The sequence below is a fragment of the Nelumbo lutea genome, chromosome 3 (assembly GCF_056320005.1).
Source record: "Nelumbo lutea isolate HS-2025 chromosome 3, American lotus-T2T, whole genome shotgun sequence".
NCBI classification, from domain to species: Eukaryota; Viridiplantae; Streptophyta; class Magnoliopsida; order Proteales; family Nelumbonaceae; genus Nelumbo; species Nelumbo lutea.
Window position 1 is genome coordinate 67406731 of NC_142686.1, and position 144179 is coordinate 67550909.

The following is a 144179-nucleotide window of genomic DNA, read 5'->3' on the forward strand; positions in this document are numbered from 1 at the left end:
AGATCCTATTTCTATTAATTATTACATCAGATCGAATGCCTATACATTGAGTCTAAAAAATAAAAAAAAAATTATTTACAGACCAAATGTAATAAATAAATTCAATAAATTGCAAATCTTGCAGTTCTCCCTGCGCAAATCAAGATTTCGATCTCCTCTTGTACGAACAACCCATAAATCAAGAAACTATTCTAAATAATAACCAGATTTATTTAAAATTAATTTCAGATTATTTGCCCATCCGTTTTGGGAACAAATTTCCCAAAACCCAAATCTGCGCAAATTGGGTAGAACGCCTTCTCCCTATTTGCGCAGGTTCAGATCTGAAACAGAATGGTTCAAGATTTGAACCATGGATCTGATACCATTGAAGGGAAAGGAAATCCATCACATGGACGCCCAAGATTGCGGAATAAAGGGGGCGAATTTCCAAAATTTTTTCTTTTCTCTTCAACTGGGAATCGAATTCCTTATTTAGAAAATCATATTTTCAAGGATCATTTTTTAACCATAAACTGAACCAGATCTAAACAAAAAGGAGGAGAGAGAGATAATACCTGATACAGAGAAACAATATCTCTCAATGGTGGTGTTCATGCCCAAGGTAGAAACCAAAATCTGCTCACACTGAAGATGGCGCAGTGTAAGGTAGAGCAGAATCAATAGTGTCCTTCCTAAGAACTTGATTCTTCCTAAGAATCACCTGCACGGCTTGTGAATACAACTCTTACCAATCTTTTCTCCAAAAGATTGGAATCAAGATCCAATCTTGATTTCTCCCAAGGAATGGAGGTCGAACTGTAATAGGTGGCGGCTGTAGGAAGGAGGCGGCTAGAAAGAATTTGCAGGGTGCAGAATTCTCTCCTCTGTGATCTCAGCTCTGAAGACAAGACTTGAGTCTGTTGGATGTTGTGTCTAAAGGCTGCCGCCCCCCTCTTCCTTTTATAGACTTAAAAGGATCAACTCCTAATCCCATTAGGAGTTGCTAACCCAAATCATATCTGGATTAGAAGTCCCTTTAAGATAAAGGATAATCCTTATCTTATCTGCAGATTAGATCAGCCTGCTCCTAATCTAATTAGGATGTTTCCAAATCTAAATCTCATTTAGATCTTGGACTCTCTGAGTGGATAGGGTGTGGGACCAATCCTATCAGCTGATCTTATCTCAGAATTTGCCCCTTAAAGACTAATCAAATCAGTCCAGTTCGAAATGGGCTTTAGGCCCATTTAGGGTTATGTATTCATTAAGCCTTCCAAATTGCTGCCCAGTTGGGCTTCCTTGTATGGCGTGGGACCCAAACATTGATCTACACATCAGCCACATGGGTTCAGCCCATCCTTTGTTACAAGGTCTGGCCGAATACACTGTTATGGACAGTGCACCCCCTGAAATCCATCAGATGGGATCTATGGGCCCAACACTTACCCTAAGTGGTCCCTGGGCCTAGCCACCTTGTAACACCCAGGGACTGTGGGCAGATGCAAGATTAGCCCATCAGGTATTATCCTCAATGGTCTTACACTTATCCTCTCAGCCCATAATGATCATACACTGCCCGACAAGAGAGGACCTCTCCCTCGGCTGCAAGGAACAGTGTTGCACTCTCTCAAACATGGATACCAGGAATTAAAACCTATTTGCAAACATTTCGAAACCATAATATATATACTTTTATATCTCATATAAAATATATTTTGCAAAACAAATCTCAACGATTGAAATCGACTACCGGCAGTCTTGGTTTTCATCAGTGAGAGTGCATCCCGATCATTATCTTTGTCCGACAAAGGGGCTGATCCTGTCACTATGATCACCCACTCAGATGAATTCTCAGACTGTCCCAACATACCCAGGTTTTGACCCCTGTTAAGGATCTCACTGATTGGTACATCAAAGACAGCCCAATCCGACACCTAGTGCAGTATCATAATCGAGTCTAGGGGTCGGGTGTAACTTTCTAGTTTTTCCCATCAATCTCAAAGGTCCAGGGCAATACTGAAAATCTGGTCCAGTTCAAAGATTCAATTAATCCCACACTGTATGTGCCTAGGGTCTCACCCTGGTAGCTGAGACAAGCCACCCCAACCGACTTGGTGGCACGACAGTGTCAGACTTGTCAAGATAGGTCTCCCCTGACCGACCCACTGGCTGTGAACATTCTAAACTAATACGAGTCTCATTAAGTGTCCAGTTTAAGGGTATTACACAGATACATACCAAGGGAACATGAATCAAATATGCACTTTTATTCATTTACAATAAACTCATAAAGTACATCATTTTGATTGAAGCTAAGGGCATACAAAACTGTCTAACAAATTGCTCTACTTGTTTCTTGATAAAATGCTTCCTATCAAGAAACAAGGGGTCTACAATAGAAGACACTCTATCAAGAAGCAGGGGGAGCTAATAAACGATAGAGGAAATGACAAGGCACCCATGTCTTCGGCACCATTACAACAAGAGTGTTGACATCCCTCCCGAGCTGCCACCCACAATCCTTCACTTACCAGGTGCAATAACAGAGATGGACTAGAATGTATATGGGCCCACCTAGATAGAATTTTAGTCAATGATGTGTGGGTAAATTATTTCCCTCTGAAATTGATAGTTTATTTAAACAGACAATGTTGTGACCAGTGACCACAGCCCTCTTTTGTTCATGGAAGAGGAAACTTAGGTGTAGGGTCCTTGACCTTTTCGGTTTCAACAAATGTGGCTCTCACATCCCTTATAAATGGATTTGCTGCAAAATGTATGGTATGAAATGGTGACAAGTGATCCATTAATGACATTCTTCCTCAAATTGCAAAAATTCAGAGCAGCCTTCAAGCATTAGAATGTAGAAGTTTTTGGGAATATACATCACAAGCTACGGGATGTAGAAGAAAATGTCCAAATTGCTGAAATTCAACACTTGTAGCTTAATGACAAAACTTCTAAAAGAGCCCTTGCTGATACAAGAAGAGAACTTTATGAGATTTAAAAAATGGAAGACTTTGATTACCATGTTGCAGTTTAAAATACTCTTGGTAAAGTTGATATACTTTGGTAGTGTTATCTTGTCTAGAGCCAAGCTTCTATGCATGGTCCCAAATCTCCTTGGTTGTATCTAAGAACATAAAATTCATACTAACTTTTGAGTTTATACTATTCCACACCATGACATAATCTATGCATCTTCTTGTTCCCACTCATTGTATCCCTGAGAATCAACTGAGGAATTTTCTTCTTTCATGTGCTTCACCTTCTTCTTATTTCTAAGAAAGACTTCTAGAGATTTATCCCAAGGCATATAATTCTTACCATTCAGTTTAATAAAAATCATCTACACACTAAGCTAATCAGGGGAATCATAACACTTAGATTTTTATTCACTAATGTCTCCCATAGCAGCCATGGTAAAAAAAAAAAAAAACACCACTAACTAGTAATTCACACCACCTCACTCGCCACCACACTGCACGTTAATGGTTAGTTACTTCAGTCCTACACTTCCAATACTACAAAAACACCCGAATACACCAAAAATACATACAACTATGTATGCAACTAATTACTACTTGTTTTTCACTGTATCACCCATTTAAACTTCACAAATCAGTCCTGTACTAATCTGTTCACCACATTACCTGAAACACCCTCCGTGATCCATCAATTAGAGGGTTTCTACTAATCACATGAAACAACCATTGTACCATCAACTAGAGGCATGAAACCTCTAGAAAGGAAAAACGACCACTCCTTCTCAACCTATCTATAAAAATCTCCAAGTGGCTAGTGTAGGGCAAAGGATGATCCAAGAATTCAGGGTTGACTTGAACTAATAACTCTGATACCATGTTACGAAACTTATCTATACTGGTTTCAGCCCTAGAATAGCAAAGAATAGTAGCAGAGAAGAGAGAGAGAGAGGGGGAGAAGAGAGGAAGAATAGAAGAAGAAGAAGAAGAAGAGAAAACTGTTTGAACTAGAGAGAAAAAGACCATTATGGAACCTAGCACTTAAACTAGATTATAAAAGAAATTACACCACACTCTTAATATTAAATAAAAAGACCAAACAACCCTTATATATCCGACTTAACATGCTTTATTTGCTTATCTTATTATTCATTGTATTTAATCAGTTAGTCAATGCACGAGTTGAGGAGCGATGAGGAAACCTTAGGCGATCTCCATGGCCGATCTTGAGGATTAAGCAAAACCCTCTTTTGCTACTATTCTCTCTAACCTCTCTCTGATCTCTAAACCTAAAGTAGACGTACCAGTTTTTGACACCAGTCTCAAACAAGGGGAAGCGACAGTGTTCTTCATAAATCGTATAAGGTTTTTAAATGGACTCTAATCACCAAATGTATGTATGGGAAGCCTTCTCTGCTAATGATCAACGACATTATGATGCGCTCCTTTAAACTTTCTAACGAGATCTGGGTTTCCTTGCTGGATTCAAAGCACATCCTAATCCGACTTGAATCTGAAGAAGACTATCTAATAGTTTGGTTCTTTCAAAATCAAAAGCTTCTTATTTTGAATTTTTAAATGGATTCCTGATTATGAACCAAGCTGGGAACCATCTATGGTTCCAGTCTGGATCAACTTCCCCTTCTTGCCAATTGATTTCTACATCGAAGGTTTTCTCAAATCCATTGTGTAGCCATTGGACCAGTGCTCAAGATCAATCAAGCAACTACTACCATCTCACATACTTCGGCCGCCAGAGTTTGTGTCTAGTTGGACCTGTTGAAGAAACATCCACATCGTGTACGGCTTGGCACAGGTAAAGATGGATTTGATTCATGTTATATTATTGTGTTTTTATTTAATACCCTTAAACTGGACATTTATGAGACTCGTGTTAATTTAGAATCTTCATAACCATTAGATAGATTTGGGGTGATTTATCCTATCAAGGCTGACACTGATGTGTCGCCAAGTGTGTTGGGGTGGCTTGTCTCAACCGCTAAGGTGAGACCTGAGGTACATGTAGTGTGAGTTTTCTTAGAACTTTGAATCGGACCAAATTTCAGTATTGCCCTGGACCTTAGAGACAGATCGACAAAATTGGAATGTTACACCTAACCCTTAGACTCGATTATGGTACTACACTACCTGTCGGATTGGGCTATCTTTGATATGCCAATCAGCGAGATCCTTAAAGGGGGTTAAAACCTAGGTATGTTGGGATAGTCTGAGAATTCACTTGAGTGGATGCTCATAGTGATAGGATAAGCCCCTTTGTCGGATAAAGTGAATGACTGGGGAATGCACTCTCTTTGATGGAAACCTAAACTGTAAGCAATTTATTTCAAACTTGTTAAAATTTGTTTTGCAAAATATATTTATATAGAGATATACATATATATTACGGTTTCACAAAATATTTGTAAAATGTTTTAATTCCTGGGATCCATGTGAGTAGAGAGTGCAACACTGTACCTTGTAGCCAAGGGAGTGGTCTTCTTTTGTCGGGCAATGTTTGATCAATAAGGGTTGAGAGGTCCTCTCTTGTCTTGCATCTGCCCACAGTCCTTGGGCCTTCATAAGGTGGCTGGACCCAATGACCATTTAGTGTAAATGTTGGGTCCATTAAGAGCCCGTATTGATGGACTTGGGGGGTTCACTGTATTTAGTAGTGAATTCGGCCAGGCCTTGTAATAGAGGCTAGGCTAAACTCATGTGGCTGATGTGTAGATCAAGGGTCCCACACCATACAAAAAGAGCCAAGCTAACCAGCATGTAAAGGGAAAGTGAGCTATGTGGCTAAATGGGCCTAAAGCTCATTTCGAACTGGGCTTAAGTCAATTAATTAAAAGGGGTTAATTCTGATTTAGATTAGGATTAGCTAAAGGATAAGATAAGTTTTATCCATTTAAGAGTCCAGATCCAAATATCATATTTGGATCAAGAAACTCTTTCCTAATTGGATTACGAAGCTGATCCAAAGAAGGCTATAAAATAGGGAGCAAATTCACTAGTTTAAACACTCTTAACCCCTATCCAGTTTGATCTCCACTCTTGAATCTAATCAAGAATAGTTCTTGATATTGTTTCTTGTTAGAAGAAACAATATAATGTCGTGCTCACCAGCCCCTTGTGTGATTCTTGTTGAAGAACCACTTCGTTGTCTTGCCTCATCATAAGCTGTGTCATTTTCAGTGGAAGAGGATTTTAGTCACCTCTTTGGGCGTGAACACTTACGTTGGGAATTACTATTATTTTGTATCAAGTACATCCCTACTTGCTTCATTTTGGTTTCAAATTTGGTCTGGTTTGTTTCAAGAATGAACCTTGAAAATACAGTTTTTTAAATTAGGGAATAGGATTCTCGGATGGAAGAAAGAAACAATTTTGAAATTTTACCCAGACACCCAGCATGGTTCGGCTATCCATATGATGGATCTCCCATCCCTTCAGACTCTTCATGTAATCATAACAATGTAAACTAAAGATCCTCTACCGAAAACAGGGAAAAGAAAAACAAGGAGATCAGGATGCCAAAAGAGAAACAAAATGATGACACAAATGCTCTTGTCGATACTGATAATCTTATATCTGATGTGGAAATTCTGAATTCGATTGATGTTGAAAATCCTTTAGAAGTCAATCCTAGATTTGAAGATGAGAACATCATTGTCTCGATGGTTAACACCCCTGTTTCTTAGGAAGAACCTTAATTCAATGATCCTAATTCAATAATCATCTTTGGATTACCTCAATGATGCCGATGAATCCACTTTATCACTTAATGGATAGTATTTTGACCATGCCCCTCAAATTTATAAATTGAGTTCTAGCACTACCCTAATTCAATAATCATCTTTAGGCTGTGTTTGGAAACGATGCAAATAAGTATCAAAGTAAATATGTAGTGTAAAACAGTCCATATAAATATTGCAAAGTTGGGTTAGTTTTGCACTGACAAATTTATCTTCTTATCAAACAGACTTTTAACTATAACGGATGCGAACACAAATTCCAATAAAGTATATGCCTTTTTTATCAAAAGCTCACTTGAATGAAAATTTGCTTCTTTTTTATTGATGTACTTTTACATCTTATTATCAATGTAAATTTGCATTGGAAAATGTATTTTCTGTCATTTATCAATGCATAAATCTAATGTTGCCAAACACAGGCAAAAGCGAACCAGAATGCAAATTTACCTTGAACTGAGATTTACACTCCATTTGCATCGTTTCCAAACACAGCCTTAGGTCCAAACAGTTTTTCAGGGATTTTTTCACTCATTGTAGTTTTAGATACCATTCAAGCAATCCTATTCCTTTTTGATGAGGGTGATCTACCCTTGAGTTACACGTCAACATATATCTCCTTGATTCCCAAATCTCGAAGCCCCTCTAGATTTGAGGACTAGGCCTATCAGTGTTTGCCACTTTACATATATAATTATATCCAAAGCTTTTTGTCATTAGATTAGCCCTGTTTCTCCCTTTTTCATGTGTCTGGAACAAGATGCTTTTGTTAAAGGCCGAAGCATTATGGATAATATTGATCTTACTCAGGAATTATTCAAGGAGCGATGAAATTTAGAAAGAATTAGGCAATACAAAAGAATCTCCAAATGGATAAGAATTCTTCTCATGGCAAACCAACAAACCACAATATGACAAATGGCAACTAAAACCAATCAAAATATTTAAAGACAGCATATTGAACTCAAGTTATTACCTTTTCTACCAACTTCCATTGGTTTCTTTATAGTGTCTCCTTCTGACTTCGGAATCATCACAACAGGAATGATAATGTTTAGAGATGTATCATTGCCAGAACACACCATTTTATAAAGTTCTGGGGAGGACAGAAAACAAAGTTAAGATGTAACATCCAAGATGTAAAATAAACTTAAATGAAGAGTCCCACATTAAAGAATCAGTTCTCAAGAAATTTCATAAACGTACTATTTTAATGATCCAGAAAGGTTCCAATTTTTTAGGGATCAGCAATGATACTTTCACCAATGAACAGAGGAACAAATATACAAAATCTAGGACGTTTCCATCTTGAGATGATGTCTTCCTCTCACCACACCATGCTCAAGGAGCAAATTCCAATCCCAAAACCTTTGCCACATGTCCAGAAGCAACCCTTCTGTGGGATTTTACTGATAACAAATTGTAACTTTGAATGAGATAATGTCATGGCAATATACTCCAATACAAGGGTATAGGGTGGACATGGACAGGGAGAATGAAAACATGGCAATCCCTATCCAATGAATAGCTGGATTGGTTGCAGTGTTCCTCCACTTGGCTAGGTGAACTGACCTAGATAAGAAACCCAATTCAGCTGATAACATGACATAGGCCAATAATACTAGTGTCACAAAAGTGGCCCAAAGATCTTAAAACACAGAAGGACAACATAATGTAAGACCATCATAACCCATGTTAGCACAAAAGTTCTTGTTTACATTTTGTCCCTTTGAGGGACTGCCAAGGTAGTCAATCCTGTGATGCTGGTGTCTAGCATTGAAATAAAATTAAAATGATTATATGTCTACTAGGAGGGACAAATACCTATTTCCTGGGAAGCTAACAAGAACTCATTGGCTTTATTTACGAGGATGTCAAATCCTCTTATTTATAACAGGTTTGGTTTACACATTGGAAAATTATTGTTATGTTTTTATTAAAAGAAAGGAAAGAAAGAAATATACTACCTTCATTGTCATTTATCACCACTAAGCCAGATGCACCTTCTGATTGTGCAACTTGTGCTTTAGTTGTGAAGGCACAATCTCCACGCGTAGATACAACTATAGAGTTGGATAGCTGCAAACCAAAAATTTTGTTTAAAATAAAAATTAGCAGCTAAAAATCTAAAAAAGAAGGATAACAGAAATAAAATGACATAAAAAACAGTAGAAATTCAAAAAATAAAATAAGTTGATGTATAAGAAAGAAAAAATGAACTGTAGAGAGAAAGAAGAAGAGAAAGAAGAGAAGTGAGAACAACAAGAAGAGAGGCAAAAAGTTCTCTAGCTGCCTCTTCCTCATTTATTATTTTCCTATTCCTTTGTATATTGAATTTGGGAATACTTTTGCTCTCTTTTTGGTTGAAGATGGGTTCAACCTACAGGAGGTGGTAGGGTTGTTCAACTCCAGCTTCTTGAGGCAACAGAAAAAGAGAGGAGGGATTATGTGGACAGTAAGAGCAGTGGTGGGGTGGACCGTTGAAGAAAGAAATTAGAGATTATCCAGTGAGAAGAGTAAGTCTAAGGAGGAAATGATTGATATAATTACAGTTAGGACAGCACATTGGGTAAAGACCTTGTACCTCTTTTGTGAGTTCTCAACCAATGACATTTTAAGGGCTTGGACTGTAGTGGCGCAATCAGGTAGACTTGTAGAAAAAGTGCAGATGAATGGAGGCTTGATTGGCTGTTTTAAATCTTCTTCTGGGGTGAGACAAGGAGACCCTTTGTCTCCGTATTTATTTATTCTTGCTAAAGAGGTATTGAGCGGGGGTTTGAAAACATTATTATTTGAAAATCCAGACATTCGTTATCATGTTCCTCAGGGTTGTGGAAGCACCTCATATTGCTTCTATGCAGAGCTGCAGACGATACAATCATATTTACAAAGGTACAAGAAATGCTCTTCAAAAATTGATGGGTTTTCTATCCAAGTATGAAGAAGCATCAAGTCAAAAAATAAATAAGCACAAGAGAGAGAGTGCATTCTTTATCCCTTCCAAAGATAGTCCATCTCGAGTGTCTATTGTGGAGTTAACATTGGGTTGTTTCCATTGTCAACTTGCTTGCTGTTACTTTGGATTCCCTATTCATAAAGGTAAAGCCAAACTAAGGGACTTAACGGATTTAGTTGAGAAGGTTGAAATGAAAACATAAACATGGCAATGTAAACTTCTTTCAGCAGGGGGTCGGATAGTTCTAATCAAACACGTGTTATCATCGATGAGCCTTCACTTAGGTTATGTTTGGTTTGAAGGAAAAAGTAGGGAAAGGAAAGGCAAGAAAACCTTGTATAGGTTTTGATATCTTTCCCTTCCTTTCCCTACATTTTCCTTCAAACCAAACATCGATGAGCCTTAACAATGGCTTTTGGCTTGCAGAAAGGCTTACTTCATAGATTGAAAAAGAAGTTTAGGCATTTCCTATGGAATGTGCCACTAATGGCTCCAAACATTGTTGGGTGAATTGGAAAAAAGCTTTCTGCACCATTAAAGAGGACAGAATGGAACATTGTGTTTAGGATCAAGGCTCTTTGGAGGGCTCATACAGAAAAGGGTGCATGGCCAGCATACTTTAAAAGTAAGTTTCTTCACAACATTCATTACTATTTCATTGTTTTGGATAAGGGTTCATTACTATTTCATTCTGGCTTGATAAATGGAGTGGCTTGGGTCCTATCATTCAGTATATTGATGATATTGAATTGGAACCTAATCGGAAATATCCTAGGCAGTCAAATAGTCGATCAAATTGAGAGTATGGGGCTAAAACTTTCAGAATGGAATGATATTTGGCACTGGACTGCTAATAACTCTGGTTCCTTTTCTTGCAAATCTGCATGGAATGCTATTCAGAGTGTAGAACCAAAGGTTGATTGGGCGAAATCTATCTAGAATCAGCGAATACTGAAGAAAATATCCTTTTTCGATTGGAAAATTATTCAAGGCGGTATCCCAACTTATTCGAATGTTCAAAGGTTGGGTGTTTAGTTAGCTTTGGCTTGTAATTTTAGTGGAATATACAGACCATGTTCTTGTGGAGGGCAAGCTTGCCTCAGAAGTTTAGAACCATTTTGCCACCTTACTTGAAGTACTCCTGGTACAACGTCACTCCTCTCAATCAAGACTCCCTGCACTGGCTCGATCTACAGAAGTAGGGAATCTGGATTTCAACTCTCTTAATAATAAATTATTGGTTCCACGGCTTTGCTATTTATCTCCAAGGTTTTGAAGGAAAAATATAGGAGACGGATGGAAAATATTTCGTGCCTTGCTTCATCCATTATAATTATTATTAACTCTTAGTCCAAAGATCTGATTTGGTCCCCTCCCTGGAAAGCCCCTTCTATGTTAGGCATCTCCATCATCACTGGTTGCTATGGTTTCCACCTGTGAATGACAAAATCAAAATAAATGTAGATGATGCTTCCTGTGGCAATCCAGGTGAAAGTGCAGGTGGAGTTTTTAGGACCCACTAGGGCTCCTTTATTTTCCAATTTTCTCATTATTATGGAATCGGTTCTATCATGGATGCAGAGAGCCACAGACGATCTTGCATGTGGTAGGGGTGTCAATTGGACTAGATTTGGTCCAATCCGATCCAGTCCAATGTGAGGCCATTATAAATGGATCCGGTTCAATCCAATCCAATGAATGTTTTGGACCAATTTGGGTTGATCCAATTCAATGTCTAGACCATCCAATCTGTTCAAATTCATTTTGATTTAGATTGGTTTCGACCCAAACCCAATCCATTTGGCACATATATTCTTATCTTATATCAATGGATCAGATATTGGATTAATCCAATCCAGTCCAACATGAAATTGTGATGGATGGATCAGGTCCAATCCAATCTAATAAATATTTTGAGCCAGATTGGCCCAATTCAATATATCTTACTGGTTCATCCAATCCATCCAATTTGATTTTGGACTGGACGAGGTCCAATCCAAAACGGGTCCATTAACACCCTTAGCATGTGGTAAATTATGCTAAATCCAAGAATTACCTCACCCTTGATATTGAGAGAGTGACTCAAAAATTTCCATATGGCCAGTGCAATTGCGTGTGGAATTTGATGAGGACTATTGATGGGATCAATATTGAATGTTTAAATTTGCAAATTACCTTCACTCACACACTTTGAGAGAGGGGAACATAGTGGTTGATGTACTACCCAATCTCGGTTCTTCCAAGGCACATCATTTTGATGCTTCTTTTCGGCTCTCAAAGAGTTAGGACTCGCTATTTTTTTTCCTTTTGGAATTAGGTAGATGGAATTATAAGCTACCTATATGCATATTATAGCTTTTTAGAGGGGTAAGGTTTTTATGTCGCCCGGCCCTTCATGGGGTTATTTTTACATTTAATAAAATTTCCGTGCCCCCTCCACTTGGAGTAAAGTTTGGGGTTAAAAAATTATTTAATCAGTTAGTGATTCTCTAGCTAATGTTTAGTGGTCGAGATTGAACACTAAGATTAGGATAGCACTCACAATTTTATCCCACACCCGTAAATCTAATTATTGTAAGGTCTTATTGACACTGAAAGTCTAATTAGTGTAAAATTTTCATTGGCAACCAAAAATCTAGTTGGATATTGAAAATTCTTAAGTGGTTTTTTGTTTGGGGAGAAGATGTAGGCCTGACTCAATTAAACCTCTATAAATTTCTTAGGTGCTTTTTGGTCCTTTACAGTAATTTTGATTTCATTTGTTATATTTAAGAGGCATTAATTAGGGAGAAAAGTTTATAGAGCCCAAACTATATGATATTTGCTACCATAGGTTGGTTTAAAGAAAAAAGCAAACCATATGACGTTGGCTACATGAAATCATGCATCCTATTTTGATTGTATGTTCTCTATAATGTCATCAATCCCTTAAACATGTATAATATATTACATATAATATTTTCATTTTGTATATAAAATATAGTATAGATATATTACGTCATAATGCCATATAATGTAAAAATATTGTACAAATTAAATAGAATGTATTAATTAGGCCCAATGCCCGGGCCAGGGTATAGCCCTTATCATCGGTGAAAAACCCGGTTCCCTTTTTAGATGAATTTTAGGTATTTGTGGACCGCTCCACCACGAATACAACAAGTAACAAGCTAACTTCATCCCTTTGGATTACATTTCTCCTTTTTCATTAATCAACAACGATGGTTCTATCCATCGCAGTTGATGGTTCTATCCATCAGGATCCTTGATTCCGTAAATACGGTTCAGATGCCCTCCAACTAGGGGCCCCATTTTCGCTCGTACTATATATTTGAATAGGCATAAGAAGACAAGCCTTCGGTTCCTGACCGTTAAAAGAAGAAGAAGAAGAAGAAGAAGAAGAAGAAAAAAGAAGAAACGAAAAACACCGGCCGTGTTCGCGGGAAGGACTGGTTGGTTGCAGGCGAAGACGAGTGCCGGTGGCCATGGAGATCTCTGCAATTTCTCTCTACATTTTGGCAACCCTTCATCTCTTCCTCCTCGTTTATCTTCCGTTCACGGCTGCCGACTCCAATGCAGATAATTCCACCTCGAGATCTGGATCCACCTCCTGCAACAACCAGTTCCAATCGGTGAGTGGTCGTGTTCTCCTCTTTTAGTTGGTTAGAAGTTGTGATAATTGATGAACATATTCGAAATGGTCTCTTAATTGTTCCTGTTTTTGGCAAATATTGGTGTGCAGGGTTCCGGGTTTTATGTTGTCTTTGTTAGTTTGCTTTCAAAATGACATCTTTCCCCAAGAAATTTGGTGTATATATGAAATTTATTCTGTATATTGGAATTTCTTCTGCATTGCGCAATTAGTGCCGGACATGTCCAAAATTGAGGCTTATTTTAAGCTTACAAAATGCTGAAAGCTGAATCTTGACAAATAAATTAAAATTTAAACAAGATGGGAAAACTACTTCTTCCTGGTAATTCTGTCTAATCATAACATATCCATCAGAATTCCAGAAATGGACAATTGTAAAGATCCGAGCATAAAATCTTTTTAGTCTGGCAATGTGCCATGATCAACTGATCAAGTAGTCTAGCGTGTTAATGTCATGAAAATTCAAATGTTTCTTCAAACACCAAATGCGCCTATTGCCCCCACCCCCTCCTCGATTTTTGTGTGCCGTTGAAGCTCTGCCCTTTCGAGATGTACTAGTTGATTTAAGCATTTAACCCTTGGAATTTTTACAACAATTTAAATGTTTATCTATGTATTCGATGCTGAAGGCTTTGGTTACAAAATACTACCCGAGCTTTTTACTATTTAATCAATAGAGTAGACAGAAGAATTGAGGAGATTCTTTCTAAAGTTTGAATTCTGTCCATTAATTTCCTTAGTTTTACCCAAAACAGAATAGTTGTTTGTGCAACATTAATTGTTTTCGCATGGTCCTTCTGTATCTTTTATGGTATAACAGTTTGTTTGACAATTAAGCTGCACTATCTTCTTGAGATGTTCTTGTTAGTTCATCTTAAGCTTATCTAGTGGTGCTTCAATGCTTTTTTACATTTCTATGTTTCCTTATGCTTTTTCCCTTTTTTTATTTTATATTATTATTTTAACTATAAAAGGATTTGGTGTTTCTGAACATGAAACTATGGAGCCATTGCACTTTAGCTTGTGCATATTTGTGTTATCCCATTTATAAACTCATATAGATACATTACATAAATCTATTCATTATCTTGGTTATATGTCATTAAGATTCTCTGTTTCATCATCTTCTTCCTATTTAGACATCTACAGTGTTGATTTCTGAGTATCTCTGAACTCAATTGTCAGGTTTTAGTGAAGAACTGGGTCGATGGTGTTGAAGGTGAAAGCCTGGTTGGATTGAGTGCTAAATTTGGTGCAATATTACCACGTCAGAGACGCGATGCTCTAAAATTGCCTGTTGTTTTTGCAAATCCCCTGAGTTGCTGTTCAAGTTCCTCCTCTAAGGTCCTTCCTTGCAATCTTTATAAAACATGATCACAAAATATTGCTTAGTTTTACTTTCAGGCAAGTAAAAGTTCCTTCAGAGATTTTTATGCACTTTCCATGTGTTTCCTTAGAAAGCCACAATTCCCTCAAAGTTGAGGATTTTTTGGTATTGGACGCTTGTTAAACTTTCTTTTCGGTTCCTCATTCACTATTTCGCATGCATTTTTGTGTGTTCTTGGACTTTGGTTGTGTTTTATGGTGTGGTGATCTTATTATTTTGTTTATTCGTACTAGAAAACATTTATTAACTGTGGATAAAGGATCATTATGTATGATTCTGTGTAAAAGCACTCCAAATGTTAGATTGGCACAAGACCTATCTAACTTAACATTTAATCTATGTTATAAGTTACCCTAGAAATGTTGTTCCCTATTCATAAATCACCCCCTGCTTGCCAATGCATCAGTTATGCATTAGCTGATCTTTGGGTCAACGTGAAGGATACAGGCATAGAATTCACCAAATGTTTGATCTTCCTCAATCTTAAACTGCCAGATCACTGTATATTCATTCTTCAATCATCCAATAACCACCTTAGAATCCCCTTCCACCAGGTTCAAGCAATTCGATGTCCTAGCCACTATTAGGCCCTCTAAAGCAGCTAATATTTTTTCACTTACTAAAGCTCCAACTCCTATAGGTTTTGGGAATACTACTACAAAATTCCCTTGTCCATCTGTCACCACCCCTCCTATCCTTGAAGGCCCCTAATTTCCCAAACTTAATTTTTATCAGTAAAAAGATTTCATTAATAATTCATAAATTTAGTACAATCATTTACTCATTTCCCCATCTCAGATTACATCATGTTACAATTTTGCCCAAAATAGAAGAGGCCTGTCAATGCCTTGTTTTGCCAACATATCTGCCATTCCATAGGCAGTCCTTATCCAGCTGAATGTAGCATTAAACCTTTTTTCTAGGATATAAATTTCCCTAAAAGCTTGTCTGTATTTCCAAGGGACTGAATTGATTTTCTTTGTCCAAGCAATGACCAATTGTGAGTCTCCTTCAATTTCCAGTTCCCTAATTCCAAGTTGTATAGCAAGCTTTGTTCCTTGTAGCAGAGCCCATATTTCAGCCTGAACTGAATCTCCAAAGCCAATTGGAACCAAATACAAGGCCACTACCTCTCCTTGCTTGTTTCTGTATACACCCCATATGCCTTCTTTTCTTGGATTGCTCAATGAGCTGCCATCAAAGTTCAATTTCATCTTATTCCCAGCTGGAGGTCTCCATTCCATCTGCACTTTTTCTACAAGTCTACCTGATTGCGCCACTACAGTCCAAGCCCTTAAAATGTCATTGGTTGAGAACTCACAAAAGAGGTACAAGGTCTTTACCCAATGTGCTGTCCTAACTGTAATTATTTCAATCAGTTCCTCCTTAGACTTACTCTTCTCACTGGATAATCTTTGATTTCTTTCTTCAATGGTCCACCCCACCACTGCTCTTACTGTCCACATAATCCCTCCTCTCTTTTTCTGTTGCCTCAAGAAGCTGGAGTTGAACAACCCTACCACCTCCTGTAGGTTGAACCCATCTTCAACCAAAAAGAGAGCAAAAGTATTCCCAAATTCAATATACAAAGGAATAGGAAAATAATAAATGAGGAAGAGGCAGCTAGAGAACTTTTTGCCTCTCTTCTTGTTGTTCTCACTTCTCTTCTTTCTCTTCTTCTTTCTCTCTACAGTTCATTTTTTCTTTCTTATACATCAACTTATTTTATTTTTTGAATTTCTACTGTTTTTTATGTCATTTTATTTCTGTTATCCTTCTTTTTTAGATTTTTAGCTGCTAATTTTTATTTTAAACAAAATTTTTGGTTTGCAGCTATCCAACTCTATAGTTGTATCTACGCGTGGAGATTGTGCCTTCACAACTAAAGCACAAGTTGCACAATCAGAAGGTGCATCTGGCTTAGTGGTGATAAATGACAATGAAGGTAGTATATTTCTTTCTTTCCTTTCTTTTAATAAAAACATAACAATAATTTTCCAATGTGTAAACCAAACCTGTTATAAATAAGAGGATTTGACATCCTCGTAAATAAAGCCAATGAGTTCTTGTTAGCTTCCCAGGAAATAGGTATTTGTCCCTCCTAGTAGACATATAATCATTTTAATTTTATTTCAATGCTAGACACCAGCATCACAGGATTGACTACCTTGGCAGTCCCTCAAAGGGACAAAATGTAAACAAGAACTTTTGTGCTAACATGGGTTATGATGGTCTTACATTATGTTGTCCTTCTGTGTTTTAAGATCTTTGGGCCACTTTTGTGACACTAGTATTATTGGCCTATGTCATGTTATCAGCTGAATTGGGTTTCTTATCTAGGTCAGTTCACCTAGCCAAGTGGAGGAACACTGCAACCAATCCAGCTATTCATTGGATAGGGATTGCCATGTTTTCATTCTCCCTGTCCATGTCCACCCTATACCCTTGTATTGGAGTATATTGCCATGACATTATCTCATTCAAAGTTACAATTTGTTATCAGTAAAATCCCACAGAAGGGTTGCTTCTGGACATGTGGCAAAGGTTTTGGGATTGGAATTTGCTCCTTGAGCATGGTGTGGTGAGAGGAAGACATCATCTCAAGATGGAAACGTCCTAGATTTTGTATATTTGTTCCTCTGTTCATTGGTGAAAGTATCATTGCTGATCCCTAAAAAATTGGAACCTTTCTGGATCATTAAAATAGTACGTTTATGAAATTTCTTGAGAACTGATTCTTTAATGTGGGACTCTTCATTTAAGTTTATTTTACATCTTGGATGTTACATCTTAACTTTGTTTTCTGTCCTCCCCAGAACTTTATAAAATGGTGTGTTCTGGCAATGATACATCTCTAAACATTATCATTCCTGTTGTGATGATTCCGAAGTCAGAAGGAGACACTATAAAGAAACCAATGGAAGTTGGTAGAAAAGGTAATAACTTGAGTTCAATATGCTGTCTTTAAATATTTTGATTGGTTTTAGTTGCCATTTGTCATATTGTGGTTTGTTGGTTTGCCATGAGAAGAATTCTTATCCATTTGGAGATTCTTTTGTATTGCCTAATTCTTTCTAAATTTCATCCTATACGTTAGTTCTTGGATCAAGATAGAAAATTTTATCCTCAACTTTGCAAATTTTGGTGGTTGGCTTCCAATCTCCTACGTAAATAGTCTTGTAGAAAACCATGGATGTTAAATGCATAACCGAATTCAACTAGGACATCAGGGGATCAAACAGTTCAGGTAAGCTACCAGAAATTTCTGGCACTAAAACAGGGATATTCTACCTACTGAATGAAACCAAACTCAAATGGTGATTATCTAGTCCAAATTCCCAACAGACTAGAAGATATTCAAGGAAGACCGAAGCTGTCATTTGAAATTTCCATTTTGAGCAGATATGAAAATATGATATTTCACTCCTTAAAACTGCACATAAAGTTTCCGAAAAATGTTTAAAAGACTTCTCAAAATACCTCTTATTAAATCCCCATTCGAAACTGATCTCTATGCTCAGGTGTAGATGCTTCCAACTAAACCCTAGTTCTCCAAAACATCCCAGACTAAGCAGTTTAGCCCAGCTCTTTGAGCCTCAGAATTAGTCTCTTGTTCTTCAACTTGAATCATCCAAACAACCTTCATACACTTGCTCTGATACCATGTTACCCTTCTAGAGTTTCATGCATGGAACAAGGAAGAAAAAGAAGAGATATATAGAATTACTTAACTGCCCAGCCAGGAAACAATTACTCCTCCGAACCACGAAGAAAAAGGGGAGAAAAAAGGCTCCAAGGTGGAGGGGCATAAAGAGAGGGGAGCAAAAGTTTATCAGAGAAAGAATGGAAGGAAAAGAAAGAAAAAGAAGAGGAAGGTTGAAAAACTTAAATGTAACATAAGCTATGGAAGGGAGGATAATAGGAGAAAGGAGAGAAGGAAAGGGAACTTTTCAGGGACTCTTAGAATGGTTACATGAAGATAGTTGGTTCTTTGCTCCTTCATGGGGATCCTTTGGGGATTCTAACAATTTGGAAAAATGAGGTTTTGGGTTGTAATTAAACAATTTTGTCTCTTTAAAATTTAGAAATTCTTCTGATGGGAATGCTTGGGCTCTAACTAATGTCTATTGGCCCCAAGTTAGATTTGTTCTAGGAGGAGTTGTCTTCATTAGAGGAGTTTGGGGAGGGCCCTTGGTGTTCTGGAGATGATTTCAGTGTTATTAGATTTTCGAGTGAATCAAATAACACAACCCAAAGCATTAGGACTAGCATGAGAAACTTTAACAATCTTATAGATGCTTTGGGATTGAAAGAACTTCCCTTACTACAAGAAGACTTGGACAAACTTTCAATCCACCCCCCCCCCCCCCGATCCCTTAGATGGGGGACCTTAGCTTCAAGAGCCTTGCCTAGAGTTACCTATGATCATTGTGTCTTATTGGGGGACCTTAGCTTCAAGAGCCTTGCCTAGAGCAACAAGGTGACTTTGTGCCAATTTAATGAACCATCAGACTTCAACTTGACCATGTAAATCTAACAACTTTCAATGATAGAAGCATCTGAAGGAGGGACCACCAAGTCTTGAGTGTCATTCTCATGTCAAGTATGAATTTTTGCATTTATGGCTTCTCTCCAATATGAACTGGTAATAGCCTACTAATATGAGCAGAGAATATCTATGGTAGATAACATTACAGAAAATGAACTATGGTTTGAAGGAAAATCGTAGTGGTTGGGGGTCTAGAAATATGAGAAAAATAATGAAGAGATTTGGTAGAAATATAAACAGAATTTGAAGGAACATAACTTATAGGAGCATTTGTAGAGTGATGATCTGGACCGGGGAGGAAATAGGGTTGTAGGCGTAGGAGGTCACATAACCTTTTTTGCAATAGAAGACGAGAAAATCCTTCACACCAGCTAGAGGTGAGACAAGTCTGGAGGACAACCAAACAATTTCTAGAAATGAGACATATTAGTAAGAATAAAATAGGAAGAACAATCTATATCTATACTACTTTAAAAAGTACGAATGGCCTTAAGAATATTTCTAGAATTTTCTAAGGACAAAATTTACCCCTTTGTATTTATATTTATTGATAAAAAATGAGGGCAAATTGGTAATCATTCTTGATATTAAATGAGTTGAAAAGAGGTAATTTAAAGATATTCAATGCATTCAATTCTCTCTCAATAAATCCAACATTTAAGTTATTAAATTGCATTCATGTTCATTGAATCATATATTTAAGTCATTTTTGTTTCTTCTCATCATTAAGTTCTATTAATTAAATCCATACATAATAAATTAATAATTCCAATAACATAAAAGTTTATACTTTTAAAATCTACCTAGCAAAAATATCGTTTTCATCTAGGTTGGTAAGAAATTAAATCATTTTGGGTCAAATGGGTTAATCCTGTCACGATTAAATAATAAAATAAAAAAATAGAAATTAAAAAAATTGGGAACATTTTTAACTTACATATTAAACAATAATAAGTATGATAAATAAGAAATGTTTTTATTAATGGTGGGGAAATGGAATGTAGAATTTAAAAACTAGTTGGAAATAATAATATTTTCCTATTCTCATAAATTAAATCCTATATTTAAGATATATTTTTCTCATCATTAAATTCTTGTAATTAAATCCACAATATTAATTTTAATAATATAAAAATAAAGATTTTGAAAAGTAATTTAAAAACAAAACCATTTTCTTCCCTCTCAATGGTGGGTAAGCAATTCGACCATTTAGCGTCAAATGGATTAATAAATAATGCCATAATTAAATTATAAAAAATTAAAATAAATAATTATGGAATGTAAGAAGTATTTTTATTATTGATGAAAATGGAATGTCGTATTCAAAATCTACCTAGAAATGAAATGATGTCATAGAAATTTTCTATGACATATATATATATATATATAACAAGGAAGTCTAGAAATTTTCTCCTTTTGTTGAATTTTTATTTTTTTAATTCCATGTTATTTTTGAAACAACCAATGAGATGCACTTTCCCAATAACCTAAATAACCTCTTCTCCTAAACTATCTCCCCCCGCTACCCCCCACTTTCTCCAAAATTATCTCTAATTCCTATTTATCTTCTAAATTATCTCTAATTCCTATTTATCTCCAAAATTATCTCTAATTCCTATTTATCTCCAAAATTATCTCTAATTTAGTAGAGAGTTTCTCTCCTAAATTATCTCTAATTCCTATTTATCCTCTCCCCTACTTTTTATCTATATCTATCTAAAGAAAGTTTGGATTAAAAACATTAACAATTATTTAAATATTCTAACAAAATTATATAATAACTTTAAAATATTTAGTAAAAACACAAAAAATAATTTTATATTTTTACAAAATATATGACGAAATTATTTACTAAAAATTTAAATTATGTTTTTTTTTCTGGATTATCAATTTAAATGTTTTTTAAATACTTAATAATATGTAATAGCTTTAAAAAATAAAATTGAAATAACAAAAACATTGTAAATATTTTATATATTATTTAAATAACTAATATTTATCATAACTAGATTTTAATTAGATTTTCGAGTGAATCAAATAACACAATATTGAAATTTAAAACATAATTATAATTTTAAAAAAAATCAAAAAAGTAGAAAAAATAATAATAACATAATATGAAATTATATAATTTAATATTTTTACATAATATTGTAAATAACTAATTTCACTTATATCAAGTAATAATTCGAGAAAAAAACTTTCAAAAAATTTAATATTTATTAATAATAATTTTAAACTCTTAATCTGTATTTATTATATAATTATATATACTAAAATTATTATTTATTATTTTTTGTGATAAATATATTTTCAATGGTTATGTATAAATTTATTTTGTTTTGTTATTTAACAGAAAACTTTCAATAATTATTGGAGATTAAACTACTATTATTGAAAATTTTACATTTAACTTATTGTACTTGTTGTATTTATTGTATTTTTGTTATAACTTATTGATTAATATTTATTAGAGATTAAACTATTATTTGAGATTATACTATTTATTGACTAAGTTAATATATTTTTAGTACTTATTGTATTTTTTTATTATCAATATATTTTCAATAGTTGTGTATTTTCACTATAAATTTTCAATATTGGAGATTAAACTATTGTTATTTATTAGAGATGAGACTATTAATTTAGTTGAAATTGTGAGTGTTCATGAGTAGGTTCGGTTCGGCCATAGGCTATTTGGCCAACCAAATTGACCTAGTTAGGTTAGGGAGTTGGTCATTTGAAACTAGCTGACCTTTTGTGAAAATTGACCCACTCAAGTTGTACTAGTTTGGGTCGATTTTTTGGTTTGGTTAGTCGGTTCAAAAGATTTAAACTTAGAAATTAAATTAAATTTTAAAATTTATAGTGTAATTATTAAAAAATAAATTTAAAAATTAGATTTATGATATAAAACATATTAGAATAAGAAATATGGGAAATTTCCCACTTTATATATTAAAAATTATATTTAAAATATAAAATATTAATATATATCCATGGTTTGGTCATTCGATTTTGGTAGGTTTACAAATGGCCAAAGTGAAACTTATCAACTTGGTCGAATTGGGAAAATTTTGAACCAAAGCCAATCTAAAATACTAGAAAACCGACCAATTCGGATCTAGTTGATTGGGTTAGTCGGTTTCATCAGTTTAATGAATAAACCTAAATGAAATTAATTATTGTTATTTTGCATTATAAAAAGTTATTAAAAGTAGTATATAAAATAGGAATAATTATTAATTATTTAAAATTTTGAAAATATAAAACAATTGTATACTCTTATGTTTTTCTATGAGGGTCATTTACTAGAACACACCTTATAGTTTTACATATTTATTTAAACCTACATTATAGTTTTCATTTTACTAAAACATCCCATATATTTTACAACTTATTTACTTAATCAACCTTTCATTAAGTAGTGTTTGTTTTTCCATTAAGCCCATGGTTTTTATTCCAAAAATACCCTTAACACTTTTTTTGTACAGAAAACAAAATTGACCGAATATAGCCAATAGAGTGGTTGCTCGTGTCTTATTAAAGGCAAAAATGGTAATTTTATTTTAATTTTCTTTTGATTAAATTTATTTAAATGAATGTTAAGGTCAAAATTGTGTTTTAGTGGTGTTTTATTAAATACATTGCAAATTATAAGTCGTGTTTTAGTAAAATTCTAATTATAAGGTAGATTTTAGTAAATACATGAAATTATAAGGATATTTTAGTAAATGACCCTTTTTATTATTTATCTTTCGCTTAATAAATCCCGTGCATCACATGGGTCCCTGCTAGTTAATTAAGAAAACAATGGTACTAGTATCCTCTACCCAAAATGAAGTAGCATGAAATTATAGTAGCAGGGTTCTCACAACACTAAATACATGCCCATTCTTACACTTTACCACTCCATTATGTTGAGGTGTATCTAGACAATTTCATTGAACTTGTTTCACATGGCTCTTCGAATAGGACAAAAAGTCTTTATCAGTGTATTCTCCCCTTGAATATGAGTTGAGAATACGCATGTGTTAGGAATCGAACTCGTACCATAACATGAAATAGCTGAAATGTAGGATAGAATAAATCCATATGTACCTGGTGCAATCATCAATGAACAAAACAAAGTACTTGTATCCAAATTGAGAAATAACAAATGAAGTACAAACATCACTATGTATAATTTCAAATGGTGAGGTAGCCTACATAGATGTGTGAGGAAAGGGTATAGTGCGAATTTTACTTAAACAATAAGAAACACACAGTGTATCAAATGTATGTAAAGAAGGAATTTTATTTTTAATGGAACTAGAGTCTAAAAAAAATTTAAATTTTTCAAAATGTGGATATAGCAACTTCAATGCCCAAGAAATATCTCAACTCCCCTAAGTCTTTGATTTCAAACTTAGAATTAAGGAACCTTTTAAGGTCATTAAATTCCTATGTATCGTTGTCAATAACAACAATATCAACCACATAAAACAATAAGAAAGGTGACCGAGTATCTCTCCTCTTAACAAAGTGGGTATGATTTGATTGGGTTTGAGTATATCCAAACTGAACAAGAGCAGCCCTAAACTTGTCAAACGAAGCACGTGGAGATTGCTTCAAGCCATAAAGTGATTTTTTTAGTTTATATACCTTGTCGTGCATTTCCTTACCAAACATACCATGGGGAAGAGACATATTTTCAATTAGATCATCATTCAAGAATGCATTCTTAACATCAAATTGATAAAAGAGGCTAATCACAACTCACTGCCAAAAACAATAAAACCCTTATAGAAATCATCTTAGCTATCGGAGAGGTCTCCATATAATCTATCCCATACACCTGGGTATATCCCTTGGTAACAAGTTATGGATTATATGTCTCAATCGTTATCAACATGATACTTGATGTTGTAAACCCACTTACATCCAATAGCTTTCGTTCTAGCAGGCAAATTAACAATGTCTCGGGTATTGTTCATATGAAGTGCTTCTGTTTCAGTTCTCATTGCACCCCTCCACTCTAGTTAGGCCAAGGCCTCATTTACAGACTTTGGAATGGGTTGAGAGGAAATGGAGGCTAGGAAAGAATAGTAGGAAGGGGGTAATAAGTTGTAAGAAAGGTGTTTCGAAATGCAATGAGTTGTACATTTTCTCTTACCTTTCCTCACATCAATGGGTAGGTCAAGGTCTGGAAATGAAGGTACTAGTGATGGTGATGTTGGACCTATCTTTTCTTTAGTGGCTGGAAGTATCGAAGGCTCAAATGGAGGTGTGGGAACAACTTGTGTATGCCTTAGCCCATGTTATTAGTACCACCTCTGAACAATAGGATGAGTGGTAAAAATAGGAGGACTAGTAAGAGGAGGGGGAGGAACAGGAATGAGAGAGTTGGGAGGAGAAGAACAGTCCTCGTTAATAGAAGGAACTATAGAGGACTCAATACAAGGTTCAATAGGAGCTGGATATGGAAGAGAAAGTCCATTGCCGGGAATGAAAGTCCAATTGCTCCTACCAGGGATTCTAGAACCCTTTCCAACTTGGATTGATCTCAAAGATGACCAAAAAGCTTCCCTTCAAGCCCCAAGCACTAGCTTAAAAGTGTCTCTAGAACCCTTAAATCAATTTCTCCAGTTATCTAGGGTTCTTAGAAAAATCTCCAAGAACCTGTCTTGGGCCTCAAACAAGGGTAAATTTCTCTCCAAAAACCCTCTTAAACTGGGTTGTATAAGCTACCAATCAATTAGCTGATCAGTTCTCTACACACATTGTGTATGGGCCTAATAGAAGAAATTGCAGAAGGTGGGAACTTGACTCTAATACCAATTTGTAAATCACACCAGCAATAATTCTGAAAAATAAAATAAAGAAGAAGAAAGAGAAGTTCAGAAAAGGATTTAGAAGTAATAGAAGAGAATGAAAGAAAAGGGAAGAGGAAGAGAGATGTTAGATCCTCTCTCTGTCTCTCAATTTGATTATATATGTGCTAAATAATAAAATATTGGTAAGTTACATAAGTGCCCCTAGTTGGGTGTTTGACTTAAAAAAACACATAAGTAGAATAAGTATTAAGGCCCATAAAGAAGGCCTATTACAGAAAAGAATAAAATAGAAATAAGGCTACCAAAATTCAATGAAATTAAGACCCATTCGGCCCAATCTCTCTACATAAATTATATAATATACTTTTGAGGCTTATGCCTTGCCTCTGCCATAAGCCTTTCAATTCATTGATATAGGGAGGAGTTGAACTGTTGTATAGAAACTTAAGTATCAGAGAATTAATCCAAAGAAGTAGAATCATGCCAAACAACATTCTAATTCCCACAAATGGGAATTAGAGCTTTATACCAAACACTTGTATAGTTTCATAGAATAAAAAAAAGTCCAGAATCCATTCTTTTCTGGATGGAATTCTAAGGATTTGGTGCCAAACGGGGCCTTAAACTCTATCATGATACGGCCACATTCAGTGGCAGATCATAGCTGGACTGTTGCAAGCTCATCATTAGAAGTATAAGCCTTGCATCACACGATCAGAAAAAAGAATAACTATCCGGAGTTCCCGCAAACAGTTTTGAATTGGCAGCCCGACTACTCAACGACCATTCCACCTTGATAATTGGAGTGGTTTGTTTGAGAGAGAAAGTAATGCTAGAACCACCCAATGATGTTGCTGGACAAATAACTCCTTTTGGAGGATGAAAGGAGATACAGGCTTAACAAATCTCGCTTCGGTGCGCTGGAGAGTTGAGAACATAATTGAGGCAAAGAAATTGATATTAGAAGGAAGAGGTAGAGACCAAGTAGTTCTGAAACTAAGAGAAGAAGGAAGAGCAACTATTTTTTTTTTTTTTTTAAACTAGAGAAGCTACATAGTGGCTGAAAGGTTTTATCGATGGAATGCTTTTTTTAGTGAAGATCAATCGTTGGGTGAGTTCGTTGGGAAGTCCATACAGAAAGTATCAGGTCGTCTTGAGGTCAAATTAGAAAGGATGGCTTGTGTCTATGACCGAGATATTCAGCAAAAATAGAAATCAATTGGTTTGCCTACCAGAAGTAAAACAGGGGTTTGGTTGGAGATTGATTGCTCAGAACCTTCAAGACTTTCTAGTGAAGAGAGATGATCTAATTGAAGGAAAAAACCTCAAGAATTACTCCAACGAAGCAATAGAACATGGGACGATTTTGGGTAGCATCAACATAGTGCAAAAGCTGATCTTGGAGGGAAACAGAGGGGATTGGGTAGAGAAGGATAGTTCTCAAACCAAATAGGGAGGTTATTAGGGCTGTAAGTCGGGCCGGGTTAGGTCGGGTTGAGGCCAACCCTAGCTCAACCCTAAGTTCTAAACCCCCAACCCTAACTCTAATCCAATTCGACCTTCAACCTGATCTACCTAACCTTAATCCTAACCCTTACTAAATTCCTTCAACCCTAACCCAACCCAACCTAACCCGAAGTTGACTTTGGATTGGACTGGGCTCCAGTTGGGCCCAACCCAACCTTCTTCCCATCTCTTAAAATCTCATAAACTATTTAATCTCAAATCTTAACTCACTTTTATTAGTATTTGTTTGTTGATGTTTTTATTGGTTCTTTTAGTACACAATTGGAAAAATAAGTATTTAAAATGACTGGGCAATCTGGAGGTGATATTTTAAATCCTCCAGAATGGTTTTCGCCTCTCTGAGTTCGATATCCATTGTTTGGACTCTGGTTGTCCCTGGAACATAAGATAAGAGGGTGGGTGGGGTGGGGGGGTGGGGGGGCGGTACCGTATACCAACTGATATGGTGTGTTCTTAGTTGTCGAAAGGAAGGTGGTATTGTACCACCATTCAGCGAGTGGGAGCCATTTCACCCATTGGTGTGGCTGACCACTAGTGTGCGGTTAAGAACCCTCGTCTGTCCATCCGTTTGCGGGTGGTAGGCTGTACTCAACTTCGGCTGGGTTCCTTGTAGCCTGAAAAACTCCTTCCAGAAATTGCTAGTGAAGACTGGATCTCGATCACTCACAATCGAGAGGGATATGCCATGTAATTTAAGGACCCCATCAAGGAATACTTAAGCAACCTCCTGGGCTGAATATAGGTGGGCTAACGCAAAAAAGTGTCCATATTTAGTTAGCCGATCCACTACTACAAAAATGACAGATTTCTTGTGTAAGAGTGGCAAACCTTCAATGAAATCCATGGATATCTCACTCCATACATTGTCTGGGATTTGCAGTGGTTGCAGTAGTCCGGGTGTGGGAAGGTTTTCTGTTTTGTTTCTCTGACATGTGCCACATTCACGGATCCACTGTTTCACCTCCTTCCTATATTCCTTCCAATAGCATATTCCCCTTAGTCGTTGCATAGTGTTGTAATACCCTAAGTGTCCCCCAGTAGGGGAGGCATGAGCTTCCTCAAAAATCTTGTGCCTATATTGTGAATCAGTGCTCAACACCACACATCCATTCCACAAAATCAAGCCTTGCTTAAACTCGTACTTGGGTGTCCCGGCTTTCTTCCTGCAACAATGACCTCTTAGATTTCTTTTAGTTTGGGATTGTGTGGTCTCTCGCTTCAGGTCCTTAATCCAGCTAGGAATGGGCCGAGAGATGGCCCGTATCTCTTCTTCAGCCTTCCTTGATAGTGCATCTGCTGGTGCATTTTCCTTTCCTTTCCTGTACCCCAGGAGTTTGCTAATTAGACTTTGTTGGAAAGGGGTGTGAAGTTTTTGCTTTGTCAAAAATTTTAAACTTTGATGATCAGTCAACACAAAGAACTTGTTCCCCAAAATATAAGGTCTCCACTTCTGAATAGCTAGCACCATGGCCAGTAATTCCTTGTCATAGGTAGAGAGGTGCAAATTCCGGCCTTGTAGTCCCTTGCTGTAGTAGGCGATAGGTTGCCCATTCTGGGTTAACACAACTCCCACACCATACCCGCTGGCGTCACACTCGATAGTAAATGGGCTATCAAAATTAGGTAGGCCCAACACCAGAGTGGTGGCCATAGCCTGCTTGAGAGTTTGAAAAACCTGTTCTGCCTGTTCATTCCAGCCCTAACCATCATTCTTCAAAAGTTGTGTAAGTGGTTGGGCCTTCAGCCCATACCCTTCTATGAACTTCCAATAATAACCGGTTAGCCCCAAAATCCCCTCAGTTCCCTTTGAGTTTTGGGCCAAGGCCATGCTAACATACACTGAATCTTCTCTGGGTCCACACTAACTCCTTCCTTGGAGATGACATGACCAAGGTAGTCGATGCTCTCTACTGCAAACTTACACTTACTCTTCTTAGCAAACAGCTGGTGTCGGCGTAATAGCTGTAGGTTAGAATATCATAAAAAAACCATGATGAACTTTCTCAAGTGGTCCCTGAAAATGTCATTCATGAGTGCCTTGAATGAGGAGGGTGCATTGCTTAATCTGAAGGGCATCACAAGGTACTCGTAACATCCTTCATGAGTGCAAAAGGCAGTTTTGTATTCATCACCCTCTCTAATCCGGGTCTGATGATACCCAGATCTGAGGTCCACTTTGGAGAAGGTAATGGTACCATAGAGTTCATCAAACTACTCATCCACCATGGGAATGGGGAAACTGTCCTTGATCACTACCTTGTTTAGGCTCGGTAGTCCACACAAAGTCTCCACCCACCATCTATATTTTACTAGGAGAACAGGAGCCGAAAATGGGCTGTTGTTGGGCCTTATTACTCCTTCCTGTAGCATTTCCCTAATGATCTTTTCAATTCTCCCTTTTGGTATTGGGGGTATCTATAAGGCCGTACATTAATGGGCTCCACCCCTTTGCAAGGGTAATGGCATGGTCACAATCTCTTTTTGGCGGCAGTCCCTTAGGTTCCCCAAACACCTCCTTAAATTCTTCTAACAATGAGGCAACCCTGGGCTCACACACCCATTCGGAGTCCTGGGTTGGAGAGCTATGCAACTGTAACAAGTATGCCTGATGGGCCTTGTTAATGATCCTAGTATCCAGGCCTTTCTTTAGGTACCTGGGTTCTGGCTGTTTAAGCCCTTTTAAGGTATGGGTTCCCTTTGGGCTGGTGTATTGAAGACATAATGTATTGAAGTCCCACACGATGGGCCCAAGAGTTTTGAGCCACTGGGCCCCAAGCACGACATCATACCCAGTTGAAGGTAATAAATACATGTCTGCCACCATTGTTACTCCTTGGGCCTTAATGGGCACCTGTAAGCAAGTCCCTGCCCCATGTAATGTTTCACCATTGGCCACTACGACATCAAACGGTTGTTCAGTCGACATGTTAAGGCTTGCCTTCCTTGCTATTTTGGGGTCTAGGAAATTTGCAGTAGATCCACCATCGATCAGAACATAAACAGGGCAGCCTAGAATGTTACCTTGAATTCTCATGGTGTGTGCCGGGCTTCCACCAGTTAAGGCGTGAAGGGAGATCTCAGGAGCTCGATCAACTTCCTCGAGCAACTCTGTTTCATTAGGTCCGTCGCTAGATTCCTCATCCTCCTCTGAGAGTCCAAGTATCCACAACAACTTCTGGGTTTTGCAACGGTGTTGAGGATGCAACTGCTCATCACAGCTGTAGCAGAGTCCCTTGGCCCTCCGGCCCTTGACATCAGCTGGGGTCAGTTTCTTGACTTCTGGTAGTTTGGATGCCGGGTTGATGCTGGGACCCGCCCTTGGCTTTCTTACTTCCACCTTCTGCAATTTCTTCTTAGCATTGCACTCCTCTTCTTCATGTAGTGCCAATTGGGTTGCCCTTGCTAGGCTCATTGGCTCGAACTTTTCTACCCCTGCCCACAGATCTGGTCTAAACCCAGCTACGAAACACCCCACCAGGAACTCCTCGGATAACCCCTTAACCCTGCTTGACAACCTCTGAAACTCCTCAAGGTAGTCTTGCACAGTTGAAGTTTGAGTTAACTTAGCTAACCTTCCAGCTTGATTTGATCCTAGGGGACCATTGAACCTGCTATCTAATGCTGAAACAAAATGTCGCCAGGAAGAAGTGGGCTGGAAATCTTTGTACCAGCAGTACCACTCAATCACCCTCCCTTCAAAGCCCAAACTAGCCGCCGAGATTCATTGTTCCTCTGGTACCTCTTGCAGCTCAAAATACTGTTTGATTAACAAGAGCCACCCATCTAGATTGTTCCCATCAAACCGCGGTAACCCCACCCTGACTCTCCGTTGGAAGTTAGTATGGAATCCACTCCCTTGCTCCAATCCTTCAGTTCTAGTTTGAGAGGTTCCTGTAGCCGCTTGATGCATCAGAAAGGGCTGTTGTTGACTAACAGTACTCAGGCTGAGGCTATTCAACTTACCCATCATCTCATCCATCACACGGTTCATCTCCGCCTGACCCTTGGCCAGCTCCGCCTGCCCACGCTCCACTCCACTGAGTCTCTGCTCCCAGTCCTCCATTGGCTCCTCCCCAGGATCAAACGGCTCTGATACCAAATTGGTATCTATTTCTTCGCGGATCCGAGCGGACCGCATTTTCCTTCCTCGCGGAATAGTCTGCACCAGTTCACTGAAAAGAAGAAGAAAAGGAGTCGAAGTTTAGTGATGAAAATATCTCTCTCTATGTTATTCATTATCAGGGTAGCTATTTATAGAAAAAGAGAGACTCGTCATGGCCGTTACAGGATAATAATTGCTTGTAAAATAAATAACAATAATCCCAATGATTGGCTCTCAAAAGCTGCAAACGATTAGGCGGTGGTGTGACGTGCTCATGAGATTCACGCCTTCTGGACTCGAGCAGAGGGAAGTCTACTTGCTGGCTGGCCCAGGCCCGTGAGGAATGGGCTGGACCGGGTTCTGAGCTGGGATGTGTATCAGTCCCTCAGACCAAGAGGAAACACTTACAGATGAAGATTGATGCGGGTTTCAGGATAGTGATCTTTACTTTGGTTTAGTGTCGGGTTGGTGGTCTTTGATGTTAGGGGATTTGTGTTGGGTCTGTTTCTTTGATTTACTTTAGGATGATTGGGTAATACATGTTTGTAGTTTGTGGGTGTATTGGACCTTTTTGGGTTTCTTGAAATTGCTCTTATGCTTTGGTCATATCTTATCACCTGCTGATGTACTTCTTTCTTTAATGAAATTCTCTTTATCCTTAAAAAAAGCCTTGTATCACATGATCTACATGGATGCCTGAAGGATCTAACAACTTGAAATAAAAGGACACCACTACCTTTATAAGTAAAGAATAAGACAATCACAAACAGCCATAATTAAATGGCTTAAATGACCATTACACTCAATTATGAAAAACTATCTTATTCTCAATAAATTCACCAAGAATAAGAGTTAGATATGGATAAAAATATGAAATCTTAGGAATTTATGGAGTGCAAAACAAGTATTGAACAAATTCATGGGCAATTTTATGGGGCACTGACCTCAAGGAGAGCCCCAAAAAGCCTACACCATTGCTGTTCAAGTTGAGAAAGGAAAGTGGGCTTGGTCCAGGGGTATGAAGTGTAGCAACTTTGTTTTTCTTGTGAATGATTATTGAGATTTAGAGAGCTCCGTTTTATAGAACTTGGTAATCGGAATTATGGTTTACAGTTATCTGTATAGGATACTGGGTTCGCAGATTGGTTGAGATCAGACCAGTAGCCTATAAGATCATTTGCAGGCCAATACATGCGACTTAAGTGAAGAAATATGATTGCATTGCTTCGAGTTAGGTGATAATAATTAGCTACTGAACACAGAAGAAGACCTTGAATGCTTTAATAAGTGGGTTGTTAATAGGGTTGTTGTTAGAGACTAACTAATGCTACATGTGCATTATTGTTAGCACTTTGGTTTCTAGTTATTCATTTACATGTTTTTTGCAACAGTTCAGGGAAAACATTGTTACAGTTTTTTGGTCATATATTTGAACTTTTTCATATTTTGCATCCACATTGACCATGCTTTTGTTTAGTATATAAATGGCTAATTGTATTCTTTCCAATGTAGTGGAGCTTCTGCTGTATTCTCCAGATCGTCCAATTGTGGACTTATCGGTGATCTTCTTATGGATGATGGCTGTTGGGACCATTCTCTTGGCATGTTTGTGGCCAGATATTGTTGCACGCAAGAAAGACGATGAGCACTATAATCAATTGTCTCCTAAGGTTTGCCTATAAATTGCTTATCTTCATCTGGATAACTCATTATATGCGCATTTACATATGTACATCTGCATGCATACATGCATTTCTACGAATGCATGGGGAGTGCCGCTACCAATTTTCTTGAGAACTTGTTGACAAAATCATTCATCCGCCAATAAAAATTGAAACAAAATGTGGAGTTACTATGTTGATTATGTAAGAAATGGAGACACATTTAAATAACATAATTTAATGTTTATGTTTGTATTCTATTTCATGAAGAAGTAAAAGAAGAAGAATAGGGTGACTTAATCTTACCCAGCCCTTCAAACTGATATTTATATTAGGGCAACATTAAAAAACATAAGATTACAACTTTACCCCCCCCCCCCCCCCCCCATTAGTAAGAGAAGAAGTAACTTAAAATGAAGATGCCCAGGTACATTAACACTTAATAACAGAAGTATAGCCCAACAAGAAATAGGAAGACATAATGTAAATGGGCTGAGGCCCACACTGTTAAATCCCACAACAGTGTAATTTACTTTGAATATGATGTGCTAATACCAAATGTTGAAGGGATCCGTTTATAAATATCATTTAATGGGACTATAGTAGAGTTGAAAATCAATTATTATGTTATTAAATGTGATGATAAGGAAATTTAATTACTATTTACTTAAAGGGAAAAGTTGTATACAAAATTTAGTAAGATTATCAAGTATGTAACTTTTGAATGAAGTGAGCAAAACTGTCATCAAGAAATCAGGAGGCAACTAATTGTCCATTCCTTCATAAGTACTTAGATGTCTGATTTCTTTTATATTGATTTAAATGATGCACAAAGCATTTTCCATCCTTTCTTGATGTGTAATGGTCTCAGAATATTACCAAGCTGTATATAAAAATTTTCTTCCTCCAGTTACCCAAATAATGAACGTATTTGGGTTTTTATTCTTCTTGTCTAATCCATCCATTTCTTGATTTCTGTCTCCAATGACTTTCCTCTCTCTTCAATTTTAGATTACAGTCCGCTTTTGAATTCCATCTTAACTCTCTCCCCATCATTAGTTGTTTGTACGTCTCTTTATTTTCCAATTGCTAATTGGATCAGTGGGAGTCTTCTTTCTCTCCTCAACTCTCCCAAATACTTCCTTGTTGTCTATTTTTATTTATATTTTATTTTTATTACTAGATGTAGAAAGGTGGGATGGTTCAAGTAGAAAGAATAGGAAGAGAGAAGAAAAATAGGGAGAAGAAGAAGGGTTCAAATGTGGTGTATTGTTACTGGTGGAGGGACAAATTACAGTTAGAAGGCTCCTATGAACACCTTCCGAATAACAAAAGAAGGAAACCATCACTCTTGGAATAATTTGTACACATTATGTAACCTTGGTATATTTTATCACACATAATGTACCTTTTCAATTGTGATAGCTTCTGCATGGCTTGTGCTTCTCCATTTAATATTCTGCATATATAACAAAGGATTATTTTTGCTCCAATTGCTTAGATTACTCTATTCTAGAATGTCATTAAAAGAGATGCATTTTGTGATTACATTTCCTTTCTTTCATTGGCTAGGAATCTTCCAATGCTGGGACAGCCAAGGGTGACTCTGAGAATGAAAGTGTGGATATTAATGCAACAGGTGCCATAGCTTTTGTGATATCAGCATCCACATTTCTTGTACTGTTCTACTTTTTCATGTCATCAGGATTCGTATGGTGTCTGATTGTACTCTTTTGCATTGGTGGTGTTGAGGTATGTATCTTTTTGTGATTGCACACTAATAGTGATATGTTATAGGCCTGTTCTTACCAAACAAAATTGTATCTTTTGTACATCTCATATATAGAAACCCATCTAAATGGGCTTAGGTTGCTCTTGGTCTTTTTTCTCCCCCTCTTCCCAGTTGAGTGGCATTCTCTCCCACTAACAGTTATATATATATATATATATATATATGGCTTTCTATCTATATATGCCTTGTATTTATAATTCTTCAGTAGCATTTTGGGCAAGTTTGCTGTGGGTTTTACTGTCTTCAGTATTTATTTACTGCTTTGCATATTGGAGAAAAGGGATGAAGAATATAATACATTACCCATGAAACATCACCTTTTTCTAAGATGTGGAAAGTGCATTCCATGAATAACCAAAGGAAAATATTATTGTTTATTTTGTTGTTCTAATAACTTGACCATTTCCATGTGGTTTTAGTCCAGAAAAGTAGTGGCATTGTAGAGAAATGTAGATAAAGACACCATATCCACAGGTGTAGAAGAGAAAAGAGAGATTTGTTCGGTGAGTCTCTTAACTTTTCCGTACGTAGTAGCTGGGAGCTAATTATAGTCTTCTAAATTTAAAGGGTAACTACTTGTTTGTCTTACTTGTAACATGGGACAGACAAAAGTATCCTTTTTAGACAATTATAAAGATATAAATACCTCACACGCTCTGATGAAGGTAAGAAGAATGGTGAAAATGAGCAAAGAATGGTGAGTAGTGGAGGAGTAGCAAGAAAATCCTCCAAAAAGAGGAGGAAGAATTCAAAGGAATCCAAGGAAGTTAGAAAAGAAGGGGGTGGGAGAAAAAAGGGAAGGAAAAAGAGGAGTGAGGTGGAAAGACTAGCTTGTAGTGCCTCTTATGGGAAGAATGAGAGCTGGAAGAGGTTGAAGAAAGGGGGAGAATAGTGAAAGGTTTGAGAAGAAATAGAGCTTTCTTAACAATTCTTTGATGAAGATTGTTGAGAATGGCTAGACAGGGGTGTTTTTGGTTTTTTCTCCTTTTTATACTCTCTCAGTATTTGGGCACCCATATAGGGGCCTTCTTGTAATTATTATTTTCTCAGATTATAATGTATTCTTTTGAGGGTGTGAACAGTGAAAACACGCACCTCTCGACACTTGCTCTCTTCTTCCCCTTCTTCTTCTTCTCTTCTCTTCTCTTCTTCCTCTCTCTTGAAACCCTAGTTTCTACAATGTTATGAGATTATAGGTTGTAATTATAGGCTGTAATTATGGAGTTAGGTTGTAATTATAGGCTGTAATTATGGAGTATTAGCCCAAATAGGAATATCTTGATTATAGGAATTAGATTTTCTTCCTATTTTAGTATCTACAAGGCTGTATATATATGTACTATTTTCTTAGTTGAAGGAGATATCAACTTCTTCCAATTCTTGTTCTATCACATGGTATCAGAGCTGGAGACACCAATTCCAGTATGAAATTAATTTCTGGTTTTCTTCCCGTTGCTGCCCAAGTGAGCAACTTTGAATTCTTTACGCTGCCCAAGTGAGTAGCAGCTGCGATCTCTAGGTCACCCATTCCGAGCGACATCTGCATCCAACCGCTTTCTTACCAGGAGTGGAAGCAGAATCCCCAGATCGGCTTACCCACTAAGTTGCATCGCCGGAAACCCAACGAGTGAGCCACACGCGCCGCCACTAGTTTTTGCCCCTCCGTCACACGCCAAAGCGTGGAGGCGCGTCTGACGGACCCACCTTCACCGGTCTCTTTCCGACAATCACCTCAGCTTCGGTGTTACTCTTGTAGTGTTTGTTTGCCCATCAGGAAAGTCTTTCTTCTCTGTTCTTTTTATACAGTTGATATTTCGGTGATGCCAATTGTGATTTCTTGCTGTTTGGGTGTTGCATCTGCTGTCGATTCTGTTTAAGTGTGTTTTATTGGCTTTGCTGGTTGTCAAAAGTCTATTTTCTTATGTTTATGATGGCGGTTGAACAGAAGAACTTGGCTATGCCTAGTGTTATCCCCATTCTGTCTAAAATCACTGAACAAAAACTAAACGGAACTAATTGTTTAGACTGGAGTAAGACTGTTCATTTGCATTTACGGAGTATCTCTAAGGACAACCATCTAATTAAGGACCCTCCTACTGATGAGACTCGTACTGAATGGCTAAGAGTTGACACTCAATTGTTTTTTGCAAATCCGTAATTCTATTGAGAATGAATACGTCGGTCATCTCTCTCACTGTGAGTTTGTAAAAGAACTAATGGAATATTTGGCTATTATGTTCTCTGGTAAAGAAAATATTTCCCGTATTTTTTTATGTTTGCAAGGCATTCTATCGAGCTGAACAACAGGATCAGTCTCTACAGACCTATTTCATGAATTTCAAACGCACTTATGAGGAATTGAACGCCTTGTTACCTTTCAGTACTGATATCAAAGTTCAGCACACTCAATGTGAACAGATGACTATTATGAGTTTTCTGGCTGGCCTTAATCCTCAATTTGATGGTGCTAAGTCACAGATTCTGTCTAATCCTGAGATTACCTCTTTAAAGGAGGTCTTTACTAGGGTCCTTTGTACAGATACCAGTTCCCATACCTCACCTGTACAACAACCTAGTGCACTTTCTGGGTCTCAGTCAGCTCATGTTGTAACTACGAGTGATGCTCCTCATCCATTGTCAGATCAGACCATTACAATTTCTACAGATGAGTATGCGAAATTTACCCAGTATCAAGAGGCATTAAAGAACTCCTCTCAGTCCATCACTGCCCTTGTTGAGTCAGGTAAAACCAATACATGTCTTCTTTCTTCTTCCTCTCAGTGGGTCATTAATTATGGTGCGACAGATCATATGACAGGTAATCCTAGTATCTTTTCCACTTTCCAATCACACACTTTTCCTTCTTTAGTCACCTTAGCAGATGGTTCTATTTCTTCTGTTCTTGGTTCTGGCACTATCAATCCCACACCAACACTTTCTTTGTCATCCGTATCGAGTTTACCAAAATTTCCCTTTTATTTGGTATCTGTTAGCAAACTCACTCGTACTCTTAATTGTTGTATCTCATTCTTTCCTGATCATTGTCTGTTTCATGATCTTATGAAGAAGAGGATTATTAGTAAAGGACGAGAATCAGGAGGTCTGTACATTTTGGATACCCAGGAACCCCGAACCATTGCCTGTTCCACTACTTTATCTCCTTTTGAAGCTCATTGCCGGTTGGATGCAAGTGGGTCTTTGTAGTCAAATTTAATTCTGATGGATCAGTGGCTCGCCTAAAGGCTCGCTTGGTGGCCAAAGGCTATGCACAAACATATGGAGTGGACTATTCTGATACTTTCTCCCCGGTGGCAAAATTGACTTCAATTCGATTATTTATTTCTCTGGCAGCTACATATGATTGGCCACTTTACCAGCTTGATATTAAAAATGCTTTCCTGCATGGAGATCTTTGGGAGGAGGTTTATATGGAGCAACCACCTGGGTTTGTTGCTCAGGGGGAGTCTGGGAAAGTTTATCGTCTTTGAAAATCGTTGTATGGACTGAAACAGAGTCCTCAAGCTTGGTTTGGAAAATTCAGTCAGGCAGTAGAGAGGTTTGGGATGAGGAAGAGCAAATCTGACCATACTGTTTTCTATAAGCAGTCCACATTTGGCATCATTCTACTTGTTGTATATGTAGATGATATTGTTATCACTGGGAGTGCACGCAGGGAATCTCATCCTTGAAATCCTTCTTGCAGAGCCAGTTCAATACTAAAGATTTGGGGCACCTAAAGTACTTCTTGGGGATTGAGGTGGTAAGTCCACATTTGGCATCATTCTACTTGTTGTATATGTAGATGATATTGTTATCACTGGGAGTGCACGCAGGGAATCTCATCCTTGAAATCCTTCTTGAAGAGCCAGTTCAATACTAAAGATTTGGGGCACCTAAAGTACTTCTTGGGGATTGAGGTGGTAAGGAGTAAAAGAGGCATTTTCCTGTCTCAGAGGAAGTATGTTTTGGACCTATTAACAGAAACTAGGAAACTAGGAGTCAAACCATGTAGTACTCCAATGCTTCCTAACCAACAATTCACAAAGGATGGAGATGCTTTTGATGATCCTGAACAATATAGAAGATTAGTTGGAAAGTTGAACTATCTCATAGTGACTCGTCTTGGCATTGCTTACTCAGTTAGTATTGTAAGTCAATTTAGGTCATCTCCTGCAGTGCATCATTGGGCAGCCTTAGAACAAATATTGTGTTACTTGAAAGGAGCTCCTAGACGGGGGATACTGTACCGGAATCATGGTCACAGTAATATTGAGTGTTTTTCTAATGCGAACTGGGCGAGTTCCAAGATTGATCGAATGTCCACTACTGGCTATTGTGTTTTTGTTGGTGGTAATCTGGTTTCGTGGAAGAGTAAGAAGAAAAATGTGGTGTCGCGATCTAGTGCAGAATCTGAGTATAGAGCAATGGCACAAGCTTCGTGTGAGGTTATGTGGGTTTCTCAACTCTTAATTGAGGTCGGTCTTGAAGTCTCAGTTCCAGCGAAGCTATGGTGCGATAATCAAACTACGATTCATATTGCTTCGAATCCAGTTTTTCATGAACGAACTAAACATATTGAGATAGACTGTCATTTTGTTCATGAGAAAATTCAACAAAACTTGATCTCTACAGCATATGTGAAGACTGGAGAGCAGTTAGGAGATATCATTACAAAAGCTCTTAATGGAGCCCGGGTTTTCTATATTTGTAACAAGCTGGGCATGATTGACATCTATGCTCCATCTTGAGGGGGAGTATTACGAGATTATAGGTTGTAATTATAGGCTGTAATTATGGAGTTAGGTTATAATTATAGGCTGTAATTATGGAGTATTAGCCCAATTAGGAATAGCTTGATTATAGGAATTAGATTTTCTTCGTATTTTAGTATCTACAAGGTTGTATATATATGTACTATTTTTTTAGTTGAAGGAGATATCAATTTCTTCCAATTCTTGTTCTGTCACATACAACTTGGTATCGGAGCGGGTAGAAGCATCTAGGAGTTGTTCTTTGTTGATCTCCTACCCAGAGGTGAACTGTTGACGTCAGACTGCCGTTGGATGACTTCAGCAGTCCGTACAGGTGCCGTCGACAGTCTATGAAACTACACAGCTTGATTCGCCCTGATTTTAGAAAAAATTTTGTTATGACTCTTGTCATCATATGAAGCTTCTATGATTTTTGGTAGATTTTTTAAGGAAAAAATCGCAGAAATTCTAGATCTGATGTCGAGCCATGTACAACAGGTTTAATGATATTTTTCTGTTGTAAAACCTAGACCGTTCGGGTCATTTTTGAATTTGGGATTGATAGGAAGTGGTCCCATAATTTTCTGAGCACTGTGTGATTTTTGGGAGATTTTTTTCTCCTTCTATTTTGCTGCCAACCTAGTTTTTTTGGGCTTCCTTTGGTTGATAACCGTATGGTAACCTGGTTTTTGGGTCTGGAACCTCGATTAAAGTGTTGGGGGTCCTTTTTGGTTGGTGAAAAGGTGTCTTTTTAGACTATGGAATCATCTAAGGATTTTCAGATGGTTCCTGGCGTGCTCCTGAGAACTGCAGATATTTCCAGTGGTACGATAACTACTGTTAAACTAGATGGAACTAATTTTTTAGAATGGTCTCAGTCTGCTAAACTTACCATTACTGGGAGGGGTAAATTGGGATTCTTCACAGGAAGGGAAGTGAAGCCGAGTCTTGAAGACCCGAAATTTGGAAGGTGGGAACAAGACAACTCCGTTGTTATGTCATGGATGATTTGCTCAATGCAACCTCATATTGCCCGAAATTACATGTTTCTTCCATTTTCCAAGGATATATGGGATAGGGTAGTTGCTACTTATTCCCAAGTTAACAATACTGCTAGAGTGTATCAGTTTCGGAGGGAAGCTTGCAGTATGCGTCAAGGGGAGAGATCTGTTGCTATGTATTTCTCTTCTCTACAGTCTATCTGGGAATAAATGGATCACTTGAAATCTCTAGTTTGGAAGGACCTTGAAGATGGTGAGGAGTATCGGAAGTACATAGAGGAGAATAGAGTCTTTGATTTTTTGGCAGGCTTAAACCCAGAGTTTGATTTCACCAGACGACACATTATTATGCAGGCGTTGTCTCTCTTGCTACTGCTTACTCTCTTGTATAAGGGGAAGAAATTCGAAGAACTGCCATGATGTAATCCTTTATGAGTGATCATTCTACCTTCATGTCATCACGACCCAAGTAAAATACTAGCAAACATCCCATTGTAGAGAAGGTCATGGATGTTATTTGTAAGTATTGCAAGAAGCCAAGACACACTAAAGAAAGGTGCTGGAAGCTTAACCCTCATCTAAAGTTGAAGAAGTACAAAACCGGGAAGAAGGGCAATGCTCACTTGGCTACAGTTAGTAATGATGCTCAGCCCTCAGATGTGCTTAACTCCTTTGATGTGATGGACAAACTTAGGAATATATTGTTGCACCTAGAAAAGGGTGGTACATCTTCCTCATCTGGTTCTAGACCTAGTAATCTATCTAGTTCATATGCCAAGATAGGTACTGCACTTGCTTGTTCCTCCTCCTTTAGCCCATAGATTGTAGACTCTGGGGCCAGTGCCCATATGACTGGTATGCCTTTACATTTTACCTCATATAAGTTAACCCCGGGGAAGGGCAAGATTACTGTTGCTAATGGATCTTAGACACCAATCTTGGGTCAGGGTGAAGTCAGAATCACTAATAACCTTTCTCTTGGCTCTGTTCTACAAGTGGCCTAGCTAAAAAAAAATTATTGTCTGTTAGTTTTTTAACAAAAATCCACAATTGCTCAATGACCTTTTTTTTTTCTAACTATTGTGTTTTTTAGGACCTAAGCACGAGGAATACGATTGGAAGTGGGCATGAAGTGGATGGAGTCTACATCCTGGACGGACTTTTAGAGCATGGATTGTCAAGCCAGACTAAGTCTTGTTCCAATGAGAAAATAAGTCTTTTGAAATTATGGTATTGTCGCCTTCGTCATATGTCTGTCAATTTTGTCAAGTTTTTGTTTCCGAACTTGTTTGATTCAGTAGAAATTACTAATTGCAGATTTAGATGACTTCCTTGTGAAGAGAAAGAAGAAGATGAAGGGTTTCAGCAGTAGAGAAGAAAAGAGGAGAAGAAAAGAGTAGGAAGTCAGCCAGAATTGAATTAGTTCTGGCCGCCAACCCCTTATTATAATTTATACTTAACTTAAAGAATAAGATATTACAAGAATGCCCTTAGTAGGGCGGCAACTAAAGTAGCTGAACAGTCACAACATAAAAACATAAACTAATGGGCCTAAAGCCCAACAACTTCCTAACTTAATAACTTAAAATAAGAATAAAAAACAACTGGACCCAATAACTAGAAAATTGGCCCAACTCAACACTCCCCCTCAAGTTGGGAGTATATGTCACACATTCCCAACTCAATACTCCCCCTTGCAACACCTTTTGTGAGAGCATCAGCGAGCTGCAGATCAGAAGCAATGTATGGAAGACAAACTTCCCTAGAAGTCACTCTATCTCTGATAAAATGTCTATCCACTTCAATGTGCTTAGTTCGGTCTTACTGGACTGGGTTATGGGCGATGTTAATTGCTGCCTGGTTATCACAGTACAACATCATAGGTTCTTCTGCCTATACACCAATTTCTCCTAATAGGGAACGGATCCATAGAAGTTTTGAAACTCCATGTGCCATGGCCCTATATTCAGCTTCAACACTTGATCTTTCCACCACTGTTTGTTTCTTACTCTTCCACGAGACAAGGTTACCCCCAACAAGGGTGCATACTCCTGAAGTGGATCTCCTGTCATCAAGGCATCCTGGCCAATTTGCATCTGTATAAGCCTTTAGTTTCAACTGTCCATGATCAATAAACAATATGCCTCTACCTAGGTGTCCCTTTAGATAAGCGAGAATCCTGTTAGCGGCCTCCCAATGATGGACTCGTGGAGCATGCATGTATTGACTTACCACACTTACTGCATAGGAAATGTCTGGTCTTGTCATACACATGTATAGCAGCCGACCCACAAGTCTCTGATATCTCCCAATGTCCTTTGCTGGCTCACCTTCTGATGCATTGATTCTGTGGTTCTGATCAATAGGGGTACTGATTGCCTTCGTTCCAAGCTTCCCTGTTTCTTGAAAAAGATCCAAGACATACTTCCTCTGAGAGATAAAAATTTTATGTTTTGATCTTGCAACTTCAATGCCTAAGAAGTATCTCAGTTCTCCAAGATCCTTAATTTCAAATTCTTTATGTAGATTCTTTTTCAGACAATCAATCTCACTTAGGTCATTCCCTGTGACAACAATATCATTCACATAAACAATTTGGATTAACACCAAAGATCCCCTTCGCTTCATAAACAATGTATGATCGGATTGAGTCTGAGTGTAGCCAAAAGCAATCAAGGCCTTTCTGAATCTGTCAAACCATGCTCTAGGAGATTGTTTCAAGTCATAAAGTGACTTCTTAAGCCTGCATACCTTTCCCTTTTCAGCATCACTATAGAAGCCAGTAGGAAGATCCATATACACTCCTCTTGCAGATCCCCATTTAGGAAAGCATTCTTCACATCAAGTTGAAACAGGGGCCAAGAGTATGTGGCAGCAAGAGAAAGAAGTATCCGAATAGAGGTCATCTTTGCAACTGGTGCAAAGGTCTCTAAGTAATCAATGCCATAGGTCTGTGTGTACCCTTTTGCAACAAATCTGGCCTTGTACCTTTCTATACTTCCATCTGCCTTATATTTTACTGTGTAAACCCATCTGCATCCAACAGTCTCCTTGTCCTCTAGTAAGTCCACAATGTCCCATGTCTGATTCTTAATTAAAGCTTTCATCTCTTCCTGCATAGTTGTCTTTCATTCAGGTTTGGAGAGAGCCTCACTAACACCCTTGGGTATAGACACAGAGTCAAGGAATGAAAGAAAAGCATGGTATGAAGGAGAAAGTACACTGTAAGATAAGTACTGTGAAATACAATGAGCAGTACACTTTCTCTTCCCTTTTCTGAGAGCAATAAGAAGATTTAGGTTATCTGTAACAGGATTAATAGAATCAATGGGAATTAAAACAGTAGTGGGATCAAGAGGAATACCTGAATGCATGTTAGCTGAATCTGGAGTCTCCAAGGAACCAACAGGAAGTGAAGTGAGTTTTGCTGTAGTGGAATCAACCTCCTTGTGAAGTCTCTATCGTGAGTAATGTTGAGAAGCAGGATGCAAAGGAGGTGGTAAGGTAGGTGACACAGGATGGTCAAGCACAGGAGTAGACACAGGGGCTGGAACTGGGAGAGGAATAGATTGCTGACTCACTTCCCCAAAACACTCCCCCTGAGAAGGATTCTTTGAGAAGAAGTATGTGGACTCAAAAAAGGTGACATCCATAGTAACATACTAGCTCCTAGAGACTGGATCATAGTAGCAGTACCCTTTTTTATTTTCTGCGTATCCAAGGAAGACACACTTCTTTGCCTTGGGATCAAGCTTCGAGCGGTGAGGACTAAGGATATGTGCAAAGCAGACACACCCAACCACCCTGAGAGGAATATGAAACATCTCTCCCTCAGGAAAAAGGAGACTGATTGAGGTGCTGAATCCAAGTATACGAGAGGGCACCTTGTTAATTAAATATACTGTTGTGAACACTGCATCACCCCAAAACCGAATTGGAACTGTAGATGTAATCATCATGCTTCTTGCAATCTCAACAATATGTTTGTTCTTCCTTTTTGCAACACCATTCTGCTGTGGACTATAGGAACAGCTGTTCTGATGGACAACACCATATTCTAACAGATATGAAGCAAGGTGTTTTTTAAAACATTCCCTGGCATTCTTTGATCTGAACACATTTATTCTTGTTCCAAACTGTGTTAGCACCATTTGATGAAATTGCCTCACCAAGGATGGTACTTCACCAAGGATGAAATTGCCTCACCAAGGATGGTTGTGTGAGATTAGGGAGTGAAGAAGAGTGAGTGAGATAGAGAGTAAGAGTTTGAGAGAGAGAGAGAGAGAGAGAGAGAGAGAGAGAGAGAGAGAGAGATTGTATCTCTTGTTCTCATAATGGATATGTTTCCTCTCCTCCCATTGATGTCGAACCACATTAAACCTTGGTGTTTCTCTATTTCTTCTTCTTGTTTCCTCCATGAATTGCTATTTTGTTTTATATTGGTTGACATGGTATCCGAACTATTTTATGTTGTTTAACATGGTATCAGAGCAGGTGTTTCAATTGTTGTGAAGGTGTTCCGATTGCTGCGAAGGTGTTTTGATTGTTGTGAAGGTGTTCTAGTTGTTGTAAAGAGTTTAATAGTGGTGTGATAAGTGAGTTTGTGAGCTGTGACGGTGTTCCGGTTGCTACTATTTCATGTTCAATTGAGCTAGTAGTCGACTACTACGAAATCTCTTCATGTAGTAGTCAACTACCAAGGTTAGGATATTGATAGTAGTCGACTACTACAAAATCTCTTTGTGTAGTAGTCGACTATAGGAGTAGGATACTGATAGTAGTTGACTATTGCGGTAGTACTCATCTACTTGGCTTAAGTTGCAGTTGTTTATGAGTTGGTGGTGGTTTCGTGAGTTGGAAAAGAAGCTTTGATGCCTCAAGTTCTGGTTGTAGGGGCTTTGATTCCTCTAGTTGTGGTTGTTTGTGAGTTGATGATGGTTTTGTGAATTGAAAAAGAGGTTTTGTTGCCTCATGTTGTGTTTTTTTGGTGGTTGGTTAGAAAAGGGGCTTTGATGCCTCAAGTTGTGGTTGTTTGTGAATTGGTGAGTTGGTAAAGGGGCTTTGATGTCTCAAGTTGTGGTTGTTTGTGATTTTGTTTGTTGGGAAAGAGGTTATGATGCCTTAAGTTGTGGTTGTTTGTTAGTGGTGGTTTTGTGAGTTGGAAAAGGGGCTTTGATGTCTCATGCTGTGGTTGTGAGTTGGTGTTTTGCGAGTTGGGAAAGAGGCTGTGATGCTTCAAGTTGTGGATGTTTGTGAGTTGGTAATGGTTTGTGGTGTGGTGATAACTTTGTTGGTGAACGTGTGAAACTTCCTTGGTGTATCGGTGAGTTGTTGTTTCAAAGGTCCTTTCAACATCTCAAGGTTCATGGTTGCTACTTCAATAATAAACCTATTTCCATGGAGGTTGCTTCAACATCTTTACTTGCAAACTCAAGCTGGTTTTCCCACATTGAGTTTAAGGGGGGGGGGGGTTTATTGAGGGATATATTGTATTTGGTTATATTTGTAGTCATAGTTTTCAAGGTGCCAAGGTGAGGCTAGGAGACTGGGGGGTGCCTTGTTGCCTAGTCGCCTAGGTGGGCACCTAGGCATCGCTTAGGCGATGGATTTTTTATGTTAAAAACATAGATCCTAGGATAGTTCCCTAGGTACCATAACCATATTTCTTTAATAATTATTCATGATTTTCATAAGAAAAGTATAAATTTCATATTAAAGTATAGAAAATCAACATATTCATGAGAAGAAAAGGAAGAAGGAAAATAAAATTCAAAAAATATAGGGGTTGAACCCTTATTTTTGTTATAGGAAAAGAAGAAAATAAAAAGTGTTGGTAGTAGTAGTAGTAGTAGTAGTAGTAGTAGTAGTAGTAGTAGAGAAGAGAAGGAAGAAGGAAAATGAAATTCAAAAAATATAGGGGCTGAACCCTTTTTTTTGTTATAGGAAAAGAAGAAAATAAAAAGTATTGGTAGTAGTAGTAGTAGTAGAAAGAAGAAGAAGAATATATGGAAGAGGAAAATGTGCTGATTCGATAAAATTTTAAGTTCTTCCTTACTTATTGGTTCAGGTTTTTAAGTCCTTGAGGGTTCAATACAGCATTTAGCAATGTTTGTGTTGATTAAACCCTAATAAGTAAGAAAATAATACAAAGAAATTAATATATAAACACACAAAATGATCATTGTAGTTTAATAATGTCTATTTTATAATTATCATCTCAAAAAAGAATGAATAAAATAGTATTTTATAGTAGGAAGTAGAAAACTGCTAAGCGATTAGGCAAGGCGAGCCTCAAAGGGTGCCTTGTTGCCTAGGCGTCGCCTTGACAACTATGTTTGTAATATTGATAAGTTATGGGGACCAATATGTATTTATGTTAGAAAAAGAGGTTTATGTGTAATTCTATATTTCGATCTGTTGCTTATTTAAGCAAGTGGTTGTGTGAGATTAGGGAGTGAGGAAGAGGGTAAGAGAGAGAGAGAGCTGTATCTCTTGTTCTCATAGTGGATATGTTTCCTCTCCCGTAGAAGCCGAACCATGTTAAACCTTGGTGTTTCTCTATTTCTTCATCTTGTTTCCTCGAGTTGCTATTCTATTTTATGTTGGTTGACATGGTATCAGATTTATTTTATGTTGTTTAACATATATTTATAGACCTTTTTTGATGGGAATAGAGTACCTGAAACTTGTCATAGCATTAGTGAAAACATTTGCTAGCTAAAGCTCAAAAGAGATATGAGTGTTTTCTTTCTTGGAGAGAGAGAAGAGAGAGGAGAGGAGAGGAGAGAAGAGAGAAGAGAAGAGAAGAAAAGAGGAAGAGATATGTTTGAGAGTCAACAGTTCTAGCTGGTGGCGCCCAACTTCTTATTTATAATAGCAATAAGTGAATAAAAGAAAAGAAAATTACAAACATACCCTTGGCAGCACACCCTAATAATAAACTAATTAAAACTAGAAAACACTATCCTTTGGAAATATTCCTGTGAATGGATCCATGGGAAGCATAAAATTCATCGAGCTCACTATGGAAATATTCCTTTGCATTATTTGATTGAAAATTTTGGATTTCAACGTGAAATTACGTAAACACTATCCTTTGGAAATCTTTTACAATATTTGGAACTTCGTCTTTGCTACGCATGGGAAATACCCATGTATAGTGGGAGAAATCATCAATAAATGTGATAAAATACTTATACCCACCCTCCGAAGTTATAGTAGTAGGTCCCTACACATCAGAATACACAATATGGAAAGAGAAACTTGATCTTTTATTACTTGAATGAAATATTGTTCTACATTGCTTGTTCTATTGGCATGTTTGACATTGGAAATCTGATGCTGAACATGACTTAAATAAATAAGGAAACAATGACTTTACTATTTCAAAAGACACATGACGTAACTGATTATGCCACAAAAAATTTGACTCCTATTTGACTGACTATGTGACTCTGAGGATGACACCGAGAAACCAGCCTTGTTATCAAAGGTGTAGAGACAATCCTATGATGCATGAGAGGACAAAACATATTGAAGTGGATAAACATCATTTGTGAGAAGATTGAAGATGGTGAAGTTTGCATTCCATATGTTAATTCTGCTAACCAATTGCATATTTCTGTTGGTTGACAAAGTATCCCTGAGGACATCGTTGAATTTCAAGTCCTAGAAAATAGGTGACTGGCTCAAGATCTTTCATTTTGAAAGAGTTGCTAAGGAGTTTCAAGTTATTAGTACTTTCCACATCATCTCCTGTGATAAGGATATCATCAGCATATACCAGGATGAGAGTCAACCCTATGCTTGTTTGAAGGTAAAAGGAGTGTAATCTGATGCACTTTGCTAAAAAACGGCCTCCAACACAACTGTACGGAAATGGTCAAACCAAGCTCATGGAGCTTGTTTAAGACCATATAGAGATTTTAACTTGCACACCATGTAAGTGTTATCATAGTATCCAGGAGGTGGTTTCATGTAAGCTGCCTCTTGTAAATGCTCGTGGAGGATGGCATTCTTGACATTGATCTGATGAATTGTCCATTGCCTAAGAGCAATAGTAGCTAGAAGTAAGCAGATAGTTGTCATTTTAGCCACTGGAACAAAAGTTTCATCATAGTCAATCTCATATTCTTGCATGTAGCCTTGAGCAACCAAGCAAGCTTTATACTGGTCTATGTTTTTAGCATGAGTGTGGCCCAAACGTCTATGCCATAAGTGCAACACCTTATTACAAGTAGCAGAGAAACTAGAAGTAGTAGATAGGAAATAAGAATACGATGAAGCTCTCTTATTCTCAAATTCTAGAGCAAACAACCTCCTAAGCCTATGCCCCTTCCCCTCCATCTCCTCACTGTGTTGGTCCTAGATAAAACAACCATCACGAGAAAACAAGACATTGTTTCCATCATCAACAAGTTGTCCAACAAAAGTTAGATTAGTAGTCAACTTAGGCACTAAAAAAGTTTTGGGGAGATACAAGGGAGTAGACTGAGAGGTGGATAGAAATAAATCATCACAACCACATATAGGAAGAGAATCACTATTAACAGTAACAATGTCACTAGCAGAAGTGTAAGGTTTAGGAGACTGACCAAAGGAAGCCCTAGTTATGTGATTTGAGGCCCCAAAGTTAATCACATATGAGAAGGGGAAGAACACAAGTAAGAAAACTTACCAACCATCCTAATAGTAGAAAAAGCAGAGGAAATAGCCGAAGACATAAGCTCACGAATCTTATCTTCAGTCAAAGTGCCTTGTGAATCAATTTTGAGAGTTGATGAGGAGGAAGAAGTATCAGTTGATTCAGCTGAAGTTTGATAAGCCTTATGTTGTCCTTTCTTGAGGGGCCTAGTTGCCTATTCTACAATAATATGTCCCTGTTGTTTACTATAGGTGCAAAATTTTTCTTCTTGTAGTGAGATGCTACATGCCCAAATTCCTTGCACTCATAGCACTGCAATTTCGAAAAATCCTTCTTCCCTTTTTTTTGGTAGCCAGTAAAACAACATCTATTCCTTGTTCTTTCTTCTGATCAGGAGAAGACGGAGTAAGGAGCCGAATTTCCTCTCTTAACCTCTCCAAGAATCATATCTAGATAAGGTACAGGCTCTCTATTGAGTATGTTTGACCTCACTGCCTCATAATTAGATTTGAGGTGCATAAAAAAATGCATAGTTTTCCTCATAATTAGATTTTACACAACAATCTGTAGATAGATCTCCAAAGTGAACCAACTCATATTTAGTCCATAGGTTCACGAAACCAGCATAGTATTCTTGAATTCGTTTATCCTTGAGCATAGGAAAATATATTTACCTCAATTTGATATTGCCTAGACATGTTTGATTGCTGATATACCTTTTTAAGATATTCAAGCATGTCATGGGCAGATTTGAGTCCCCTCATTGAGATACTAACTTCCATGGTGACAAATCCAAAGATCCAAGACACAAGCTGTGCATTCTCAGTTTTCCATTGTTTTAATCCTTTGACATCACCAGCATCGGGCATGGCTGTAGAGCCATCAAATTTTACAAAATGCATAGTTACTTCCATCAAATTTTACTAAAATGATTCCACTCCTCTCAAGTCCCATAGTGAACATAACACAGAAGAAACAACTGAAGCAAGCAGTAGAATCACATGAACCAATATGAAAGAGTTAAAAGAGAAGAAATAAAACCTCTTACAGTCGAAGGAAGATGTCCAAAACACAGAAAGACTGAGCTTTGAAATCGCAGTCCAGAAAAGGAAAGTAAGACTACTGCCGCCAAGAAAAGATGAATAGATCTCCTTCAATCCTTGTCCGAAGCTGATGGAACTTTCAGAATATGGAGAACATGACCAGGCGACACTTCCTTTGAAGTTTTATCACGAACTGAAGTCTTTCAATCGAAATCTAATAGGATTTCTCTTGCTGGTTGCGCAGAACAGAGAAAACTAGTTCTTGGATTGATAAAATCAGTCTAGAACCAATTGCAAGGATAAAGAAAGCCCAAACAATCTGAAAATATTAAAGATGAATCAGAGAATAACCCGCTCTGATACCATGTTAACTTGTAAGAGTGAAACCAGCAAGAGAGTAGCAAGAAAACTCCAAGGCTGTTAGGGTTGATCTGAATGTCGATCCAATCCAGAAAAGATAAATTTATATTAAAAGGTAAATGGACGAGATTGTCCTTACAAAATAAATAATAAGACAAATCTGTACAAGGCTGTACACTTATATACATGCCTAATAATATACAAACAAAGAGAGTAAAAGTACAAAACTACCCTTTCTCTTCTCTACAGCATCACCCTAGAACCACTTATCTTGTTGCAATAGAGAGGGTTCTTAGGTACCTGAAGAAGTTCCTTGGTAGAGGTATTCTCTTCTCCAAACATGGTCTTTTCCGGATAGAGACTTTTATGGATGCTGATTGGGCAGGTTCTGTTGATGATAGAAGATTTACCACAAGTTATTGTGTCTTTGTTAGAGGTAATTTGGTAACTTGGAGAAGTAAAAAGTAAGCCTTGGTTGCTAGATCTAGTGTGGAGGCTGAGTATAGGGCCATGGCACATGGCATAGCATAAATGTTATGGTTGAAGAATATGTTAATGGAGTTGGGATTTGAAGTTCAAGATCCAATATTATTGTATTGTGATAATAATGCAAGGATTAATATTGCCTACAATCCTGTGATGCATGAGAGGACAAAACATATTGAAGTGGATAAGCATTTGATTCGTGAGAAGATTGAAGATGGTGAAGTGGAATTCTGTTGATCAGTTGGGTGATATCTTCACCAAGGGTGTTACTAGTACCTGACATGTTGATATTTATACCAAATCCAGTGTTTCATGAAAGAACGAAGCATATTGAAGTTAATTGCCATTTTGTGAAAGAGAAAGTAACAAGTGGGGATACTATCACACCATATATCAATCAGAAGACCAAGTAGCTGATCTCTTCACAAAAAGCTAGGTCGGTCAAGGATGGAATATATTTGTAACAAGCTGGAACTATATGATATATATATTCTCTAGCTTGAGGGGAAATTTTAAAGTAGTTTTGTTCTTTTTCCTATTGTATCTACTATTGTTAGTCGACTGCTATTGTTAACAATCGATCAGTATAGTTAACAACCAACCAGTTGTAATTTTGTCATTAATGAATAGAAGTACTAAAGGGTTGGCTATCAAGAGAGAGAGATTATTCTCTTAACTTTTCCTCCCTTACTTCCTATCTCTTCTTCTCTCCTTATTCTCCCTTTTCCTTTCCTCACAGGTTGGTGAACAGATCCAAGTCTCCAGCTACTTCATTCTTAGTGGGCCCAAGTGGTGCAGAGCACAACTTTTCTATAAAGATCCTCTGGTTCTTTCTTCTACATCAGTACATCTGCCCTAGCTTATGCAACTAAACCACAGATCTCTGGTGGGGGATACTTAGGCATCCTCTAGACATGTCGCTGAATTTCTTTCCATTACTTTTGGGTGGGAATGAAATGCTCCATCAAGCAATTTTATGCCTCTCTCCCTATCTATCAATGACAAAACATATAAGTCCTAATCCCCTGCTGGGCTTTTGCAGCCTCTTAAAATACCTGGATTCGTCTGGTATGAAATCTCCTTGGATTTCATTGTGGGCCAACCCAAGTCGAAAGGGCTTCTCTATTGTACTAGTGGTTGTGGATTTTTTATCAAAGTATGCCCATTTTATCCCCTTGACACGTCCCTATAGTGCTGCTCCAATTGTAACTACATTCACAAGGGAAGTTACCCACTTCCATGTTATGCTCAAGGCCATTCTTTTGGATCATAGCCATACCTTCTTGAACAGTATTTGGCATGAACATTTCAAGCTACAAGGTTTTAGTCTCAATACATCCATTAGTTACCTTCCTCAGAAGAATGGTCAAATTGAGGTCATTAATAGGTGCCTTGAGACTTATGTACAGTGCTTTGCAAGGGACAATCCTAGGCAATGGGACCATTGGCTCCCATGGGATGAGGTGTGGTAGAATTCCACATCTAAAGAAATATCCTGGAAGAGGTACCTTATTTTATAAACATTTACAGGTAAGAGTTGAGGCCTATGTATATCCAAATTGGGTTGGATTGGTTGATGATAGGAAGTCCACTACGGGTTATTGTACCTTTGTTGGGGGAAACTTGGTGACTTGAGTTTTCTACACCTAGTCCTATGTCCCTCTATTGTGACAACAAGGCAACTATTAACATAGCTCACGATCCATTATTACATGAGAGGGTGAAGCACAATGAAGTTGACAAACATTTCATCAAACAAAGCTTGAAAGAGAGGTTTGCACTCCTTACATAAGTTCAAGTGATCAATTGGGTGATGTGTTCACTAAGGGTATTACAAGTCTTTGACTTGATGATCTTTGAAACAAGTTGGGGATGAATGACATATATAAACCAACTAGAGGGGGAGTGTCATAAGGCTCTTTATAAGTACCCTATGGAATTTTTGTCATTTCATGTTATTTTAGGCCACCTAATATAAGTATCAAAGAGGGCACTGCCAGATCTGTCTTGAAAATTTCAAAACTTTGTCTCTTTCTTTTCACCTCTACTCTCTTCTTCTCCTTCTTGTCTAAACTAAATAATAGGAAGCATACTCAAAGTTGCCTTCTGAGGTGATTCCAATGTGGCTCTTGCATTTAAACCAGTATTCCATCCATTTGATACATACCTGTGAATGCTAATAATCACTTTATGATATAACTTGTCAGTGTCCTAAGGAAAATACCATAGCCATTTCCTTAGCAACGATTGGTTCTTCAGTACCAAGTTTCCTAACTGTAGACTCCTAAATACTTCCTTTTGCATACACTTAGAACTGAGCTTTATTGTTGTACAGTGGAGCCCCATGTTGCACTAGAATTATCCAAAGGGTTTCTACATATTCCATTCTATTTACATTAATTAACTGCTTTCTATTGCCTTGTAACAAATAACAATAACAATAAACCTTTTAGTTTGCAACTAACATTGAATTTTTTATGAGCAAAGATGTACTGACCTTTTTTATTAATTGGACATGTGGATAATTAATGCATTTTGTGAGTGATTACTTCATTAGGTGAAAATAACCTGTGTTTTCATCTGTTTAACATAGGATAAATTCATTCAATAATGTTCTCAATGACACTTGTTTGAAAATGTTAAAATTTTTCAGGGAATGCATATGGTCATTGTAAGTCTGGTCCTAAGGTAAGCCTCAAGTTATATTTACTTTTATACATTCCATTAAGTTTTTTTTTTTTTGGATTACAACGAAAATTGTAAAGTGGGACAGAAAGGGAGAAATGGAATCTTCTGTTTTCCAGATTTTATGGTTTGGCTTTCAACAGGAATCATGCAAAATAAGGAAAATCGTATTTTTTGCTATGTATTCCACTGTTTTAACATATAGTCAAAATTCTTATCCTGGTCCAACAGCTGGTGGTCTCTAGTTGTCCCAAAGACGGTTGATTCTGCTCTGAGTGGATTTTATTTGAGCATCCACCTATTATGCCTAAAAATGGATACCAAGACAGACAAGTATATAGAAAACAAGGATACAACTCTCCATTTCCTATAGTCCAGAAGAAAAATATGAATATGGTATCTATACAACATGCTTGTACCATTCTTTAATATCTAGTTTTTGTATTTTTGAATCTAGCATCACTTCCCAAGAAAGTTTCTTGCTAAATTTAATTAAATTTCTAAAATATACTGGTTATTTAATGCTATGATTTGTTAATAGCATCAATGCTATAGAGAATTTCTAGAAGTGTCAATACAATATCTCATTCCATACCAAATAAAGTATCATTTCCAGCACCAGTATGCTAGACATTGGAAAGATTTCTGTGTACCATAGGTTTCGATTCCCAAAATCCAAACGCATTATTTTATTTTCTTCTTATTTTTGTTTCGTTTTTTTTTTTTACCTTATTTTCTGTTTTTCCCTCTTCTACCTTCTACTCTCCAAACAGGATATCCGAAAACTGTGGGCAGAAGACTGTAAACCTTCCCCTTCTTGGGAATGTATCATTTCTATCTCTAGGAGTATTACCCTTTTGTATTGCATTTGCTGTTTTTTGGGCTGTAAAACAGCAGGCATCATATGCCTGGATTGGTCAAGATGTTCTTGTAAGTGACATGCACTATGCTTGTGTTTTTCTTTTATTTCTTCATTATCTTTTATAAGATGAATATTTACAGATGTTAATTGATGACTTTATCATAATGTATGTTTCCAACCTTTTATGCCATTTGCATTCTTCTAGGAGCAGTGCACCTACTTGTTTTTATAAAATAACAAAAATCTAATAGTAATGGATGATAAATAAGACATAGAGGAATAGAAGAATGAAAGAAGAAGGAAGAAGAGAGGAAATAGGAGAAACCGCTCCCACTATGGGTGGAATGGTGCAGCCCACTATCTTTTATAATAATTGATACAAAGGAGGAAATTACAATCATGCCCCTAATTAGGCAGAAGCAATAAACAGATAAAAAATTAGGCCTATAGGTTCCACAAGCCCAATAAAATAAAGATCCGATTAAGGGCTAAAAGCCCCTACACAAATATCCTCCCAAAATTTAGATTATAATAGCAATATCCCTTTTGCTCAAATTCATATACTATGAATGCACATTCAATTGCCTTAAGATCAAATTTAGACCTATGAGGACCCAAAACATGAACAAAGTAAATGCAAGAAAGCACACATAAAGAAACATGGAACTTTTTGTACTAGAGTAAAGAACAGTGAAAGGAGTCTTAAGACCTAGCACCCTAAAGGGAACCTTATTAATGAAATATATAGCATGTATAGAATCATCCCAAAAATGAAGATGAAGATAACTTCTAAACATTGCGTAACAAGAAAAACCTAAATATGTGGCAATTTCTGTGCACAAGAACTACTACCCTATTTTGTTATGGAGTATATGCACAAGAACTCTAATGAAAAACTCCATAATCAAGAAAATATCTAGCAAGACCTGTCTCAATGTATTCATTAGCTTCTTAGCGAAACATCTTAACATGAGTGTCAAACTATGTTAATATCATCTAGTTAAATTGACGAACCAAACGAGAGATTTCATCCTTAGATAGTGTACTATACCTAAGAAAAATATAAGTACTCATCAACAATGAAAGTAACTGTAACCTCTTATATAAGAAACACTATAGGGTCCCTACATGGACAAAAAAGGGAATGTTGCTTCCTATATTACTAAAAGATAAGAATTTCTACTATACTTTGATAATGAACACTCTTCATATTGTAAATTGGACAAATCAAACAAATTAAACAACAATGGAAATAAAACACTTGGACGGTGAAAGATAATTGACCCAATTGGATATGCCACAACATTCTTCGATCAATAGTCTTTGCCAAAATACTATTCGCAAAGCAAACTTTGACACAATGAAGAAATTGGAGCAGTGATGCCAAGAAGATACATGCCATCCATCTCATGGCCATACCCAATTGTCCTCTTTGAGTAGGCCTTGAGAAACACATTAATCAGGGAAGGTCAAGGAAGATTTTATTTTTATTTTTATTTTTTAAGGTTACTTGCAAGTGAAAATGGCAATAAAATAGGGTTTAAAGAAGAAGAAAAGAATAAGAGGAAGGACTAAGAAGAAGAGGTTTTATTAGAAGGCCACTTAATTAAATCATGGCTTACTTCATTAGGTTTTATACCAATATAAAAAATTTCATTAAAACCCTTGATTAGTATAAAACACAAAAGAACAAATGTGCCCATAAATAGGTGCCCTTTAACACTCCCCCCCCCCCCCCGAAAAAAAAAAAAAGAAAGGTGATAATGTTATACATCCTTAGCTTGCACAAATTGTTTGTAGCTTCAATCAAGTGACTCCTTTGGTTAAGCGATCGGCTAGTTGAGCATCAAACTTAACGACAAATCTTGTCTTGTAGAGACTGTAATCAATCCTACTCTAGATGTGAATTTAGTAAGAAAAAATTCAGAGAATAGAAGAAAAAGAAGAGAGAGAGAGAGAGAGAGAGAGAGAGAGAGAGAGAGAGAAATCGAAGAGAAGAGAATTCAGAAAAGAGTGTGGGTCATTAACACATTGCCGCCCCCACTCAACTATTTATGTTAATAGTTTAAAGCATAGTAAATAAACAACAGCTGAAAACTAACTGAAATAACTAACTTACTGACACTAATAACATGCTAACAGCAACATAAATAACATATTATTGCTCTACAACTCTACACTCCCCCTCAAGTTGGGAGTAGATATCAATCATTCCCAACTTGCATAAATCTGTCTCCAACTTCCTCTTTGGGATTGCCTCAGTGAAGAGATCAACAAGCTGTATGTCAGAGACAATATATGGAAGACACACTTCTTGAGAAGCAACTCTTTCTTTGGTAAAGTATCGATCCACTTCAATGTGCTTAGTTTTGTCATGCTGAACCGAATTGTGAGCAATGTTAATAGCGGTCTGGTTATCACAATATAACATTAGGGGCTTCTCATAAGCAATGCCTAGTTCCTCAAATAGGGATCTCATCCATAATTCTTCAGCCACACCATTTTCCATAGATTTGTGTTCTGCTTCAACACTGGAACGAGCAACTACATTTTATTTCTTGCTTCTCCAAGAGACAAGATTTCCTCCTACAAAAGCACAATATCCACAAGTGGATCTCCTGTCATCAACACACCCTACCCAATCAGCACCTGTGTAAACTTCTATTTTCGTGTGACCATTATCTTTGAAGAGTATGCCTCTGCCTAGACATCTCTTCAAATAAGCAAGAATCCTCTCAACTACAAGAAGGTGAGTGGCTCTGGGGGAATACATACATTGGTTAACAGCATTGGCTGCATAAGAAATGTCTGGTCGTGTGAGGCAAAGATAAAGGAGTTTCCCAGCCAATCGTTGAAACATAACCTTGTCTTCAAGGGGCTCTCCACCTTACGCATTTATCTTATGATTTTGTTCAATAGGTTTGTCAGCAAGTTTAACACTTAACTTTCCAGTTTCTTCCAAAAGATCGAGAACACACTTCCTTTGGGAGACAAAAATCCCATGTTTAGACTGTGCTATCTCAATTCTCAAGAAATATCATAGTTCTCCCAAATCTTTGACCTCAAATTCTTGGTGAAGCTATTGCTTAAGAGAGTCAATCTCACGGGTATCGCTCCCTGTCATCACAATATCATCCACATATACAACAAGTAGAGTCAAGGAGGAATCCATTCTCTTAATGAAAAGGATGTGATTTGATTGGGCTAACCGAATTTTTCAAGGGTCTGTCTAAATCCATCAAACCATACTCGTGGAGACTATTTCAGTCCATATATGGCTTTATTCAACTGGCAGACCTTCTTCCCTGCTTCTATACTATAGAACCAAGAGGTAACTCCATATACACCTCCTATTGCAAATCACCATTGAGGAAGGCATTCTTTGCATCCATCTAAAACAATGGCTATGAGAAATTTGCTACAATGGATGGTAAAACTCTTATAGTATTCATCTTGGCTATTGGTGCAAAAGTCTCCAAATAGTTTATGCCACATGTCTGTTTAAACCCCTTTGCAAGTAATTTGTGTTATATCTTTCAATGGAGCCATTAGTATTATGTTTCAATGTAAACACCCATCTACACCCAACCAGTTTCTTCCCTTTAGGCTGATCAACTAACTCCCATGTCTTGTTCTTTAGAAGAGCATCTATCTCTATCTTCATTGCATTCTTCCACTCAAGTACTAATAAGGTTTCCTACACTGTTCTAGGAATGGAAATAACAACAATAGATGACAAAAAAGACTTATGAAGGAGACAAATGATCATTAGACAAAAACTAGGAAATACAATGAGTTGTAGATGAGGTACAACAATGATTCCCTTTATGGACTGCAATTGGAAGATCAAGATCATCCAAAGCAGGAGGAAAAAGCTCAACAATGGGAGGTATGGAGGTATCGAATCTGTAGTGGGAGATAAAGGAAGTGTGGTACCTAGATCTAGAGTCGTAGAGGAAATTGGAGTTGGCCTAGACTATTGATGACCGAAATCCACTTGCCTCCACTGCCTATGATACACCCTCAAATCCCAACATCTTTGACAACCCTCCTCACTACATTCCTTTGAGAAGAAACTCTATGATAGTAGGATACATCCTCAAAGAATGTGGCATCCATAGAAACAAACCATTTCAAAGAAATAGCTTCATAGCAGCAATATCCTTTTTGATTTTGTGCATACCTAAGAAAAATACACTTTGAGGCTTTAGGATCAAATTTGGAGTGATGAGGCCCAAGAATCTGAACAAAGCAAGTACATCCAAAGGTCTTAAGGGGAATAGTAAATAAGTCTGGGATATTATAGGTTAAATGGAATTTTCATCTCTAGCACCTGTGAAGGAACTCGATTGATGAGGTACACAGTAATATGGATAGCACCCCCCCCCAAAAAAAAAAACGTGTGGGAACATTAGATTTCATCATAATGCTTCTTGCCACATCTAATATATGCCTATTTTTTCTCTCAACAACCCCATTTTGCTGAGGTGTATGGGGATAGGTGCTCTAATGGATAACCCCATGGTCAAGGAAATATGAAGCCAATGGTTTTGCAAAATACTCTTTAGCATTATAGGACCTGAAATTTTTGATTTTGACCCCAAATTGGGTCAAAACCATCTAATGGAAAATTCGAGTCAGGGTAGGGATTTATCTTGAGAGCGCATAAGATAAACCCATGAGAAACGAGTGTAGTCATCATAAAACAAAAAAAAAAATATTTGTATCCCCCATAGCAGTAATTTGAATATGTGATATGGCCCCCAAACATCAGTATGCACAGTTTCAAAAGGAATACTACTTTTATTGCTTAAAGAATAGGTTGTTCTACAGTGTTTTGTAAGTTCGCAACTTTTACATTTTAAACTAGACATTTGAACAGAATTAAACAAACTAGGAAATAAACTCTTCAAAGACCTAAATGGCAAATGACCAAACCAATTATGCCAAAGCATAACTTGTCTCACAAATTGAGAAACTAATGACCTCCCCACTTTTTTTTTCTTCCCCATGTGAATGCTCTCCAAGCAGGTAGATTCCATTTGTCTCATGGCCAATCCCAATCACCTTCCTTGTCTCCATATCCTGAAAAACACATTGATCAGGAAAGAAAGTCATTGAACAATTTTGATTTTTAGTGATGCTACTAACTGAAAGCAAATTAGTACTAAGTTTAGGAACATGAAAAACTGGGGACAAGGAGATGGCATCAGACTATCTAATGTCTCCCTTGCCAGAAATGGGAACAAGGGAACCATCAGCAATGGGCACTTAGTCTTTGCCAGAGGATAAGTGATAAGTAGTAAATAATGAGGATAAGCCAGTCATATGGTCAGATGCACCTGAATGTATAATGCAACAAGATTCATTGTTACCTGGGGCTGAAGTAAGATATGCTAAAGCCCTTGCACCTGAATGAATAAATGCTGAAGTTGGAGTAGCAGACGTTGTAGCTAGTAGCTGAGATGAGGAGGCTGAAGTGCCAACTTCACTATCCAACTGAGTCAGAGCAGCTCGGACAACAACTAAAGTGTTTAAGGATGTGGCTCTTGTAATAAAAGCCCATAGGTGCTGAAAGAGAATTTAGTTGAAGTGTTTAAGGAATTTGCAGATAATCATGTAATAAGCCCTGGAATCAATGCCAATTTTTTGGCCTTGATTCCTAAGAAGATTGGCGCCAACCACCCAAAAGATTACATGCCTATTAGTCTTGTGACAAGCATCTATAAAATTCTGGCTAAAGTGCTTTCTTTGAGGATCAAAACAGTTCTCCCTTCTATCATTAGTGAAACTCAGGGGGCCTTCATTCAAGGGCGGCAAATAACAGATCCTAATTGCGAATGAGTGTGTGGAGGAAATGAAAAGGTCTAGGCAAAGAAGCTTTATTTGTAAATTGGATCTCGAAAAGGCCTATGACTTGGTAGACTTGGAGCTTTTACTAGAGGTGATGAGAAACTGTGGATTTGGGGACAAGTGGTGTAGTTGGATATCTAGGTGTATCAATACCTGTCACTACTCCATTCTGGTAAATGGTGTGGTGAGGGACTTTTTTCTAGCTTGTAGGGGTGTCAGGCAAGGGGATCCACTCTCACCCTTTCTTTTTACATTAGTAGCCGACGTGATTAGTAGGATCATTACTAAGGTTGATAGTGAAGTTGCCATTAGGGGTTGGGGAATAGGGAGACACCAAATCCCAGTCACCCACCTTCAACTTGCAGATGACCTAATGATCTTTTGTGAAGGAGGCTTTAGTGAGAAGGTAGTTGTAGAGGAGATGGGCCGAATGGCCCATAAACTGCCATTTCATGTTATGTTTATGTTTCCCTCTGTAATGGGCCTTATTCTGGGCCCATACTCTGTAATGTTCTGTTTTTGTAATTTCTTGCCCACTCAAGGGCCTCTCTGTAATATTTCAAAGATTAACTTAATAAAATGTTTAGAGTGTTAGAGGGAGGTTTAGTTCGAACCTCTCACTCTTTAACTCTCATTGCCACTAGCTCTCTCTCTCTCTCAACTTCTTAATCTTCTCTTGTTCATTTTTCTGGTTTTGCATCTAATCTCAAGCAGTCCTATACTTCAAGAGGACTGTTTTCAACTTGGCATCAGAGCGGGCTAGAGCTTGGCGTGACCCTCATGTGGTTCTAGTCCAGCCAACTGCATGAGGATGTTCTAGGGCTAGAAGTTTAATTTCATTCACCTGGTTCTTGGAGGTCATTGAAGGGTGCCCAAGTCTCTACACACTTGGAGAATAGTTCGGTGACCAGGAAGAATCAGAGAGCAAGGTGTTTGGCCTGATTTGAAATCAAAGAGAAAGGTGTTCGGCCTGGTTTGAAGTTCAAATAAGAGATTCACTTACTGTAAGTTATCTCAGTTATTGTTGGGTTATTTTCGTCGCTTGGGAGGGTTGTTAAAGTATTCAAAACCCTCCTCCATTCTGCCCTACTATTCGGTTGTTGTTGGACTGATTCAACTCAGAGATTTCTGGGTTGTTTTGAAGTATAGTTCGGCTGTTGTTGGACTGTCAAGTTGCTGAAACTGATTTGGACTCAGTGGTACTAGTCCAAAAATTCTGTCCAGCCTTTGTCTTGGACCTATACGAAACATTATTGAAGTGGTTCTTATTAGTTAATAGTAGGGTGTTAACTACTGCACACAGAGTGTTTGTCAAAAGGCCTCTTAAGGATTGTGGACTGTTATTTCTTCTCTTTGGGACAATGGTTGTTGGGGACTTGAAATACTTTGTGTTTGGAGGTCTGTTGGTTATCCCTTGAAGGCTGAAATAGTATTTCTTACTCTAGAAAGTGCTGCCACCGAGCTTGACTGTCACGGTTATCAAGACTGAACTATTTTTTGTGAGCTGGTTGTTGTTGCCAATTCAGCTCAAACTAAGTTCATCAAGATTCCCTGTACCTTGGAAAATTTATTAAACCCCTAATTGGAGCCTTTGCATGATGGATTCCTCGGACCTTGAAAGCAAGAGTGCTGCTGAATATGGACAGACTTTGGGAACCCCAGCCGATTCTATGTTGGCTGTAACTACAGTTAAACTTGATGGGACTAACTACTTGGCATGGTCACAATCAGTGAAAATCCATATTTGTAGCAGAGGAAAATGAGAGTTTATTTCTGGGAGCAAGAAAGCTCCCCCAGAGTGATCCATCTTATGATAGATGGATGCAAGAGAACTACACAGTGATTTGGTGGCTTGTGAATTCAATGCAGCCACAGATTAGTCAACACTATCTTTGGATGAACTCGGCTAAGGAAATCTAGGATAGTGTTGCAGAAACCTACTCCCAAAAATTGAATGTTGCCAGAGCCTATAAACTGAGGAGTGATGTGAATAATCTAAAACAGGGGGAGAAGTCACTTGCAGCATGTTTCTCAACTCTGAAATCTCTATGGCAAGAAATTGATCTGATAGAGGCTGTGACATGGGATACCCCCAATGATGTTGAAACATACAGGAAATTAGTTGAAAGGAACAAGGTCTTTGAGTTCCTAACAGGGCTGAATCTTGAATATGACATCACAAAGCAGAACATTTTGTCCAAGGAAAGTGTTTCATTGTCACAAGCATATGCTTTGGTCAGCAGTGAAGAGAGTAGAAGGCAAGTACAGGTTCAAAGAGTCGGCACTAATGATCATTTTGCAAATATGGGGGTTAAACCCAAAAGGATTATAGGAGCTCCCGGTGGCACAAGAAAGAAGGAGGTGGTCTGTGAATATTGCAAGAAGCCAAAACACACCAAGGACAAGTGCACATGCAGCCACAGGTACAGATACAGAGGTTGAGTCTGTCTGTGCACTGTTGACAGCCGTGAAAGTTGAGTATGAGAAGTTTGGAAAGATGATCAGCCAGCTTGAAGGTGTAACTTCATCATCCAACCCTTCTAGAAGTTCAGCCACCACTGCATTTGCTCACTCAGGTATAAGAGCTTCTACTAACCATGCATCCATCTCAGGTAATCCCAAGACCCCTTGGATCATAGATTCAGGTGCTTCTAATCACATGACCAACCTTTCCACTCTGTTTGTTTCGTATGATTTGCTTCCTGGTTGTGACAAAATCACCTTAGCTGATGGTTCTCTTGCCTTTATTTCTGGCAAGGGAACTGTCAAGCCTACAGACTCCTTACTCTTATCTTCCACTCTTCATGTACCTAAATTGAATACCAATTTATTATCTGTAAGTAGCTTGACCAAGTCATTGAATTGTTGTGTAACATTTTTTCCTTCTCACTGTGTGTTTCAGGATCTGGAATCTCAGAAGGTGATTGGGAGTGGCCATGAAGCGAATGGAATATACTTGCTCGACACTCCTGGCCAGTGCCTTGATCATCCCAAGAATGTTGCCTTTGGTTCTACTTCTTTAGAGTCTATCAGTCAAATTATGTTGAGTCATTGTCGTTTTGGTCATTTACCTTTTTTTGCTTTGAGTCATTTACTTCCCGAATTGTTTAAGGGAGTCAGTGTGTCCAGCCTCAATTGTGAGTCATGTCAGTTGTAAAAGCATTGTAGAAACAATTACCCTGTAAGAAATAAAAGATCTTCTTTTCCTTTTCATATTGTGCACACTAATGTGAGGGCCTTACTACTTATCTTCTATGGGGGGCTACAGATATTTCATCCTATTTATTGATGACTTTTCTAGATTCACTTGGATATACCTAATGAAATCCCATGATGAAGTCCCAAGACTTTTGAGGCAATTTCATGAGCTTGTTTTAACCCAATTTGAAACCAGAATTAAGTTTTCAGATCTGACAATGCAAAAGAGTACTTTGAGAAGAGCTTATCATTGTATCTCTTTGACATGGGGGTTATTCATCAAAGCTCTTGTGTTAGAACCTCTGAACAAAATGGAGTTGCTGAAAGGAAAAATAGACATATTGTTGAAGTTGCAAGAAGCCTTTTGTTTGCCTCACATGCTCCTACAAGATTTTGGGGTGATGTTCTTCTTATTGCTACCTATCTTATAAACCGTATGCATCCAGGGTTTTAGGGTTTAAATCCCCCTTCAGTCTTCTTCATCCAGACAGGGAGTTTTTTCTTATTCCTCCTTGTGTGTTTGGCTATACTTGTTATGTTCACATTCCAAGTGCCCAGAGGCATAAGTTTGAACCAAAAGCCTACAAGTGCATCTTCCTTGGTTATTCCCCCACACAAAAGGGTTATTGTTGTTTTGATCCAAAGACTAGCACTCGACATGTCTCTATGGATGTTACCTTTGATGAGCTTTCTCCTTTTTATGGTTCCTCTTAGGAATGACATTGTCAATAGGGAGAGTTTGTCACAAGTATTTGCTCTTCCTCTTCCTGTCCCAATTGAGTCACTTGACAAGCCTGTATCCTCACAAAATGAATCAAAGGAGGATCAGCCACTTCATTCATCTTGCCTTAGTGCTCCTATTCTTTACCTCCTCGTCCTACCCATAATCCCAAGGTGTATCAAAGGCAAAGATCCAGGAATGAGCAATTTGTTTCCCTTACAACAAATGAGGCTCATACACTCCCAATCACATATGGGATAATAGGTACTGCTTCAGCCCCTTTGGAACCATTATTCCCAAATCTTGATGTCCCCATTGCTGTTAGGAAAGGAAAGCGGAAGTGCATTGCACACTGCATTTCCAAACACCTTTCCTATGATCTACTTTCTCCTTCATACTTTGCTTACCTCTCTTCAGTTGCTTCTAACCCCATTCCTAGGTCTGTGTCAGAAGCTCTTGGGATTCTAGAATGGAGAGATGCCATGAAGTCTGAAATGGATGTTCTACACAAGAATGATACTTGGGAGGTGGTGGATTTGCCTGAAGGGAAGGATCCAGTTGGGTGCAAGTGGGTATTTACCATTAAATACAGGGCTGATGGGACTATTGAGAGGTACAAGGCCAAACTTATTGCAAAAGGCTACACATAGACATATGGGATTGACTACCTGGAGACCTTTGCTCCTATTGCCAAGATGACATCTGTTCAAGAGGACTGTTTTCAACTATAGCAAACCTAAAGGAGCTGATCAAAGGATTTGAAAGGATTTCTAATCTGAAAATAAATATGGAAAAGAGTTGCAAAGTGGGTATAAACTTGGAAGATGGGAGGTCGAGGTTATTGCGGAATGCCTTGACTGTTCCATCTCTGCCTGGCCTATGTCATACTTAGGGCTTCCATTAGGGGCAAACCCTAGGGAGAGCAGATTTTAGACCCCAGTGCTAGAGAAGTTTGAGAAGAGACTAGCCTCGTGGAAGAAGAATTATATTCCTTTTTTTTCATTAAACAAAAGGAATAAGATTTTACAAGAATCCCTTGGAGAGGCACGAGATGCAACCTCCCCTAACCGTTACAAAAGATCAAAAATAAAATAACAAAGCTGCCCAGAATAAATGGTCACTAGTAGCCCCCTGTTTAGCAAGATGATCAGCCAAAGCATTTGCCTCCCTGCCCACCCACTGATATCTACATGTTATGTGCCTTATTAAACATTTTAACTTTTTTGATGAGATCCCTATAACTCCAAACAACTGAGTCTGGATTTGACAGCCAGCCCACAATCACCTTAGAATTCCCTTCAATCAATAGGTTCTCCACTCCTAGTTGATTAGCAATCTGAATTCCCTATACTATAGCCAATGTCTCAGCTCTTGTAGAGTCCCCTATCCCTATCGGGCCTGAGAATAAGGATATGATGTTGCCATTTTCATTCCTCAATACTCCTTCAATGCCAGACGGTCCTGGGTTACCCTGGGTGCTTCCGTCAAAATTCAGTTTAGAAAAACCTTTTGGGGGAGTTACCCAAACTATAGTGGCTCTGGTTTTCCTCATCAAAGTGTGTGCAACTGAGGCCCAACTCTAGTGTTTCTTTCTTCCCAAATTGTCCATAAGGTGGCTGCTCTGAAACATCTCCACATACTCCTTCCTCTTTTTGTTAGGCAAACAAAATTAGTTGGTGCAAATGATGATTTTACCTATGTTGGTTGATTCCACCTACATCCAAACAAAACAAACATCCAATCCCAAAGAGTTGCAACAAAGGAACAAGAAACCAGTAAGTTGTAACAGTCCTCACTATGAGAATTGCACAGTACACACCAGTTTGGGGACAAGCAAATAAAAGGCTTTTTTTTCTTTTGTAAGTTCTCCGAAGTATTGATCTTACCAAGGTACACTTCCCCGCAGAAAATAACAATTTTGAGGGGCACAGGCTTTGTCCAAACTTCTTTCGATGGGAAAGGCTCAAAAGAGGTGCTCACACAAAGGGATTTGAAGAAGGATGCACAAGTGAGAACCTTTTGGGATAGGAGTCCATACCCTTTTAGCAGGAGAGGAGGGTCCAAACAGACACTCTCTAGAATGGATAGAAGTTGAGTAACACGAGCAAGCTCCTCCTCCCTTAAGCCCCTACGAAAACCAAAGTCTCAATTCAAGGATAAAGGTAAAATTGGAGGGGGAAGAAGGACAGAGATAAACCTCCTTTTTATAGAGGGAAAGGGCATACAAAGAAGGAAAAAGGTCTTTTAGAGGTTGATTACCAACCCAAGTGTCTTCCCAAAAAGGAACCAGATTTCCAGAGCATGTATCATACCTTACAATTTGAAGGAACTTGGGGAGGACACAATGTATTGCCTTCCACGGTGTTGTTTGGGTAGCTTGATAAGATACCCCAGCATCCCAACCAAATACAGAACACCCATGAATACTAAGCACAACCCTGTGCCACAAACTTTCTCTTTCCAGAGGCCATCTCCATAGCCACTTTCCCAATAAAGCTTCATTTTTTAAGACAAAAAATTCCCTAATCCCAGACCCCCTACCTCTTTAATCCGACAAACTGTCTCCCAATTAACTAAGTGATCATTTTTCTCCTCCCCTGATTCCCAAAGAAATATCTCATCATTTTGTCTAATTTCCTAGCCTCCCTACGTTGGTAAGTAGCTACGTTGGCTGGTTAATTCCTCACACTTGTTGGTAGATTACTCCTTTGATGAATTAAGGAGAAATTGGGCTGCAGTGGCTGCTATAGTTTCCACCAAGATTAAACCACAAGCTGAATGGATGCCCCCATCGGATGGTGTGGTAAAATTGAATTTTGATGGAGCTGCCAAGGTAACCTAGGGCCATAAGGAATTGGTGGGATTCTGAGACCAGTGGGTAAAGGTGATTCAATAAGAGCAAAGCTAATAGCAGCGGTACAAGGTATATAGATGGCTAGTCAAAGGAATTGACTGTTAGGTTTCAGTGGGTTAGAAGATCAGCAAATGCAATGGTTGATTCTCTGGCGAAGCAAGAGGTGTCAAGGGGAGATCTATTTTAGGCTACTTTGAAATTGTGTCTCAAGCTTGGGCAGTTTTGGTGTATATAGTTCAGTACTGGGGGGTAACATCCCGTGCCTCCTCCTAGGCTGATTGTATTTTTGTTATTTGATTTAATAAAATTACTCTCATTTATCAAAAAAAAAGTAGCTACGTTGGCTAACTTACATACTTACTGTTGGTTCGGCTGTTTTTAGTGTTTATGTTAGTCATATTTGTGTCTTAAGTTCTTAGTTATTGGGCCTAACCTTGTTTAGTGTTTTATTTGTTTTATTTGTCTAGGTGTCCCATCACTAATCAGGGGCACTCTCGTCCATTCATGTAACATTATTTTATAATCATCTATATAAGATTGTAGGGCCGGCTGAAGTGAGTATGCCACCTTTCTCAAAACTTCTCTTCTTCTTCTTCTTCTTCTTCTTCTTCTTCTTCGGCTGCTGTGTTCCATGAATGGTATCAGAGCACTAATCCGTCTGTCTGGTTACAGTAAACATGGTATCAGAGCACTAATCCGTCTGTCTGGTTCCAGCAAACATGGTATCAAAGCACTAATCCCTTTGCTATTTTTTGTTTCCTTGTATAAAAAAGAGGTGGTTTCAAAATTTGTCTCACCTTTTGGAACACTCTTGGCTCCTAATTGGGATTTTGAGTTTCATAGGGGACTCAGGGATGATGAAATCAAATCTCTCTCAAGTTGCTATATTTCCTTAATCAGGTTTTTTTGGACCCCTCCAAGCCCGATAAAAGGGTGTGGACTTCTAGACCCAAAGGAACCTTTACTTGTGCTTCTTACTTCAAGTCTATTTCTCAGCATTCTGCTCAACAACCTTTTCCATCAATGGAAATTTGGTGTAGGCTCATTCCCCCAAAGATTACGGCATTTTGTTGGGAAGTATTCTGTGGGAAAGTAAACAACTCTAGATAACCTACAAAAGAGAAGACCCTTCCTCTGTATTTCTCCCAATTGGTGTATCCTCTGTAGAGATCATGGGGAGAATTGTTGCCATCTACTAATATCTTGTCCTTTTTCTATAGACCTTTGGGCTTGACTACTTTCGTTGTTTGGGAGTAGTTGAAGTATACCAGCAGAAGTTCACATGATCTTAACCATTCTACTTTCCCTTGGCCTACAAAAAGAGGGAGAATTATGTGGAGATGTGCTTGCGCTGCCTTGATTTGGACTCTTTGGGAAGAAATGAATGCTAGAATCCTTCAAGAAAAGGAAAGGAGCAGTCAGGAATTGAAAGACTGTGTGTTGCATAGGGCAATACTTTGGCTGAAGACTTTGGAAATCTTTCATCAATTCTCCTTTAATCACCCTTAAAGGATAAGTCAATTACAAGCTGATCTCCTCCATATGAAGGCTCACTGAAGCTGAACTTTGATGGAAGTAGCATGGGTAACCTAGGATTATCCGGAATGGGGGGTGTCTTGAGAAATGAGAAGGGAGAGATTTTATTGCTCTACTTGGGTCCTTTAGGAGTTGGGGACTCCATCAGGGCAGAGCTATTAGCTACTGTACAACATCCGTGGGTACAACTGTGGGTACAACATCTATGGGTGCAATTTGCAAACCAGCTGTGGGTACAACATCTAGTAATTGAAGGAGATTCAAAAGTGGTGGTGGGCTGGTTGAGAAATCCTAAAGATGCTATATGGCGCTACAAGAATGAAATGAAGAAATTTAGTTGGTTGACAAGGAATTTGTTGGTCTCTTTACAATGGGTGGGGAGATCAGCAAATACTTTGTCCGACGTGTTAGCTAAGCAAGGGGTAAATCAGGAATAATTTTTTTGGGCTCAACTGTGGGTACATCTGTGGGTGCAGTTTGCAAACCAGCTGTGGGTTCATCATCTAGTAATTGAAGGAGATTCAAAAGTGGTGGTGGGCTGGTTGGGAAATCCTGAAGATGCTATATGGCGCTACAAGAATGAAATGAAGAAATTTAGTTGGTTGACAAGGAATTTGTTGGTCTCTTTACAGTGGGTGGGGAGATCAGCAAATACTTTGTCCGATGTGTTAGCTAAGCAAGGGGTAAATTAGGAAGAATTGTTTTGGGCTCAGCTGTGATTCCTGTATTTCTTTCCTAGTTTACTTGTAAGATTCAAGGAGGGGCTGCAGCTCGCACCTCTCCCTGGGATGTTGTATGAATTCACAACTCTAAATCATCTTTTGAACTAATAAGATTTACTATTATCCATCAAAGAAAAGGATGTGGCTCTTGTGCTAGATGATGATGCACTATTAGTAATATTTGCTACGTTGTCATTTCCCTTTTTGTCTGTAAACTTTGTCGGAATTAGATATGGATATAGTTTCAAACAAGTGTCTCTGGTATGCTTTGGTTTCTCGCAATGATCACAAACTAACTCCCTCTTGTCTTCTTTCTTCATATCCCTTTCCTTGTTACCTCCAAACTTTGGTTTCACTGCTGTTAAGGCTGATTCCATAGGCTGATATTGTAACATAACCTTTCTCCTACTTTCTTCACTGTGTACTAAGGAATAGGCTTGGGAAAAGGTCACTCTCTCTGGTGAGTAGTTGTTGCCTCACAATATCATATTCTGAATTTAGACCAACTAAGTGTTCAAAAACCGTATTGGTTTTAACCTGTTTTCTGTATGTTTGTGCATCCTTCTGACTTCCCACTCAATTGTCTCTAGGTTATCAGTTTCATGCTACAAAGATTTCAAAGTATTGAAGTAAACTGAAACTAGTTTCTCTCCTTGCTTAAGATTATTGACTTCACATTTCAGCTCATAGGCCCTAGCAACATTAAGTGGCTGGGAGTAGGTTTCTCTCATGATTTCCCAAATTTCCTTAGCAGTTTTGACCCACAAGTAATTTCGGCTGATATGAGGCTACATGGAATTGCATAGCCAAGTCATGACCAAATAGCTCTCCTAAATCCATTTGGCATATAATGGGTCTTCCTTGGCTGGTTTTTTTACATCCCCAATCACAGCCTAATTTCCCTCTACACCCAATAGCCATCATAGCTGACTGAGCCCATTCTAAGTAATTTAGTCCATCAAATTTGATAGTAGTAATCTGAAAAGTATTTCAAGTCATGTTTCCAGCCCCCAAAATATCTTCCCCTTGAGCCTTTAACCCAGTTCTTGCCAAGTAATTTATCAAAAAGAACTATTTTTTTATACTGAAACTGAAGAAATTATCACCCAGAAATTGCTAACAGCCAACTTGGAAAGCTGAAGAAGGTCTAGCAAACACCCAAAAATGTTGAAACAGACCTAGTAATCTCCCAAAGATTATTATCAATCAATCTGGAATACTAAAACAGATCTAATTGTTACCTAGAAACTAATAACAGTCAGAATACTAGGGTTTAAATCAGAGAACTGATCGTGGGTTTGGGAAAACCCTAAAAAATCGAAGGAAATATCAGAAAAACACCAGCCGCTCCTTCCAAATCACTCTTATTGGCTACGTTTATTGCAGCCTAATTGTTAGATATAGCTTCATAGTGCCTTCAAAGTCAATTCCCAATTCTATAAGAAATGTTCTTAGCCAAAGTAACATAGGAACTCCATGCACCATGGCTCAATACTTGGTCTCTACACTTGACCTGACAGCAGTAGATTGTGTTCTTGCTTCCCCAAAGGAAAATATACCACTAACAAAGGTACTATTGGAAGGGATGAAACTCAGTTGTTTAATGGCTGAACCTGTTAAGGTTGATTACCGAATTACGAAAAGATTTCAGCCCATTATTGGAACCAATGTCTTGGTATTTGCAAATCAAAATTTTCTGAATTGATCTTGCACTGAACTGGACCAGGTTTGAAACCCAAAATTGAATTGAGTTTACCTGATATGGAGTCCACAAATTGCATCTCCCAAGTGGTAGTTCATGCCCAAAATTTAGACCTAGATCATCCTCCCAACTGAAGATGGCATAGCTGGAAACTTGAGGTCGATCCTACAACACTGCTTCAACCGATTTTGATCTCCAACTGGTTGGAATCAATGCATCTGTGTGAACCACTTAACCTTTGATGTTTTTTCTTCAAAAACACCACAAAAAGTAATGGATAAACAATGCCCTCCAAGGCTGGTTCGAGCTAGGGTTTATGGGAAGCAAGGGAGAAGAAAGAGAGAGCTAGAGAGAGTCTAGAATAGGATAGTTTGATCTCTCCCTCTTAACCCTATATATAGAGCTCTCTCCTAATGCAATTAGGTCTAATCCAAATCAGATTTGGGTTAGGACTTAATCACACTAATAGAACGGAGATCCTCACCCATTTCCACACCCATATTAGATCCAAATCACATGACAACTTAGTTGTCATGTGCTAGATTAACTAGTCTTACAAGTAAGGGGCTAAGGCCCATTTCCTTTAATGATTCACTTACATAATTGTTGCTAGGCTAAGGCCTGAATAATGTATGGCATAGGGTCCACAAAGGTCTAATATAAGTCCATAAGGGTTCAGCTCATGTTTGGAAAGAAATAGGCCAAATTCATGGCATAAGGTTAGTGAACTTCAGACTAATCAAGTTGGGCTCAGTTTTGGCCCACACTTAAGTCTAATCCACAAAGGTCTAATATAAGTCCATAAGGGTTCAGGTCATGTTTGGAAAGAAATAGGCCCAATTCACGGCATAAGGTTAGTGAACTTCAGACTAATCAAGTTGGGCTCAGTTTTGGCCCACACTTAAGTCTAAGTGATCTTTGGTTTCAACAACCCTATGAAGCCCAAGGATAATGGACTGATATGAGATAAAGCCCATCAGGTTTTAAGCCTCATAATGGTCTCTTGCCTTTAACCTTTCAGCCCTAAATGATCAAAACACTGTTCACAGGGAAGGACCTCTTCACTGACTACAAAGTGCAGCACCAAAACCTCTACTTAGATGGATCCTGAGATTAAAACCTTTTGAAAACCACTGCCGGCGGTTTTAGGTTTCCATTAAAGAGAGTGTAAACCATGATACTCATTGTCTAACAAAAGGGCTGATCTTATCACTATGATCACCCACTTAGGTAATATCTTAAGCTGCTCCAACATACCTACGTATTTGACCTTAAGTGGATCTCACTGGTTGGCATATCTAAACCAACACAGTCTAAGACCTAATGTAGTATCATAATCAAGTATGAGGTTAAGCGCAACTTTCTAGTTTTGCCTATCTATCTCCAAGGTCCATGGTATATTTGGAAATTTTTCCAGGTTCAGTGCTTCTTACAAACACCCATTAACTATACTTAGGGTCTAACCTATAGCTGAGACAAGTTGCTCCACTAATTTAGTAACAGGCTTGTCAAGATGAACTTCTCAAGTTTAGCCAATGTCTAAGAACTTTCTAAACTAACACAAGTTTCTTAAGTGTCCAGTTTAAGGAGTAAATCACAAAAACATACCAATCTGAACATAAAACAATAATGTACTGATATTTTTCCAAGAATTCGTTTCTATTTTGGGAAGACACTTGGGTGGGCAATCAACCTCTAAAAGATATCTTTCCTTCCCTTTATTCTCTTTCCCTTTTTTAAAAAGGAGGTCATTTCTATATTCCTTCCCCCTCTGGTCTTACCCTTATCCTTGAATTGGGGCTTTGGTTTTCGTAGGGGATTAAGGGAGGCTGAACTTGTTTGTGTTACTAAACTTCTATCCATCTTTGACAATGTTTATTTGGACCCCTCTTTTCCTGAAAGAAGAGTGTGAACCCCTATCCCAAAAGGTTCCTTCTTCAAATCCCTCCGTTCTAGTACTTCCCTTTATCCTTTCCCAATATGAAAGAAGTTTGGACTAAGCTTGTTCTCTCCCCCACCCCCCAAATAGCTGGTTTTCTCTATTTGTCCCCAAACTGGTGTGTGTTGTACAAATCTCATAGTGAGGACTATTACCACTTACTGATTTCTTGTTCCTTTGCTATAGCTCTCTAGGATTGGATGTTTTTTTTTGTTTTGGTTTTTTTTTTTTATTTAGGTGGAATCAACCAATAGAGGTAAAAGAGGGAGCAGTATGTGGAGATGTTTAGAGCAACCACCCTATGGACAATTTGGGAAGAAAGAAATGCTAGAATTTTCCAAGATAAGGATAGATCCTTTATAAAAGTGAAGGAATGTATTTTAACTAGGGCCATTCACTGGTTAAAATCCTTGGTTCTTTTCAATTCTTTCTTACTTGATGACATTTGGAGGAATTGGGTTGCAGCTGCACACAATTCGGTTAGGAAAACCAGGGCTGCAACAGTTTGGGTAACTCCTCCGGAAGGGGTTATTAAACTAAATTTTGATAGAATCATTCAGGGTAACCCTGGACTGTTTGACATAGGAGGAGTCTTGAGGAATGAGAATGGGAACATTGTATTATTATTCTTAGGTCCGGTGGGGATAGAGGATTATACAAGAGCTGAGTTGTTGGCTGCAGTACAAGGAATTCAGATTGCTAATCAACTAGGAGTGATAAAGGGGATTCTAAGATGATTGTGGTCTGGTTGTCAAATCCAAACTCAGTTGCTTGGAGTTATAGGGATCACATTAGAAAAGTTGAATGTTTAACAAGGAACATATCATGTAGATACCAATGGGTGGGTATGGAGGGAAATGCTTTGGCTGATTATCTTGCTAAACAGGGGTTTGCTAGGGACCGGTTATTTTGGGCAGCTTTGTAATACTTTTTCTATGACCAGCTTTAAGGGCATACAATGTCTAATATGTAAAGTAACTTAAGGTCAGGTCAAATTTTTATCACCAATTGATCTAGGCCAATTAGCATCAGTGTAGGCTTAAATCTTAAGATGACCATGCAAGTGCATAACAACCCTTTTCTAGTGTTCCTTTTAAATGACAAAGAATATTGTCAACTACAATTAAGTGTGGGATTGTAGGCTGGTACATATACTATCTATCAATCAGCCATGGGTATGACACCCTTTAAAGCTCTTTATTGAAGAGTCTCCTCCCATACTGTCTTATGAATATGTTTCTTCCAAGGTTGCAGCTGTGGAAACTCAGTTAATTTCAAGGGATGGAATCCTTAGGTTACTTAAATCAAACCTGGCTAAGGCCCATCAAAGAATGAAGGCCCAATACGATGCCCATCACTGCCAACTAGAGTTCTAGGTCAGTGATACTTCGGGCTTGGCACAAGCTCACACCAAGGTACTTCGGGCTGTTTAAGGTCCTAAAAAGAGTGGGCCTTATTGCTTATTGACTGGAGCTCTCAGCCACCTCAAAGTTGCATCGAGTGTTTCACATTTCACTCCTTGAGAAGATTGTTGCGCCCCAGACTACAGTCTCTCCTACATTGCCTCAGTTCACTGAAGAGGGGGACCTTGACACAGTACCTATTCAAATTGTGGATTTCTGTGGTGGGTCTGCAGAGGAAGACAGGTCATACCCGAAGCCAAGATGGAATGGCTCGGCTTCCACTGCAGTATGCCACCTGGGTGCCCTACATTCTGTTGCATGAGTGATTTCCTAATTAGGACCTTGAGGTTAAGGTCAATGTTAAGGGAGGAGGAATTGGTGAAGCCCAAACAGCCCATGGGAAGTTAGCTTGAGCCCAATAGCTTGTGCAGGCCATGTTCCGATCACTCATCACTTCACTAGAAGACAAAGGGGCTAGCATGCCACATCTGCAGATCCTCTATCAGAGTTGGTTACACTGCCACATGAAGATATTCTCTTGATGATTGTATTGGAAGGCCAGCTATATAAGGCCCCAAAAGTGTAACAAGTGGAATCAGTGAATGAAAACCTATCTTTTCTCCCCCCTTCTCTCTTATCTTCTTCCTCACCCCTGTTCTTTCATCACTCAACCTTATTAGGAGGTTAAGCCACGCTCGAAGGGGCTTCTGTGGTGAGTGGTTCTCATCACAGGATGTATGAACTGTTTAGGTAAGTGAGTAGTATTAGATAAGGGGAGAAATCTGTGGAATGTATTACTCATCCCTTTAGACCTTGTGGGAAGAAATAGAACACTTGTAAGACCTTAAGTGGAGAGATCCATTAGATGGTGAACAATGAAGGAAGCACATGGAAAAACATAGGGTATATGATCTTTTAGCTACACTCAACATTGCTTTTAACTTAATGAGACAACATATTTTAAGTAATGATGTTCTTAGACTCAACTTTACAACAATACCCCTGACATAAAACGATTGATCTACTCTTGGTTTATTTTCCTATTAATTGTTCTTTTTCATAAGATACACATCCTGCATTTAGTGAATCTCTCTCTCTCTCTCTCTCTCTCTCTCTCTCTCTCTCTCTCACTCACTCTCTCTCTCTCTCGGGTAACTTAATCATGTTATGTCAAAATTCTGAAACATTGCCTTTAACTGGGCATTGTATTAGCTAATTTCTTTATGTACTTGGTAACGCCCTTTGTCATTTCCATTTGCACTATCTAGAGCTAATCTTCTCTGCTGACAGGCTATCTGTTTGATGCTTTCAGTTCTGCAAACAGCTCGATTACCAAATATCAAGGTACATATTGAATATTATATTTTTTTTCTCAAAATTCATGGATTACACTTCTAATTATTTTCCTTCTATTCAGGTTTCTTCAGTGCTTCTTTGTTGTGCATTTTTTTATGACATATTTTGGGTCTTCTTGTCTCCACTTATATTCCATGAAAGTGTTATGATTGCGGTAAGTCAAACTATCTGTTCTCCTTTACTTCACTCATTTTGTATTCTTTTAATATGGAAACGATGTCTTTGTTATGTTAGGCTTATAATTTTTGAGCTTAGAAAATTAAAAGAAAATGTGCACATTACAAGCTTAAGAATATGCATGGTAAAATACAATAGTCAATATATATTATGCTTTGTATAGACAAGCATTGGTGTTTAACCATTATTTTTATTTTTATTTTTACTTTTATTTCATAAAAGTTTAGTTTCATTTATAAGAAGACCTCTTGTGTTTAGAACCTTATGTATATGTGTACAGAATTCAAAGCAATAAACAAAAGGAAATTCATTATATTTGTCTTAAGTAGCCATTTGATAACATCTTAAGTAGTGATCTGAATGATTTATTGATTTGCCTTTTAATGAATAAATTATTTTAAGGAGGTTGTAAGCTCTTTAATTGTTGAAATTTTATTGATTTCTGTACTCTTAAGTATTTTATTCATTATGAGAAATATAGTAAAATGACACTTTTCCTGCTACATACAACATACATATAAAATTAGTCCCACTACATTGCAAACATCTATCTTGTTTAGAACCGTATTCAGCTGGACTATCTCAACAGCCTTGTATTAAAATATCAACCAGTTTATATTCAATTTTCACAAATGGTAGGCATATCTCCTTAGAGACCATCTTCTCTCTAATAAAATGCCTATACATTTCAAAATGCTTAGTTTTGTCATGTTATACTAGACTGTAATCAATAATTAATGCAGCCTGACTATGAAAATATAGGTTTATAAAGCCTTGCATTCAAATTCATGTAAAGGAATCTTTTATCCAAAATCCACAAGCTTCATATGCCATCACCATATTCAACTCTATATCAGAATGAGTCACCACTAACTGCTTTTTACTTCTCCAAGTAACTAGTTTGGCCCTAAGCAGATGTACAATACCCAGAAGTAGATTTTTTATTTGATAATTAACCATCAATTTTATTAAATACTAATGGTAATTAACTAATAACATAGTAACTAGTATCCCTACCATATGATTTAATTTTCAACTGAGCCCTCCCCCCAAAAAAATAAAAATAAAAAATACTAATTCGTTGCTATCCCTTTTTGCTGATGTCTCAGCCATGCAATTAGTTGATCTTGGTACCCACTGGATTTTTCACTTGCATATTTAGTAAACCATCCAAATTTCTTCATTTCATTTCAATATGCTCACAAAGCACTCCTATTCATCAGCCACATACTCACCACCATCCAATCTCCTTCATAGTAATTTAGTAATGCATGTTGCTTGTCCACTGGACACCCTGGATAACTGCCCTAAGCTTAATGACCCTGGATTCCCTAGACTCCTACCATCAAATTTAAGCTTAAAAAATCCCCTCCCGATGGTAGCCATCTTGTTTGAATCGCCAGCTTTTTGGTTGAAGTTTTGGTCACTTCCCCCCACTTTCTAATGATATCATCTATTGAGAAAGAAATGAAGGAATCCTATGAGAAACAAACAACAGATCAACCCCAAACAATAAAAACCTTGAACACTCCACACCCAGAGAAACAAACCACAGATCAACCCCAAACAAGAAAAACCTTGAACACTCCACACCCAGCCCACACACCCAATTAGATCACAAGCCGACCCAGGACTTGACCCTCATCTCACTTTTCTAGAGACCAAACCTGACAAACCTCTCTATCTATGCCTTCATTCAAAAGAAACAGAACTCACGCACCCCAAACTTCCTACAGAAATATTAGAATCCTCTTTCTTTTTCTTGACAACTTTTTTTGTCTTCTTCACCCTCTTTTTAATTCCAACCCCAAATAGGCCCCCTTCTATCTAGAAAACACCTTTGAAACTGTCACAGATCTGTTGAATTTCTGGTGCCTAATCTTTTAACTGCATTAGGAGGACCCTCACAAATCTTTTTATCTCCATTACTCTCATTAATCCTTTCAATCTCTAAGACTGTTCTTCTCTGTTATGGTTCAGACCTGTACTTGTTTCAGTTGTAAATAACAGAAGAGTAGAGAAGAAAGAGAGAGAAGAGACAACAAAGAGAAGAGGAGAGAAGAAGAAATAGAAGAGAAAGGCTGGTTTGAACTAGAGAATTCTATCTCTCTAGTTGGCCAGATGTTATTTATAGATTTCTAATTAAAAGAACAAAGACATTTATGCACCTACTTAAGTATGGGACACAACACTTAAACCAAAACATAACAGACATTACACCTCACTCTTAGCATAAAACAAAATGATCAAACTACCCCTCTACAGCTGATTCTAACACTCTCCCTCAAGCTGGTGAGTATGTCATTACTCCCAACTTGTTACATATGTAATCCACACTCTTCATCAACTCAAACCTTTGGTGAAAAAGTCTGTCCATTGACTTGTTGTATTTACATATGCAGTACTTATCACTCCACTAAGTACCTTCTCCCTCACAAAGTGACAATCAATTTCTATATGTTTTGTTCTTTCATGGAAAACTAGATTCGAACAAATGTGAACTGCAGCTTGGTTGTCACAATATAGCTTCATATGAGGTTCTTCAACCATACTAATTCACATGTAGTGTGTTCCATGGCTCTAAGTTCAGTTTTAGCACTACTTCTTGCCACCACTATCTTCTTGCTCTTCCATGACACCAAATTGCCCCCAAGAAAGGTACAATACCCTGTAGTGGACCTCTTATCAGATATTGAACCAGCCCAATCAGCATTTGTGTATCCCTCTATCTTAAGACTTCTTCCACTCTTATATAATAAGCCACGACCTGAAGCTCTCTTCAAGTACCATACAATCCTTAGAACTGCATCCCAATGTGGAACCCAGGGGTTCTGCATAAATTGACTCACCACACTAACTACAAATGATATCTAGCCGAGTAATGGTTAGGTAATTCAACTTACCCACCAACCTCTTATACCTTTCAAGATCTTCAAATTCTTCACCTGCATCACAACTTAACTTGACATTTGGTTCCATGGGTGTTTTGGCAAGTTTGGCACCTAATAATCATGTCTCTTCTAACAGATCAAGAACACACTTCCTTTGGAACAAATTAATACCATGCTTAGACCTTGCTACTTCTATCCCCAAGAAATATTTTAATTTTCCAAGATCATTTGTCTGGAAGTGATCATGTAGAAAGATCTTTAGACTATCAATCCCCAAATTGTCACTACTGATAATAACAATGTTAGTCAATAATCTGAATCGTAACAAAATACTGAATGGTCAACCTGACACTGTCTCATGCCAAATTCTTTCACCACTTCACTGAATTTGCCAAACCATGCATGGGGAGACTGTTTAAGTCCATAAATGGCCTTCTTGAGTCTGCACACCTTAATATCCTCCCCCTAAGCTACAAACCCTGGTGATTGATCCATATAGACCTCCTCAAGAAGGTCACCATATAATTCTTGATGTCCAGATGAAACAAAGGCCAATCATACATAGTAACTAAGGATTTCAAAACATGGACTGAACCAATCTTAGCAACAGGAGAGAAGATCTATGTGTAGTCAACACCATACAACTGTGAGTAGCCTTTTGCAACTAACTGAGCTTTCAACCACTCTACACTACCATCTTGTAATTACTTGATAGTGTATACTCACTTATAACCTACAACATGTTTGCCAGGAGGGAGAATGGTGAGATCCCACATATGATTATAAGCCAGAGTTGAGAGTTCTTCCATTGCATGGCGCCACCCTGGAGAGGCAAGTGCTTCCCGGACATATTTATGAATAGAAACAGAAGGCAACATATAAACAAACTGGTGATGGGAAGCAAAAAGTGAGATACAGAAACATAATTTAAAATGGGATGAAGGGTGCAACTATGTTTACCTTTCCGCAATGCAATAGGAAGATCAAAGTTAGAGACAACGGGTGGGGCTGGTGCGGGAACAATGCTGGATTTGCCGACGGTGAGGAAGCTGGAGGAAGAGCCAGTACATGTTGATGTGTATACGCTTGTTGGATGGGTGGTCGTTCAATAGGAAGCTGCATTAGAGGTGGAAGCTTGGTCACAATTGGAACAAGAGGAATGGGGTCCTCAATGGGAATGTTGTCAACTCAGTTCAAATCAAAGAAGAACCAGGAAATGAAAGGGTGTGTTCTATTGAGTCACATGCCTAGAAAAGTTATCGTATATATGAGTGTACAAAGTTATGGAAAGGACAGTTGTGTCCTCTTACAAGAAAGAATAAAACAAAAGAATAGTGTACATAAGTTACAAGATAAAAGAGTGGTCCCAAAAGCTAAAAAAGGAAAGAAAATGTAAGAGACATAAATCTGTCTCTACACCCCCCTCAAACTAATGGTGAGGTACGAGCATCCGTTTGTCAACTAGAAACTGGTGACAAGCACGGGTCATAGCCTTTGTGAATAAGTTAACAAGCTATAGGGAAAAAGACACGTGTGACAAAGATATGTGTCCAGTAGAAAATTGATCTCTAATGAAGTGGCAGTCAACCTCTATATGTTTGGTTTGCTCATGGAAGACAAGGTTGGATGCAATCTTGATAGCGCTCACATTATCAACATTAATAGGAACTGGAGATGCCAAGGTCATCAAGGAGGGCTCTTAGCCATATAATTTCACTGTAGATGGAGGACATCACCCTATACTCAGCCTCAGTAGAAGACTTGGAGATAGTCAATTGCATTTTATACTTCTAGGATATGAGAGAGTCGCCAAGAAAAACACACTAGCCAATAGTGGAGCATCTAGTACCTGGGCATCCTACCCAATCAGCATTTGCACAAGCGGATAAGCTGAGAAAAGATGTAGGAAAGAAAATGCCATGTGAAAGGGTTCTACGAATGCATCTCATAATACGACGAACTATAGTCATGTGTAGTTGTTGAGGAGAAGAGACAAACTGACCGACTACTTGGACAACATAAGAGATATCTAGACATGTCATGGTGAGGTAGATATGACTACCAACAAGTTGTCGATAAAGAGTAGCGTCTTCTAGGGGGTCGCCATCATCCTTTGAAAGTTTCAGATTCATCTCAAGAGGCGTGTCAACCTGTTTGTCATCACTCAAGTTTGTAGATTTCACAAGATCCATTGCATACTTGTGTTGATTAACAAAATGCTCATGGGAAGAATGAGTGACTTCTAGTCCCAAGAAATAAGTCAGATGGCCAAGGTCCTTCATCTTAAAGGACTAATTGAGAAGTTGTTTCAAAGAAGAAATGCCATGACCGTCATCACCGGTAATTTACCCTACCTTGCCCTGTCCCTATAAGGAACGGGGATCCCCAAATTTACCCTACCTTGCCCTGCTCATTCCTACATATATACTTACAAATTTATTCTTTTATATTTTTTAAACCTACCTAGAACTATTTTATATTATGTAATATAATATAGTATAATTATATAGTCAGGGTGGGTTCAAGGTCAGGGTCGGGGCGGGGTGGACAAATACCATCCCAGCCCCGTCTCCAATCCCCAAAGTTTTGGGTTTCCCCGAACCCCAATCAGTGGTCAAAAAACCCTCCGTGACCGAGGAGGGGACGAAGCGAGGCCCCATGGGGATGAGCCAAATTGCGATCTCTATCCCTCAGGCTCCATTGTTTCCTATACCTATGCATGTCTTTGGTTGTCAATGCTTCGTCCATGATTTATCCTCCACTCGTGGTAAGCTTGATCCTAAGGTTATTGTTTGTGTTTTCCTTGTTATCCTCTTTCTCAGAAGGGTTATTGTTGCTTTAGTTCTATTTCAAAAAAAAAAAAAAAAAAAAGAACTTTGTTTCTAGGGACGTCTCTTTCTTGAAAATGCCCTATTCCCCTCTTTCTTCTCAAGGGGGAGAGGTCAGGTGAGGAGAAACAAAAACAGACACAGGTTTGCTTACCTTCTCCTCCTGACCCTCCTTCATTCTAGGTCTTTCGTAGACAAAGCTACAAAAGCCAAGGCCAACAGAGTTCAATAGCTATGGAGCAACCTATAACTATGCAACCAATGCCATTGGACTCTAGGGGTTGGATCCCTCACCCAATCTAGGTACCATTATTCTAGTTGATATTCTCAAACCTATTGACATTGACACCTCAGCTTGTGATCTGGACCTTCTTATTACAAAAGGGAAAGGTGTCAAATCATGCACCATACACCATCATATGGCTCATTTTTTTTATCTTATGAGAACATCTCACCCTCATTTCATGCTTTCCTTTCTGCCATTGATAGTGTCCTCCTTCCTAAGAGTGTTGCAAAGGCCTTAAATGTTCTTGAGTAGATAGATCAATGAAGGAAGAGATTAATGCCCTACATAAAATTGCTACATGGAAGTTGGAAGATCTTCTTAAGGGAGAGGAACATGTGGGGTGCAAATGGGTGTTCTCTGTGAAACATAAGGAAGACAACACAATTGAGAGATACAAGGATCGCTTGGTAGAAAAAGATTTTACACAGGTTTATGAAGTTGATTATGTAGAAACTTTTGCTCCAATGGCAAAGGATGAACTCTATTTGGGTTCTCCTCTCTTTAGCAACAAATCTATATTGAGAACTCCATAAATTAAACATAAAAATTGCCTTCTCGAATGGTGATTTGGAGGTGTACTGATCCAATCTCTTGCTTTTGTGCCAAGAGCAGTGAATACAACCTACAAATTGAAGAACTCTTTATATGGTCTAAAACAATCACCAAGGGCTTGGTTTAGCAGATTTCACCAAATGGGTTTTAAACAGTGTCAAACTGATCACACACTCTTTTTGAAGGAAAAAGGAAAGATGACAACCTTGATTGTCTATGTGTATAAATGGTGATTAGGTCTCAAAGATACAGAGGCTAAAGAAGTTATTGGGATTGGAGTTTCCCTCTCTCAACAAGGAATCTTCATCTTTCAAAGGAAGTATGCCCTTGATCTCCTGAAAGATATAGGGAAGCTTAGGGCCAAACCAGTTGATACTTCTATAGAGATGAATCACAAACTCGGGGACTGCAATAATGAGCCCATAAAAGATTCAAATCATTACCAAAAGCTTGTATCTATGACTAGGCCAGCATTGCATATGTAGTGGGAGTCCTTATTCAGTTCATGCATGCACCCAAAGTAGCACACTTAGAAGCAGCACACAGGGTTCTCAAGTACCTAAAGAAATTCCCAAGGACAAGTCTTTTATTCAGGAATTATGGACATATGAAAGTTGATGTTTACATTCATGCTGATTGGGCAAGTTTTGTGAATTATAGAAAATCTACTAGTGGGTATTATACCTTTGTGGGGGTAAATCTTGTTACATGGAGAAGAAACAAAGTGTGGTGGCCAGATTTAGTGCAGAAGTAGAAATATTATGGGTTAAAAGTTTATTAGGTGAATTGGGTTTTCCTCTACATAGTCCTATGCCACTCTTATTGTGACAATAAGGTTGCTATCAATAATATTGCAGTCAATCCTATTCTTCGTGATAGAACCAAGCACATTGAGGTAGATAAACACTTTATCATAGAGAAACTGGAGAAGGGAGAAGTGTGCACTCCATATGATCTTTGTGACAAGGGATTGAACTCCATGTGGCATTATGATCTTTGTGACAAGTTGGGGATGATTGATATCTACACCCCAACTTGATGAAGGAAGGTGAAAATCCATCAAATGGATGGCCGAACCATGCTATATGGCCAGGCAAATTTTCAAAAAAAAATTCTTTAGCCTTCCGGGAATCGCACTCCCTGTTTTAGAAAATTTGCATTTTTCTATGATCAATCTTGACTGAAATCGAACCAGATTTGAAACCAAACAAGAGGGAGATGTATACCTGATACGGATTCCACAAATGTAGATCTCAAGGTGGTAGTTCACACCCAAATCAAATCCCAAAACTAGCTTCCACTGAAGATGGTGCAGCTAGAAGTTGAAGCCAGTTCAGCAATGCAGTTTTCAGCAAAACTGCAATCCAATTCCTTGAATCGAACTGGGGAGCTGAGTACGATTTTTCTCTGTATTTTTCTTGCAAAAATCAAAGAGAGAACTGATCAAGATCAGTCCCGAATACTGAGATCGAACTACGGTTTCTTGGGCGACAAGAGGAGAAGAGAGAAAGCTGAATTGTAGAGAGACAATGAGTAGTTCGGTCTCTTCTTTTCTTTATCCTTTATGGAGCACCTCTCCTAATTGAATTAGGAGTTTATCCAAATCTTTATTTGGATCCAAACTCTATCATAAGATAGGTCTTATCTTCTTAAGAAAATGGGTGCTCCTTACCCATATCCAAACATATTCACCCATGTCATATGACAGCTTAAGCGGTCATGTGACATTTTGATTAATCATATTAATCATGGGCTTTAGGCCCATTAACTATATAGCTCACGACCCAAGAGTGTTGCTGGCTTCTTTAGGTTTGATTTGTATGGCGTGGGACCCCACAATGACCTCGCATAAGCCCACATGGGTTCGGCCCAACCTCTGTGAAAAGGCTTGGCCAAATTCACTGCCAAGTGCAGTGAACCCCTGAGCTCATCATTATGAGCTCAAAATGGACCCAACATTTATAGTTAAGCGGTCCTTGAATCCAGCCATCCTACGAAGATCCAAGGATAATGGACTTAAGTAAAATATAGCCCATCAGGTAATTAGCCCCTAATGGTCAATTACACTTAACCTCTCAGCCCACAATGATCAAACACTACCCGACAAGGAAGGACCTCTCCCCTGACTGCAAAGTGCAACGTCACTCTCTGCTCGGATGGATCCCAGGAATTAAAACCTTTTGCAAACACTTTTCTTAAAACATAATATATATATATATATATATATATCATATAAATATATTTTTCAAAACAAAATCTCAAACATGGTGAAATCCACTACCGACAATTTAAGTTTCCATTAGAGAGAGTACAGTCCCAATCATTCACTTTGTCCGAAAAATGGGCCAATCCTATCACTATGATCACCCACTCAAGTGAATTCTCAAACTGCCCCAACATACCCAGGTTTTGACCCCCAAAGGATCTCACTGATTGGCATATCGAAGACAGCTCGATCTGACACCCAATGCAGTACCATAATCAAGTCTAGGGGTTATGTGTAACTTTTCAGTTTTTCCCATCAGTTTCCATGGTTCAGTGCATAACTGGAAAATGGTCTAGGTTCAGTGTTTCAATCAAACACACACTACATGTGCTTCGGGTCTAACCCTAGCAGCTAAGACAAGCTACTCCAACTTCTTTAGTAGCACATAGGGATTATGTGTAACTTTTCAGTTTTTCCCATCAGTTTCCATGGTCCAGCGCATAACTGGAAAATGGTTCAGATTCAGCGTTTCAATCAAACACACACTACATGTGCTTCGGTCTAACCCTAGCAGCTGAGACAAGCTACTCCAACTTCTTTGGTAGCACATAGTGTCAGCCTTGGCAGGATAAACTTCCCAAGTCTATCCAGCCGCTGAGAACATTTTAAACTAACACGAGTCTCATAAGTGTCCAGTTTAAGGGGTAATTTTCACAAAAACATACCAATGACAACATGAAACAATAATGTTTGGCTACCCTACACAATAAATATTAAAGCTAGCACTGCCAGCCAAGACTTTTGCCTCTCTAAGTATTTTGCTTTTTCTCTTCTCCCTCTTCTTATTCTTCTTCTTCTCTGAAATCAGAAATCATTAAATAGGATCTATATTCAAATCTTTGGGGTATTTTAGGGCTGTTCTAATATGGATAATTATGATTATGTTGGTGATATCTATATATAGAAATTGTCATCTATTTTTTCTTATAATAATTTTTTTTATCATCAAAAATATCTTTGCTTATGGATCTTTATTTCCTTCTACAAATTGTTTTATGACATTATAAATGCTAGAGGAATGGAGGATGCCAAAATACATATTTATAGTTGTATATTAATCTAGTTACAAACTCCATTGACATGACTACTTCTTTGATTTGTAGGTTGCTCGTGGTAGTCATAGTGGTGGAGTGGCCATTCCTCTGCTTTTGAGAATCCCTCGATATTTTGATCCCTGGGGTGGATATAATATGGTTGGCTTTGGGGACGTTCTTTTCCCTGGTTTGCTTATTTCCTTTACTTACAGGTATCATTTTAGTCTATTTATTTAAGGTATTATTTTCATTTTCCTAACCCTAAAGTTGTATTTACACATATTATATCCATATATTAAATAGGTTAGAAATTGGGGAATATTCAATTCCCTAGTTTCTCCGGCAACTTAATGAACCATATTGGTTTTCGTATGGTTCATTCTTTACATAGTTATTTAAAAAATATATGACATGAACTGAAACAACCGTCACTTTCATTCTTGTAATGATTGTTGTTGAATTATGAACCATCTAATTGTTTGTGCAGTTTATTTCCTATTAGTCTGTCTAGATTTATTTTTACTTAGTTGGACTGTTATTTCTTTATTTGTTATTGCTGCAAGAGCAACAATCATGACCACTAATTGTTAATGGGCCCTTAAGTACCCTTTATTGGACTATTATTTCTTTATTAATTACCATAAACAATAATGGGGCAGCAATTATGCCCAATAATTGGATCTTTTCTTCCTGTGTTCTCTTATTCTCCTCTTCCCATCTGTTTTCTGCACTTATTAACCAAATTAATTATTGATTTTATTGATGAATTGAAGAATTATATTCAAAAAGTTGGTATAAAAGAAGTATTTCTCTATTGGTCAAGGATCTTTTTCCTAATCATAGATGATTTTTGGGTAGATTGGTGCCCAGGAGAGTCTCTATTAGAAGCAGTTTGAAGATGAGAAATCCAATCTGTTGTGTCTAATCTGAGACCATGCCAAGAAATGATGTACAACAGTGCTCCCAGCCCATAAATAAAAAATACATTATAAATACGGGGAAGATGATTGTTTTGTAACCTTCTTTCCATCTTATTGTGCCTTTCAGGATCTGAGTACGGGGAAGATGATTGGCAGTGGACATTGTAGAGAACACTGATGTGGGCCCCACAGCTATGGTCGCACTGTGTTCGTAGGGTAGAATGTGTTCTAGTCATCCTAGGGTTAGCTGGTGGTCAGTTGGTTATTTCAGTTGTTATTTATTTTAGTTTTATTTTGTTCTATTTGTTATGTAAATACTAAGGGCAGATCTGTCCTTTCCATGTAATGAGCATAACCTATAAATACTAAATAAAAGTGGCGGTGGCAGAACATTAAGATTTTGTCCCTCCTATCAACCCTTGTGTTCTACTGCTCTCTCTTCTCTTTCTCCTCTCTTCTCTATACCTTTTCTTCTATTTTCGAACCTAAAATCTATTAGGGTTCAAGGCTGATAGCAGTCTTGAACGTCTACTTGGTATCAGAGCTAGGGTTTCTCATGTGAGTCTAGTCCAGCCGACCACATGAGAACCATCTAGGGCTGGAAGTTGAGAAAGTGGAGTTCGTTGACTGGTTCTTGGAGATTGCCAGAGGGTTTAGTAGCTGTTGAAGACTTGCCACAGTTGTAGAGTGTTGGTGATCAGGAAGAATCAGAGAAGGCTAGGGTTCGGGTAACCTTGGAAGGCAACGAACAGCATTCTCTTGTAAGTTTTTTATTTTCTACGAGAAGTACTATCAGAGAAGATAGGTTGGACCTATATAGAAAGGGCGGCCGAATCACTCTAGGGTTTTCTTCTTTCTGTTCTCTAGGGTTTTGTCTTAACCCTACGGCAAACCCTAATGCTGGGTCGAGCCTTGTGATCTACCTGTGAAGCTCTTCTTAAGTTTCTCCTCAGCATTGATCAGTTTTAGGGTTTCATATTAACCCTACTACAAGTCTTATCTGTACGGTACTGCCTAGAATGTGTGGCTGAGAATTTTTTTAAGGACTAATTAAAACCCTAATTCTGCTTCAGCATATCAGATTATTCTCCAAGTTGTTTTCACATTTTTCTTGGGTTTCGAACTCTCTTAAGGGGTGAAAACTGTACGGACTGCTGCTATTGTGTTTGCTAATTGGTTTCAAATCAAACTTATACCTATTTCATGCACATATACCGTGAATACAGATTGGTTCTATATTGATTTTTGATTGTGATTGATAGTCCAAGTGTTGTTCTTTGACTGTAGTAACCCTAATTTTTGAGACTATTGGTTTTTGGCCAAAATGGAGTTTAAGAATCAGGTAGAAGGCAGTTCTGGGAACAACAGTTATGGTGGTGTTTCTGAGATAGGTTTTCAGATTACAACCGTAAGATTTGATGGATCAAACTATTTGGAATGGGTCCAATCAGCCATGATGGCTATTGGGGGAAGGGGCAAAGTAGGGTATCTCTTGGGAGATGTGAAAGAACCCTCCAAGGGAGACCCCATGTATACCAAGTGGGTCCAAGAAAATTACTTGGTTATGACATGGCTATGTAACTCTATGCAGCCCCATATCAGCCGAAATTACTTATGGGCAAAGACAACCAAGGAGATATGGGATGTTATGAAAGAAACTTATTCTCAACCCCTTAATGTCGCCAAAGCATATGAATTGAAATGTGAAGTGAATACTCTTAAACAAGGAGAAAAACCGGTTTCGGTCTACTTCTCTACCTTGAAGTCCCTATGGCATGAGATTGATCACTTAGAGACTCTTGAGTGGGAGAGTCCCAAAGATGCACAGACCCATAGAAAGCACATCAAGACAAACAAGGTGTTTGAGTTTCTGGTAGGCTTGAATTTAGAGTATGATATTGTGCGGCAACAGATTTTGACCAAAGACAGTGTGACCCGCTCTCAGGCATACTCCTTAGTGCATAGTGAAGAGACCAGGAGGAAGGTCATGATGCAACCTCAGCCTCTTACACCGGCCCTTGTAGCTGTTAAACCCAAATCAGGGGGTGATTTAGAAAGGGACAGGAAGAATGAAGATAAAAGGGATGTGGTATGTGAGCATTGTAAGAAACCCAAACACACAAAAGAAACATGTTGGAAGCTGCATCTTCATTTGGTCCCGGCAAAGTTGAGAAGCAAGAAGGGTAATGCTCATGTGGCCATGACTACTGATTCAGCATCCTCATCTGGCACAAGAGGCACACCCTTAGAGACCTTAGCTGTAGTTTGGGCTGCTCTAATACAGTTGGAAAAGGAAGTTGGGAACTCAGCTCAGCCACCGCAGTCACCATCAACCCCTGCCACATTTGCTTTCGCACATTCAGGTACTCGAGCCTCAGCCTACCATGCCTCAGCTCCAGGTATTACTGAACCCTGTTGGGTAATAGATTTAGGTTTATCTGACCATATGACTAGCTTGCCTTCATTGTTTACCACTTACATTTATCTTCTGGTAGGGATAAAGTATCTATTGCCGATGGCTCTCTTGTCCCTATTTCTGGCAAGGGTGACATCAAGCTCTCGGATACTATCTCCTTGTCTTCTGTCCTGCATGTTCCTAAGCTTGATACTAACCTTCTTTCAGTTAGTAGTATTACCAAACATATGAACTGCTCAGTAACTTTCTTCCTTGACCGATGTGTTTTTCAGGACCTGCAAACAAAGAAGGTAATTGGGACTGGCTGTGAGACGAATGGGATCTATCTGCTTGGGGAGAGCTCTCGTTGGGAAGAGTCAGTGGATAAGAAGTCACTTGTTTCTCAGATTGTGAGTCCGGTTATGCTTTGGTATAATCGATTGGGTCATTTGTCTTTTCGATCCTTAAAGAGTTTGTTTCCTACTTTGTTTGAGTCTGTTGAGTTGTCCTAGTTGAAATGTGAAAGTTGTGAGTTAGCTAAACATTGTACAAACTCTTATTCATTGAGTAATAAAAGGAGTAATAGTTCTTTTGATATTGTGCATACTGATGTTTGGGGGCCATATCACATCCCTTCTATGGGTGGGTACAGATATTTGTTGTTATTTGTTGATGACCATACTCAGTTTTCTTGGGTTTATCTTATGCGTTCACGAGATGAGGTTCCTACCCTGACCCAAAACTTCCACCAAATGATCCTAACACAGTTTGATGCCAAGATCAAAGTTCTTAGATCTAATAATGCAAATGAATACTTTGCTAAGCCATTGGCATCTTACCTTCTTAATCATGGGGTTATCCATCAAAGCACTTGCCCTCATACACCTTAGCAGAATGGGGTTCCAGAAAGGAAGAATAGGCACATCTTGGAGGTGGCTAGAAGTATTATGTTTACCTCTAATGTCCCTATTTGCTTCTGGGGTGATGCTATCCTCATGGTGGTATATCTTATTAATCGGGTTCCTTCCCGGGTTCTTGGTATGAAACCTCATTTTTCCCTTCTATACCCAAATGAGGAGTTGTTTACTGTTCCCCTTAAAACATTTGGTTGTACCTGTTTTGTTTAGCTTCTCGGACCCCATCACTCCAAGTTTGAACCAAAGTCCTCCAAATGCCTCTTTCTTGGTTATGCACAAACTCAAAAGGGTTATTGCTGCTATGATCCTGTCTCAGGGAAGAAGTTTGTCTCCATGGATGTCACTTTCTTTGAGGAGACACCCTATTATTCTCGGGTTTCTCCTCAGGGGGAAAGCGGTGAGAGTGGGGATTTGGGTCCTTTTTAGGGGGAGCACAGTGAGGGTAGGGTTTCTCCTACAGGAAAGGGTTTACATGCAGTTGCCTCCTGGATTCTATGATACAGAGATAGGTAAGAAGGTCTGCCGGCTCAATAAGGCATTGTATGGTTTGAAGCAGTCACCTAAAGCTTGGTTCGACAGATTCAGACTAGCCCTTGGGAAGTTCGGTTATGTACAGGCCCAGTCAGATCATACACTGTTCATCAAGAGGGTGGAGTCCTCTCTAACACTACTTGCAGTACATGTTAATGATATTGTGGTGATAGGAAATGATAACCATGAGATTGAGTCCCTCAAACAGCTCCTTCATTAAGAGTTTGAGGTGAAAGATCTTGGTGCACTATGGTATTTTTTGGGTATTGAGGTTGCTAGATCTAAATAGGGGATCTTTGTCTCTCAGAGGAAATATGTTCTAGATCTGTTGGCGGAAACTGGAAAGTTAGGTGTCAAGCCTACGGATACACCCATTGAATAGAACCGCAGGATTAGTGCAGAGAGTGGGGATCCTCTTGAAGACAAAGTTATGTTCCAGCGATTAGTGGGAAAGCTCCTATATCTCTGCCTCACTCGGCCAGATATCAGTTATGCAGTTAGTGTTGTCAGCCAGTACATGCATTCTCCTAGAACCAAGCATCTTCTTGTAGCATAAAGAATATTAACATACTTGAAGAGATGCCCGGGTAGAGGTATACTGTTCAAGAACAATGACCACATGAAGGTGGAGGTCTATACAGATGCCGATTGGGCTGGGAGTGTTGGTGGCAGAAGGTCTACCTCTGGATATTGTGCCCTTGTGGGAGGTAACGTTGTCTCTTGGAGGAGTAAAAAATAGAGTATTGTCTCCCGATCTAGTGCTGAAGCTGAATACAGGTCAATGGCTAACGGAGTGGCTAAAATTCTATGGCTGAGATCACTATTTGAGGAGTTGGGTATTGAGTATGAGAAGCCCCTGATGTTGTATTGTGATAATCAAGCGGCTATTAATATAGCACACAATCCGGTGCAGCATGACAAAAATAAACATATTGAAGTTGATCGACATTTTGTACGAGAGAGGGTCTCATCACAAGAAGTGTGTCTCCCGTACATCACATCCAACATGTAGCTAGCAGATATCCTCACCAAAGTTGTACCAAGGAAGAAGCTAGAAGCAGATCTATCCAAGTTGGGAATGATAAACATTTATTCCCAACTTGAGGGGGAGTGTAGAGAACACTGATGTGGGCCCCACAGCTATGGTCCCACTATGTTCGTAGGGTAGAATGTGTTCTAGTCATCCTAGGGTTAGCTGGTGGTCAATTGGTTATTTCAGTTGTTATTTATTTCAGTTTTATTTTATTCTATTTGTTATGTAAATACTAAGGGCAGATCTGTCCTTTCCATGTAATGAGCATAACCTATAAATACTAAATAAAAGTGGCGGCAACAGAACATTAAGATTCCGTCCCTCCTTTCAACCCTTGTGTTCTACTGCTCTCTCTTCTCTTTCTCCTCTCTTCTCTATACCTTTTCTTCTATTTTCGAACCTGAAATCTATTAGGGTTCAAGGCTGATAGCAGTCTTGAATGTCTACTAACATGAAGTCGGGAGTTTCTCTTCTTGATCAGTCTCCAAAGTTAGGGTTAATGTGTTAGTCAGAGTCCTGTCATGATGAGGAACCAAGTCAATTGAAATTGTGGCATCACTGTCTTGGGCATGTGTCTTTTGGTTCATTGAAGTTTTTGTTTCCTAGTCTATTTGAGTCCTTGCCTAATTCTGGTCTACAATGTGAAGTCTATCAACTATCAAAGCAATGTCGAACCACATATTTTGAGAGTAACAAGAGAAGTAGTGTTGCTTTTCATTTAATACATACTGATATTTGGGGACCTTATTCTATTCCATGTATGGGTGGTTATAAATATTTTATTCTTTTTGTTGATGACTACCTGTAGTATACCTAGTTGTATTTAATGAAGAGCCGAGATGAAGTTTCTTCCATTACAGAAGGATTTTTCAGTATGGTGAAGAAACAATTTGAAAAGAAGGTTAAGATTATCAGATCTGACAATTCCAATGAATACTTTGAGAAGCACTTACAAATTTTCCTTGAAGAGAAAGGAGCAATTCACCAAAGTTCATGTCCTCATACCCGCTAAGAAAATGGGGTATTAGAGAGGAAAAACAGACGTGGTTGAAGTTACCAAGGGATTGTTATTCCAAATGCATGTTCAAACTCAGTTTTCGGGGGTGTTGCGCAAACAGTTGTATATCTTATTAACAGATTTCCTTCGCGGACCCTTCATCTCCAGTCTCTTCATCAACTTCTTTTTCCTAATGAGGAAACCTTCCATCTTCCTCCTAAGGTCTTTGGTGTGTCTACTTCATCCATGACATGAGTCCTTCTAGGTTGAAATTTGATCTAAAGTCTATCAAGTGTGTCTTCTTGGGATATTCTTCAATCCAAGAAGGGTACCGTTGTTGGTATGTATGCAAAGATGTCACATTCTTTGAGTCTACCCCCTTCTTTTCCTCTTCTCATCCTTCTTTTCAGGGGGAGAATGTTAGTGAAGATTGGACTCTTTTTTTTATGTTGATTCTTGCTCTAGCTATAACTAGTATTGTCAATCCTTCACCTTCTCTTCCTCCCTGTGGCCTGTGGTGGCAGTAATACTCCTCTTGTGCCTCCTCTGCCTCCTCCAATTCTTCGGTCTTGGCACCAATGATTTGTTAGACGGAAAAAGAGGATGACTTTAGAGATTGAATGTTCATTACAATTCGTCTTCCCGGACTCAAGTAATCTGGATTTTGAACCTCTTCTTATTTTTGATACTTGCATTGAACTTATTACTGAGCCTCCTAGTGTGGTCTTTGACCTTAACCTTCCTATTGCAGTTCATAAAGAAAAAAAGTATATTTGCTAAATATCCTATCTCAAATTATATCTCATATAATACCTTATCTCCCCCTAGTTGTGCCTATATCTCTTCCATTACTTCTATTTTTATCCCTCACAGTGTTACTGAGGCAGTGCAATTCAGGATGCTATGAATCAGGAAATGGAGGCGCTTAAGAAAAATTAGACATGGGAAATTGTTTCTCTTCTAGTGGGCAAAGTTCCTGCTGGATGTAAGTGGGTTTACACAGTAAAGCATAAAGGCGATGACTCAATTGAAAGGTATAAAGCTCAACTTGTGGAAAAAGGGTACACTCACTCAGTCTTACGACATTGATTATCAAGAAACCTTTGCTCCAATAGCCAAGATGAATTCAATTCGAGTTATCATGTCTCTTGCTGCCCATTATTCTTGGCCCTTGCATCAAATGGATGTTAAGAATGCCTTCCTTAATGGGGACCTTCAAAAATAAGTTTACATTGAATTTCCTCCTAGAGTGAACATCCCTAGGAGTGAAGGAAAGGTTTGTCATTTGAAGAAATCCCTTTATGGCCTTAAGCAGTCCCCTAGAGCTTGGTTTGATAGATTCAAAAAAGCTATCATAAAAATTGGCTTCTCTCAATCTCAAATTGACCATACCTTGTTTATTAGGAGAGCAAATAGAAAAATGACTATGTTGATACGTTGATGATCTTGTTATCACAAGGGATGATGTCTCTAGAATTATTGAACTAAAGTCTTCTCTTGCTACTGAATTTGAAATTAAAGATCTTGGAAATTTCCGGTATTTCCTAGGGATTGAGGTCGCAAGGTCAAAGAGGGGCATTTATATTTCTCAGAGGAAATATGTCCTTGATCTGCTTCAAGAAATAGGAAAATTGGATTGTAAACCAGCTAAAACTCCAATTGATCCCATTCATAAGTTGGGAGTTGATGATGGAGATGTCCTTCCTGACAAAGTTGTGTATCAAAGACTTGTCGGTCGCCTTCTCTACTTGTGTTTGACTAGACCAGATATATCATATATTGTGAATGTGGTTAGCCAATATATGCACAAGCCTAGATCATCTCATATGCAAGCAGTGAATAGAAATACTTGCTTATTAGAAGGGATGTCTAGGAAAAGGTATATTGTATTCTAATCATGGGCATCTAAAGGTAGAGGTTTATTCTAATGCTGACTAGGCAGGTTCTATTGATGATAGGCAATCTACTTTTGGCTATTGTACCTTGGTGGGTGGTAAGGTTGTATCTTGGAGAAGTAAGAAACAATTAGTCATGGCTCGATCTAGTGAAGCGACAGAGTACAAAGCTATGGCTCATGGAGTTTCCGAATTGTTATGGCTGAAGAACTTGTTGATAGAAATGGGAGTGCAAATTGATACTCCATTGATATTATATTGTGACAATCAAGCTACCATAAACATAACCCACAATCCAATGGAGAGATATGTTTACCTTTTGTGAGGTATGAAGATCAATTGGTTGATTGTCTTACTAAAGGTGTCTCCAAATCAAAGCTTGACAACAATTTGAACAAGTTGGGTATGATAAATATCTATGCTCAGCTTGAGGGGGAGTGTTGAGAGTGTAAGGGCATTTATGTCATTTCATGTTTTTTTGTATTTGGGCACCTATTCTAGGGCCTATTTGTAATTTTCTTTAATGTGTTAAGTAAAACATTTTCAAGGTGTAAACAATAACACACCTGAGACTCTCGACAAAAACCTTTCCTTCTTCCTCTTCTTCTTCTTGAATACTTTAACTCTTGTTTTCCCTCTTTTCTTCTCTACATCTTCTCTATCTCTTTCCTACCTCTTTCCCTTGCTTCTTTTCTCTTTATCTTTAAATTTACCTTTCTTTATTAAAGCCGAAACCAATGTTTTAAAATGTGGAGGCGTGGTGCGAGGCGTTCCACTACCCGAAGCTGTGAGGCGTAGTTCAGAACATGAGAGGCATAAGCCTCAAGCATGTATTTTTTTTTTTATAATTATAGTAGGTATATTAATAAAAAAATAGATACTTTAAGCATAAAATAATATAATGACTTAATTTCAATCAATATTTGAGTTCTAAATCTCAAGTTTTCAACTCTAACTTACAATATAACATAGTGAAAAATGTAAAATACAATTTCTTGATTCAATTATGCAATATAGATCACAAAAAAACAAAACTCTAAGGACCGAAACTCAATCAAAAGACTCTAGATCATCTTCTTCTAGAATAGCAAAGGCATCATCATATGTTTCAAGATTTGCATCCACATCATATGGTTCATTTCTCCCTATTTCATCATCTTCATCCTCATCAATCAAGTTTAGTTCAACACTCTTGCCTTTCCTTGTCCCTACAAACAAAATACAATTGCAATTATCACCTCACTCAATAATCCTCAACTAGAAAATTAATTGGACCACTAGAAGAATACAATCAATATACACTAATTATTACTTACTTTGAGATTCAGTAGCATAAGCCTTTTGATTTCTACGATCAAATGTCTTGTTGCCACCATCACTCGAGCCCCTCTTTCTTCCACTTGATCCTTCTTTGTTGGTAGGGGCTATCGGCTCTACTAAATTTATATATGCATCTTCAACCACCTTAACTGTGGTAATTTCAAGGCCCAAAGAGTCACTATCCACCCAAGAAGGATTAGTTGGAAGAACTTGATCCTCAATTTCAGTAATCCATTCATCACCCTCCTCCACATGTTGTGTCAAAATGGGATCAATATTTGCACTTGCCCTCCTCTTCATGTTTCTTTCCCTCAACTTCATATTATACATCACAAAAACTAAAGCATTTAACCTTTTTTGCTCCAACTTGTTTATCTTTTTTGTGTATCTAGTACAAAGACAAAATATATATTATTAAAAACATTGACAAAACACAACTATTACATAAAAACCTAAAAAGTAAATAAGAAAATAAATAATAACCTACTCGAAGGTGCTCCAATTTCTTTCACAACTAGAAGCATTACATGTAAGGCTGAAAACTTGAATAGCAAATTTTGTTAACTCTAGTGTTTGGGTTCCAAACCGTGCCCACCAATCAGCTACAAAAATATCATTTACAAAGACATTAGTAAAGCTTTAAAATATCCAAAAAAAGAATTATGCATAGTTGCATACTAATTATCAAACAAATAAACCACTTACCAGATCGCCTCTTCCTCGTATCAATTTCCATGTCACAACCAAAATCTCGTAGTGCTTTATCATACATATCCAACTGGCAATCTTCTAGGGCACGCTCATGCCTATCAGGAATCATCCTTTTCATGCATTTAAATAATCCCTCTCTTACTTCACGATCATTCGAAAAATGTGGCTCATAGCATAGCTATGGGTTTAAATAATAGCTTGCTGCATGAAGAGGGACATGAAGTTGAGGGGTCCATCTTTTATCAATCTTATTCCAAATAGGCATATATTTTCTCTTTATCCCACCATAAGAAAATGCAATTTGCTCTTTTGCTGAATCCATCATTTCATATAAATACGGCATTGAGGGTGTTACTTCAGAATCAACTTCTCTCAACATTACAACAATTGGCAAAGTGGTCTTTACACAAAATGCCACCTAAGGCCAAAATCTGCTATCAAACATTATAGTTTGTTTTGCCTTGACACCCTCAAGATGCTTATTCCAATGGCTTCCATTCCACCTTTTAGAAGCAAACATTGATTGAAGAGGTTGCTTCTGTTTATAAATGCTTTTCAATGTCAAGTAAGTAGTGGCAAACCAAGTAATTGCTGGACGTAAAAGCTCTCATTTTTTTGTGAAACTCTTCATCAAGTTTAAAACCCATCCATGGTGGTAAATAAATCTTGTGACCTGCTTTTCCTTCTCAATTGTTTCTATTGAAGATTAGTTAGTTTTGTGTTGTTTTAAGAGTAGTTGTGTTATGTTAGTTGTTAGATAGGAAGTGGGGACCACAGCAGTTTTTTGAGTCCAAAATTTGTTAGTTTTTTGAGTCTTTTACATGTTTTATATTTTTCTACCCTATAAGGGCATAGTAGTCTTTGTACTCCTCTTATATTTTTAATATAAATAATAAGTGAAGGGGGTGGCCAGATTATTGCTCTCTTTCTTCTCAAGATCTTCTCTTCTTCTTCTCTCTTCCTCCTCTCTTCAAGAAAACACTCTTTTCTTTCATATTTTTTATTTCAACAGATTTCTACTTGGTATCAGAGCATCGGCTAGGGTTCTTGAAGCATTCTCATGCAGCCCTAGATCGGCCGACTTGATGAAGTAAGAAAGGGCTGATTGATCTACTATAGATTGCCCAGTTCTTGGATTTTTTGGTGAGATCTAGTCATCAAGAGGGTGATCTACGTTTTGGCATCAAAATTAGGAAGAACTGGAGTACGGGGAAGAGTCCTAGAAAAGCTGGACTCTTTGTTTTTTATCTGATCTTGGGCGCACAAGTATTGTTGGATTTCTTTTATTTTTCTGTTAGGGGAGGTTAGTTTTCTGGACTTTTCTGGGCCTCCTGGAGTGGGCGATTCACTCTTCTCACTGTTGGGAGACGCTAGGAGGAGAGAGATTTCTCTCCGATTAGGGTTTTCTTTTCTCAGAAGGGTTTGTTCTTGTGTGTGGGGTCTTAAGTTGTTCTTGGAGGCTCTCAACCTTTTTCTTTCAGACTGTTGAATTGTTTAAAGAAAGATGGAGAGTTGGAGTACCGAGCTGAAATCCACCGGTACCATGGGACTGGGCATTGGAGGTGGTAGTGATATTTTTTGGCCTGGAATCATTACTTTAGTAAAACTTGATGGTACAAATTATTTAGAATGGGCACAATCAGCCAAGGTGGCCATTGGTGCCCGGGGAAATTAGGGTACATCACTGGGGGGGAGAGGAAACTAGATATAGATTCCTCTCGATGGGTACAGGACAATTACCTGGTGATGTCTTGGCTGTGTAATTTTATGTTACCTCACATTGGCAAAAATTTTCTATGGGCTAATACTGCAAAGGAAATCTGGGATGGAGTGACTGAAACCTATTCTCGGAAATAGAATGTAGCCAGAGCCTATCAGCTAAGGAATCAGGTGATTAGTATAAAACAGGGAGACAAACCCCTTGCCATGTATTTCTCCATGTTGAAAACCCTTTGACATGAGATCACTTAGAAACTGTGGTGTGGGAAAGTGTCAATAATGCAGCAACCTATTAGAAAATGGTAAAGAAAAATAGGGTTTTTGAGTTCTTGGCAGGGCTGAACCCTGAATTTGACATTGCTAGGCAGCATATGCTTTCTAGGGAGAGTGTGGCACTATCTCAAGCCTATGCCTTTGTTTCTAGAGAGGAGAGTAGGTGGAATGTCATGTTGAGACAGCTTGGGATTGACCAGTTGGTTATGGTTAGTACAACCAAACCTATGCCGAATGGAGACAGGGGGAGCACTGAGACTAGGAGAGAGGATAAGAAGGACTTGGTGTGTGATTACTGGAAGAAGCCTAAGCATACCAGCGATACTTGTTGGAAGCTCCATCCACATCTTATGCCTACTCGAATCAATTACAAGAAGGAAAATGCAAATGTGGCCACTACAGGAGACTCTTCAGCCACTCTTTCCCAAACTGATTGGGAATCCATTGCAGTAGCAGTAGTGAGAATATAATTGAAAAGGTTTGGACAACTTATGAGTAAGAAATATACTAGTTCTAGCCTTTCAAATGGACAGCAGAGTGCAGGAGCCAACTATACAACTTCTTTTGCTCATACAAGTAGTTCATATGCAACTGCAAATCTTGCATCCACCTCAGGTAAGGAGGGGGACCTCCCTAGATTATAGACTCGGGAGAATCTGAGCACATGACTAATGTTCCTACCCTTTTCAGTTCTTATCAGTTGTGCTCTGGTAGAGACAGCAAATGGTTCCCATATTCCAATTGCTGGGAAGGGGACAGTTAGAATGACCAATGATATTACCTTATCTTCTATCCTACATGTCCCTAGACTTCATACCAACCTACTTTCTATTAGTTCTTTGACAAAAAAATTGAATTGTTCAATGACTTTTCATCCTGGTAATTGTGTTTTGCAAGATCTAGAATCAAAGAAGATGATTGGGAGTAGTCGTGAGGTGAATGGAGTCTACCTTCTGGATGAGATTCTGAGACATCAGAGACACCATTTTACTAGCAGTAATAGTAGTGGATCAAAGTCAGTGAGTCAGATTATGCTCTGGCATAATCGGTTGGGGCATCTTTCTTTTGGTTCTTTAAAATTTTTGTTTCCAAAGTTATTTGAGTCTGTCCAGTTATCTACCTTAGAGTGTGAGAGTTGTTAGTTGGAAAAACATTGTAGACATTCTTTTAAACCAAGTAATAAAAGAGGTGCTTTTACTTTTGATGTTGTTCACACCGATGTATGGGAGACATATCATATTCCTTCCATGGGTGGATACTGTTATTTTCTCTTGTTTGTATATGATTATATACGGTATTCTTGGATATATTTGATGAGATTGAAGGGATGGGAGATCCACCATATGGATGGTCGAACCCTGAAGAAAGGTTGGGCAAATTTTCAAAAATTTCTTTACTCTCATCCGGGAATCCTATTCCCAATTTAGAAAATTGCATTTTCAAGGTTCGTTCTTGTATCCAAATTGGGCCAAATCTGAAACCAAGGTTAGGGAGGGATATACCTGATACGGAATCCACACAAAAAGCTCCTCCCAACATAGGTGTTCACGCCCAAAGAGTGTAGCAAATTCTCCCTCCACTGAAGATGACACAACTTAGGATGAGGTACGATCAGCTGGTTGTTCTTCACCAAGAACTTGTGATTCGTCAGCAAGAATAAAATGGGGTAGTGAGAACAACTTCAAAATTGTTTCTTTTAGCAAGAAACAATATCAAGATCAAATCTTGATCAGATCCAAGAACTGGAGATCGAACAAAGTAGGGCGGAAAGAGCAAGAAGAAAAAGAACTAAAGTCAAGATCAGTCTAACTGAGTTGTCTTCTTTCTGTGTTGTGTCTGGTGTCTTTTTCATGTTCGCCCTGATCTCTATTTATAACCTTAAAGAGACAACCTCCTAATCTGATTAGAAGTCCTCTTATCCAAATCTTTATTTAGATCTGAACTCTTTAAGTGATAAGGATAATCCCTTATCTTAAGTTAAAGATTAGCTTATTCCTAATCAAATTAGGAATTTCCTGATCCAAATCTTTATTTGGACCGGGACTCTTTAAGTGGATAAGACTTATCCTCTTATCCTTATCTGCTGATCCAAACCCAGATCCCCCCTATTTAATTAATCCAATTAACCCAGTTCGAAATGGGCTTTTAGGCCCATTAAGCTTTCAGGCTCACTTCCTTTGAATGTTGGCTATCTTCGTTCTCTTTGTATGGCGTGGGACCCTAACATTGATCTACACATCAGCCACATTGTTTCAACTTAGCCTCTGTTACATGGCTTGGCCAAATTCACTGTTGAATACAGTGAACCCCTGAGTCCATCACCATGGGCTCTTAATGGGCCTAACATTTACATTAAATGGTCCTTGGATCCAGCCATCTTATGAAGGACCAAGGATTGTGAGTAGATGCAAGATTAGCCCATCAGATAATCCTTAATGGCCTTACACTTAACATCTCAGCCCTTAATGATTAAACACTACCCGACAAGAGAGGACCTCTCCCTCGGCTACAAGGTATAGTGCTACACTTTCTACTCACATGAATCCCGGGAATTAACATTTTTGCAAACGATTTGAAACCATAATATATATAAGTATATCTCTATATAAATATATTTTGCAAAACCAAATTTCAAACAAATTTGAAATCCACTGCCGGCAGTTTAGGTTTCCATCAAAGAGAGTGCATTTTCTCAATCATTCACTTTGTCCGACAAAGGGGTTGATTCTGTCACTATGATCACCCACTCAGATGAATTCTCGGACTATCCCAACATACCCAGGTTTTGACCCCCTCTAAGGATCTCACTGATTGGCATATCAAAGAAAACCCAATCTGACACCTAGTGCAGTATCATAATCGAGTCTAGGGGTCAGGTGTAACATTCCAGTTTTGCCCATTTATCTCCATGGTCCAAGGCACTACTGGAATTTTGGTCCGCTTCAGGGTTTCAAGAAAACCCACACTGCATGTACCTCAGGTCTCACCTTGGCAGCTGAGACAAGCCACCCCAACCAACTTGGCGGCACATAAGTGTCAGCCTTGATAGGATAAATCTCCCTAGATCCATCCAGTGGCTGTGAAGATTCTAAACTAACACGAGTCTCATATGTGTCCAGTTTAAGGGTATTACACAGAAACACACCACAATAACATGAATCAAATAAGTACTTTATTCATTTACAATAAATGTCATAATGTACATCATGCTTATTGGAGCTAAGGGCATACACTGTCTAACAGCTCCCACTTGCACTTAGGTCCAATCGGGTACAAGCCGGAGTCCCATACTTTCCACATGTTTGTCAAACACTTTCTGTGTTAGTGGCTTAGTCAATGAGTCTGCTACATTTTCTGTTGATGCTACCTTCTGAATCAGGACGTCCCCTCTTCCAACTATCTCCCGTAGTACATGGTACTTCCTCTCGATGTGCTTTGACTTTGAGTGGGCTCATAGCTCCTTAGCCTGAGCAATGGCTCCAGTGTTGTCACACAACAGTGGAATGGGTGATGTGCTGGATGGAACTACTCCTAATTCCTGAATGAACTTCTTCATCCATACGACTTCATTGGCAACTTCACTTGCGGCAATGTACTCGGCCTCTGTTGTGGAATCTGTAGTGGACCCTTGTTTGCTGCTTTTCCAGCTAACTACACAAGACCCCATCATAAAGATGTATCCAGATGTAGACTTTCTATCATCTGGGTCTGACTGGAAATCGGCATCGGTATACCCAAGGATCTGTAGTGAACTACCATCGAATACCAGACAACTCTTTTGTCCTTCAAAGGTATTTCTTTATGTTTTTCGCAACGGTCCAATGTTCTTGTCCTGGGTTAGACTGGTATCTACTTACCACACTAACAGCCTGAGCAATGTCTGGCCGAGTGCACAGCATGGCATACATGATGCTCCCTATGGCAGAGGCATAGGGAACTTCTTTCATTCCCTCAATCTCCTCAGGTGTCTTGGGAGACATACCCTTGGAGAGAGTGACTCCATGCCTGAAAGGAACATTTTCTTTCTTGGAGTTCTCCATACTGTATCTCTTGACTATCTTGTCAATGTAAGTAGACTGGGATAATCCTATAATCCTTTTCGATCCATCTCTATAGAGTCGAAGTCCCAAGATATAAGAGGCTTCTCCAAGATCTTTCATGGAGATTTTCTATGAAAGCCATACTTTCACCGTAGTCAACATTCCTACATCATTCCCAATGAGTAGAATGTCGTCTACATACAGAACCAAGAACATAACCTTATCCCCACTAGTCTTCCTATAAACACAGGATTCATCCGGATTCTTCTCGAAGTTAAACGATTTGACAGCAAAGTTAAAACAGATGTTCCAACTTCTAAAAGCTTGCTTAAGTCTATAAATGGATCTATTAAGTCTACATACCATGTTTTCCTGACTTGCAACAATGAAGCCTTGCAGCTACTGCATATAGATATCTTCAGTAAGATCTCCATTCAGGAACGCAGTTTTGACATCCATTTGCCAAATCTCATAGTCATGGTATGTTGCTACAGCTAGCAGGATCCTAATGGATTTAAGCATGGCCACAGGCGAAAAGGTTTCCTCGTAATTGATTCCCTCTTTCTAAGTGTACCCTTTCGCCACAAGACAAGCCTTGTAGGTCTCAACCTTACCATCGGGGCCCTTCTTCCTCTTATAGATCCATTTGCAACCAATTGCTTTTACCCCAGGGGCGGATCTACCATAGTCTAGACTCCATTGGCCTCCATTGAGTCCAGCTCAGCTCTCATGGTATCTACCCATTTCAAGGAATCTATGTCCAACATAGTTTCCGTATAAGTTATGGGATCCTCCTCACTGGTCATGGCTTCCACCAAGTAACTTTCTTGGTCATAACCGTAACGAACTAGAGGCCTAGATGCCTGGGTAGATCTCCTAGGTTGGTTATTAACTGGAGCTTGTGGGACATCTCCCACTACCCCTAAGCTCTCCTCATCAAGAACAACTTCCTGACAATGATTGTTTAGGATGTAATCTTCTTCCAAGAAATGGGCATTTCGACTATAGAACACCTTCTGCTCTCCTGTGTCATAGAATAAATACCCTACAGAGCCTTTTGGGTAACTTACAAATAGGCAACGGCTAGTCTTAGATTCCAAATTGTCAGCACTTGTTCTTTTAACATGTGTCGGATAACCCCAAATCTTCAAGTGCTTACACTTGGTTTCTTACCGATCCAAAGCTCATAGGGAGTCTTTGGAACGGATTTAGTTGGAACCCAGTTCAGCATGTATATCGCAGTCTCTAATGGGTAACCCCAAAAGGATGTGGGTAATTCCGAGAGTACGAGAAGTGATCAGACCATATCTAATAAAGTCTGGTTCCTCCTCTCTGACACACCGTTTAATTGTGGTGTAGCAGGAGGATCTAGTTGTGATTCTATCCCATTCTCCTTTAAGTAGTCCCTGAATTCTTCAGAGAGATATTCGCCTCCTCAATCTGATCGAAAGGCCTTAATGTGTCTTCCCAACTATTTCTCGACCTCTTGCCTGAACTCTTTGAACTTTTCAAAGGAATCAGACTTGTGTCTCATTAGATACACGTAACCATATCGAGAGTGATCATCGGTAGATGTTATGAAATAAACGTGTTGGTTACGTGTCCTAACATTCATGGGACCACATACATCAGTATGTATAAGGTCAAGCATGCCTGTTGATCTTTCAGGCTTACTGTTAAATGGTGATTTCATCATCTTACCTTGAAGGCAAGGTTCACAGGTTGGGAGATCTTCTAAGTTAGAAAATCCAAAGGACCATCATTTACCAACCTTGTGATACGATCTATATTAATGTGGCCAAGTCGGTAATGCCACAGGCACGTGAGATTAACTTCCTCTTGCTGCTAACCTTGACTGGGATCTACATCAGCTTGATATCAAGAATGCACTCTTGAATGGTGACCTCGAAGAGAAAGTTTACATGATACAACCCCCTAGTTTTTAGGCTCAAGGCAATGAACATAAGGTGTGCAAGTTGAAGAAGTCTTTATACGGGCTTAAACAATCACCTGCCTGGTTCAGTAGATTCCATGTTGCGATTCAGCAGAAAGGGTACAAGCAATGTCAATCTGATCACACACTGTTTATGAAAAGAGGAGAAGGTAAAATCGCTGCTTTGATAGTATATGTTCATGATATAATTGTCACTGGTTACTGGAATGATGAAATCCAGAGGTTGAAGAGTTTTCTTGCCACACAGTTTGAAGTAAAGGATCTAGGGCCTCCAAGATACTTCCTTGGAATTGAAGTTGCCCGCTCAAAAAAGGGTATCATCATTTCCCAAAGGAAGTATGTCCTAGATTTACTCCTGGATACTGGAAAAATGGGAGTGAAGCCAGTTGACTCTCCCATTGATCCTAACTATAAATTAGGTGATAGCCAAGGTGAACCTATCTAGGATGTGAAACAGTTTCAGAGACTTGTAGGGAGATTGTTATATCTTTCTATGACCCGCCCAGACATTGCGTATGTTGTTGGTGTCCTTAGCCAGTTTATGCATGCATCTATGTCCACTCATCTTGAAGCAGCAGAAAGAATCCTCTGATATCTTAAAAAGTTTCCAGGTGCTGGCTTGTTGTTTCAAAGACATGGGCATTTGAAAGTTGAAGTGTATATTGATGCAAATTGGGTTGGATCTCTAAATGACAGAAAGTCTACTAGTAGTGGCTACTGCACCTCAATAGGAGGAAACCTAGTTACCTGGAGAAGTAAAAAGCAAAGTGTGGTGGCTAGATCCAGTGCTGAAGCTGAATATCGAGCAATGGCTCATGGAGTGGCTGAAAGTATATGGATAAAGAATCTGTTGAGTGAGTTGGGTTTTTCAGTGGACAGGCCTATAACCCTATTCTGTGATAATAAAGCTGTAATAAACATTGCAGCTAACCCAGTGCTACATGATAGAACAAAACACATCGAAGTTGACAAGCATTTTATCAGAGAGAAAGTCATCACAGGCAAAATGTGTACTACACCACTCAAGACATTATGATTTATGTGACAAGTCGGACATGATTATATCTATGCTCCAACTTGAGGGGGAGTGTTAACAGATGTTATTTTTTATATGTATAGTACCGTAGGGGTACGATTGTACTTTTACTTCTCTTTATGTTTAGTTGTTGTCGCCCTAGTATAAATATAACATACTACGCCGCCTACAGTATCTTTTTGGGCTCTCAATCCTCTTGTTTCTCCTCTCCTCTCTTTTTCCTGTACAACATAGGTGGAAACTTGATCTCATGGAAGAGTAAGAAGCAAGCAGTTGTGGCTAGGTCAAGTGCGAAGGCTAAGTATTGGTCTATGGCTCATGGTGTCTCAGAACTACTTTGGGCTAGATCCCTATTTAGTGAGATTGGGATGAATGCAATGGAACCTATGATGTTATACTATGACAATCAAGCCGAAATCGATGTTGCCCATAATCCAATTCAGCATGACAGGACAAAACACATTGAACTTGATAGGCACTTCATAAGAGAAAGGATAACAACCGAAGAAGTTTGCTTGCCTTATGTCTCTTCAGTGTTGCAGATAGCTGATGTTTTCACTAAAGGGGTTGCAAAGAACAAACTTGAACATGACCTACGCAAGTTGGGAATGTGTGACATTTACTCCCAACTTGAGGGAGAGTGTTGAAGATTAGTTAGTTTTGTGTTGTTTTAAGAGTAGTTGTGTTATGCTAGTTGTTAGATAGGAAGTGGGTGGAGACCACAGTAGTTTTGTGAGTCCAAATTTTATTAGTTTTTTAGTCTTTTACATGTTGTTTTATGTTTTTCCGCCCTATAAGGGCATAGTAGTCTTTGTACTCTTATATTTTTAATATAAATAATGAGTGAAGGGGGCCGCCAGATTATTGCTCTCTTTCTTCTCAAGATCTCTTCTTCTCTTCTTCTTCTTTTCTCTTCCTCCTCTCTTCAAGAAAACACTCTTTTCTTTCATATTTTTTATTTCAGCAGATTTCTACTGTTTCATTAAAAACTTTCATCTTCCCAATGGACTCTAACATTAAATCTATACAATGTGCAGCACAAGGAGTCCAATACAATTTTGTCATCTTTTCCAGCAAGCACATAACTTGTATGATTATTTGTGATTACTTGAACCACACTATCCTCTCCTACTTCTTCAATAACATCATCAAGATATTTAAAATGAAGCTCACCATCTTTAATTGAATCGGATGCATCAATCAATTTCAAAACATTGTCCCACTTGGACTATTAACAAGAAAATTGACAATGGACCTATTTTTTCCATCACTCCATCCATTAGACATAATTGTGCAACCATAGTCCTTCCATGATTTTCTATACTTCTTCATCAATTTATCTATATTCTCCACTTCTTCTTTCAAGATCCTAGTGCGAAGATCATGCATGGATGGAAGCTTATAACCTAGACCGAAATTTGCAATTGCCTTACACATACTCTTGAAATAATGACTATTTGCTAAATTAACAGACAATGCGTTGGCATAAAAGCATCTTCCAATAGCCCTATCAACATCTTTTATTTTATCTTTTTTACATTGTGAATTTGAAGTCTGTTGGTGTGGCTCAAATGAAACAAATTGATCCACTGGGCCTACTAGTCATGGTGAAAATGATTGTGGAGTGACTAGAGCCCCACTTCCCTTTCCCATGATAGACTCCTCAAATCTAGGATTAGGAGTCATACAATTTCCATGTTGAGAAGTCATAGGTGTACGATTAAACCTCCCAACACTAGCCGCAAAATCAGACTTCTTCTTTTTCTCCACTTCAAATTCGGTAAGTGCATTTCGACATCTTAATTTTACCTCTTCAAGGCATTTTTTGCACTCACTCATTCCATGTTTGCTACCAGCCAAATGATGTTTTAATCGGTTTATGCCTCTTGTGCACAATTTACTACAAATGCACAATAAATATAACCTTTTTCCCCTCCTCTTCTTTAACATATTCCCAAGCAAAATCTTTTCTAGACATTCTAGTTCTTGATGAAATAGGGATCAAAGAAATGATCGTAATATCAAATTGCAGCACCTAATTAAATTAAAAAGAGTATTAGTTAAAATTCACAAATTATAATTTCTATCACTCACTTCAAGTTCATAATTTCCTCATCAAGTTTCTACAATTCACAAGAAAAATCAATAAATCATTTATCAAATTCAAAAGAAGCAAAATCAATAAATCATCTTGAAGTCTGAACTCTGAATAGTTGAAAAAAAAAAAAGAAAAAAAAGGTTATATTTATTGTGGCAGTTGGGTCTTGGACTATTCAGTCCATTAAATGTGTTCAAAAAAAAAAAAGAAAAAAAATGGGGAAGAACAGATTACATAACATGGCTGTGTGGCATTTTATTCATGCAGCTCTGTTCAAGATCAAGGCTGAAACAGAACTACTAAAATCAAGTAAAAAAGAAACAAATAAACAAAGAAAAAAAAGAAATGAAGAAGAACAGAACTACTAATAGTTGAATCTTATTGATCCAAAAAAAACCATTGAAGCTTTTAATGGTTGAACTGTTGAAATTCAGTTCAGGAGAGTAGCAGTTTGCCATTTCACATGTCACTGGCTCACAGCCGCCCAGGTTGGTTGGTTGGTGCAGCAGATTGCAATTGCAAATAAAAAGAATAAAAGAAAAATAAGGCCACCATTTTGAGAATGAGTATGTGACATGAAGAAGAAAAGAAAGAAGAAAGTAGTTGCATATTGCTCGGAAACAGGGGTGGGGCTGGGGCAGTAACAAATGCCAGATACATCGATGGTGATGAAACTGAAGGAGGAGCTAGTACATGACGATGCATATACACTTGCTGGATGGGTGGTCGTTCAATAGGAAGCCGCATTGGACACAAAGACTCAATCACAACTGGAACAAGAGGAATGGGGTCCTCAATGGGGACTAGAAGTGAAGGTGGAGGAAGAGTGGCATACATATGTAACAAGCTAGGACTATATGACATATACTCACCAACTTGAGGGGGAGTGTTAGAGTCGGCTGTAGAGGGGTAGTAGAGCCAATTTACATTGTGTTGTATGCTTGATGTAGTTACAAGGTAGATCCTAAGTTAAGTGATGTGTCCCACACTTAAGTGGGAGCACAATAATCTTTGTGCATTTGTTTTAGAAAACTATAAATAAAACTATCTAACTAGAGAGATCTCTCCCTAGTTAGAACCAGACCTTATTTTCTCTCCACTTCTCTTCTCTTCTCTTTCTTCTACTCTTTCACTATTATTTCTTTTCCTTTATTATTTCGAACCTAAAGGCTACACAGATCTGAACTTTATCAATATCTTTGTCACCTCCTACATCCAAATTGTTACTTTAGCCGATGGCTCTTCATGTGTTTTTTGGTTTTGACCATAGTGCATGCTTTATAATTTATGTTCCCAAGTTTCCCTTTAGTCTCTTGCCTGTAAGTAAGCTTACTCAAGCCCTTCATTGTTCAATAACCTTTTTATCCTTCATATTGTGCCTTTCAGGATCTCAAGATGGGGAAGACAATTGCTGGTGGTCGTAAAGTTAGAGGATTGTACTACCTAGATGACCATGGTCCTTAGAAGACTCTTAATTCCTCTCTTACACAACATCAGTGTCATTGTCGTCTTCGTCATCCTTCTTTGTGTGTTTTAAAAAAACATGTCCCTACTTTAGAGTCTATAACTCAGTTGAATTGTGAGTCATGTCAATTAAGCAAACATCATAGAGTGTCTTTTATTCCCAAAGAAGATAAGAGAGTCCTAAGTCCATTCAAATGTTTGGGGTCCTAGTCATTTGTCATCTTATAATGAATCTATATAATTTATAACATTTATTGATGACTATTTAAGAATGACGTGGCTTTACTTAGTGTAGGATTGCTGAAAATTGTTCTCTATTTTTCTATTTTTTCATGTTGAGATAAGAAATCAGTTTGTTGTATGCATTGAAGTGTTTCATTTTGATAATGCCAAAGTATATTTACATAATAGTTTTCAGTCTTATTTTTAACTCTCACGGTAGAAATCTATGGTTGTTAATCTCCTATTTATTGCTTGTCTGTGCTAATATTATGTTTTAAATGTTACAAAATCAATCCTTGATTGTGCATTTCTCTTATGGGTTTAATTTAATTGGTTGTTTGCAGATATGACAAATCAACTAAGAAGAGTACTCTAAATGGATATTTTCTTTGGGTGATGATTGGATATGGAACTGGTGAGCCTCATATATGTCTTATTCTATTTATTTTTGCCCCTTGTCATATCTATGGAAAGTTTCTTTTCAACCCTTTTAATTTAGCATACGGAAGAGAAGTTATCATTCCAGCAAAGATCGGCTAGCATGTTATGGGCATACAGTAGGACAACACCTCGGACAGCCACCGGAGAAACCCCTTTTAATTTAACATACAGAACAGAATCCATCATTCCATCAAAGTTCTTTTCTACTCTCATAAGAAAAAAAAAAAAAGAAAAAAGAAAAAAAAAAAGTGGGAGTAGTTAACTCCACATACTACTCGTTTCAGACACACTTTAGACACAAGGTTGCATATCAAAAAAAATTATCCACTTTAAAAGGTAGATAATTAATATAAATAATATATTTTCATTTAAAAATATTAATCTTAAATTAATTTCATTTGAGAATAAATATTATTTACTTAACTGAACAATAGAAGTACTAAAATTTGAAAATTCCATTTAAAAATATATACTATTTATTAGTACACATAAAAATTATAATTTAAACTCCACTTAATATGTTTCTATTCAATTATATTTATTAATAAAAACTGAAATTCCATTTAATAAAAATTTATAACGATTATAGGATCTCCTATTTAGTTATATTTTCAACCATGAGGTTAGAATGATTATGCTTGTATGAACTATTTCATTATGTACAATTATGGTAGAAAAGTCTTTAGTTTAATCTGTTAGCTGCCTGCATCATGATGTACGATTTGTAGTAGGATGAGTTTTATTTGAATGTTGTAAATATCTTTACCAAATCATGGCGTGTGCTAATTTTAATACAATTAACATGGTACTGATTGCTGGTTTATCATGGCATTTAACAGATGCACATAACATGCTTGATATTTTTATCACTCTGAAGTGGATTATACCAGTTAGTGTTCATGTGAATCCATGGAGGAAGTTGCTAAAACATGTTATTATAAGTTCCAACTAATTCTGAGAGAATCTTGTATGTTTATCTACCTTATAGTTCCTTTCCTATGTCCATCGTCCATCTTTCGCTACCAACTAATGTTTATATTTGGTACTTTCTTATCCTGCTATATTATTACATGCACATACCAGGAGTCTTATATCTGACTATATACTTTTTTTTTGTTTCCACTTTCCAGGCCTTTTTCTTACATACCTTGGCTTGTATCTAATGGATGGGCACGGTCAACCGGCCCTTCTATACCTTGTTCCATGTACACTAGGTAGTGAAATGATGCCTTTCCAGGCAAATTTTGCATCCCTTTCTCTGTTGCTGAAGGCACTCTTTCTGATTAACATTTCCATCATTTTCATTCAGGGCTTACTGTTGTCTTGGGTCTGTTGAGAGGTGAGCTGAAATCTCTGTGGAGCTATGGAAATGATGAATCCCCTACCAGTGGACCTTCTTCAACCAGTGGATCTGCTGGACAAGCCTGAAGCAGGTTTGCTGTTTCTCCGAAGAAAGATAATGGCCAAACCCCTTGGATCTCCTGGGAATTGCCAACATAGTAGATGCTGGGTTAGGGGACACCCATTCTCTGTTGCCTATCCGACAAGAATCAGATCCCTTCGTAGAGTTCATATTTCATGGATGAACTGAAGTATGTAGTTTCGCTTGAACACCTAGATATGGATGTTAGCTGTTTGTAACTAATTAATGTGTTCTGTTCCAGTACCCAAATGCTAAATGCAGAAACCACGAAAAAACCATAGAACAAACTTTTCTCTTTCTTTACCTGTTTTGCAATGTTTCCTACTTGGCCAAGAACTTCTTAGCTCTTTGAAGAGAGCAAGGCCAATGCCATCATACTTTAAGATTTGTATTTCAGACAAGTGGCTATCTATCTTTCCAGCAAAGAGTATCTAGAAAGCTCTTTTCTACTCTCATAAGAAAAAAAAGTGGGAGTAGTTAACTCCACGTACTACTCATTTCAGACACACTTTAGACACGTGGCTGCATATAAAAAATTATCCATTTTAAAAGGTAGATAATTAAGATAAATAATCTATTTTCATTTAAAAATATCAATTTTAAATTACTTTCATTTGAGCATAAATATTATTTACTTAACTGAACAATAGAAGTACTAAATTTTGAAAATTCCATTTAAATATAATTATAACCCATTTAAATTCCATTTAAAAAAATACTATTTATTAGTACACAGAAATTATAAAAATTTATAACTATTAGTCAACAATTGATAACAACAACAATAATTGAAACAAATTTAAATAACTAGAACTGATGAAAATAAACTATTAATAACAATAAGTAATTCATAAGTTAAAAATTACAATCCATTCAAATTCAATTAAATTTTAACTAATATTAAAATAAAGCTATAATTAATTTATAAAAATAAAAAGTTACTTAAATTACAGTACATTTATATTCTATTTAAAAATAATATAAATTAACTAAACATAGTAAAAATAGTTTCAGAAATTTTGTAAATATAATAAAATTCATTATTAACTGTTTGAATGCCATCTCTGTATGTGTTAAGGATGAAGCTTCTGTGCCTTGGATCTTTTGGAATGTGTTGGACAAAAATAAAACTTTCTCGTGGGGTCTTTGATAAAGCTGTTTCTCTTTTGCCCGTAGCGATAGGAACAGGGCTGCTCATGAAGTAGCCGAATGGACTATAAAAACTGTGTTTTTGTTTTGTTTTTTCTGTCTTTGTTTTTTCTGTCTTTTTTTTTTCTGAATGGTTGGGCTGTACACCAAACTGTTTGGACCAGTCTGTATATACTTCTAATTCTGGATAATGAATATTTCTTTTATATATATATAAAATAAAGTTTATGATGAGCAAAAGGAGGTTTTAAAGTAATATTTCCATTGAGAGTTAATGGAAGACATGCGTTGGCATATTTCCGGATTTCCTGCATTCGCTTTGGTGCGGCACATTCTGCACTTCTAATCAGATTCAACCACATCATACTCCACATGGTCCCCTATCTTACATGTGTGGATTAAATTAAACGGCAAGTTAGGGGCGTTATGTCTCTAAAGTTCTTTTTTTTTATCTTAAAAGAAAAGAAAAAACTTGTTAATGTGCTAGGAAGGTTGATTCACATAGCAGACTCTAGGGGCTTCATTAGAGAATGGATGGTTCGTTAGGAGGGCATCTCACTCACTCACTTGCAGTTTGTTGATGATACAATATTGTTTTGTAAATGAGGTAATGTGAGGTTCATTAGGAATTTGGAATTAATGATTCAACTTTTTGAGCAAATGTCAAACCTGAAAGTGAACTTCGGGAAGAGTTATGTGAAGGGAAGGGAAATCCATCATATGGATAGTCGAACCATATAGGGTAGTTGGGCGAAATTTCAAAAATTTTCTTTTTCTTTTCCAGGAATCATACTCCCCGATTTAATAAAAACTACATTTTTCAATGATCGTTCTTAAAACAAACCAGACCAAATCTGAACCCAAAATTAATGGAGGGATATACCTGATATGGAATCAACAGTAGTTCTCAACGTAGGTGTTTACGCCCAAAGAGTTCACCAAATTCATCCTCCACTGAAGATGACACAGCTTAGGGTGAGGTAGGATCAGCAAAAAGATTCTTCAGCAAGAATATACAGGGATGTGAGCACAACTTCAAGATTGTTTCTTCTAGCAAGAAACAATATCAAAATCCAATCTTGATCACTTCCAAGAACTGGAGATCGAATAGAGTAGGGGCGGCAAGAGTAGAGAGAGAAAATTGCAGAAGAAAAATTCACCTACTATGGAATTCACCCCCTTATTTATAACCCTTTTAGGGCCAACTTAGGATCCAATTAAGAATGAGTTTCTTGATCCAAATTTGTATTTAGATCTAGACTTGTAAGTGGATAAGACTTATCTTATCCTATTGTTGATCTTAATCAGATTATAAACCAGATTCGCCCCTTTTTAATTAATCCAATTAAACCTAGTTCGAAATGGGCTTTAGACCCATTAAGTCTTCAGACTCACTTCCCTTTTAATTGCTGGCTAGCTTGGCTTTCTTTGTATGGCGTGGGATCCTAACATTGATCTCCACAAAAGCCATATGGGTTCAGCCTAGCCTCTGTTACAAGGCCTGACCGAATTCATTGCTGAAGACAGTAAACCCCTAAGCCCATCAGTATGGGCTCTTAGCAGGCCCAACATTTACACTAAATGGTCCCTAGGTCCAGTCACCTTATAAAAACCTAGGGACTATGGACTTAAGTGAGATTAGTCCATCAGGTAAAAGCTTTAAATGGTCTTACACTTAATCTCTCAACCCATAATGATCAAACACTGCTCGACAAGAGAAGACATCTCCCTCGGTTGCAAGGTACAATGTTGCACTCTCTGCTCACATGGATCCCAGGAATTAAAACCTTTTACAAACATTTTGTGAAGCCATAATATATGTGTATATCTCAATATAAATATATTTTGCAAAACAAATCTTAACAAGTTTGAAATCAACTGTCAACAGTTTAGGTTTCCATAAGAGAGAGTGCATTCCCCGATCATTCACTTTGTCCGCCAAAGGGGTTGATTCGGTCACTATGATCACTCACTTAGGTGAATTCTCAGACTGTTCCAACATACCCAAGTTTTGACCCCTCCTAAGAATCTCCCTGATTGGCATATCAAAGACAACCCAATCCAACACTTAGTGCAGTACCATAATCGAGTCTAGGGGTTAGGTGTAACTTTTCAATTTTGCCCATCTGTCTCCAAGGTTCAGTGCATAATTGGAAAATGGTCTAGTTCAAGGTTTCAAGCAAACTCACACTAAATGTGCTTCAGGTCTCACTCTAGCAGTTGAGACAAGCCACCCCAACCGACTTGGCAGCACATTAGTGTCAACCTTGGCAGGATAAACCTCCCTAGGTCTATCAAATGCCTATGAAGATTCTAAGTTAACACGAGTCTCTTAAGTGTCTAGTTTAAGGGTATTACGCAGAAACACACTATACATAACACGAATCAATTATGCACTTTATTCATTTCTAATAAATGTCAAAGTACATCAATCTAATTGGAGCTAAAGGCATACATTGTCTAACATTGTGTAGTGGGAGTGAATATGGAGGAGGAAGAGGTTAGGGAGAATGCATAAGTGCTTGAGTGTAAAGTCTCAGATTGGCCTTTGAGTTATTTACGTTTGCCCCTAGGTGATAATACCAAGAGAGTTTTGAAGGGATGAAAGATACATCATATGGATAGCCGAACCCTGCAGGTAGGTAGGGTAAATTTCAACTCTCTCTCCCATATGGGAATCACATTCCCTATTTTAGAAAACTACATTTTCAATGATCAATCTTGAACCTAAGCTAGACCAGATCTGAAACCAAAAGGTAGGAGAGGGATGTACTTGATACGGAGTAACAGTAACTCCCAAAGAAGGTGTTCACGACCAAGGAAAACGCCAAAGACTGCTCCCACTGAAGATGACATAGCGTAGGGTGGAGCAGAATCAGCAGGTGGTTCTTCAACAAGAACCAAACTCTTTAGAAAGAATTCAATGGAGGATGTGTGAGTACGACTTTAGATCAACTTTTCACCAAAAACTTATATCAATAACCTTTCTTGATCGCTCCTACAAGTGGAGATCGAACTGGCAATGGCGGCAGCAACAGGAGGAGGCAAGAGTAGAAGATGGCATCAGTCAAACTATAGTTGTCTTCTCTCTTGTATCAGTAAGACTGAGGATGAACTGGGGTTCGCCCTCCTCCTCTATTTATAGCCTTAAAGAGAGGTTCTCCTAATCCCGTTAGGAATTTCCTAATCCAAATCCTGTATTTGGATCTAGACTCTCTTTAAGAGATAAGGATAATCCCTTATCTTATCTGCAGATAAAGATCAACCCTCCTAATCTTATTAGGAGTTTCCTAATCCAAATTTATATTTGGATTTGGACTCTCTAAGTAGATAGAGATAATCCCTTATGCTATATGTTGATCTAAATCTCGGAACCGCCCCTCTTTAATTAATCATATTAAACCAGTTTGATTTGGGCTTTAGGCCCATTAAGTCCATGTGCTCACTTATCCTCAAAATTGCTGCCCAGTTGGGTATCCTTGTATGGCATGGGACCCAAACATTGATCTACACATCAGCCACATGGGTTCAACCCAGTCTCTGTTACAAGGCCTGGCTGAATTCATTGTAGGTGAAAGTGAACCCCTGATCTCATCATCATGGGTTCTTAATGGGCCCAACATTTACATTAAATGGTCCTTGGGTCAAGCCACCTTATAAAAACCCAAGGACTGTGGGCATATGCAAGATTAGCCCATCAGGTATTACCCTCAATGGCCTTACACTTAACCTCTCAGCCCATAATGATCAAATACTACCCGACAAGAGATGATCTCTCCCTCAGCTGCAAGGAACAATGTTGCACTCTCTACTCACATGGATTCCGGAAATTAAAAACTTTTGCAAACATTTTGAAACCATAATATATATGTATATCTCTATATAAATATATTTTGCGAAACAAATTTCAACGGTTGAAATCGGCTACTGGCAACTTTGATTATAAGAAATAGTGCATCCCCAATCATTCACTTTGTCCGACAAAAGGGCTGATCCTGTCACTATGATCACTCACTCAGATGAATTCTCGGACTGTCCCAACATACCTAGGTTTTGACCCCCTCTAAGGATCTCACTGATTGGCATATCAAAGATTGCCTAATCAGACACCTAGTGCAGTATCAAAATCGAGTCTAGGGGTCAGGTGTAACATTCCAGTTTTGCCCATCTATCTCTAAGGTCCAGGGCAATACTAGAATTCTGGTTTGGTTCAGGGTTTCAAGAAAACCCACACTACATGTACCTCAGGTCTCACCCTAGCAGCTGAGACAGACCACCCCAACCAACTTGGCGGTACATCAGTGTGTCCAGTTTAAGGGTATTACATAGAAACACAACATAATAACATGAATCAAATATGTACTTTATTCATTTACATTAAATGTCATAAGGTACATCATTCTGATTGGAGCTAAGGGCATACACTATCTAACAGCTCCCACTTGCACTTAAGTCAAATCTGGAATAAGCTGGAGTCCCATACTTTCCACGTGTTTCTCAAACACTTTCAGTGTCAGTGGCTTAGTCAATGGGTCTACCACATTTTTCGTTAAAGCTAACTTTTTATATCAATCTCCAGTGTTGTCACACAATAATGGAATGGGTGATGTGTTGAATTCCAAATTCCAAAATGAACACCTCCATTCATAAGGCAACATCACTTATGGCAATGTATTCCGCTTCGGTTGTAGAATTCGCCATGGACCCCTATTTGTTGCTTTTCCAGCAAATAACACACAATCATATCATGAAAACATACCCAGATGTAGACTTTCTATCATCTGGATCTGACTGGAAGCCGACATCAGTATACCCTTGGATCTGTAATGAACTACTATCGAATACCAGCCAAAACTCTTTTGTCCTTTGAACGTATTTGAGTATGTTTTTCACAGCAATCCAATGCTCCTGCCTTAGGTTGGCCTGGAATCTGCTTACCCCACTCACTGCCTGAGTGATGTTAGGATGAGTGCACAACATGACATACATGATGCTCCCTACGGCTGAGGCATAGGGAACGTCCCTCATGCCCTCAATCTCCTCGGGAGTCTTGGGAGATATGCCCTTGGAGAGAGTGACTCCATGCCTGAAAGGAACATTTCCTTTCTTGAGTTCTCCATGCTGTATCTCTTGACTATCTTATCAATGTAAGCAGATTGCGATAATCCTATTGTCTTCTTTGATCTATCTCTATGGAGTCGAAGACCTAGTATATAGGAGGCTTCTCCAAGATCTTTCATGGAGAATTGCTATGAAAGCCACACTTTAACCGTAGTCAACATTTTTACATCATTCCCAATGAGTAGAATGTCATCTACATACAAAACCAATAACGTAACCTTATCCCCACTGGATTTTCTATAAACATAGGGCTCCTCCGGTTTTTGCTCAAAGTCAAACCTTTTGACAGTAGAGTCAAACCGGTTTTTGCTCAAAGTCCTAACTTGCAGTTATGAAACCTTGCGGTTGATGCATGTAAATATCTTTACTAAGATCTCCATTCAGGAATGCAGTTTTTATTGGACAGTTTTTGTATGCCCTTAGCTTCAATCAGTTCTGATGTACTTTTGTTATTTAATGTAAATAAATGAAGTACATGTTTGATTCATGTTGTGTGGTATACTTCTGTATAAGACCCTAAAATTGGACACTTAATAGTTATGTATGTTAGACAGTTATGCCCTTTAGCTCCAATCAGATTGATTTTCTTTTTTGACATTTATTGTAAATGAATAAAGTACATAATTGATTCATGTCATTGTGGTGTATTTCTATGTAATACCCTTAAACTGGGCACTTAATGAGACTCACGTTAATTTAGAATCTTCACAACCATTGGATAGTGTTGGATAGTTTTTGTATGCCCTTAGCTTCAATCGATTTTGATGTACTTTTGATATTTAATGTAAATAAATAAAGTACATGTTTGATTCATGTTGTGTGGTATACTTCTGTGTAAGACCCTAAAACTGGACACCTAATGAGACTTGTGTTACTTTTAAATGTTCACAGCCATTGGATAAGTCTGGGGAGATTTATCCTGCCAAGCCTGACAGTGGTGTGCTGCCAACAGTTGGGGTGGCTTATCTCAGCCACCAAGGTGAGACCCAAGGCACACGTAGTGTAGGATTACTTGAACCCTTAAACCGGACCAGATTTCCAGTATTGCCCTGGACCTTGGAGATTGATGGGCAAAACTGGAAAGTTACACCTGACCCCTAGACCCGATTATGGTACTGCAATAGGTTTCGGATTGGGTACCTTTGATATGCCAATTAGTGAGATCCTTAGCGGGGGTCAAAACCTGGGTATGTTGGGACAGTTTGAGAATTCATCTGAGTGGGTGATCATAGTGACGGGATCAGCCCTTTTGTCGGACAAAGGTAATGATCGGAGATGCACTCTCTCTGATGGAAACCAAACTGCCGGCAGTTGATTTCAATCGTTGGAATTTTGTTTTGAAAAATTTATATATATGATATATACCTAATTATGGTTTCAAAATATTTGCAATTGGTTTTAATTCATGGGATCCATGTAAGTAGAGAGTGCAGCACTGTTCCTTGCAGTCGAGGGAGAGGTCATCTCTTGTCGGGCAGTGCTTGATAATTATGGGCTGAGAGGTTAAGTGTAAGGCCATTTGGGATAATACTTGATGGGCTAATCTTGCACCTACCCACAGCCCCTGGGTTTTTATAAGATGGCTTGGCCCAGGGACCATTTAGTGTAAGTGTTGGGCTCATAGGGTCCATGTGATGGGCTCAGGCGGTTCATTGGGATCTCCAGTGGATTTGGCTAGGCCTTGTAACAGAGGCTGGGCCAAACCCATGTGGCTGGTGTGTAGATCAATGCTTGGGTCCCACACCATACAAAGAAGCCCAATTGGGCAGCAGTTGGAAGACTTTTGAGCACTTGATTCTTATTGGGCCTAAAGCCCATTTCGAACTCGACTGATTTGATCAGTCATTAACAGGGGGCGGATCTAAGATTAGGAAGAGCCCAAAAGCTTATCTAATCTGCAGATAAGATTAAGAAGAGTCTTAATCCAAATACAGATTTGGATAAGGGCAACTCTTGATATGATTAGGAGTTTTTTCTTAATCATTAAGCAACTAGAGGAAACCATAATTCGAATTACAAGAATTCGAACCATAGGGATTTCGCAGAACACTCTGCAGCTTTGAGATAGCCTTCTCCTTCAGCAGCCGCCACCATCTACTGCAGTTCAATTTCTCTGAGAGTGAAAGATCAAGAAAGAGTTCCTAATATCAGTCTTTGCTGATAGGTTGATTCAGTTCAGTGCTCATTGTTTCCAAAGGATTCTTGTGAAGGATTCAATGTGTAGGACGCACTCTGTTGGTTATGTTTCATAGTTGTTGTGTCATCTTCAGCAGGAGCAGATCTTGGTTTCTTCTTTGGGCATGAACACCAACTTTGGGAGATATTATTTCTCTGGATCAAGTATAATCTCTCCATTCTCTTTTGGTTCAGATTTGGTTCAAGTAGGATCCTTGAATCTTGATTCTAAAATCAGGGAATGCAATTCCCAGTTGGAAGGTAGGTAGGAAATTTTTGAAATTCGCCCACCCATTCCTCAATAGTTTTGGCATCCATACGATGGATCCTACTATCATTTTCAGTGGTATCAGAGCCACAGGTTCAAATGTTGAACCAAGTAATCAGATCTGAACCTGCACAATTCGGTAAAAGTTGTTCTATCCGGGTATTGCGCAGATTGTTGTTTTATTTCAAGAAACTGTTTCTTGTTGAGGGCAATTGATCTGAAATTAATTTTGTTTAAATCTGAAATTTATTTAGAATTTTTTTTTTATTTATTTCTTGATTTAATGGACTGTTCGTACCTGGAGATCAAAGTGCAGATTTGGCGCAGATTGTTTGCGCATTCTCTTTTTGTAATTTCTATTTAATTTGGTCTGTAAAATATTTTTTTTCTAGACTAAATGTATAGGATTCAATCAAGGATGTAATTAATTAATAGAAATAGTATTTTTGTTTTATTTTATTTTCTTGATTGAAGAAGACAGCAGCGCTGGAGATTTGTAGATGGAGGGATCGCATTCTGCGTTTTGTAGTTTATGAAACTGCAACCCTAGTGACTAACCTCTATTTTGTAGGTGATGCGAATAGTCCATGTCTGATTTATGATTGTCTAAAATCAGAAATATTAATTTCAGACCTTTCCTGATTTAATTCTTGAATTGAAAATTAGTTTCAGACCATCTCGGATCAGATTGGACCAAATCTGTTTGGACCGAATCTAGGGTTCGAAAGGGAACTGTTTTCAGTCCAATTTTCTCACACTTTCAGGCCCAAATCTGATGTTCAATTGCAGGGATTAATTCGGCCCAACCTATAAAGCCCAGTTTTAAAGAGTTCAAACTGCAAAAGCCCACTTTTGTGAGAAAAGCTATATGGGCCGAACTATTAACTGCTATTCAGCCCATATACCTAGATGATATTAATTGTTAATATTGTGTTTTTGTTGGGCTGATTAATGGGCTTTACAACTAGTGATTGATTGGATAAATTCATCCATATCATGTGATGTGTGGATGTTTGATGTGCTGTGACCATGAGCCATAAGCACTTGGCCCAGGATGATTCGTTAGTGGCTCTTGCGCACACTATGGCTGAATGCACATCATTGCCATAGTGTCCGCTAAGGTCATTGGACGACTCCTCCTTGCTTGGAGGGCTCCACAACCCTGAAAAGTGGCGCGTGCAGAAACCCTAACCGATTTAGGCCCACCAGAAATCAGACTTTATGAAAGTCAGTGAGAGCCATTTTGGTTTGACCTAAATTAGAACTAGGGCGTAATTTTGTTCCCTCCGGTAATATGAGTGCAGCTAAAACAGTTGGCTCCATGCACCCTATGTGATTTCCCACATTTCCAGAGACATTTCACCGTCTCTACCACTGAGATAGGAGGAAAATATCAGAGATGAACAAATGGAAATGTACCATAGATTAAAAGCCATATCTATGTAGGTAACATGAATCAAACCAAGGTTATGGACTAACGTTTTGTTGTTTTACTAGAAAATGGCAAATGGAAAATTTGCTAAGTTGCTTGACGATAACAAGCTTAAGGGACCCAATTATGCCGACTGGTACAAAAACCTTATATTGGTCCTAGCTTCAAAAAAACTAGATAAGGTGGCTAAAAATCCTGCTCTAGATCGTCCGAGGGACAGGGCTTCTAAGGCTCGAAGAAGAGAATACCAAGAATGGGAGGATAAAAACTCCCTGGCCCGCTACTATATCATAGCTTCTTTGGACAATCCAATACAGAGGCAGTTCGATCAGATCGAACTCGCTAAAGACATATTGGATAGTTTGAAGACTATATATGAAGAGCAAAATCATTCTACTCGACAAAAGGTCCTGAAACAATTCATGACCGTGTAGATGACTAATGGGCAGCAAGTGCATGACCATTGTCTTCGGATGATGGGCTACATAAATGAGCTAGAGGCCCTTGGTTCCGGGCTAGATCTGGTCACACATATTGATGCTATTCTCAATTCTCTGCCTCCGTCCTTCAACCCGTTCATTATGAATTATAATATGAACAAGTTGAATGTCCGCGTCCAAGAGCTCAGCAATATGTTGCAAAGAGTTGAGGAATTAATAAGGAAGGATAAGCTGATAGTCATGCTTGTTGAAACTGGCAAATCTGGCAAGAAGAGGAAGGCAAAGAGAAAGCCTCAGAAGAAGACCACCAAATCTAAGAAACAAAAGAAAGACAAGGCATCCAATGCTTGACACTTCTGTAGGCAAGCCGACCATTGGAAGAGGAATTGTCTTGCCTACCTGGAATCTAAGAAAGGTACTTTCGAAACTTGTGTCAGGAAAATTAATTTATTAGTAACTTCTGTGTCCTGGTGTGTTGACTCTGGGGCTTCAACTCATGCGTGTAATTCACTACAGGGGTTCAAAGTAAGCAGAAGGCTGAATGAAGGAGAGGTGACACTATACTTGGGGATTTCTGCAAGTGTTGCAGCTACGGCGATAGGAATCATAGAATTAAATTTTAGAGAAGGGATTCTTGTACTGAAAGAATCTGTTTCTAAACTGTGTGTGGATGGATATACTGTCTCTTTTAGTAATGTGATTACTATCAAAAGGAACTACAAATTCATCGCATGCGGGGAACTGGAGAATGGTCTCTATATTCTACATCATTCTCTAGAAACTAACCTAACTGAAACTATGTCAGTCGAAATCCCCAAGAAAAGGACTCGTGACATAGTCAATCCCATGTGCCTGTGGCATTACCGACTTGGCTACATCGGTATTGACTGAATCACAAGATTGGTAAAGGATGGTCCTTTGGATTTTCTAACCATAGAAAACCTTCCCACTTGTGAGCCTTGCCTTAGAGGCAAGATGATAAAGCGGCCATTTAACGGTAATCCTGAAAGATGTACAGGCACACTTGACCTTATACATAGTGATGTAGGTGGTCCCTTGATTGTGCAACCAAAATGTGTATTTCATCACCTTTATCGATGGTTTCTCACAATATGGTTACGTGTACCTAATGAGACATAAAGCTGAATCTTTTGAAAAGTTCAAAGAGTTCAGACAAGAGGTCGAGAAATAGTTAGGGAGAGAAATTAAGACCCTTTGATCAGATCAATGTGGCGAGTATCTCTTTGACGAATTGAGGGACTACTTAAAGGCCATTGGGATTATCTCACAGTTAGCTCCTCCTGCAACACCCCTTGCTTAACGGTGTTTCAAAGAGGAGGAATAGGACATTGCTTGACATGGTTCGGTCATTTCTCACACGCTTTGAAACCAAGTGTCAGACACTTGAAGATTTGGGGTTGTCCTGCGCACGTTGAAAGAATGAGTGTGGACAAGTTGGAATCCAAGACCAGTCGTTGCCTATTTGTAGGCTACCCAAATGATTCAATGGGTTATCTTTTCAGTGACCCAAGTGAGAAGAAAGTGTTCTGTAGTCGAAATGCCCTGTTCTTAGAGACATATTATATCTCGGACACTCATCGTCAGGAAATAGTTCTTGATGATGAGAGCTTTGGATCAGTGGGAGATGTCCCGCAGGTTCTAGTTAGTGACCAACCTAGAACATCCACCCGGGTATCCAGGCCACCAGTCCATTATGGTTTTGACCAAGATAGTTACATGGTGGAAGCCTTGACTAGTGAAGAGGATCCCGTGACTTAGGCGGAAGCTATGTTGGACATAGATTCCCAGAAGTGGGTGGAGGCCATGAGAGCTGAGGTGGACTCGATGGAGGCCAATGGAGTCTGGACTCTAGTAGATCCACTCTCTGGGGTAAAAGCAATTGGTTGCAAATAGATCTATAAGAGGAAGAAGGGCCCCGATGGCAGGATTGAGACCCACAAAGCTCATTTGGTGGTGAAAGGGTATACTCAGAAAGAAGGCATCGACTATGAGGAAACCTTTTCACCTGTTGCCATGCTTAAATCCATTAGGATCCTGCTAGCTATAGCAGCATACCATGACTACGAGATTTGGCAAATGGATGTTAAAACTGCGTTCCTGAATGGAGATCTTAGTGAAGATATCTACATGCAGCAACCACAAGGCTTCATTGCTGCTGGTCAGAAATGCATGGTATGTAAACTTAATAGATCCATATATGGACTTAAGTAGGTTTCTAGGAGTTGGAACATCCATTTTGACTCTGCCATCAAATTGTTTGACTTTGAGCAGAATCCGCATGAGCCCTGTGTTTACAGGAAGTCCAATGGGGATAAGGTCACCTTTTCGGTGTTATATGTGGATGATATCCTACCCATTGAATGATGTAGGAATGTTGACTTCGGTCAAGGTGTGGCTTTTGCAGCAGTTCTCCATGAAAGATCTTGGAGATGCTTTCTATATACTAGGTCTTTGACTCTATAAAGATAGATCGAAGTGGATAATTGGATTATCCCAGTCTACTTACATTGACAAAATTGTCAAAAGATGCAGCATGGAGAACTCCAATAATGAAACATTCCTTTGAGACACGGAGTCACTCTCTCCAAGAAGATGTCTCCCAAGACATCTGAGGAGATTGAGGGCATGAAAGATGTTCCCTATGCCTCTACCGTAGGGAGCATCATGTATGCCATGCTGTGCACTCGCCCTAACATTGCTCAAGCAGTGAGTGTCGTAAGCAGGTTCCAAGCCAACCCAGGGTAGGAGCATTGGCCAGCTGTGAAGAATATACTCATACCTTCGAAGGACAAAAGAGTTTTGTCTAGTATTCGATGGTAGTTCACTACAAATTTTAGGGTATACTGATGTCGATTTCCAATCGGATGCAGATGATAGAAAGTCTACATCTGGGTATATTTTCACGATAGGATCGTGTGTTGTTTGCTGGAAAAGCAGCAAACAGTGGTCTACGGCAGATTCCACAGCCGAAGCTGAGTACATTGCCGCAAGTGAAGCTGCCAAGGAAGCTGTGTGGATGAAGAAGTCCGTTCACAAATTAGGAGTGGTTTCATTCAACACATCACCCATCCCGTTGTTGTGTGACAACAATGGAGCGATCGCCTAGGCTAAGGACCCTCGGGCCCACTCGAAGTCAAAGCACATCGAGAGGAAGTACCATGTACTGCGGGAGATTGTTGGTAAAGGGGACATCCTGATTTAGAAGGTAGCATCAGCGGATAATGTAGCAGACCCATTAACTAAGCCACTCACACAGAAGGTGCTTGAGAAACACGTGGAAAGTATGGGACTCCGGCTAGTACCAGATTGGACCTAAGTGCAAGTGGGAGCTATTGAATAGTTTTTGTATGTCCTTAGCTTCAATCAATTCTGATGTACTTTTGATATTTAATGTAAATAAATGAAATACATGTTTGATTCATGTTGTGTGGTATACTTCTGTGTAAGACCCTAAAACTGGACACTTAATGAGACTTGTGTTAGTTTTAAATGTGTACAGTCGTTGGATAAGTGTGGGGAGCTTTATCCTGCCAAGGCTGACACTGGTGTGCTGCCAACTGTTGGGGTGGCTTGTCTCATCTGCCAGGGTGAGACCCGAAGCACACATAGAGTAGGATTACTTGAACCCTTGAACCGGACTAGATTTCCAGTATTTTCCTGGACCTTGGAGATTGATGGGCAAAATTGGAAAGTTACACCTGACCCCTAGACCCGATTATGGTACTACACTAGGTGTCGGATTGGGCTGTCTTTGGGCGTGAACACCAACTTTGGGAGATATTATTTCTCTGGATCAGTTATAATCTCTCCCTTCTCTTTTGGTTCAGATCTGGTTCGGTTCTAGTTCAAGTAGGATTCTTGAATCTTGATTCTAAAATCAGGGAATGTGATTCCCAGTTGGAAGGTAAGTAGGAAATTTTTGAAATTCGCCCACCCATTCCGCAATAGTTTTGGCATCCATACGATGGATCCTACCATCCCTTTCAGTTTTGACATCCATTTGCCAAATCTCATAATCATGGTATGCTACTACAACTAGCAGTATCCTAATGGATTTCAACATGGCCACTGGTGAAAAGGTTTCCTCATAATCGATTCCCTTTTCTGAGTGTACCCTTTCGCCACAAGATGAGCCTTGTAGGTCTCAACCTTTCCATCGGGGCCCTTCTTCCTCTTATAGATCCATTTGCAATCAATTACTTTTATCCTAGGGGGCGGATCTACTAAAGTCCAGACTCCATTGGTCTCCATTGAGTCCATCTCAGCTCTCATGGCATCTACCCATTTCAAGGAATCTATGTCCAACATAGCTTTCGTTTAAGTCACAAAATCTTCCTCACTGGTCGTGGCTTCCACCAGGTAACTATCCTGGTCATAGATGAAATGAAATGGAGGCCTAGAAACCTGGGTAGATCTTCTAGGTTGGTCATTACCTGGAACTTGTGGGACACCTCCCACTACCCCTGAGCTCTCCTCATCAAGAACAACTTCCTGACGATGATTGTTCAGGATGTAATCATCCTCTAAGAAATGGGCATTTCAGCTACATAACACTTTCTGTTCTCCTGGGTCATAGAATAGGTAACCCACAGAGCCCTTGGGGTAGCCTACGAATAGGCAACGACTGGTCTTGGATTCCAATTTGTCTGCACTTGTTCTTTTAACATGTGTCGGACAACCCCAAATCTTCAAGTATCTCACACTTGGTTTCTTTCCAATCCAAAACTCATAGGGAGTCTTCCGAACTGATTTGGTTGGAACCCGGTTCAGCACATATATCACAGTTTCCAATGCATAACCCCAAAAGGATGTGGGCAACTCTGAGTGTACGAGAAGTGATCGGACCATATCTAATAAAGTCATGTTCCTCCTCTCTGACACACCGTTTAGTTGTGGTCTAGCAGGAGGAGCTAGCTGTGATACTATCCTATTGACATTTAAGTAGTCCCTGAATTCATCAGAGAGATGCTCGCCACCTCGATCCAATCGAAGGGTCTTAATTTCTCTCCCTAACTGTTTCTTGACCTCTTGTCTGAACTCTTTGAACTTTTCAAATGATTCAGACTTGTGTCTCATCAGGTACATGTAACCATATCAAGAGAAATCATCGGTAAATGTTATAAAATGCACGTGCTGGTTACGTATCCCAATACTCATGGGACTACATACATCAGTATGTATAAGGTCAAGCATGCTTGTACATCTTTCAGGCTTACCGTTAAATGGCCGTTTCGTCATCTTACCCTGAAGGCAAGGTTCATAGGTTGGAAGATCTTCTACAGTTAGAAAATCCAAAGGACCATCCTTTACCAACCTTGTGATACGATCTATGTTAATATGGCCAAGTCGGTAGTGCCACAAGCACGTGGGATTAACTGTATCATGGGTTCTTTTCTTCGGGATGTTATCTGATGTAGTTTCGGCTATGTTAGTTTCCAGAGAAGGATGAAGAACATAGAGACCATTCTCAAGTTCTCCCTATGCGAGGAATTTGTTAATTCTTTTGATAGTAATCATATTACTAAAAAGAACAGAATATCCATCCGCACACAGTTTTGAAACAGAAATCAAATTTCTTCTCAAATTCTGTACATAAAGACAATTTTTCAATACAATTATTCCTTCTTTGAAAATTAACTCCACAGTTCCTATAGCCGTAGTTGCAACACTTGCAAAAGTCCGCAAGTAAAGAGTTACTTCTCCGTCACTCAATCTTCTGCTTATCCTGAACCCCTACAGTGAGTTACACGCATGAGTCGATGCCCCGGAGTCAATACACCAGGAAGCAGAAGTTACCAAAAAATTGGTTTCTATGATACAGGATTTGAAATTACCTTGCCTCTTAGATTCCAAGTACTGAGGACAGATCCTCTTCTAGTAGTTGGCCTGCTTACAGAAGTGACAAGCATCTGATGCTCTGTCCTTCTTCTGCTTCTTAGACTTGGTAGCTTTCTTTCGAGGCTTTCTCTTTGCCTTCCTCTTCTTCTAGCCCGATTTGTCGGCTTCAACAAGCATGGCAATAGGATCATCCTTCTTAATTAATTCTTCGGCCCTCTACAACATTTTGCTAAGTTCCTGGATGTTGACATTCAACTTGTTCATATTATATTTCATGATGAATTGATTGAAGGAAGGAGGCAAAGAATTTAGGATGGTGTCTACCTTTGTGACATGGTCAAGCCCGGATCCAAGAGCCTCAAGTTCATTGATATAGCCCATCATCCGAAGACAATGATCATGAACCTGTTGGTTCTTGGACATCTACGTGGTCATGAATGGCTTCAAGACCTTCTGACGAATAGACCGATTCTGCTCCTCATACATTGTCCTCAGACTATCCAAGATATCCTTGGACAATTCGATCTAATCGAACTGTCATTGTATCAGATTAACCAAGGAGGCTATGTTGTAGTAGCAGGCTAGGGAAATTTTCTCTTCCCATTCCTGGTAGTCCCTCCTACGGGCCTCAGAAACCCTATCACCCAGATGCTCCGGGGCAGGATTCTTAGCTACTTTGTCTAATTTCTCTGACGTGAGAACTAGCATAAGATTATGGTACTAGTCAGCATAGTTTGGGCCTTTTAGCTTGTTGTCGTCCAAAAACTTAGCGAATTGTCCGTTTGACATTTCTGATAAAAAAGCAAACATTAGCCCACAACCTAATTTGATTCATTTTATCTACTTAGATATGGCTTTTAATCTATGTTCCATTCCCATTTATTCATCTCCGAGATTTCCCTCCTATCTCAGTGACGGAGACTACGAATTATGCCTCTGGAAATGTAGGAAATCACATAGGGTGCATGGAACCAACTGTTTCAGCTGCATAACCCCACCACCTTTCTGTGAAGGATCATATCTACTCATCGTATGAGCTTTCCCTTTGGCCTCTGTCCAACAAGGTTCATTGCCATTTTAGGTTAAACCTTTTTGTCCAGTGAGTGCTCACCCATCATATTCGTGAACGCCAAGGTACCGTGAGAGAGTCTTCCATTTTAGGATAGGCCCCTCCCACATCAGTCTATGACGCCCCTATCATCTTATGAAACATACCAACAGATCCAACAGCAAATGGATAGCCCAATTTTATGGTGTGTTTCCTCATTAGTAAAGGATCCATCTTCATTCTAATGACGGAAGGCCTTTAGAGACTTCATCATATGAATCTCCCTATCACATGCACCCATATTTCAGGAGGGAACAAAATTATTACACCCAAGGAAAACACCAAAGACTGCTCCCACTAAAGATGACATAGTGTAGGGTGGAGCAGAATCAGTAGGTGGTTCTTCAGCAAGAATCAAACTCTTCAGCAAAAATTCGATGGAGGATGTGTGAGCACAACTTCAGATCTACTTTTCACCAAAAATAGATATCAAGAATCTTTCTTTATCTCTCCTACAGGTAGAGATCGAACTGGCAATGGTGGCAACAACAGGAGGAGGCAAGAGCAGACAGTAAGTGGTACTTTAGCAAGAACCGAACTCTTCAGCAAGAATTCGATGGAGGACATGTGAGCACGACTTCAGATCTACTTTTCACCAAAAATAGATATCAAGAACCTTTCTTGATTGCTCCTATAGGTGGAGATTGAACTGGCAATGGTGGCAACAACAGGAGGAGGCAAAAGTAGAAGATGGCGTCAGTCCAACTGCAACTGTCTTCTCTCTTGTATCAGTAAGACTGCAGATGAACCGGGGTTTGCCCTCCTCCTCTATTTATAGTCTTAAAGAGAGGTTCTCCTAATCTCATTAGGAGTTTCCTAATGCAAATCTTGTATTTGGATCTGGACTCACTTTAAGAGATAAGGATAATCACTTATCTTATCTGCAGATAAAGATCAGCCCTCCTAATCTTATTAGGAGTTTCCTAATCCAAATCTCTATTTGGATCTAGACTCTCTGAGTGGATAGAGATAATCCCTTATCCTATCTGTTGATCTAAATCCCAGAACCGCCCCTCTTTAACTAATCATATTAAACCAGTTCGATTTAGGCTTTAGGCCCATTAAGTCCATGTACTCACTTATCCTTCAAACTGCTACCCAGTTGGGTATCCTTGTATAGCGTGGGACCCAAACATTGATCTACACATCAGCCACATGGGTTCAGCCCAACCTCTATTACAAGGCCTAGCCGAATTCATTGTAGGTGACAGTGAACCCCTAAGCCCATCAACATGGGCTCTTAATGGGCCCAACATTTACACTAAATGGTCCTTGGGTCAAGCCACCTTATAAAAACCCAAGGACTATGGGCAGATGCAAGATTAGCCCATTAGATATTACCCTCAATAGTCTTACACTTAACCTCTTAGCCCATAATGATCAAACACTGCCCAACAATAGAGGAACTCTCCCTCGGCTACAAGGAACAGTGCTGCAATCTCAATGGTTGAAATTGACTGCCGACAGCTTTGGTTTTCATTAGAGAGAGTGCATCCCCGATCGTTCACTTTGTCCGACAAAGGGGTTGATCCTGTCACTATGATCACCCACTCAGATGAATTCTCGGATTATCCCAACATACCCAGGTTTTGACCCCCTCTAAGGATCTCACTGATTAGCATATCAAAGACATCCAAATCCGACACCTAGTGCACTATCATAATCGAGTCTAGGGGTCAAGTGTAATATTCCAGTTTTGCCCATCTATCTCCAAGGTCTAGAGCAATACTGGAATTTTGGTTCAGTTCAGGGTTTCAAGAAAACCCACACTACATGTAGCTCAAGTCTCACCCTGGCAGTTGAGACAGGCCACCCCAACCAACTTGGCGGCACATCAGTGTCAGCCTTGGCAGGATAAATCTCCCCAGATCTATCCAACGGCTATGAAGATTCTAAACTAACACGAGTCTCATATGTGTCCAGTTTAAGGGTATTACACAGAAACACACCATAATAACATGAATCAAATATATACTTTATTCGTTTACATTAAATGTCATAAGGTACATCAATCTGATTGGCGCTAAGGGCATACACTGTCTAACAGGAAGCTGCTTGCAAATGGTTCTCTACGCTCTCCCCCGGTCCATCAACTCCTAGGACTAGTTTGCAAACCTTTTTATTGGCCCACTTTGTGAGTGTGGCTACCCAACCCGGAGGGGGGGATGGATTTGATATGTGGTTTGGATGGAGTCGCCACCTAATTTTTTTTGAAATGGGAATTTAGGAAAACCTAAAATTTTTCAAGAAAAACATTTTGTTTTCTTGGTGACTTGTTGCCTAATAAGGATGAGATTCTTAGGGTCCAAGGATCGTGGTACAATGTGGGAAGGTGTTAAACACCCCACACATGCCCGGTTAAACCGGCCTCTACTTTACCAAATTCCAAGGAACATTTAATAATTTTAGGACTTCAAATCTATTGAAGCAACATGTATTAAGCACGACAAATGGAGCAAGAATAGAGTTAATGAGTTGCTGAGGAACATAAGTAAATGATACAAACATAACAAATAATTCAATTGAAAAACAAGTAATTATGAAAGATGAGACTAATTAAATGAGGTAAAACTAATGAGTAAGGAAGCTAAAACTAATCTATCAAATTATGAAAACAAAAAGTAGAAGAAAAGAACTATATTGAATGAAAAACTACCTTAAAAAGTACTAAATTAACAAAGGGTAATGATGCTAAGAGTGTTTACCAAAACCAACACTTTAATTAATGAAATTTATAAGAAATGACTCTAAAAAATACCTAATAACCAGAAGTGATGCCTAGAGATGGCCTAGGATTCCTTTAGAATTAAATGAACTAAATTCATGGATTAATAACTAAAACCAAGTTAACTTTCTACATGTATAAGTAAACATTATTGATGCACCCTAATTTATAATGCATGTTTTCTTTGTTTAAGAATACTAAGTGCTAGGGGTGAAAATCTAACGACTACAATGCAATAATTGTGAATAGAATTGAACTAAAACTGAATGAATGAAAAAGATAAACTAAAGAAAAAAAATGAAAGAAACATTAAATGATTGCTAGATTAATAAAGATTAGTAAAAGCTATGAGATGCAAATGCACAAGTAAATGATTAAGAACTCTAATAATATCACGTCTCTAATAAGCTGATCCTACTTGACTATTGATAGATAAACAAAAATAATAAGTAAGACAAAATGGAAATTGCAAGCCTACAATAGAGGGAAAAAAAGGAACGTCAAACCTTATGTATCATGAAGTAGGAATCACCTCTCTCCAGTTTTTTTTTTTTGTTTTTTTGTTTTTGTTTTTGTTTTTTTTTTCTTTCAGGAACATGGTCTTCGTAGTTGCCCTTGCTATGGTTCTTCATGAGGCCTTTGAAAACCGTGTGAAACTCCTTGAGTTTAAGATGAATTCCCGGTCATTTGGGATGTCAAATAGTTGGATATGTAGCCCAAGATGTGTAGAAACATGCTGGATGACTGTAATTTTCTGCAACATGATCTTTGCTTCAAGAAAGCTTCATACTTCTTCTCTTGAACTGAGGCACGACCTAAGGATGTTCTTTGGCTTCAAACTGATATGGAGGGACTATAGGGATGCTGGAGAGTGAGTGGGGAGACTTTGGGACGTAGGTAATGGCTGTGGGAGTTGAGCTCTCTCCCTAAGCTAGTTTGTGTCTATGTTAGATTGTGTGTCTAGGATGTGAGAAAGGGGTGGTATTTATAGATTTTTTTAGAGGGGAATGGAGGGCTGAAATGAGAGACAAGGGAGATCAATGGCTGATATTTAAATGGTTTTTGGAGGGAGATTGATTGAGAGAATGAGCTGTCAAGACAACTTTGAGAGAGATCCTCTCAATTAATCAAGACAGAGAGTGGAAGGTTTCACCAATTTACCTAAATTGTACATTCTAAGTTTAGGTGATTGGCTTGATTGATTGGAGGCTCTAGTTGGTCAAATCTTAGATTTTTAAGATGTTTCTATAGGCTGAGAGGGATTTTTGGTTGTGAAATGCCCTAGGTTCGAAGTTATTGTGAAGAGGATTCCAAACAAAGGGCTCAGATCAAGTCCAAATTTGGGTATCAAGATGGAGGGGTTAACGGTGTCAGAATTGGATGATCTTGGTGTCGTTGGATTTGGATTTTTGGGTCCTACGGACCTATTGTCTTGGATTTTGAATTTGATGTGAAATGACGATTATGATTAAAATGACTCCAATTGGACGATTAGAATCGGTTTCGACTTTGGGTCTCAAGATGAAGGGGTAAACGGTGTCAGACTTGGGCGATCTTGGTGCCGTTGGATTCAAATTTTTGGGCTCTACAGATTGTGGATTTGATGTGAAATGAGGATTAGGATTAAAATGACTCCAACCGGACGATCGGAATTGGTTCCAGATTCGGGTCTTAGGATGATGGGGTAAACGGTGTCGGACTCGGGTGATCTTGGTGTTGTTGGATTTAGTTTTTTGGGCTCTACATACCTATGGTCTCATATTTTGGATTTGATTTGAAATGAGGATTAGGATCAAAATGACTCTGATCGGATGATCGAAATCGGTTCTGGCTTTGGGTCTTAGATTAATGGGACAAACGGTGTCGGACTTGGGCGATCTTGGTGTCATTGGATTCAGATTTTTGGGCACTATGTACCTATGGTCTCAGATTTTGGATCTGATTTGAAATGAGGATTAGGATTAAAATGACTCGGATCGGACAATTAGAATCGGTTCCAAATTCAGGTCTTAGGATGATGGGGTAAACAGTGTCAGACTCGGGTGATCTTGGTGTCGTTGGATTTAGATTTTTGGGGTCTACATACCTATGGTCTCGGATTTTGGATTTTATTTGTAATGAGGATTAGGATCAAAACGACTCTGATCAGACGATCAGAATCAGTTCTAGCTTCGGGTATTAGGATAATGGGACAAACGATGTCGGACTTGGGCGATCTTGGTGTCATTGGATTTTGATTTTTGGGCACTACGTACCTATGGTCTCAGATTTTGGATTTGATGTGAAATGTGGACTAGGATTAAAATGACCCCGATTGGACGATTGGAATCGATTTCAGCTTCGGGTCTCAGGATGAAGGGGTAAACGATGTTGGGTTTGGGTGATCTTGGTGTCATTTGGTTTGGGTTTCTAGGTTCTATGTAACTATGGTCTTGGATCCTTGAGGCTCTATCTTTTGTAAAATTCCAAAAATACCCCTATTCGGCTTAGAGGTTAGTTGAAGCATGCTTAAAGCTCAAAGTGCTATAGAAAGACTGAAGAGTGCAAAAATGGGGTGTCTACAGTGAGCAGCCAATGATGTCAGAAGATTGTCATCTCCTTGATGCCCATCAAGCAAAATCCCAGGGAAAGCCTTTGAGTATATATGAAAAGATTCAACCAGGAGGAACTTGAAGTTAAAGACCTTGACCCCTCATGTCTATGACCTCGAGTCATTCATTTGACAAGGACATTTGAAAGACTACATCGGTGGTGAAATTCCAACATCGTCATCTACACTATCACCAACTGATCCCTAGCCTAGTCATACCCCGACCTGGTCATTAAAGTTATTGCCAATGGCTCGGCTTCTGGGGGAGAGACTACATCATCCAGAAAAGCCTATGCTTGACAATTGAATGTTGAACATAGGATACCAAAGAAGTAGAGGTCGAAGGAGCTCATCTCCTCTTTAGATGACGACTTGAGAGGGGTGTTTATACCCCACAACGACACGTTAGTGGATTCAATGATAATCACCAACTACGAAGTGAGAAGTATCCTCATAGACAATGACTCTTCAGCCAATGTCCTATTATGAGACGTTTGAGAAGATGCAATTGACACCATACCATCTACAACCCATTGATATACCACTAGTCGAATTTTCCAGAGCAGCTATGAGGATGAAGGGAAAAATATAATAGCCCTGCCCATCACTGTAGGGGTGGAACCTTGGCATGTCATTTGGATGACCGATTTCTAGGTCATGAAGGTTGGATCACCTTATAATGCCATCATTTTCCAGCTGACCCTTCATGCACTCAAGGTTGTCATCTCTTCATATCATCTTGCCATGAAGTTACCCATGGAAAATGGCATAGGGCTTGTTAGGGTAAATCAACAAGCGGCGAAGTAGTGCTACATCACAATGTTAAAAGGCAAGAACAAAGAATCCCTACCAGTAGAAGGGCTCGACCTCAAGGATGAACCCTCTAGCTAGGTTCACCCAATCGAGGACCTAATCTTGGTTCCCCTAGATGAGGTTGAGCCCAAGAAGATAGTGCAAGTTGGGTCTCTCCTCCACCAAGACACTTTTCAAACTGGTAAGCTTTCTCAAAGCCAATACCGATGTATTTGCTTGGTCTACCACTGATATGCCTCGATCATTACTCACAAGCTGGGCAGGGATCTGAGGTGTAGGATGGTTCAACAAAAGAAGAGGAACTTTGCACCAAAGCGTTGGAAATTGATTGGAGAGGAGGTGGACAAGTTACTCAATGCTGACTTCATTAGAGAGGTACATTATCCTAAATGGCTATCTAACAAGGTCATGGTTAAAAAAGATAATAGGAAATGTGTTAGACAGTTTTGTATGCCCTTAGCTTCAATCTGATTTGATGTACTTTTGACATTTAGTGTAAATAAATAAAGTGAATGTTTGATTCATGTTGTATGGTATGATTCTGTGTAAGACCCTAAAATTGGACACTTAATGAGACTCGTGTTGGTTTTAAATGTTCATATCCATTGGATAAGTTTGGGGAGATTTATCCTACCAAGGCTGACACTGGTGTGCTACCAACTGTTGGGGTGGCTGGTCTCAGCCACCAGGGTGAGACCCAAGGCACACTTAGTGTAGGATTACTTGAACCCTTGAATCGGACAAGAATTCCAGTATTGCCCTAGACCTAGGAGATAGATGGGCAAAACTAGAAAAGTTACACATGACCACTAGACTCGATTATGATACTTCACTAGGTGTCGGATTGGGTTGTCTTTGATATGCCAACCAGTGAGATCCTTGGCGGGGGTCAAAACCAGGGAATGTTGGGACAGTCTGAGAATTCATCTGAGTGGGTGATCATAGTGACAGGATCAGCCCCTTTGTCGAACAAAGGTAATGATTGGGAATGCACTCTCTCTGATGGAAACCAAACTACCGGCAATTGATTTCAATCATTTGAATTTTGTTTTGCAAAATTTATATATATGATATATGGGTATTTTTGGTTTCATGTTGTTTGTAAATGGTTTTAATTCTCAGGATCCATGTGAATAGAGAGTGCAGCACTGTTCCTCACAGCCGAGGGAGAGGTCCTCTCTTGTCGGGTAGTGCTTGATCATTATGGGCTGTGCAGTTAAGTGTAAGGCCATTTAGGATAATACCTAATGGGCTAATCTTGCACCTGCCCACAGTCCCTGGGTTTTTATTAAGATAGCTTGGCCCAAGGACCACTTAGTGTAAGTGTTGGGCCCATAGGGTCCCTGTGATGGGCTCAGGGGTTCACTGGGCTTTTCAGTGAATTCGGATAGGCCTTGTAATAAAGGCTGGGCCAAACCCATGTGGCTGGTGTGTAGATCAATGTTTGGGTCCCACGCCATACAAAGAAGCCCAACTAAGCAGCAGATTGGAAACTAATTGAGCACTAATTACTTAAAGGGCCAACAACCCATTTTGAACTGGGCTGATATGATCACCCACTTATGGGGCAGATTTGAGATTAGGGTTAGCAAAAGGATTAGGCTTTTAACCTAATCCACTCTAGGAGACCAAATACAAATCAGATTTGAATCCGGTAATCTCCTGATAAGATCAGGAGTAAGCTAACCTAATCTGCAGATAGGATTAAGATCATCCCCTATCCAGATGCTGATTTGGATTGGGATAACTCCTAACAAGATTATGAGATTTCTTAATCAAGAAGAAAGAGGAGAAACCCAAAAAAGAGAATTAACAGAATTCGAACCTAGTGTTTTAGCAGAAAAATCTTCCTGCGAATTGAGATGGGATCTCATACACTCCAAAGAGAAGAGAAGCAGCATTTGCCATCTTCATCTCAGGAGTTCTCCTCCAGCTGTCGCCATTCATTGCAAGATTCGATCTTTGAGAAGAAGAAATCAAGAAACTAGTTCTTCATATCAGTTTCTTAAAAGAAACTGATCAAGTTCGGTGCTTAGTGTTTCCAGAGGATTCTAGTGAAGGATTCAGTGTGTAGGATGCAATTTTCTGGTTCTGTTCTACAGTTGCTATGTCATCTTCAGCAGGAGCGGATCTCGGTGTCTTCTTTGGGTGTGAACACCAACTATGGGAGATACTACTTCTCTGGATTAGGTATAATTTCTCCCTTGTCTTTTGGTTCAGATTTGGTTCGGTTATGGTTCAAGTAGGATCCTTGAATATTGTATTCTAAATTTAGGGAACATGATTTCCGTTCTGCAATAGTTTTGGCATCCATACGATGGATCATACCATTCTTTCAGTGGTATCAGAGCGACAGGTTCAAATATTGAACCAAGAAAATTAGATATGAACCTGCGCAAATGGGCAGAAGCTGTTCTACCAAGATTTGCGTAGATTATTTTCTTTATTTCAAGAAATTGTTTCTTGTTGAGGGCGATTGATCTAAAATTAATTTTTGTTAAATCTAAAAATTATTTAGAACTGATATTTATTTATTTTGATTTAATGGACTGTTCGAACCTGGAGATCGAAGTACAGATTTGGCGCAGATGGTCTGCGCAATCCTTTTTATTTATTTATTCAATTTGGTAGATAAAATAATTTTATTTTATTTTTCTAGACTGAATGTATAGGATTCAATCAAGGATGTAATTAATTAATAGAAATAGGATTTTTGTTTTATTTTATTTTCTTGATTGAAGAAGAAGGCGGTGCTGGGGATTTGCAGATGGAGAGATTGTTAGACAGTTTTTGTATGTCCTTAGCTTCAATGAGAATTATGTACATTATGAGTTTATTGTAAATGAATAAAAGTACTATTTGGTTCATGTTCCTGTGGTATGTTTCTGTGTAATACCCTTAAACTAGTTACTTAATGAGACTCATGTTAGTTTAGAATGTTCACAACCAGTGGATCGGTTTGGGGAGACCTATCTTGACAAAGCTGAAACTGATGTGCCACCAAGACGGTTGGGTGGCCTATCTCAGCAGCTAGGGTGAGACCCAAGGCACATGCAGTGTAGGATTAATTCAATCTTTGAACCAGACCAGATTTCCAGTATTACCTTGGACCTTGGAGATTAATGGGCAAAACTGGAAAGTTACACCCGACCCCTAGACTCGATTATGGTACTGCACTTGGTGTCGAATGGGCTATCTTTGATGTACCAATCAGTGAGATCCTTAGCGGGGGTCAAAACTTGGGTATGTTGGGACAGTCTGAGAATTCATCTGAGTGGGTGATCATAGTGACATGATCAGCCCCTTTGTCGGACAAATGTAATGATCGGGGATGCACTCTCTCTGATGGAAACCAAGATTGTTGGCAGCCGATTTTAATTGCTGATATTTGTTTTGCAAAATATATTTTATATGAGATATAAAAGTATATACTTATTATGGTTTCCAAATTGTTTGCAAAAGGTTTTAATTCCCAGGATCCATATAAGCAAAGAGTGTAACACTGTTCCTTGCAGCCGAGGGAGAAGTCCTCTCTTGTCAAGCAGTGTTTGATCATTATGGGCTGAGAGGTTAAGTGTAAGACCATTGAGGGTAATGCCTGATGGGCTAATCTTGCATCTGCCCACGGTCCCTGTGTGTTACAAGGTGGCTTGGCCCAGGGACCATTTAGGGTAAGTGTTGGTCCCATAGAGCCCGATTGATGGGTTTCAGGGGGTGCACTGTCCATAACAGTGTATTCGGCCAGGCCTTGTAACAAAGGCTGGGCTATACCCATGTGGCTGATGTGTAGATCAATGTTTGGGTCCCACACCATTCAAGGAAGCCCAACTGGGCAGCAGTTAGGAAGGCTAAGTGAGCACACAACTTAATGGGCCTAAAGCCCATTTTGAACTAGGCTAATTTAAGCAATTTAATTAAAGGGGCGAATTCTGAGATTGGATTAGCAGATAGGATTGGATATTAACCTTATCCACTCAGAGAGTCTAGATCTGATTGTGATTCAGATCTGGAAACCTCCTAATGAGATTAGGAGAAGGATGATCCAATCTGTAGATAAGATAAGGGTTTACCCTTATCACTTAAAGGGAAGTCTGATCCAAATATGATTTGGATCAGCAACTCCTAATGGGATTTGGATGATCCCTTTAAGCTTATAAAAGTCTTCAGAGCTGAAATCACAGAAGAGAGAATTCAACATACCTGCGAAAATTCTCTCTTGTTGCCTCCTTCTTGTCACCGCCTCACCTACCAGTTCGACCTCCATTTCAGTGGGAGAAATCAAGATTCGATCTTGATATCAGTTCCTTGTGAAGGGACTGATAGGGAGCTGTGCTCACGTGCCATCCTGCTATTTCTTGCAAAGGATTTGGTTCTTGGAGAGAACATTGCTGATTCTACTCCATCCTACACTGCGACATTTTCAATGGGAGCAGTCTTTGGATCCTTCCTTCGGCGTGAACACCTTCGTTGGAAGATATTATTTCTCCGTATCAGGTATAATCCTCTCCTACTGCTTTTGTTTTGATCTTGTTCAGTTTATGGTTCAAGATTGATCCTTGAAAATATGGTTTTCTGAATAGGGAATGCGATTCCCAGTTGAAGGGAGAGAATTTTTTTTTGAAATTTGCCCACCTTATTCCGCAAGATTTGGGCGTCCATACGATGGATCTTTCATCCCTTCAGAGATCGCATTCTACGTTTTGTAGTTTATGAAACTGAAACCCTAGTGATAAACCTTTGTTTTGCAGATGGTGCGAATAGTCCATATTTGATTTATGATTGTCTAAAATCAAAAATATTAATTTCAGATCTATCATGAATTAACTCTTGAATTGAAAATCAGTTTCGGACAATTTCAAACTAGATTGGAATAAAACAGTTTGGATCGAATCAAGGGTTCAAAGGGGACTATTTTCAGTCCAATTTTCTCACATTTGCAGTTCCAAATCTGATGTTCAATTTCAGGGATTAATTTGGTCCACCTGTAAAGCCCAGTTTTAATGTGTTAAAACTGCAAAAGTCTACTCTTGTGGGAAAAGCTATATGGGCCGAACTGCTAACTGCGATTCAGCCCATATACCTAGACAACATTAATAGTTAATGTTCTGTTAATGGGCTTTATAGTAGTTAATTTGATTGGATCAATTCTTCCATTGCATGTGATGTGTGGTTGTATGATGTGCTGCAACCATGAGCCATAAGCACTTGGCCCATGATGAATCGTTAGTGGCTCCTATGCACACCATGGCGGAATACACATCATTGCCATGGTGTCCCCTAAGGTCATCGGATGACCCCTTCCTAGCATGGTGGGCTCCACAACCCTAAAAAAGGGACGCGTGCGGAAACCTTAGCCGTTTAAAGCCCACCAAAAATCTGACTTTATGAAAGTCAGTGGGAGCCACTCTGGTCTAACCTAAAATTAACTAGGACGTAATTTTGTTCCCTCTAGCAAATATGAGTGCATGTGATAGGGGGATCCATGTGATGGACTCTCTAAAGGCCTTCTGTGATTAGCACAATAATGGGTCCTTCAGTAATGAGGAAACGCGCCGTAAAATTGGGCTATCCAATTGCTATTGGATTTGTTAGAGTGTTTCATGAGATGATAGGGGCGTCATAGACCGATGTGGGAGGGGCTTCACCAGAAAATGGGAACTCTCTCACGGTACCTTGGCGTAATATGAACATGATGGGTGAGCACTCACTGGACAGAAAGGTTTACTTGAAAACGGCTATGAACCTTGTTTGGAGGCCAAAGGGAAACTCATACGATGAGTGGATACGATCCGTCACAGAAAGGTAGTGGGGTTTTGCATTTGAAACAGTTGGCTCCACGCACCCTATGTGATTTCCCACATTTCCAGAGACATTTCGCCATCTCTGTCACTGAGATAGGAGGGAAATCTCAGAGATGAACAAATGGGAATGGAACATAGATTAAAAGCCATATCTATATAGGTAACATGAATCAAACTAAGGTTGTGGACTAACGTTTTGCTGTTTTACCAGAAAATGGCAAACGGTCAATTCGCGAAGCTTCTAGACGATAACAAACTTAAGGGCTCAAACTATGCCGACTGGTACAGAAACCTTATGCTGGTCCTAACTTCTGAAAAGTTAGATAAGTTAGTGAAAAATCCTGCCCCAGAGTGTCCGGGTGATAGGGCTTCTGAGGCCCGAAGGAGGGAGTACCAAGATTGGGAGGATAAGAACTCCCTAGCCCGCCGCTTTGTCATTGCCTCACTAGACAACTCAATACAGAGGTAGTTCGATCAGATCAAACTTGGCAAGGACATATTGGATAGTCTAAAGACAGTGTATGAAGACTTGAATCCTTCTATTCGACATAAGGTCTTGAAACTGTTCATGACCGCGCAGATGTCCAAGGAGCAGAAAGTTCATGACCATCGTCTTCGGATGATGGGCTACATTAACAAACTCGAAGCCCTTGGATCCGGGCTAGATCTTGGCACACGGGTAGATGCCATCCAAAACTCTTTGCCATCTTCCTTCAATGCGTTCATAATGAACTATAATATGAACAAGCTGAATGTCAGTGTCTAGGAACTCAACAATATGTTGTAGAGGGCCAAGGACTTACTTAAGAAGGATGAGCCTGTAGTTATGCTTGTTGAAGCTAACAAATCGGGCAAGAAAAAGAGAAAGGCAAAGAAGCCCTAGAAGAAAGCTGCCAATCCCAAGAAGCAGAAGAAGAACAAGGCATCTGATGCCTGTCACTTCTGCAAGCAGACTGGCCACTGGAAGAGGAATTGTCCTGCCTACCTGGAATCTAAGAAAGGTAACTTCAAAACTTGTGTCATAGAGATTAATTTGTTAGTCACTTCGGTGTCCTGGTGTATTGACTCCGGGGCTTCAACTCATGCGTGTAACTCAATGCATGGGTTCAAAGTTAGCAAAAGATTGAGTGAAGGAGATGTGACTCTATTCTTGGGAATGACTGCAAGCGTTGCAGCTACGACAATAGGAACCGTAGAATTAGTCTTTAGAGAAGGAGTACTTGTACTTAAAGATTGTCTTTATGTACAGAATTTGAGAAGAAATTTAATTTCTGTTTCTAAATTGTGTGTTGATGGATATACTATTTATTTTAGTAATATGATTATTGTTAATTGGAATAATAAATTCATCGCATGCGGGGAACTGGAGAACGGTCTCTATGTTCTACATCCTTCTCTGGAAACTAACTTAACCGAAACTACATCGGTCAAAAATCCCAAGAAAAGAACTTGTGATACAGTAAGTCTTGCGTGCCTGTGGCATTATTGACTTGGCCATATCGGTGTTGACCGAATCACAAGGCTAGTAAAGGATGGTCCTTTAGATTTTCTAACCGTTGAAAATCTTTCCACTTGTGAGCCTTGCCTTCATGGTATGATGAATAAACGACCATTTAACGATAAGCCTGAAAGATGTACAGGCACACTTGACCTAATACATATTGATGTATGTGGCCCCCTGAGTGTTAGGACTCGTAACCAACATGTGTATTTCATTACATTTATCGATGATTATTCTTGGTATGGTTACGTGCACCTAATGAGACATAAGTCTGAATCCTTTGAAATGTTCAAAGAGTTCAGACAGGAAGTCGAGAAACAGTTAGGGAGAGAAATTAAGGCCCTTCGATTGGATTGAGGTGGCGAGTATCTCTTTGACGAATTCAGGGACTACCTGAAGGTCAATGGGATAGTGCCACTATTATCTCCTCCTGCTACACCTCAACTTAATAGTGTTTTAGAGAGGAAGAATAGGACCTTGTTGGACATGGTCCGGTCACTTCTCGTATGCTCGGAATTACCCACATCCTTTTGGGGATATGCATTAGAGATTGCTATCTACGTGCTGAATCGGGTTCCAACCAAATCGGTTCCAAAAACTCCATATGAACTCTGGACCGGAAGGAAGCGAAGTGTTAGACACTTGAAGATTTGGGTTTTCCTATGCACGTTAAATGAACGAGTGTGAACAAGTTGGAATCCAAGACCAATCGTTGCCTATTGATAGGCTACCCAAAAGATTAGGTGGGTTATCTATTCTATGACCCAAATGAGCAAAAAGTGTTCTACAGCCAAAACGCCCAGTTCTTAGAGACCGATTACATCCTAGACGCCCATCGTCAGGAAATAGTTCTTGATGAGGAGAGTTCAGGAGCAATGGGAGATGCCCCACAAGTTCCAGATAGTGACCAACCTAGAAGATCCACTCGGGTATTCAGGCCACCAGTCCGATATGGTTATGACCAGGATAGTTACCTGGTAGAAGCTTTGACTAGTGAGGAGGATCCCGTGACTTACGCGGAAGCTATGTTTGACATAGATTCCCAAAAGTGGGTGGAGGCCATGGGAGTTGATATAGACTCGATGGAGGCCAATGGAGTCTGGACTCTATTAGATCTACCCCCCGGGGTAAAAGCAATTGGTTGCAAATGGATCTATAAGAGGAAGAAGGGCCCCGATGGCAGAATTGAGACCTACAAAGCTTGTCTGGTGGCGAAAAGGGTATACTCAGAAAAAAGGCATCGACTATGAGGAAAACTTTTTGCCCGTGGCCATGCTTAAATCCATTAGGATCTTGCTAGTTGTAGCAGCATACCATGACTATGAGATTTGACAGATGAATGTCAAAACCGCGTTCCTGAATGGAGATCTTAGTGTAGATATCTACATGCAGCAGCCACAAGGCTTCATTGCTGTTGGTCAGGAACACATGGTATGTAAACTTAATAGATTCATATATGGACTTAAGTGGCTTCTAGAAGTTAGAATATCAATTTTGACTCTTCCATCAAATCGTTTGACTTTGAGTAGAAGTCGGATGAGCCGTGTGTATACAGGAAGACCAGTGGGGATAAGGTCACCTTTTTGGTGTTATACGTGGATGATATCCTACTCATTGAGAATGATGTACGATGTTGAATTCGGTCAAAGTATGGCTTTCGCAGTAATTCTCCATGAAAGATCTTGGAGAAGCTTCCTATATACTAGGTCTTCGACTCTATAGAGATAGATCGAAGCGGATAATTGAATTATCTCAGGCTGCTTACATTGACAAAATTGTCAAAAGATATAGCATGGAATATTCCAAGAAAGGAAACGTTCCTTTCAGGCATAGAGTCACTCTATCCAAGAAGATGTCTCCCAAGATGTTTGAGGAAATTGAGGGCATGAAAGACATTCCCTATGCCTCTACCATAGGGAGCATCATGTATGCCATGCTGTGCACTCGCCCTGACATTGCTCAGGCGGTGAGTGTGGTAAGAAAATTCCAAGCCAACCCAGGGCAGGAGCATTGGACTACTGTGAAGAACATACTCAAATACCTTCGAATGACAAAAGAGTTTTGTCTGGTATTCGATGGTAGTTCACTACAAGTTCTAGGGTATACTGATGCCAATTTCCAATCGAATCCAGATGATAGAAAGTCTACATCTGGGTATGTTTTCATGATAGGATCGTGTGTTGTTTGCTGGAAAAGCAGCAAACCGGGGTCCACTACAGATTCCATAACCGAGGCCGAGTACATTGCCGTAAGTGAAGCTGCCAAGGAAGCCGTGTGGATGAAGAAGTTTGTTCACAAATTAGGAGTGGTTCCGTCCAGCACATCACCCATCCCAATTGTTGTGTGAAAACAATGGAGCAATCACTCAGGCTAAAGAGCCTCGGGCCCACTCGAAGTCAAAGCACATCGAGAGGAAGTACCATGTACTACGGGAGATCATTGGTAGAGGGGACGTCCTGATTCAGAATATAGCATCAACGGATAATGTGACAAACCCA

The 144179-nt window shown here is 38.8% G+C and overlaps 2 protein-coding genes across 3 annotated transcripts; one reads left to right on the forward strand and one right to left on the reverse strand.

The window, feature by feature from the left end:
* The first annotated feature begins 13159 nt into the window (after nt 1-13159).
* On the forward strand, nt 13160-111137 carry LOC148865412 (signal peptide peptidase-like 2). Of its 2 annotated transcripts, XM_088978275.1 has the most exons (14): nt 13160-13306; nt 14512-14670; nt 16547-16658; nt 17530-17649; nt 32220-32377; nt 33941-34120; nt 53099-53133; nt 53904-54060; nt 75211-75264; nt 75338-75430; nt 85380-85522; nt 109180-109250; nt 110407-110490; nt 110586-111137. In XM_088978275.1, exons 1-14 carry the CDS (start codon nt 13160-13162, stop codon nt 110702-110704), a joined length of 1632 nt encoding a protein of 543 aa, XP_088834401.1. In that variant the 3' UTR covers nt 110705-111137. The 2 variants fall into 2 exon arrangements, with proteins under 2 accessions (XP_088834401.1, XP_088834402.1); XM_088978276.1 differs by lacking the exons at nt 110407-110490; nt 110586-111137 and adding an exon at nt 110116-110313.
* On the reverse strand, nt 95027-107027 carry LOC148865413 (uncharacterized). The gene is made up of 4 exons (XM_088978279.1): nt 96024-107027; nt 95806-95920; nt 95315-95706; nt 95027-95206 (listed from the first exon to the last, which is right to left on the reverse strand). The coding sequence occupies exons 1-4, from the start codon at nt 96145-96147 to the stop codon at nt 95049-95051; spliced, it is 789 nt and encodes a 262-aa protein (XP_088834405.1). The 5' UTR covers nt 96148-107027; the 3' UTR covers nt 95027-95048.
* Nucleotides 111138-144179: the final 33042 nt, after the last annotated feature.

What these genes read in the sequence shown, in the direction of transcription:
- LOC148865412 (XM_088978275.1), top strand. Translation starts at nt 13,160, where the DNA reads ATGGAGATCTCTGCAATTTCTCTCTACATTTTGGCAACCCTTCATCTC. An exon ending in GTTCAAGTTCCTCCTCTAAG is followed by an intron (nt 14,671 to 16,546) that starts GTCCTTCCTTGC and finishes TTTGGTTTGCAG; the next exon opens with CTATCCAACTCTATAGTTGT. An exon ending in CTTATTTCCTTTACTTACAG is followed by an intron (nt 85,523 to 109,179) that starts GTATCATTTTAG and finishes GGTTGTTTGCAG; the next exon opens with ATATGACAAATCAACTAAGA.
- LOC148865413 (XM_088978279.1), bottom strand. Translation starts at nt 96,147, where the DNA reads ATGAAAAGGATGATTCCTGATAGGCATGAGCGTGCCCTAGAAGATTGC. An exon ending in AGAAATTGGAGCACCTTCGA is followed by an intron (nt 95,707 to 95,805) that starts GTAGGTTATTAT and finishes TCTTTGTACTAG; the next exon opens with ATACACAAAAAAGATAAACA. An exon ending in TTATGCTACTGAATCTCAAA is followed by an intron (nt 95,207 to 95,314) that starts GTAAGTAATAAT and finishes TTTTGTTTGTAG; the next exon opens with GGACAAGGAAAGGCAAGAGT.